General features: G+C 48.0%; 1 protein-coding gene and 2 long non-coding RNA genes across 20 annotated transcripts; 2 read left to right on the forward strand and 1 right to left on the reverse strand.

Annotated features, from left to right (window-relative positions):
- Nucleotides 1–21,519: 21,519 nt before the first annotated feature.
- Nucleotides 21,520–89,950, reverse strand: BLK (BLK proto-oncogene, Src family tyrosine kinase). Of its 16 annotated transcripts, none has more exons than XM_063613362.1 (16): nt 89,423–89,949; nt 46,259–46,375; nt 44,328–44,426; nt 43,150–43,273; nt 40,400–40,451; nt 38,380–38,473; nt 37,381–37,479; nt 36,501–36,575; nt 36,249–36,352; nt 31,532–31,678; nt 30,936–31,088; nt 29,616–29,795; nt 28,427–28,503; nt 24,676–25,096; nt 23,025–23,156; nt 21,520–22,237 (listed from the first exon to the last, which is right to left on the reverse strand). In XM_063613362.1, the coding sequence occupies exons 4-16, from the start codon at nt 43,270–43,272 to the stop codon at nt 22,032–22,034; spliced, it is 1,863 nt and encodes a 620-aa protein (XP_063469432.1). In that variant the 5' UTR covers nt 43,273; nt 44,328–44,426; nt 46,259–46,375; nt 89,423–89,949; the 3' UTR covers nt 21,520–22,031. The 16 variants fall into 16 exon arrangements, with proteins under 16 accessions (XP_063469432.1, XP_063469423.1, XP_063469459.1 ...); XM_063613353.1 differs by having other exon boundaries at nt 44,049–44,426; XM_063613389.1 differs by having other exon boundaries at nt 24,676–24,826; nt 44,049–44,426; nt 89,423–89,883.
- On the forward strand, nt 51,648–56,446 carry LOC134731909 (uncharacterized). 2 transcript variants are annotated; one of them, XR_010114626.1, is made up of 4 exons: nt 51,648–51,780; nt 52,762–52,804; nt 54,556–54,750; nt 55,005–56,446. It is a non-coding gene; the product is annotated as an uncharacterized lncRNA (long non-coding RNA). The 2 variants fall into 2 exon arrangements; XR_010114625.1 differs by lacking the exon at nt 54,556–54,750.
- On the forward strand, nt 72,286–112,141 carry LOC134731910 (uncharacterized). 2 transcript variants are annotated; one of them, XR_010114627.1, is made up of 4 exons: nt 72,286–74,758; nt 103,712–103,847; nt 108,693–108,740; nt 109,611–112,141. It is a non-coding gene; the product is annotated as an uncharacterized lncRNA (long non-coding RNA). The 2 variants fall into 2 exon arrangements; XR_010114628.1 differs by lacking the exons at nt 108,693–108,740; nt 109,611–112,141 and adding an exon at nt 108,195–108,303.
- The last annotated feature ends 4,002 nt before the right edge of the window (nt 112,142–116,143 follow it).

Consider the following 116,143-nt stretch of genomic DNA (forward strand, 5'->3'; position numbering starts at 1 on the left):
AAATAAGGGGAGGGCTTGAGTGAGAATGTTGGTGTGTGTGTGTGTGCACACACGCATGGGGGGTGGGGGTGCGGCACCCAGGAGTCATGCCTGCTGCTTCTCCTGGGAGCAGCAGCACAGACAGCACCTCTCATAGGTCCAAGAGCCTGCAAGGTGAGTCAGTGATATTCCTGTAGTTTCATAACTTGAGTGCATTCCCGTGGAGCCTCACGGTGACTGTAGGGCCCCACTGGATAGTCTTATCTGGCTTCATGTTGCAAGTCTCACTTGGAAATGGCAAGTGCCTGGAAGTCTGTTGAATTGCCAGGGAAACCTTGCCTTCAGTTCTGTAAGCTGTCCCACCCGGGGCCCTGAGCACAGCATGGTTGCTGTAGAGGTCACTGGCCCTCACAGTGGTTTGGGCTCTCGGCTCCTCTGTTGCTGTGTCCCTCAGTGTCCCAGTACAGGGTCCATGGTACTATTTCTAGAACCAGAAGCTCAGTCAGCGAGTCCTCTGTCTTCGTCACGTGAAACAGCCGTGCAGGCCGGATCCATTGGTCTGCTGTTATCCATCCATCTCTCCTGGTGGGCCCGTTTCAACCTTAAAGCTAAGGAAGTGATGATGTGGGCATTGCCTTCATATGGATGGGTTCATTTGGAGCTAGTCACACGCTTCCCTGTGGAAACGATGTAATGCTTCCAAATCCAAAAATCTCCCAAACCCATTTCCTAAAATGCCATCTATTTCCAGCAAAAAATACATTCTGTTGCAAACTTGTATGTAATTTAAATCAGCAGCTCCCCAACCTTTTTGGCACCAGGGACCAGTTTTGCGGAAAACAATTTTTCCACAGACTGGGGAGAAGGGATGGTTTCGGGATGATTCCAGCACTTTACACTTATTGCGCACTTTACTTCTGTTATTATGATGTTGTAATATGTAATGAAATAATTATACAACTCACCATGAGGTAGAAAGAGTAGGAGCCCTGAGCTTGTTTTCCTGTAACTAGACATTCCCATCTGGGGGTGATGGGAGACGGTGACAGATCATCAGGCATTAGATTCTCATAAGGAGCATGCAACCTAGATCCCTCACATGCACAGTTCACAATAGGGGCTGTCGGCAACCCTGCTGCTTCTCGCTCCTATGAGAATCTAATCCCATCGCTGATCTGACAGGAGGCGGAGCTCAGGCAGTAACGCATGAGATGGGGAGAGCTATAAATACAGATGAAGCTTCACTCGCTCACCTGCCGCTCACCTTCTGCTGTGCGACCCAACTGGCCACAGATTGAGGTCATTAAAAAATCTCCCTCTACTCCAAAACAAAATGATGAAAAAAGCAAGAGAAAGCATGGTAGGGTGGGGGGAGCCCTTCTCTGAGATAACTGGGTGAGAGCTCAGGGGAGACACAGGAGTAAGAGAGGATGCCCATATGGGAGCAAACGTCTGATCTGAAGTTCACTGTGGTTTTTTGTTTGTTTGTTTTTGAGATGGAGTCTCGCTTTGTCGCCCAGGCTGGAGTGCAGTGGTGCTATGTTGGTTCACTGCAACCTCTGCCTCCCAGATTCAAGTGATTCTCCTGCCTCAGCCTCCCGGGTAGCTGGGATTACAGGCAAGTGCCACTATACCCAGCTAGTTTTTTGTAGTTTTAGTAGAGACAGGGTTTCACTGTGTTGGCCAGGCTTGTCTTGAACTCTGGATGTCAAGTGATCTGCCCATCTGGCTGTGTCATGTAGAGTGACAATGAGTGACAATTACACACTTAGAACCTCCATTGATACCGCATTGTCTTCAGGATGAAGTCTAAACTCCCAAAGGTGGTGGGTTCTTTGATCTCTCCCAGTCTTCCCTGGCCTCCCCTCTTCACATTGTTTTAATGTGCACCCTTCCTTGTACCCTCTTTTAGCTCATGTTTCTGAGCCCTTGCATGAGCTTCTTCTTAGAATGTCCCTCTCCCAGCATCAGCTTGGCAAGACCCTCTACTTGATCTCAAAGCTCAGCTCAAGCACCATGTCCTATCGGAAGCCTTCCCTGATTGGCCTGGGAGGCAGGTGACTTCCTGTGTCCTTCCCTCCATTCCAACTCCTATCCAATTGCTAGGTTGCATTACACAGCCCCTGCTAAACCAGTTGCCCATGGCATCCCCTAGACACTGAGTTTCTGGTGGGCATAGACCGTGTCTCACCCATCTCTGAATTCCTAGTGCCGGACAGCACAGCCAGTCTCAGTGAATGAGCACAGTTTAATGAATCATGGAGTAATTCATGTGCATTCGAATGATGTACTTAAGTGCTTCCCAAATATGTCCCAAGAAATTCCATTTCCACAGAATGATAGATATTGGCGGACAAATGTTTTTTGTACAAAATTAATTTAGGGAAATGCTAGATGAAGCAAATAAAACAGACATCTTTACTGCAGTGTTTTAAAAATCTTTTACTATGCTAACATATATTCATATCTAAGGGGCAGATATAAATTTAAGCATTTCCCAAACTCATTTGATCGCTGCCATCTTTTCTCTTTGTAAAGAAGTCCATCTTTATATAGGGTTCTAGGGTGCATGCTTTTGGGAAATTTCTTTATCAGTTCTCCTATGAAGCACGCTTGCTGGAAGACAGCAGTGGGATGGCACTTGGGAGAATGTCATCATGGCCAAGGTGATGTATGTTCTGCTTGCATATTTAATTAACCATGCATCTGCTGCACTTACATTGCCTTCTTATACTAATCATACTAGTTATTCATAATCTCTAAGATGTCTAGGAAACTGACTGAACCTCAAGTGAGGCCTTCTCTTAGGCAGGGATTCTCTTCTTTCTGGTTAGCAGATTGGATTCATTTTCTTAATTTGTGAGTTTTGCATTATTTGTTAATATTTTCCCTCTGTGCTCTTTTGCTGTACAGTTATTTCTCTGGGTTTTCCATGAGACTCGGCAGTTACTAACTGGCCTCCTTTGCTTTTTAGGAACACACTCACCAGGGAAAGCTCCCAAGTGGCCGCTCACGCAGCCTGGCCCTGGAGCATCTGCAGGTAGCCTCGCAGACTCCAGGAATCCCTGCAACTTGGGAAGGGGACCTCCCAAGGTCACATAACCCATCTCCTGCCTCCAGGAGTGGCCCCCTTACTACCGTTAACATAGTGCCTGGGCTGACAGTCTTTGAGAAGTGGCTGAGTCCCAATCTCATCACTTCCCTCACCCTAGCCCTGGTGGCAGCCCCCATCTGCTCTCAGAGCTCCCTCTCCCATTTCTCATGGGGAAAGAATTGGACAGTGGATGTGGGAGGTTTCAATCACAGTGAAAGAAACCGGGATTACTCACGGAGGAATGTCCCATCAATCACAGAGCGTTAAAAACATGACCCAGAGGGATTTAAGAGCACAGACACTGATTGTCTGCTACATTTATTCCAGAGGGACAAGGATGAACAACATGACTCCTGAAGGTCCCTGCCACTTGGGGCATCAGAGCTGAGTCTGCTCTGTGATGGTGATGGGGAAAGGAAGACAGTGGGTGGAGTGGGAGGTAGAAATAAGGTCAGGCAGGGGTTTCCACTTGACCTTCTCAATTCATTCCCTCCTCACACATCTGCTGAGCGCCTGCCATGTGCCAGGCACTGCCTGGGACCCAGGGGACTCAGCTACAAGTGACATGCCGGCTCTCTCGAGGCATCCACAAGGCTGTCCCAGAGTCCAAAACAAAAATAACTTGTTCAGTGAACACTTTTGAGGGCTACGAATTTGCCAAGATAGGCACCAACTTTCGTTTTTTTTAAAGTTTTGTTTTATTGTGATAAAATACACCTAAAATTTACTACCTTAACCATTTTTATGTGTACACTTCTGTGGCATTAAGAACATTCACATTGTTGTATCATCACCGCCATCCATCTCCAGAACTTTTCCATCTTTCCAAACTGAAGCTCTGCACCCATTAAACACTAACTTCCCATTCCCCTTCCCCCAGACCCCGGCAACCTCGACTTTGTCTTTGGATTTGACTCCTCTAGGGACCTCCTATAAGTGGAATCGCGCAGTATTTGTCCTTTTGTGGCTGGCTTATTTTACTTAGCATAATATCCTCAAGGTTCATCCATGTTGTAGCATGGATCAGAATTTCCTTCCTTCTTTTTTTGTTTGTTTGTTTGTTTTTCGAGACAGAGTTTCACTCTTTTTGCCCAGACTGGAGTGCAATGGCATGATCTCGGCTCACTGCAACCTCCGCCTCCAGTGTTCAAGTGTTCTCCTGCCTCAGCCCCCTGAGTACCTGGGATTACATGTGCCTGCCACCACGCCTGGCTGATTTTGTATTTTTAGTAGATATGGGGTTTCACCACATTGGCCAAGCTAGTCTCAAAGTCCTGACCTCAAGTGATCTGCCCACGTCAGCCTCCCAAAGTGCTGGGATTACAGGCATGAGCCACTGCACCCAGCCCCAATTTCCTTCCTTTTTAAGGTTAAATAATATTCCACTGCATGGATAGACTATGTTTTGCTTATTCATTCATCTGCCAATGCACACTTGGGTTGTGATATGGTTTGGCTGTGTCCCCACCCAAATCTCATCTTGAATTGTAGCTCCCATAATCCCCACATGTCATGGGAGACCCAGTGGGAGATAACTGAATCGTAGGGGGCAGATTTTTCCCATACTCTTCTCATGATAGTGAATAAGTCTGTCGAGATCTGATCGTTTTATAGAGGGGAGTTCCCTGCACACTCTCTTACCTGCTGCCATGTAAGATGTGCCTTTGCTACACCTTCACCTTCTGCCGTGATTGTGAGGCCTCCCCAGCCACGTGGACCTGTGAGTCCATTAAACCTACTTTTTTTTTAAATAAATGACCTAGGCTTAGGTATGTCTTTATTAGCAGCTTGAGAACAGACTAATACAGATTGCTTCTACATTTGGCCATTGTGAGTCATGCTGCTGTGAACATGGGTGTACAACCAACGTTAATTTTACTTTAACATTTACAATAGCTACAGGCACTCATCACTTCTGGGGGGAGGAGGAGGCATCCCTGAATTACACCAGGCATGTTAGCATGTCATGTGTCAGCAGAGGGGCCTGACTAAGTAAGTGCTTTGTGGCCGTAGCCTTGTTCTAGTAGATCTGAGAGACAGGGAATGGAAAGTGAGAGACCCAGGTGAGCCTTGCAAGTTCACAGAGTAGAGAGGTGACCTAAGAAGGACACGTGAAGCACAAAGTGAACCGACCTTGGGCTCTCCACCCACCTCACTTGGTGAGGCCGGGTGAGCATGTTTTAAAAAGTGAGCTGATGGGGCAGGTAGGAGCCTCCCCTCTTTCCTTCCTTCCTGCAGAGACTGCCCATAAGTGGACAGCCAGGCTAATGAAAGGCAAATCTCAGGGTCTCATCCCATCTCAGAATTCTGCAAACTCACTAGACTAGCTGTGGTGACTATGTGAAACCCAGCTTCTGATCGCTCCGTGGGGCACTTTCCAGACCCCTCCTGTTCCCATCCTAGCATCTCTGGTCACCTCTGTTTGCTGCTTACTCTAGAATGTGTGTGCAGAGGAAAAGAAATGGCAGCAAATATCAGTCCTACAATGGAGATTCTTATGAGCAGCTCTGATCAAGGAGAGGAGATCCAAACCTCCTCCAGACATCCAGATGGGTTGCCTCCTCCTTCTGGAGGCAGGAGCATGGGCATTAGTCCAGGGTGAGTCCAACCCCAGATGAAGTAGGGGAAACACCTACCTACGCCTTTAAAACAATGGAAATAACTCGTGAGAACTTTTTAAATTCATGAAGCATTTTCTTGTATTTCATCTCATTCGTGTGAGGTTAGTGGAGCAGGTGTTATTTTTCCAATGCCCACATGAAGACCAGGACACAGGCTCAGGGCGGTTGAGTGCCTGCTCCACAGCCACACGGCTGGTTAAATCCAAACTGGGCTCTTTAACTGAGGCCTGATTCATTGAAATTGAATGTCTGTGTCCCCCTATAATTTACATATTGAATTCTGAATTCACATGCAGCCTTTGGGAGGTGATGAGGACATGAGGGTGGAGCCCTCACAAATGGGATTAGTGCCCTTACAAAAGGGACCCCAATGTGCTCTTGCCCTCTTTCTGCCAGTTGAGGGCACAGCCAGAAGTCAGCAGTGTGCAGCCACCCAAACATGCCAGCAGCTGACCTCAGACTTCTAGCTTCAGAGCTGGAAGAAGTAAATTTCCATGGCTCATAAGCTGCCCAGCCTCTGGCACTTCATTACAGCAGCCCATACTGATGGACCCACCCAGAATCCTTCATAGAGTAGAGGACTGGACTGAGGACTGCACCAGCCCATTTCTACAGCAGTCTTTCAGCTTCAAAGTTCTGGGACACCATTGCCACAGGCTGGACTGCCCCTGTGGCTCATCCTAGGGACCTTAGCATCTTGGAAAAAGACTATCAGAGAGGGCAAAACTTCTGGGTGCTCACTGGTATTGAGTGCTTCTCTGTGCCTGGCCACTGCGTTGTGCACTGTGCAACTAACTGAATGCTCATGACCATTCTAGGCCATGGTAGGGAGGTAGGAGGTATTATTCTCTGTAGAAGAGAAGACTAAGGTTCATAGAGGTTCCATGAAATTCAAAGGACAATATAGGAGTATGCCAGGAGTAAGTAGGAAGCCAGATGGGTAGTGTTCAGAGAACATCCCTGAACATGCCACATGCACAAGGTGTGTTAACACACCTGTGAGGTCCTGGGTCCTTGGATCAGGACCTCCTAGGCTGGGATGTTGCCATTCTCAGCCAGGCCTGAGGCTCCCAGCCCAGGGAGACATGCCCAGCTCATCCAGATTGGCTGCGGATGCCTGGTGTTTACACCATCTTCACTGAGGTGACAGCCCCGAGCTTCCAACACAGCCCCTCCCAGCAGCCGGGAGAGTGGACATACTGGACCAGCTGCTGGCCCCGGGCTGACCCCCCGACCCCAAAGCTGTCCCAGGAAGACAGTTATGCGGTGGGCCCAGACCACCAACGATGCAGCCAGACAAGGCGGAGTTGAAGCAAATGGGGAGCCAGAGGGAAGCACCCTTCAGGCTTGGTCCATTCTTGGCTCCACATGGGTGTGTAGTGAATGCCCACTGCTTGAGTGGACGGCAACCAAAACGCTGGCCAACCTCGACTGAACACTTCACAAACACCATCTCGAGTGTCCTCGCCACAGCCCAGCGGGGTGGGCCTGTTACTATCCAGATTGTGCAGCTGTGGAAACTGAGGCACAGCAGAGCGGGTCAGCCACATGCCTGAGGTTACTACGCCCTGGGGAGGGGCAGAGCCAGGACCTGCATCCAGGCGTGGCCACGTCCAGGGGCCCCTGGAGCCCTGCCTCACTCCGCAGCCCGGGACGGGAGCCCACTGAAATTCCCACTGGAGCCTTTCCAGCCACATCTGCGGTGGGAATGCCGGTGTGACACAGGGACTCAGAACACCGAGGGGGAAGAGGGTGGAGTGTTTCATGGTCAGTGGGTAGAGGGCCCACCACCCATCCCACCCCAGCCCCGCCCCCCTTACGTGGCTTCCTTGACAGAACGCAGCTGTCGCCTGAGGGCTTGTCCAGCCACGTGGGAGGGAACTTGGCCTTCCTAGGGTAGGGTGGCGGTGGTTGTAGTAATTCCTGAGTTCCCGCCCTTGTCCCAGGAAGGCTGGGCACAATTGCAATTCAGCTCAAGAAACAAAGCATAGCATCCTTATCTGCACAGAGGTCATTTCCATCAGCCCCCTGCCTCCATCCACAGGCCCGGCCTTTCTGATGAAGCCCTGTCTCATACTGCAAGAAAAGGGCATGTCATGCATTTCGTGGGCTTTCCCCCCCAAAACACTGTTAGGGTGAACTGTATGAAATTGCTAATACTCAATGATTTTTGATCTACAAAATTGCAGTTTTATATGGTCCAACTTAATACTTGAGAGGTCCACATTGGCCCACAGAATTTGCTGGGAAGCCCCAGTTAGAACCCTTAAATCCTACAGTATGCCAAGTCCTTTCTCACGTGGCTGACTCTGTCCCTGCAAAGTGCTCTCCAGGGCCAGCTGTGCTGGGAGCAGCTGGGCCCACCCTGTCGGCAAACCTTGCCACCTGGGGAACGCAGGAAGGACGCTGGACTGGAAGTCAAAAGCCTTGTGACCTGGGGCAATTCACACAACCTCCCTGAGCCTTGGTTTCCTCATCCGTACCTTCCCACAGCGTTATGATGCCATCCAGTGAAAGGATCTAAATGAAGTGTCTCCCTCCAGGCCTGCGCTCAGTGCCGGGTAAGTCTGTGGGGAGTGAGTCGGAATCACCAAGAACCACGTTCAGCTCAGAAAGTCTCCGTGAAGATTTGCATGGCCAGAACAGAACACTTCGGAATCAGCCACCCCTACCCCAGCTCCACTGCTGGGCCCTAGAGATGCCTAGGCCACTGCCAGACACTGTGGCGGCCACGTTGACCTCTCTCCTTCTGGCGCTCGGCCTGCTCCATCTCTTCCGCCCGTCTGCCTGGCTATTATTTTACCAGAGGCCCCACACGCTTGTTCAGGCTTGCTGGGTTGAGGGTGCTCTGGACTTGGAAGATTGCTGCCCTCAACTCTAGTCCTATTCCTCTGGGACAGACCCCCACAGCCCACCCAGCCCTCTGAAACCCCACTTCTTATAACACACCCACACTTCCACATCACTTCCCAAAACCCCCACCCTCATGGTACTATAGCTACCCGCCTTCATGACACCCCACTCCCCATGACCCACCCACCCCAGGACACACTCACTCCTGGGGAACACACCCATCCATCTTTGCGTCTTTCCTGGCCTCCAGGAGAGAGGGGTCCCACCGCTTTTGCCTGCCCTGGTTTCAAACGATCCAGGTGGAATGGAGCAGCGTCTCCACTGGCCTCTGGGAGAACCAACAAAGTGGTGAAGTTCCCCCAAATCAGTTCCTCTAAGTCTTGATCATTGTCTCCAAAAGTTAGGGGACATTGGATGAGAGCTTTCTAAGTGCCAGGTCCTGCCCTAGGTATTCACCATAAACCTAGGAGATAAAACTGTTAAAATTTTCATAAAAGAAACCCGAGGCACCGAGAATTTCAGTAACTTGCCAGAAGTCACAGAGGTTGAGCCCAGGCACAGACCACTCTGCACACCTCCAGCTCTGAGGGTCTAAGGGTTCTTTCTGTGTCGAGGCCTGGAACAGCTTCCTGCACTCATTAATGGCATCAGAGCCTGGAGGGAGCTAGGAACAGATGCTCAGACTCTGAAAACCGAGGAGACTTCTCCAAAATCGGAGATTCCTGCTGTCTAAGTTTAGTAAGGGATTTTATCCAGAATTCTCCAAAGCTCCCAAAATCTCAGACTTCAGGTGAGCCTGGACTCACAGACCAGACTCTTGCAAAGGTGAAGATTTGGAAAGTAAGGCTGTCCTGCTACTTTCAGGGGTACGAAGGAGCTCAAGAGAGATTAACAGAGTATTGTCAGGGAATTGCTTTAAAAGCGATTAGTGGAAAGCACATCCAGTAGATTTCTGGAGGTTCTTGGAAGCCTTTACAAGGTTTTTCTTCCCTACTCAGGTGAAATATATTTCTCCATTTGCATTGGTTTGGCGAATCCTATTTCCTCAAAGAGTGTGCCACAGAAACTCCACCTTGCTTTTTCAGAGTTACAGACAAAGTTGGAAGAGACCTAACAGGGCTTCTAACCTTTCCTGTTAACGATGAGGAAGCCAGGGTCCAGAGGTTGACCCTGATGCTGATGACGACAGTACCTCGTTCCTAACACTGGGGCCGGCTGGGTTCGAGGTGCTTGGTTTCCATGACAACAGTGCCTGGTTCCTGGCACTGGGGCCATCTGAGTTTGAGGTGCTTGGTTTTCATGTACTTGGCATCTCAGGGCTTGGCATACATTTGACATCTCCTTTCCTCTCATTGGTACTTCTGCTGTACCTGCTTTACAGATGAGAAAAGTGAGGCTGGGAAACCGCACAGCTGAGCTCCAGAGGCTATGGGCGCTGCCAGGGCTCTGACCATAAAGGGCTCTTTCCACCTGACCCACTGCCGGAAAAGCCGGGAAGACTCCCATTCTCTGTTACTGGGCTCACGTTAGTGATGCCTTTGCAAGCACCACTTCTCACCACCCGCAATGGAGAGGGTCCCTCGCTCACTGCCAAGCATAAGGGGGCAGAGTGTGTCACCACTTATCACGAGGGACACTGTGGGAGAGCCAGGGTGGCACTAACTAAGTTCACTGGGAGCTGTGCTTTCCGGGCAGAAGACTCTGCAGTGACCTGTTCCTGTGTTTGTAGTCACAGCACAAACCTGGGTTCTGGTGACCTGGTCCTGGTTCTGCTGTGTATTTTCTGGTGACCTGGGTCACTTACTATCTCTGAGTGTTTCCCCATCTCTGAAGTTATTTAGGATTGTGTAAATATGACGAGGAGCTGGGGACGGTGGCTCACGCCTGTAATCCCAGCACTTTGGGAGGCCGAGGTGGGCGGATCACCTGAGGTCAGGAGTTCAAGACCATCCTGGCCAACATGGTGAAACCCTGTCTCTACTAAAAGTACAAAAATTAGCTGGGTGTGGTGGTGAGCGCCTGTAATCCCAGCTATTCAGGAGGCTGAGGCAGGAGAATCACTTGAACCCAGGAGGTGGAGGTTACGGTGAGCTAAGATTGTGCCATGTGCTCCAGCTTGGGCAACAAGACCAAAACCCTGTCTCAAAAAAAAACAAAGATGAAAAGGAACAAAAAGCACATCCCTTGCCAGGCACAGTGGTTGGCCGTAGTAGGCAGCCATCAATGCCAGGCGCCGTGACTGTTATTGTAGGAAGTGAGGGTGTCTGAAGAATGCTCTCCTTGGGATGTCATAGCCATGGAGTTGTCCCTAGTGGCCAGAAGTCTCCTCCCCCAAACTAGGACGCTGGCCTGGGTGGAGGGGAGGGGTCAGTCCTCTCGGCTGGTGGGCGCACGGCCTGGACTCCCCAGCAGCCTCTCTGGTGCAGGGACAGGGACGATAAGCGGTGATGGACTGTTCTGAGGCCTCCGCAGCGGGCACAGGGAAAACAGTGTGGTGTGGGGTGGCCTCCCCACTGATAACCTGGGGGAGGGCGCTATCGGGAGAGGAAGTGGGCAGGGACGGGCCGGAGGGGGCCGCTAGAGCTCCAGGGCGGGACCCAACCCCGGGGTCGCGTCATCCATTCTCTGCCACCAGGCACAATTGCACCGGACCATCCATCACTGCCTGCCGGCCTGGCTTTTTTCTTCTCCGAATGCATTAATGCACTCTCGCTACAGAAGACTCAAGCAATGCGGGTAAAATGCCAGCAGCGCCCTTCCTTATCCCTCTGTGCTGACAGCCCCAGCTACTCTCTCCTCGGAGGTCACGGGGCTCTCTTCGGTTGGTATCACTGGGATCCCTTTGCTGCACATTTACACAAATACGCATGTATGTGATGAACATAAAATTGTGTGTGTGTGTGTGTGTGTGTGTACATCATGCTTTATGTGTTTTTCTGCACCCTTTCCCCTCAATTGATAGTCTTGGCCATGTGTCAAAATCAGAAGCTATGGACGTGCCCATTCATTTTTTTGAGTTCTTTTTTTTTTTTTTTTTTTTTAAATATTTTCTCTAGAGACAGGGTCTTGCTGTGTTTTCCAGGGCTGGCCTCAAACTCCTGGCTTCAAGAGACCCTCCCACCTTGGCCTCTCAAAGTGCTGGGATTATAGGCATGAGCCACCATCCCTGGCCTGCCCATTCATTTTAACGGCAGAATAGTAGTTTATAAAACAATTATGCCCTTCTAGCTGGCCCTTTGGACAATTAAAAAAGGAAAAAAAATTGTGCCCCATTTCTTTCAGCTACCCTCTTGTTGTACCATTAAGTCGTTCCTGTTGTAATTACAAACAAGTTGCAGTAAAGAATATCGTATGTTTATCTTTGGGAATAAGGGCATATCTTACCATAGGTCAGTTTTCTAGAAATGCAGTAGCTTCATCAGTGTGTGTATGCGTCAATATTTTGGAAGCCAAAAATGCTTCCCGAAAAGGCTTTATCGAATTACAGTGCCATTAACCTTTATGAGAGCAACAGTTTTCCATATCTTTAGCAATATTATTGGATATTAGCAGTATTGCCATTTTGCCACCTGATGGTAAAGGTATCCGGCACTTCTATTTCAATTGCATTTTTCCATGGACTGGTGTGGCTGGGCACTGTTTGCTTTATTTATTAGCTGTTCTAATTCTCTTTCTGTGCAGTGCCCATTCTTATCATTGGTTCATTTGTCTTTGGGTTGTTTAGGAACAGGAAGAACTTCTTCAGTTTTCTTTGCAGGAATCCTTTGTTATACAGGCACTGCAAATATTATCTTCCTGCCCGACACTTGCTTTAACTTTGTTCACAGCGTCCTTCATCAGGTTTCCCTCTGCAGGATTAGCAACCATGCTATCCTCTGTTTCTAAGGGTTTAATCCACATTTTTTTTTTTTTTCCCTGACATCCAGTAAAAACCCTAACAACTTCCTTCTGTTGTATACCTAACTGTGCCAGGCATTCTGCTGAGCACTGGACAGGCACCGTCTCGTCCACTCTGGGCAAGGCTGCTGCTTAGCAAATGTGCTTGACAAGTGAGGAAACAGGCTTAGGGAGGTGACTGCTTGCAGAAGGCCATGCGGCTGGGCAGGACTTCAGCCCACACCAATCTGGCCCCAGAGCCTGGACCACTGTGCTTCTCTTCCTGTCAATCTCAGCTGGCTTTTCTTCCAGCTCACATCAAACTTGCCTGAGCCCTGACTGAGTGTATAGTTTTGGATTAAGATGTTACCAGGTATGGGATATGGACAAAGAATAAGAGAGTGATTTGGCCCCATTCCTTTGTGTATTTGATCAATATCCTTTGAGAACACTTTCTTAATCCCAGGGGTGATGTGTGGGTGGAGCTGGGCCAAGTGTTCAATGCTTGGGGCTAGAAATGAGTAAGCTGAGGCCATCAGCCATTACATGGGAGCCTTGGAGATAAGCAAGAAACAACACAACCTAGGAATGATGCTAATGATGAAATGCGTGCACAATTCCACAACTGTTTCCTTCCTAGACACCCTGGTTTGGTTACTTACACTTGTAGGCATACCCACTACAGGCACAGGTACACGTGTGCATGCACACACCCCACCCTGCTCCAGCCTCCAAGGCGCCGGGCATGTACTGTATCTGCTCTTTGGAGAGCCGAGGGCATGTAGCCCAGCCCTGCCTGTGCAAGACCAGGTCCTATTGGTCATGGGGAAAGGCCACTCGGTCCAGAGCAGTGAGCAGGAGGCTAATTTTAACCAAGAGCAGAGGAGTGACCTTGGCACAGAAAAGAAGGCACCAACAGAGATGCCCCTAGATGGACCCCTGGCCCTTCCAGAGATGTCAGGCTGAGACTGCAGTGTTCTCCTTGCCCTCCTGCCTGTCCTTCCTCCCAGGCAAGGCTGTCAGCTCTGGGCAGCAGTCCCTCTTCACCTCATCAGTCCTCAGTAATCAGCCTTCAAACCCCTTGGGGCTGGCTCCCATCAGCTCCTGTCAGCCTCTGCAGCCCACAGGGGCCTGGTGGCCCAGGGGCCAAGCTGCTGATTGGAAATGGAGGAGGATGGGACCAGGCTGGGAAGGGAGACCAGAGGACTGGCAGGCCAGGCTCCTAGGTAACCCCAGGGAAGGTGCTGTCTGGCCTGGGTCTCTGTTGTCAAGGGTGTATGGGGAAAGGGAGTGTGCGTATATTGATATCCTGCTGTGTGCACCCCATTGTGGCCAAAGCTTTGTGTACATTATCTTAGTTCATCCCCAGCTTCCCTTTGAGACAGGTATGCTTATGCCATTAAAAGTAATGAAACTGAGGCTCAGAGAGGTTACAAAATTTGCCAAGAATCCCGTAACTGATAGCAGGCAGAGCCAAGAGGTGAAGTAAGCCCTACCTGACTCCTCCAAAGCCTGCTCTTCTACTACACAACCTGCAACTGGCAAGGGGGCCAGGCCAGAGGGGTGTGGGCGCGGCACAAACCTGGCGACGCGTGGGGCCAGCTCCAGCTCTGGCTCTTGCTGGCTGTGTGACCTGCAGCCTCAGAGCCTTGTTCCCCGCCCTTCCCAAGAAGCTCTGGCCGGAGGCGGCTCTGCTGAGGCCCGGGAGGAGGCCAGGCTGACCTGGGCTTGTGTCCCAGCTGCGTGGGCTTGGCAGATGGCCTCAATTTTTGGATCCTCCATTTTTTCATCTATAAAATGGGACCAGTAACGATCTACTCCTAAGGGCGGTTGTGCTGGCTCAATGGGACCACGCACCTGCCGCGTGAGCATAGTCCCCAGCACATCACACAGCTCGATGGCGTGACTGGCAGGGGAAATGACATCAGCATCTGTGTCTGTGAGCATGGGGAGGCCTTTGCTTCCATCAACCAGGGTGCACGACAGAGCTTCCTGGGAGTGGGGTCTGCTATCTCCGCAGGGTCAAGGGAAAGCCTGAGAGGCCACAAAGTCCCTACGGTGCCAGGTGGAAATTTTCTGTGTGCACCCACAAATTTTAACATCTCCCCATGATCTCCTGAATACGCGCCCAGGGCTATTTTTTGGTCTCCGGCTGATGTCAGGTGGAGCTGCCTCTCTCTGAATCATCAGTAGAGCGCCTGGCCTCCTGCACGGGGACTGGCCACTTCACTCCTACAGGGGCTGCCATACTGAGATGAGAATGTGGATCCATTAAGCCTGGTGGCCCCATCCACACCAGATGTTTCTCTTCCTGGAATCTTTTCCACCAGCCTTTCACAAACCTTCCTGTCATCCTCTCAGCAGTTTGCTTAACCTTATTAAAAGGACTGCCCCTGAGGGCCACTGGACGGCCCTGTGGGTTATGTCTGCCCTGCTCCTCAAGTGCTCAAGAGCACGTTTAATCTCACTGCCCTTTGGGGCCCCTCAAGTGCTGGCCATGGAGCTGAGCTCAGGATTCAAGGTCTGCCCCATCATTTCCAGGAATGTGATGTGGGCAACAGGCTCAGCCTCTCTGCCTTTCTTCTGTCCAGACTGAACCGAATGAAGATGCTGCACCTTCAAGAGGCTGCTGTGAGGAGCCCCCGTGGCAAGGCACGGAGAACCCCTCTGTAAAATGTGGAGGGCGGTGACTACGCCATTCTAGAAGAAAGGCTGGGAGCAGTGGGTCCCTGCTCTGCCATTTATCAGCTGTGTGGCCTTGGGCCAGTTACTTACCCTCTCTGGGCCCTAGCTTCCTCATCTGTAAAATGAGGATCAGAAGGCTGCCTCTTGGGATTGCTCAAGTCATCAGCACTTTACACTCAATACACGGTGACTGAGTATGAAGGTCTCTTTAGCTGTCTAAAGATTCTAAGCATGGTGTGAAGTTTCAACCTTTAAATCGGGTGACTCTGCAACCCCAGCGATGTTGTGCGGAGTGCCCACAGCCCAGTTCAGGGGCCCGGTGCTTCTGCTTTCCCTGATCTGCCCATGGGTTGTGGTGGCGCTGCCTTCTGCTCTCTGTCCTTGTCACCTGAGATACTGAGTGCCTGGAGCTAGGCATGGTTCTTGCCTGCTTTGCCCGAGATGCTGTATGTCCAGCCAGTCTTTGTGAACATTTTGGGGTGGGGGTCTGAGCACGTGCCCACCAGGATGCAGACCTGTCTGGAGATGTCTGGATTTTGGGGGTGGGGGTTCTGAGCATGTGCCCACTGGGATGCAGACCCGCCTGGAGATGTCTGGTGAGGATATCGACCAAGTTCCCCATGACCCTGAGGCAGCACAGGGCAGAGCTGGCCAGGGGGAGAAAGAAAAAGAAAAAGGTTCTTTCCCAAGAACAGAGCCAGGGGCTCTTCCAGAGGGAAGGACTCCTGCCCCCAGCGTGAGTGGGCTCCTCCCAGCCAGGCCCTGAAGCGAACATCCCTGAACTCCCAAAACGCGTGAGGGCATTTCAAAGAGGGCTGACGTCCCATGGGGACACAAGTTAAAAACATGCGGTTATTGCTCTTAAAACAACACCAGGCGCCTCACACCCACTAGGATGGCAACTATTTCAAGCAACAGAGAATAACAAGGCTGGTGAGGAGGCGGAGAAACTGGAAGCTGTGAACAGCTGATGGGAACGCGGAATGGCACAGCCGATGGGAAAAGCAGTGTACGGCTCCTCAAAACATTCAACCTAAAGTTGCCATCTGGTCCAGCAGTTTCACGGAGACATTTGTACACCAGGCTCACAGCACCATTATTCTCAGCAGCCAAAGGTGAAAACGACGCAAGTGTCCATTGACTGACGAATGGATACGCAAAACGTCATGTATCCATAAAGGGGAGTCTTATTCAGCCTCAAAAACGCAGGAAATTCTGACATGTTACAACATAAATGAACCTTGAAGACACTATGCTAAAAGCAACAAGCCAGTCACAAAAGGACAAACACTGCACGATTCTTGAGGCCCCTAGAGAATCAAATTCTTACAGACAGAAAGTAGAGTGGGGGTTGCCAGGCTGGGGGCGGGAAGGAATGGGGAGTTAGCATTTAATGGAGACAGAGTTTCGGTTTGGGAAGATGAGAAGGTCCCGGAGATGACGGTGTGGCAGTTACACAGCAGTGTGAATGTACCACTGCATGGAACACTCAGCAAATGCCTATGCTGGCAAATTTTATGTTATGTGTATGTATTTTACTACCTTTAAAAAAAAAAACAGAAATGACATCATGAGTCCTGGGGAAACTCAAGTCCTGGTTTTTAGTATCTAATGGAATACATGGTGGAAACTTTTATAAAATATTTCATTAAAGGCAGTTTTATCTTTGGAGGAAATCCAGATTTTCATATGTGAATTTGCTTAAGGCTGCTCTACTGGTGTTCCAGCTTAGCTTTGGGTCTTTCTTATCTGTAGATGGGACTTTTATTCATACCAAATATTCTTGATTTTGAAACTAATCAATGAATCACAAGAATACATTGATACCTACCACAGGGCAGGTAGAGTGAAAGACACAAAAGCAGAAATAACACATAGGCTTATGTGTTACGGTTCAAGGGCTGAACTGTGTCTCCCCTTCTCCACATTCCTATGTTGAAGCCCTAACCCAACTGCCTCAGAATGTGATGGTATTTGGAGATAGGCTTTTTAAAAATCGACGAGTAAAGTGAGATCGTATGGGTGGGCCCTAGTCCAATATAACTGGTGTTCTTGAAGAGGCCACGAGGACATACACACAGAGGCACGACCACATGAGGACACAGGGAGGAGGTGGCCATCTATGAGGCCAGGAGAGAGGCCTCAGGAGAAACCGACCCTGCCAGCATCTTGATCTTAGTCTTCCAGCCTCCAGAACTGTAAGGCAATCAACTTTTGTTTAAGTTTTCAGCCCCTCGCCTGTGGTATTTGTTCCAGTAGCCCTAGCAAACGACGTTATACACTATTCCATTTCCAAAATACTCCTTAAATCCTTAAAGCAACCCTGCAAGGGAGGCCTCGCTGCCCTCTGTTTATAGGCAAGGAAATCAGGGTTCAGAAGAATGCAGTCACTCACTCAAAGTCACACAGCTGGAGAGTGCCAGGCTGCCTAGGTCCTTGGCTTCTGACCCTGTGTGCTCTTTTGGAAGTTCTGCCCCAAGGGTGGGAAGAGCGTGAAAGCACAGGAGTCCCCCTTATCCACAGGGAATACATTCCAAGACCCCCAAACTATCTCGATGCTCCAAACTGCAGATAGTACCGAACCTTGTATACACTGTTTTTCCTATACACACATCTCTATGATGCAGTTTAATTCATGGATTAGGCACAGTAAGAGATTAACAACAATAACTAATAATAAAATAGAAAACTATAACAATATACTAGAATAAAAGTTCTGTGGATGTGGCCTCTGTCTCTCTTTCTCAAAATATCTTATTGCATGTAATATTTTGGGACCGCAGTTGACCGCTGGTAACTGAAACCTTAGATAAGGGGCCACCACTGTAGACAAAACAGATCACAGCAGCAAAGAGAGAACAAAGCTCTGAAGGGCAGAGCGAGAAGTCCGAGGCAGGGGAGGTGTGGCAGAGGCCAGGGAAGCCCGGCTAAGGGGGCTTAGCTGGGACCGGGGTCTATGGAGGCCCTTCTTCGGGGATTATTATAGCCCTAATGAGAGCTAACATTTCTGAGCATTTAGCATAAGACAGGCACTCTGGTAAATGCCTCCTGTGTGCTGCTTTGTGTAAACCTCGCAGCAAGCCTACGATGCAGGTGTCAGCATCGTGCCCATTGCACAGATGAGGAAATCGAGGCTCAGAGAAATGAAGCAAAGTCTCCGAGGTCAAACGTCCAGGGAGAGGACTTGTCTGATTTTGAAAGGTCTGTCTGACCCAGAGACCCTCTTGTTGCTCACTTCACAGCAACGCTGAGGGTGTGTCCTGGCTCTGGAATGGAGGAACGGAGGCAAAGGGAAAGGCACCAGCTCCTTCACAGGCAAGGAGAGGTCTGGGGTTCAGACCTGGGCTGACCCCCTCACCAGAGCTCTGGGTGTCGGGACAGCAATCATATGCCCCGGATGCTCAGGCATGGGCCCCCGGGCAATGTCCTCATGTGTGCAGATTTATGGTTGGGAGAAGGCCGACTCCACGCCATGAAATACCCTCCCTCCCACGAGGAAGGCAAAGCCCCAGAGCAGGAAATGATGCTTTTGTCCATTCATGCGCTCTTTGCCTCCTCTCTCCATCGCTCTTCCCCCCTACGCTCTCACATTTCACTTTCTGGCTGGCAGTTGACTGGGCTCCTCATCCTTAATAGACATATTTATGTCCCGAACAAAAACACACCAGGACACGGGTTCAGCTCCGGGAACCACTTGGGCAAGTGCGACCCCTAGTGGAGAAACTCTCCCTCGTCCTTCAAGATCCTCTCCAGCCTCACCTTTCCCAGGAAAACCAAGCCGGAGGAGAGGTGGGTGTTCGCCTTGTCCGAGAACGTGCCTCTGAGAATGTGCTGGTCTTCTGGGTTTCTTTTCTAATTTCCACAGGTTGTCACTTCTATGCCAGAGCTAGAAAAAGCCACAGGCATCTGCTGGTCCTGGAGTTTCAGGACCTGAATATCAGCCTGGCCCCCAGGTACTTGGAGCCAGCTCTGCTGGGATGGAGCACTTCCAACCTCACACAGCCCTGTCCAGGGGTTCCCAATCCGGGATCAACATTAGCACCAGCTGGGGATGTTTAAAGTTTGCTGAGGCCCTGGATAAAGCATGCTCACCTGGAACCCTGGCACTGGCACTTTTTAATGTGCCTCCCCCCACTCCAACACCGTTCTACCCAAGGTGACCCTAGTGAGTAGCCAGAGCTGAGAACTGCTGGTCCAAGCCAGAAATGCTTGCACAGGAATCACTCAGGGTGCTTATAAAAGAGGACGTTTCCAGATCCAGACTTCAACCCACTGAATCAGAATCTCTGTGGGAGAGGGAGAGGCTTCCAGCCTGCATTTTATTTTATTATTTATTATTATTTTTGTTTTTTGAGACTGAGTTTCATGCTTGTCGCCCAGGCTGGAGTGCAATGGCACGATCTTAGCTCACTGCAACCTCCGCCTCCCAGGTTCAAGCGATTCTCCTGCCTCAGCCTCCTGAGTAGCTGGGATTACAGGCACGTGCCACCACGCCCAGCTAATTTTTGTATTTTTAGTAGAGACAGGTTTCACCATGTTGGCCAGGATGGTCTCAAACTGCTGACCTCAGGTGATCCACCCGCCTTGGCCTCCGAAAGTGCTGGGATTACAGGCATGAACCACCGTACCCAGCCTGCATTTTAAAACAAAAACCTGAGGTGATGTTGGCAAAGCACTGGGTGACTCTTTCATCTTTAGGGGATGACAGTGGGGTCCAGGGAGGTGAGGAGACAGTCCCAAGCCTTGTAGATCGAGGACAGCTCCCGAGTCATGGCAGCCACTTCAGAGGGGCTGTAGGGGCCGGGGAGGTGGTGCCCTGGCCTATGGTCCCTGCTCATAAGGTGAAGGAGGGACTCATTCCTCATCCTGTGATCTTAGCTCCCTCCTCAGCCCCACCCCACAGGAGCCCCAGCAGCTCACCTTGGCCCTCCCGTTCATGAGTCCCAGTGGCCCCCACTGGCAGGAGCCTCCACTGACCCTGTTGTCCCACGCTCCTGTTTACCCTCCACCAGCCACGCTCCCTGGCACCAGGTTCTTGGCCAGGCAGTTTCCTCCTCCTTCCAGCACCCTGGTGTGACCAGGTCCTGGGGGAGGTCAGAGGGCCCACAATTTCTGGAGCCCCCATTGTCTGGGACAGAGATCCACCTCTAGGCTCCTCCACCTCCAGCATCCTGGAGCAGCTGGGGGACACCTGTCCCTCTGGGCTCCTCAGTGAGGCCCCAGGCCTGCCCCCGCCTGCCCTTGCAGACCTCCTCCCTAAAGTGCTGTGCTCCTATCCACTGCTTGCCCATGGCCAGTGGGGGCTGTGAGGGCCAAGAACTGGCTGAGAGGAGCCACCATGGAGTCTGTCTATTTCATCATCTGCAGAAACAGCTGCATGGTACTAATGGTGATGAACCCACCCCAGGCTGCTGGAGAATCCACACTGTAGGTGATCACGCTACGTGAACTGCATCCTTCCTGGCTGGTGGCTGTCACCCAGCATCCCTGCAGCAACTGCCCCCTTTCCGGGGGTTCTCCCACCAAGTCCCCACTCTCATCCTCTGCTGCCCAGACCTGCAGCTTCCCCCACCTACAGCCCCGTTCTGCCACTTAAGAGGTGTGTGTGTGAGCACTTTGTGCCTCGGTTTCCACCTCTGTACTCTGGGTGGCTATAGTCCTACCTCGGGGTGTTCTCACAGTCAGAGGAGTTAACACTGACAAGCTGGGTGGCAAGGGTTCAAGGGGAAGGAATGGGGTGCACCGGTGGAGCCAGGGGGCTTTCGAGTGGGGGACCCAGAACGGTGGGTACAAGTCTCTGCACTTTGCTCTACACCGACAGCATGTACAACAGGCAGTGAGAACCTGGATGCAAAAGGTGGGCTTCCGTTAATGATATTTTATCAGTATTGGCTCATCAATGATAACAAATGCACCACCATTGCACGATGTTAGTAATAGGGGAAATGGGCGAGATATGGAGACTATCTACATACTTCCCACTTTTTTTTTTCTGTAAACCCAACTGCTAAAAAATAAAAATAAATCGATCTATCAAAAACAAAACAAAAACATGCCAAGCGAAGAGCCTCCATGCAGTGGGAGCCGCCGACGTTCGTCGCTTTTACGCCCCATCGTCACCAGATCCTTGTTTATGCACCTGGCCTGGAGACTCGGAGCCTCGGGAGCTGGGCTCTCGTCCTAGCCGTCCCCAAAGCGCCGGCTCCCAGCGTCAGCCCCTGGCTTTTCCCGGCCCGCAGCTGCCGGCGCGGGCCGGAGCCACGGATTTATGAGGCCACAGCGCCCCCTGCTGGCCCCGCTCAACCGCCGGGAGCCCAGACTACGCGGGACTCCCTGGCTGCGCCACGCCTGCGCCCCGTGCTCGTCCTGCACACGATGTCCAGCTTGTCACAGGTAACGACACGGAAAAGCTCGAACGCTCGTGACTTTATTGCGGAAAAGCCCCGCAGTGCTGGAGCGCAGCCTATGCTGGGACTGCCCCTGCTGGCGTCCGGGGGACCCAGTCTGGCTTCTGCAGCAGAGCAGGGCGGGGTGCCTGCAGGGCGCAGCGGCGGGGACGCGGCCAGCGGCGGCGACTCCTTGGTCAGGGCCCAGCACGGGGGCCTTACTTGATGATAGTCGCTTACTAGTCCTGAACGCCTTATTGGGGCTAACTTAGTACTCCGGGTGACTGTGCGAGGTCACTGTTACAGCCCCTTTACCAATGAAGCGGCACAGAGAGGTCGCGTAACTCTCCCGAGGGTGCACAGTCGGTGAAGGAGTCCGTCCGGGGACCCCCTGCGAAGCTGCCTCTGCCCACTGGTTTTCGGGTCTGAGAAATGGGCACAGCCGACCCCCCCGCCTTCGCGGCCCGTCTGGGCTGGCCCGAAAGTTCGGGGTCGTCCGCGCAGAGGTGGGCACGGGGCGCAGGCGGGCGCGGCTCGCTAGGGCTGCAGCTCGTACTGCCGCTCGGTGGCCGTGTAGAAGTCCTCCAGCACCGACTGCAGGAACTCGAAGGTGGGCCGCTCCTCGGGCCGGCTGCGCCAGCACTCGGCGATGACGCCGCGGTACAGCTCGGGCGGGCAGGTGTCGGGGCGCGGCATGCGGTAGCCGCGCTCCAGGTTGCGGATGACCTCGGGGTTGCTCATCCCTGCGGCAGAGGGGACCGCGAGCGGGGGTGAGGGATGGGGGTCCTCAGTGGGTGGGGGGCCCTGAGCGTCCCGCGGGGCACAGTGGGCCCAGGCAGGGGACAGCAGTGCCCACAGTCCCAAACCACTTCTCCAGCCTGCGTTGCCTGGCCGCCCAGTCTCCAAACAGCCCTTTACTTTTTATTGCCTGGGGAACGCCTAGAAATGAGGCTGTAGATTTTCTCCTGAGTGCGGGGCAGGTCCTCTGAGGATGGGACCCTCCCTCTCTCGATTACCTGTGACCACCAGGGGCACAGCCAAGCCCATCACTCATGGGCAGCTGCCAGGTGCACACGGCAGCAGGTGACCCTAAGCCTGCCCACCTGTGGGGGCCAAGCGTCCGGAGCCCTTCGATTGTGGCTGGGGGCTGTTGCCCACGATTCTGGCCACACAGGAAGGGGCTTTGGGGAATCCACTATGGGTGCAATGCCAAGGGAGGCACAACCTGCCCTCAACTGAGAACAAGCTGTTGGGAGTAAACTTGAGTTCGGATGTGCCCTTTGTCTGGATTCCAGTTTGTGGGACTCGTTTGACCTCTGCTGGAGGAAGGAGACACAGCCCTGTGGTCCAGAGCAACAGTGATGCAGGGGGCAGAGCTCCACCCCAGATGCTATGCCTGGGTCTCCATCTTCGCCCTAGGACTCACTCTGAAAAGAATCGGGCAGCCACAGGCACCAAGGACAGGCGACCTGCCGTCAGGGCCGGCCAGGAAAGCAGGGAGCCGCGAGAGCCGCGGGGTGAGCCACCTACCTGGGTATGGCACCCGCCCGTAAGTAACAACTTCCATCAGGAGGACTCCAAAGGACCACACGTCTGCTTTGATGGTGAAGACCCCGAAGTGGATGGCTTCCGGGGCTGTCCACTTGATGGGGAACTTGGCCCCTGTGGCAAAAGCCATGCAAGCTTTGGGAGGCCACGGCCGGCGGACCCTGCCCTCCATCCTCACCCCTACCCCCGCTCCTGCTGTCCTTCTGGCAACCCCCACTGCGGGGCCTCGCAGGGCAGGGCGGCCGGGCATGGCGAGGGAGCTACTACCACATGACCAGGTGCGTGCAGACACGGCATCTGCAGCACAGAAAGACGACATGGACACCAATACCACGCAGTCACCCACTTCGTTTCTTTAAAAAGAGAGCGATGGCCTCAATGGGGAGCCACCACGTTTCCTGGTAGGATGGAAGGCGCCTGTTTCACCTTACAGGGGCCTTGTTTAATTAAAGAGACATGGCCTGGGCAAGCCATTTAAACCTGCCCGCGCCTCCGTTAGTCCCTTCCTGCAAAATGGAAATGGTGACACTTGTACCTCCGAGGGCCCCTATAAGGAAGAACTCACATCCGGCTGCCCTGTGAAGCACCTCAATGGCTGCAGCCCCGGCCAGCATTTGGAGCAGACCTCAGGGCTTGGCACTTCTCGGCCTCCCCTGGCCTCCATTTCTCGGTCTCCCCAGCCAGCCTGAAGTTCCCGAGAGAACAAGCCATATCCTGTCTGCTTGTCATCTGACTCGTAGGCTCAGCGGACACTGCTTGCTAGCTTGATAAATGTACGTGACCACTTCAGATTCTCTTGTGATGTAGATTTCCACCTCAGTTATATTCACAGAATAAAACAGAGTGCTCCATGGACACCCTAATACAGGCTGGTTTGCCGCTCGCACATGAGAGCTGTGTTTCCCACAGTGTGCTCTGTGAAAGCCTAATTCCGTGGAAGGTTAATGGGGGCTATATAAAAATAGTATTTGGGCGTGGCTTACGCCTGTCATCCCAGCACTTTGGGAGGTCAAGGCAGGCAGATCACCTAAATTCAGGAGTTCGAGACCAGCCTGGCCAACATGGTGAAACCCCATCTCTACTAAACATACAAAAATTAGCCAGCTGTAGTGGCACACGCCTGTAATCCCAACTACTTGGGAGGCTGAGGCAGAAGAATTGCTTGAACCCAGGAGGCGGAGGTTGCAGTGAGCCAAGATTGTGCCACTGCACTCCAGCCTGGGCGACAGAGACTCCATCTCCAAAAAAAAAAAAAAAAAAAGTATTTGGAGCTCAAATTAGTTTGGGAGGCACTAGGTGAGGCAAACAGAAACTGTTTCTTTGCTGCAGGACTTCTCAGTGCCTTTAATATGTTGATATGCACTGAGAATCTCCAAGACAGGGAGTAGCGGGGACTGCTGTTTCTCCACACCTACCTTATCCTAAAGCTCTTCCTCCATGGGAGGTCTCAGGGCCCTACCATTCTGCTGAACACATTTGGGGAAATGAAGGAAACGCTGATCTAGAGTTGTAGAAACCGTATAGCCCTCAGGTGTCTTCCCTTAGGGCTGTGCTGGGAGAAGTTAAAGGGGGCTTCGGGGAGCTGGGGAAGACAAGGCCCTAGGTTTCCCTTGTGGTTGGGGGCTGTGCTTACCCTCTTGGGCTGTGTATTCACTGTCGATGATTCGAGCCAAGCCAAAATCAGCAATTTTGCAGCACAAGGCCTCAGACACCAGGATGTTGGCCGCCCGCAGGTCGCGGTGGATGGAATTCATGCGCTCGATGTATGCCATCCCTTCAGCAATCTGAGGGAACAGGCACACGGTGAAGGACAGCCTGGGGGCCTCCACGCCAGGACCGAGCCCACACTGTCCCCTGCACAGCCCCTGTGGGCTGCTGGGGAAGGAGCTGTTTCTTGGACAGAGTAGAAAGATGGCTGTGTTGCTCCTCAGCCGAATAAACTCCTCTCCTCGAAGCCCAGAACGGCAGCGCAGCAACATGGGCATCAGAGACACAAGGGCTACCTGTGCCCCTCCCCCTCCTCGTTCTCCCTCCACACAGCTGTGTCCAAGGGTCTGCAGAGATTGAAGATAGATGAACACAGGCAGGAGAAAAGGAGAGGGAGGGAGAAGAAAGGGTAAGGAAGGAGGGGGAGGGGGTGCAGGAGGCAGGGACAGGCAGCTCTCCCTGGCTGGCTGGAAGCACAGCTCCTGGAGCTGGGGGCCCTCGGCTGGAGTCGCTGACCTCTAGCAAGCTGCTTAATCTCCCCGAGGGGCCACAGTCCTGACCTGGAACGTGAGGGATGTGGTCTCCAGGGCAGGGGGTTGAGGCAAGCATTAGACAAGGTGATTTTTGACCGAGGACCTCACCCAGCGCCTGCCCCATGGGGGCACCCAGGGAGAACTGGCAGATCCAGGTGGGCAGAGGCTGTGAAGAAGAAGAGCCTCGTCTCTCCCCCCCGATCACCAGCCTGGGCCAGGGATAGCAGCTAGTGCTGCTCGGTGCCTTTTAGCTGAGGAAACTAAGGTTTTATTCACCCAATCAATGGATGAAGAAACTGAGGCAGAAAGCAGAGACCCCATTTACCTCTTCAGACATGCGACTTCAAGAAGCCAGAACTAGAATTGATTCCACTTCTCCTTCTGCTTGCATTTCGTTGGTTTATCTATGAATCCATCCATCGATCCATGCACCCATCCATCCATCCATCCACCCGCCCATCCATCCATCCACACATCCGTGCATCCATCCATGTATGCATCCATCCATGCATCCATGCATCCACCCACCCACCCATCCATCCACACATCCATCCATGCATCCATCTATCCATCCATCCATCCATCCATCCATCCATCCCCCCACCCATCCATCCATCCATGCATGCATCCATCCATCCATCCATGCATCCATGCATCCATCCATCCATCCATCTATCCATCCACCCGCCCCCCACCCATCCATCCATGCATCCGTCCATCCATCCATGCATCCATCCACCTATGCATCCATCCATCCACCCGCCCATCCATCCATCCACACATCCATGCATCCAACCATGTATCCATCCATCCATGCATCCACCCATCCATCCACACATCCATGCATCCATCCATGTATCCATCCATCCATGCATCCATGCATCCATCCATCCATCCACCCACCCAGCCATCCATGTATTCATCCATCTATGCATTCATTCATCCATCCATCCATCCACCCATCCATCCATCCACGCATCCATCCATCCACCCATTCATCCATCCATGCATCCATCCACCCACCCACCCCGCGACCCAACCATCCATCCATCCATCCCCTTGCTACACCATTCAATCAATACACATTTACTAGTATGGGACTATGGGGAATATAAAACTGAGTACTAAATATATCTGGGTAGCATCTAACAGTACTCGTTCTGATAACTAATATTTATTGAGCAGTACCAGAAATATATATAAAAAAATGTTGAGTAGGGCCCAGATCTGCTTTCAAGAAGAAGCTGCCCAGATCTGCTTAGCAAGAACAGTGCTTCCGGGAACACCCGAGCTAAGGGCTCTCTAGTAGTTTCTTGTCCAGGGAAACCGTCATAGAAATGACATTACACTTGAGCCATGGATGATGATAAGGATTCTGCCAGGTGGGAAGAGTTCCAGGCTTCCTGGGCAGAGGAGGCAGAGTGGTGGCGAGGCATGGGGCATGGGAACCAGTGGCATCTGGCTGCAAAGTGGGGCCCAAGGGATTGTGATTGCAGGGTTCTTGTGGGGTTGGCCAGATCTGGCCTTGGAGGAAAGGTCTGGTGGGACTTTGCATTGCTTCCTTTGGAGTAAGAAGAACCCAGAAGGGCCAGGTGTGTGTCTGCTCATGTGTGTGTGAGTTTGTGTGTTTGTGTGTGAGTTTGTATGTCTGTGTGTTTGTGTGTTTGTGAGTTTGTGTGTTTGTGAGTTTGTGTGTTTGTGTGAGTTTGTGAGTCTGAGTCTGTATTTGTGAGTCTGTGTGGGTCTGTGTCTGTGTGTGAGTCTGTGTGTCTGTGTGTGAGTTTGTGTGTCTGTGTGAGCCTATGTGTTTGTGTGTATATTTGTGTGTGTGTGTGAGTCTGTGTGTTTGTGTGTGAGTCTGTGTGAGTTTATGTGTGTGTGAGAGTGTGTGTGTGTGTACATGTGTGTCTGGAGAGCCATTGGCATGGTCAGCATGTGGTTAGAGGCTGCCCTTCTGGGAGGTTCTCATTTTCTGGGTCCTCACCCCCAACTCTGTGGCTACATCCAGGTATTAAACTCAAATGGCTTTTCACATCCTTTGCCCCTGGGTCACACAAGATTTCCCAAGGGGGTGTAGTGGGGATTGAATAGGAGACAGCAGAGGGTGAGAGAAGGAAGGGGAAAGGAAGCAGCAGCAGTGGGCAGGCTTATCACTGCCCTAGGGTTTGAAGCCAGTTACCAGCACTCGTTTTCCAAAACCAGCCTGCCCAGATGGCTCTCTGCCCACCTCAGCGGAAAAAGGCGTTGTGGCATCAGTTCCTGCAGCGGCACTACTGGGTAAGGCTGGGCGAGGGGGGAGGGCTGATGTGGGCGGTGGGTGGGAGGGTTTCCTTTCAGTGGCAGCTGTGTGTGTGTGTGTGTGTACACGCACGTGTGTGCCTCACAGGCTGACCACAGACCAAAACTTTTCTGCTGAGAGTTCCAGTTTTAACAGGGCCACCAGATGTGCTTCCTGCCAGCTAGAGCTCTCAGCTAAAACCCTCCTCTCCACTCTGTTCTTCACCTCACGGAGTCCAGAAGGTTCTGCATGTGAACGTGAGGGACACTGAGGACCAGTCCAGGGTAGCCGAGGAGGTCCAGCGCTCGCAATTCCCTGGTGGCAGAAGCTGGGGCTGTCCTCCAGGGCTCAGAGAAGTCATGTCCCTGGCACCTGTGTGTAGCTCAGGCCTGCCCATCAGCCTGAGGTCGACGCCAGGGCTGTGCAAAGGCTGAGGGCCCCTGGGATGGGATGTCCTACAGGAGATGTCTGTGGGCATCACCTAAGGAGGAGATGAGGTCACAACAGAACACACTTGCCTGCCGGGTTCAATGGAACTCTCGCTAACTCTATGTGTTTCCCATGACGTCCATTCGCCCTCTCTTCCTTCGGAACAGAATAGCCTCATTCCAACACAGCTGCCTGGGCCTAAGGCTCCATTCCCTGGGCTCCCTGGCAGCTGCGTGGGGCAGGAGGCACAGTGGCCAGGGTTTGCAAGTCCAACTGCAGTGGGTGACCTTGGGGATATCTGCCTAGAGGAAGGTGGCCTTCCGTACCCCGACTTATCCTGCTGGCTGAGGAGAGGATGGGGTGGTAAGGCACGGGCGGCCATTGTGGACAGAAGGTGGCACATGCCGCCCCTCCTCTGCACCTGGTACTTCACCAACCTGCGCCGACATGTCAATCAGCCTTGGGAGTGACAATCTGCTCCCTTCATCTGTCTTCAGGAAATCCAGCAGGCATCCTAAGAAAAGAGAAGTTGCAAGTGCCCTTCTGCAAAGTGACCCACCCCTGGTGGTGCCAGCCTCTCTCTGGTGTGAGTGGCTCCCCACTGGGGGCGGGAAGTGGCATTTTGTGCCCTCAGATCTCTCGGTGTTTCAGGAAGGATCTACCCACTGCTGCCGAGTGCCTTCCACTTTACAAAATGCCAGTCTCAGCACCCCAGGAGGCAGCCAATATACCAGCAGTTGCCCAGAAGTTAGGTTTCCGCCAGGTGCAGGGACCTGTCTGAAGTCACCCAGCCGGGAGCTGGGAGTGGGACCCCAGTTCTGACCCGAAGTTTCATGCCCCTTCTTGTCTTTCCCCCCGTGTCGGCCTCACTCCCTTGATCCCTGCTGGCAGACACCCTCTGCATCTGAGGACCAGACATCAGCAAGAAAGCACCAGAATGGAGAGAGCTGTCCCCCAGGTTTGCTGCAGGGGACAAATGCAGCTCCCCCTGGAATCAGAAAGCTGGGAGGGATGGATGCTTGCCCTAGGGGCAGGCTAGAGGCACCCCCAGCACAGCCTCTGACCGGGGCCCCCTTGGTGACCGTTGTTAGGGAGCCGTATCAACATGGGCATGTTAGGGTCCCGTAGGTGCAGTGTGTGGTCAGGGTCATAGGAGGGGAGAGAAAGTGCCATGAGAACTTGGCCATGCCATGGACCTCAGAGGCCATCAAGCCCAACCTCTCTGGCCATCCTTGTAAAATATTCACACAGCTGTAAATGGTTGCATGACCAGGAAGCAGGAGACCTAGATCTCGTACTGTCTCTGCACGCCTGGCCTGGTGCTTGTTTGACTTTGCAATGCTCTGTCCCTCCCAGCAGGTATCAAAGAGTGCTAGGCACAGAAGACGCACTCCAGAAATGCTGTCTGAACTGCTCCTGGGCTGAGAACATGGCTCTGTCAGAACCACTTCACCCTCCTGTTTCTCACCCTCCCTCCCTCCGTCCTTCCCCGCCCCCACACCGCGCCATGCCCTAGATCTGCAGGACCCCCTGGCCTGGTGAACCCACCGCAGCGGACCCTCCTCCTCCTACTAAGCCCGGCCCTCCCGCCTCGCTCTGAGGGTGCAGCTCTGCGGGGGGCACCACCTCTGGCCATGTACTCGGTGACAATGTAGATGGGCTCCTTGGTGACTACTGCGTAGAGTCGGACCAGCCGCTCGTGCTGCAGAGCCTTCATCACGTTGGCCTCGCCCAGGAAGGCTTCTGGAGACATGGTTCCCTCCTTCAGCGTCTTAATGGCCACCTTCATGTTGTTTTTGTAGTAACCTGAGCCCGGGGCAGTGAGGAAGCCGGTCAGAAGACAGAGAGCTTGCTCGAAGGTGATCCCTTAACCAAAATCGGGGTAAGTGCCCAGGTGCCACCCCATTCCAGGTGCCAGAGCTGGAACATGCAGTTCCAGAGCCCATGGTTGTGTGGGGCCTACCTTGTGTCCCAGGTCCCTTCTATATGGGGCCTCAGGCAGTGGAGGAATGTACCCTGCCTGGGGGGCATTTCGCCTATTTGCCTCACACCCAGGGCGTGTGTCTTTCTGTCCTGCACGGAACCTGCCTCCTTCCCCCACCCCTCCCCTACATAATGAGTCTCTTCCATCACACAATGGCTCCTTGGTGGAAATAAGCACACAGCCTGGGGTACACTGGGCAGGAGGACAAGGCATGGGGGTCTCCTTCCCTCCTTCTGAAGCCCCAGGGCGGTCCTGTCCCACTCCTTGAACTACCTGTATCTCCACACTCTCCCTGCACTCCATGAAGTCCCCTGAAGGGCAAAAGACAACTCTACTTGCCTTTCTAGAGGACATGGGCCTTGGCAGGGACCTGGGTGCAGCTCCTGCCAAAGGCACCTTGGGCATCAGCCCCAGGTAAGGGAGGACTCATGGACCAGTCCAGGAATAAAACGGAACACGAGTTTTATATCCCGGTGGGCGGGGGGAAAAGGGGCAGGTGTCAGCAGCAATGGAAATGGGAGGACACCAGGCCTGGAGCTTCAGTGACTTGGCCAAAGTCCCGCGGCTGCCTTCGGTGTGCACTCAGGCTCTGGAACATCATGGCTTATCACATTTAACCTCCTGTTTCCATCTGGGTGATGAAAAGCTAAGGGGAGCTAACTCACCACTGCAGCTCCATGTCAAAGCCAGCTTCAGGCAGAGAACGCAGGAGGGAGCGACTTGGGGGCTGGGTGAGCTGGATTCTGTTCCTGCTCTGCCACCATCATAAGCGGCCCCAGCTGTTACAACGCAGCTCTGTACCTCCACTGCCTCCTCTGTAAAATGGGTGTCCCTGCCTCTGTCCTCGCTCCCTCTCAAGACTTCTGGGGGAGGGATGACATGCTATGAAAATACTGAACCTGGACTGAGGATGCGGTGCAGGTGGAATGGGGGGAGAAAGGCTCCCACGTGTGCACACTCACCCATCCAGACTTCGCCGAATTGTCCAGACCCGAGTTTCCTGACCAGCTTGAGAGACTGCCGAGGGATTTCCCATTCATCTTGGGCCCAGGGGTTCTGCGGGGCCAGGCTCACACAGGGCAGGGTCAGCCTCTGGCAGAGACCATCCCCCTTCTCTGCATTAGGGAAGAAAAGACGGGGCTGGGGGTTACCAGAGCAGCCAGGCTCTACCTTGGGAGCGGTATCATTCCTAGCTGGCCCCTCACTCCCCAGCCACCCCACCCCCCTGCATGGATGTGTGCACACGCCTGCACATGCACACACACTCAACTCTTTCTCTTCATTTGCGCGAAGCAGGGCATGCTATCTCTAAAATCGACCCGCTCACTCTAAGACTGAAAATGCTTGCTACTCTCTAAGGGGTTCCCTGCTGAGCCAGGAGAGAGAATTAGGGCCACCAATTCCCGGTGCTCAGCGTTGCTACCTCCTTAGGTCTAACTTTGGGATAATCTTTCCATCCCTCAAGGTGGCACCAATGGCTCACACAATTGGGAATCTTAGCGAGAGATCCAGGGGCTCTTGGGACAAGTCCCTGCCCCCATTGCACGCCCCCTCTTACTAGAATAGTGCTGCACCAGGGCCTGGAGCGAGGGGAAGGTGATCCGGGGGGAGATGTAGTAGCCCCCTTCGTCCAGGGAGCGGATCTTATAGTGCTTGATCAGCTCCCCCTGGGTGGTGACGTCCTTCACAGACAGGGAGAAGGCACCTGGAGGGTTCATGGAGACACACGCACGAGAAGTAAGGCACAAAGACAAAAAACGGGACTGGGATTTGGGTCTCATTTTAAAGCTTTGAAAAAAGTTCCCCAATTCTGTTCTTCACTGTCACCACTCCCTCCACAAGTTCCCTTTCCCTGCCTCTCAACCTCCACCCTTTCAGAAGCCTCCCCTGTGAGTTCCATCTGACTCTGACCTTGACATCCCCCCACTGTCCCCGAAAACTCAGCCAGGGAATCAGAGCCCTGCGGCAGGCAGGACAGTTTCTCAGCAATCATATAGGTCCCCACTTGGGCACCTGGTCACTCGGGGATGCTTTGCCATGGACTATTGAGAACTCTAGTCTCGTTGGAGGGACTAGGGGCTTTATTTTCTGGCTAAAGAGGGTATCTCTTACTCCTACAAGCAGATAGCCAATCACAGCTGCAAGTACCCATGTCCATGGCGGACAGCGTAATAAGCTATTCCCAGGGGCTCTGTTCAGTCATTTGCTGCCTGTTACATACACCTGTTATTTTGTCTTCCCGGTTAATGTTTTCCCGCAGGCAAGTGGTAGCAGATGTCAAGGGTTAAGGACAACTTAGAAGGTAAGAGTTTCCAGGTAAGAAAAGCTTTTCCATGAACTTGATGTTTTCATAAAATGCGTCTGTCCAGCAACCTGGGTAGCATGACCTCACCCTGCCCCTTACCCATTTGGGAGATGGGGACGCTGGGGCCCAGAAGAGTTCGCGGCAGGCTGGGGGGGCTCCCTGTTCCCCAACAGCCAGCTTCAACAATTATCAAGTTATCAAGTGAGCCAGCTTCAACAATTATCAAGAGAGCCGACTCAAGTGAGTCCGCGCCTACCACGAGCAGTACCACGCCTAACCGCCAGGGGTCAGGCACGGACCCCTCGTTCTCTGTGTCGACGCTTGGTTTTCCGCGGTCGTGATTGACTTAAGGCTCTTTCCTCTCCTATCAATTCCCCTGCCTCAACCCCCTTCTACCTCCAGTTTCCCTCAGCCAATGTGCCTCTCTCATCACCTGCTTGCAAAAGGACGCCCAGAGGCGTACGCCTTGCTGTTGCCGCAGCCTCTCCACACCTCCACCCCAGCCTCAGCCCAGACGCTGCAAACTGTCTCCCCGACCCTGCCCGGGTGCAGCTGTGCCCCTAGTCTCTAAGGAACCCGAGCCTGGCCTTAGGGAGTTCATTCATCAAGGGCTTTTCTCTCCATTTTGTAGGCTGCCCTTGTGTCAGGTGCCTCGGGCAATGAGCCCAGGAGCCCGCTCACCATGCAGTGACGCTGCCCAAGCTGGTGCTTTAGGTCCCTCACTTGCCTGGCTGCTGTAAGGCCCTGTCCCTGACGGCTTCCGACAGTTTGGTGTCCTTTGTAAAGACGACCTCAGATCCTATCAGCTTCAGTTTCACAAAACCTGGATCCCCTGTCTCTGTGGTATGTCTGGACTGCTCTGGGCAGGCAGGGCCTGGCTCTGAGATGAAGATTTCTCAGCACTGAAGGACCACCTGACTTTGGGCTGTGAAACTAGTCTGTCCTAACATAGACACCAGTAAACTGAGGCTTGAGAGGCTCAGGGACACCCCGGAGGCCACGAGGGGTAGAACTCACTCCCCTGCTTCCGTCTCTGTCTTGCATTCACTGCTGTGGCTCCCAGAAGCAGAGGGGTCTTGCTTTGGAGTTGTGTGTGTGTGCATATGTATGTCTAAGGTGTGTACATGTGTTGCACACGTGTGCATTGCATCTGTGCATATGTGCACAGGTATACATGTGTGCGTATGTCTCGTGTGCATGTGTGTGTGTGTGTGCATATGTGCATGTGTGGACATGTGTATGTGTGTGCATGTGTATATGTGTGCACACATGCCTGTGTATGCACATGTGTGTATATGTGTGCATTTATGCGTATGTGCATGTGTGTGCATGTGTACACATGTGTATGTGCGTGTGGTGGGGTGATGACGGTTGAACAGTCCTGCAGCCCTGGTCCCATCTGGCCAGTTCCCAGCTTGGACTGGCTTCCTGGGGTGGACATGGACAGGGAAAGGTGCCAGAGAACTCCTTCTTCCTCCACACCAGACTGCGTGGGGGGCGGGGGGGCTTTCACCTTAGTAATAGGCAATGGTTGAAATATCATTTCCAGGGTGACATGACATGATGTTTGGGATTTGCTTCGAAAGAATAGGGGTGGAGCGGGGGATACAGATCAAACAAGACTGGCTCACTTGATAATTGTTGAAGCTGGCTGTTGGGTACCAGGAGTTCCACTAAACTATTTTCTCTACTTCTATGTATGTTTGAAATGTCTGGAACAACAATAAAACACTTGTGTCATCTCCAGTGATTCCCAAATTGTTTCTTGTACAGAGGTGCTCTGCCACAAAAATGGAATAGTGACAATATCCAATATGAATATAAATATAAAATGTATCTATGTGTATGTATATTCATGTATATGCATTCATTGGTATATTCCAAGAAATCCTGCACAGAGCACCCCAGCTTTCCAATGCACCTCTCATGCTCCCCAACCTGGTCCTGCCCCTTTGTGGGGCACCAAGGCCTCATGATGTCCCCAGAAAGTCACAGGGTACTATGACAGCTTTTCAGACTCTGGGTTTCCACTCTCTGGCTGCTGTTCTTGAGCCACAGATGGAACCAAGGGACAGCCCAAGGGTGCTCCCAGCAGGTGACACCTCTGTCCATTCTCATCGCCTCAACCACAGGGAACCAGACTCATATTGCAGCCACTCTCTCTCCCTTTCCTCCTCTGATGTCACTGTCACCATCTCCTCTCCAGTTAAAATTGGCCACAAGGCTGTAGCTGGTCCCTTTGGACAGCTTCCTGATGGGCAAAGCATTCTTCATACTGCATGGGAAGTCCTGGGTCACCCTAGCTTGCCACATTGTAGAGCTTGGGAAGCCTCTCAGCCTCTTAGATGATGTGGTCACTGGTGCTTTGGGCTCTGATGCTTACTGTTCGCCTCCGGCAAGTCACTTCCTGTTTCAGGGGCTCCCTTTCCTCATCTGTCAAATGGATTAGTATCTTACAGATGAAAAGCTAGTGGCCAGTGAGCACCAGGGACCATAATAGGGTTTGGTGCAACACATGCATTAACGGCCCCAAACTGGAAACAACTCAATGCCCACAACATGAGAATGGCTAACTTGACTCTGGAACAGTCATACCTGGGATTCTGTATAGCAATGAACATAAACAGGCTTACCATCCTCAACCACATGAATGAATCTGTTAGGGGCTGAATTGTGTGTGCTCCCAATTCCTATGTTGAAGTCCTGACCCTCAGTCCTGAGAATGTGGCTATGTGTGGAGACAAAGCCTTTAAAGGGGTGATTAAGTTAAAATGAGGTCATATGGATGGGCCCTAATCCAAACTGACAGGTTTCCTCATAGGAAGAGATTAGGACACAGACACGCATGGAGGACGGCCACGTGAGGACACAGAGAAGACAGCCGTCGGCAAGCCAAGGAGAGGGCTCTCAGGAGGTGCCAACGCTGCTCACACTTTGGTCTTGGACTTCCAACCTCCAGAGCTGTGAGATAATAAGCTTCTGTGGTGGCAGCCACCCAGTCTGTGCCACTTTCTTACGGCAGCCCAGGAGACTAACACACAATCCCACAAACACTGCTGAGTGACAGGAGCAAGACACACAGAAACAAAAACAGTGATTCTATCTGCATAAAGCTGAAAAAAACAGACAAGACCTGGTGGCAAAACCATAGAGAAAAGCAAGGAAGGATTTCCATCCAAGTCAGGACAGCAGGTAGCGCTTGGGGGTGGGGGTTGAATCAGGAAAGAGCCCAGGTGGGGGAGTGAGGAGTTTCTGGTGGTCTGGGATGCTCTTTCTCTTGGCTGTGATTGCACAGGTATTTGTTTATTATTACCCTATATAATTTAGAATTACGCAGTCATACTTCATGCAAGCTTTATATGTGTTTTATATTTTACACCAAATAACATTAAGAAGGAAAGAAAGCCAAATGACAGAGAAAGAGAGAAAACCCCTGAGGGTGATAGCAGCTGTTTTGCTCAGTCAGTGGATTTGAACTCATGAGTGTCTAGACTGGCGTGGGCTCCCCAGATTCACCACCCCCTACTCTTACGTCACGGCACAGGCCACTTCCTAACGTATGCTACCTGCAGCCTCTGGCTGAGATGATCTTGAAGGATTCTTTGAGCTCCCCCTAATCCTTGATTCCAAAGAGGCTGGTGGTTGAGGGCTCAGGGTTCCCCCTTCCCCGGCCCCCACTGGCCTCGGTGCTCCTGCTGACTGGGCAGGAGGGCTAGTCTGGTGTGGGACCACCCCCATCCACCCGGCTTCCCATGCCCGGGTGGTTTGCAGCCTGGACAGGGAGGACTGTTTGTGTGGACAGCCCTGATGTCAACTCCCGGGCAGGGCCTGAATTGGGAGGGACACAGGCCCAGAAGCTGCTGGTTCTCCTGGCAGTCACCCCTTCCCCTCTCACTCCAGGGCCAGGCCTCTGGAGGGGCCTTCCCAGGACGCGCAGGGCAAGGAAGGCAGGCCAGGTCACCAAGTCTACCTTTGTTGGTTTCACTCTCTCTGATAAGAAAGGAGCCGGCCTTGTTGATTGGAGCAAGAAGCTGCCTCTCGGCCTCCTTCCGGCCCAGTGATCTAAAGAACCACCTGGAAAATGGCAGGAACAGGTGAACCTCAGAGTGACCCTGCTCCTCAGAGTATTCCCACTGAGCCTCCCTCCTGTACTGCCTGTCCCTAAGAAATAAAAATCTAGCATTTCTGCTCCCAGTCAGCCCTGAGCTTCTGCTCCTCGCACCGTGGTGGAGTCAGTGCCCTCTGCCCCGCTGCCCTTCCAGTTCCGCTTCCTGTCAGCCCTGGACTCACTGTTTTCCTAGAAAGAAACAAGAACACTAGTTGGTTGACCTTTGTTAATTTTGCTTTGGAAAAATGCACCTGATCGCTCTCCCCAAAACACAGCTGCATATCACGGGCACGGGCCTCATCCTTGCGGTCTGAGATCTGAATTAGGCAAACTGCCGAGATTCTCTGAGCAGGGACCCCAGTATGTCCTCTTCAGTATGGGGTTGTTCTGTGTAGGAGAGCCCCACGGTTCCCCACACTGTCCCAGGAAAAGAAGCGGGGCCCACAGTGCCCAGAGAAGACTCGTTGCTGGGCCTCTGAACTCAGGCAGAACTAGTACCTGTGGGCAGATTTGTGTGGGCTCTGGCTGGCCGAGTCCAACATTCCCAGTGCCATGGGGACACAAGGGATGAGGGGGCTGGAGGATCTTGCTTTCATGTTAGTCAGTTCTGAACAAGGCCACCCTCCTGGGAGGCTCCGAGGGCTGAGCCCTGAGTCCTGCCCATGGAGGCTATAGGGGAGGGGTTGCTGGTCACAGTGCCTCCCCGGTAGCCTTCGAGGCCATCAGACACTGGGGACGGTTGCATCCAGGGAAGCCAGAAGAACCGCTCTTGTTTAGCCGGGAAGAGCGGCTTGCTCAGTGTCACACAGCGGTCTGAATGTCGTCTGGAGCCAGCAGAGAGGCCTTTCCCAGCAGAGCTCATTTCCTGTCCCCTCTTTGCCAGTGCCTGCAGGCTCCCTGGTCAGTCCCATTCTGGCCCTGCCCTGCCTAGCAGTCCAAGGACCAGAAACAGTGACTGCATCTTGGCTCGAGGCGGGTTCCCGTGCCCACCTACCTTTCTACTTCCAGGCTCTCCACTCGGGCCACAAAGTTGCTGGGCACATAGCCTTCTCTTCCCGTGACGAGTGACTTGGCCAGCCACCAGTCTCCAGTTCTAATGGGAGCAGGGGAAACAGAGATGAGATCATGGCCCCTGTAAGCCCATCACTGGGCAGCTCCCAGGCGTCTTCAAAAGTCATCTCTCGCTGGAGGGCAGAGAATCCGCAGAGGTAGACAGTACGGCAGGCAGGAAGGGGCTTGTGCCTATTGCTCAGTGGTACAGTGGCTATCTGGGCAAGTTCTAGGGGGAAGAGCTTATCTACACAGCCTGACCAGCCAAGAGGGCACAAGGATCCATCCAGCAGCCTTCCTCTTGATGAATGGGACGTGTTCGGAGCTTGGTGAGTGACTGGGGACAGGCTTGAGAAAAACATGGTTGAGGTGGCCTGTATAGAATCAGCAGTCAGGACTTTCGTGAGCTTGGCTCAAGGCCATTGCAGAACTTCAAGCACCAAATCAGACCCTCAGAGCTCCATAGGACAAGCCTGGCCACTGAGAGAGAGCTGACCTAGAAGGAGTTTCTGAGAAGGACATGGGAAATGAGCTAAAGCGGGACTGGTGTGTGTAATCAGTGTGGGCTCCTGTCTTGAGAAGGAGACAAATACGGACATAACTGGCTTAAATGCAAGGCTGTCATGGAACAGTCAGACCAGCCTGCATAAAGGACAAGGTTCACATGCCCAAAAGAGTCAGGAGGGCTGCATGGAGGTGGTGACATGCAATGTGGGCTTTGAAGGATGAGCAGCAGGTTGTGAATGGAAACCACTTCACCAGAAAGACTTTGGAGAGGAAGACAAAAGGGCCAAGTTCAAGAAAATGCTAGGGGCCAGGGCTGGAGGCAGGGCAATGGAGAAGATTTCGGGGGTCAGCCATGGAGGATGTGGTGGGTGGAGAAAGGAGAGATGTGGGGGAGGGGGGTCCTGCAGGGACAGGGGATGGCGTCCTGGAACCTCACCCCTTCAGGACCTGTAGCTTCTCCCCCTTCAGCATCTGCAGGTCCCGGTCATTCATGGCGGCGTAGTCATACAGAGCCACCACGAAATGCTCATCTGAAATGAACAAGGGAGAGATGACCACTATTCAGGCCCACGAGCAGGAAGGTGGGGCTGGGGTGAGCCTGGCTACCAAGGAGGACAGGCTTCTGCTTCCCCACGCTGGAAATGATGTTCTCACCCAGCACAGGCCCCCACCCCCAGCCCTGTGACCCCACCAGGGATGAGCTGCCCCCTAGAGCCCTTCCTGTCCTCCTTTCTGGACCCACTAAGAAGCCCTATGACCTGGACAGGCATGCGTGAGGAAGCTGATGGCCAGAGGTCAGCCACAGGGAGGCAGCCACTGCTGGGCTGCTAGTGGCCTCAGGCCCACATTAGGACCTAGTGCTGGGAGTCCTCATCTTCTTATTCTACAGCTGGCCGCAGAGGCCCGTAAGCCTCCTCTTGCCCTTTTCCTCCTCTGCCCCGCCTGCCTGTATCCCCAGTAGGGGTGGTCTTGCCACATGGCAGCTGGAGCCCTGGCCTCTCCACTGTCTGTGCCCAGAGCCCCGGCCACACTGTCTGTGGCTGCCAGTGACCCTGCCGGGGCCCCGACTTGCTGGTGGGCCCTGGATGGAAGGCAGGAAGAGGGCTTGGGAGCTTGGAGCACCGTCTTCAAGTGAGCACTGCTGTGACAAGGGCTGTCTGCACAGCTCTGGGAGCCACAGGACCCACCTGGTGAAGGTCACCTGAAGAGTGCTTAGCTTCCCCGGGTGAGGGGGCTCCGCTCTGTCACTGAGCTGAGTGTTGTGACCTTGGGCTGGTCACTTCTTCTCAGCAGGAAAGAGGGGGTGAGAATAGGTGACAGTGGTTCCCTGAAGTTTTAAGATTCAAGTTCTGCTTACAAGTGTGACAGATTCTGAACTTTTCCAGGGAAGAGGTCACATCTACCTGTTGTCACCCCTTCGCCATTCCTGGGACAGAGCTGGGCTCTGTGTGCTGAATGCCCAGTGCACATGCTGCAAGCAGGTTAATGGGTGGGGCCCGGGCTGGCCGAAGCAGCCCTTCCCCGAGCTGTTGGACCTGGATGATGAGAAGGCCGCGGGAAGTCACTTTGAATGAGACCACCCTCTTGGGAGTCCCCAAGGGTGGAGCCTCTGGCCCAAAAAGGCCGAGCTCATTCCCTACAGTACCCAGCAGGCCAGCCCACCACAGCACAAGTGGAGTCTGGGGGCCAGGCACAGTGGCTCATGCCTGTAATCCCAGCACTTTGGGAGGCTGAGGTGGGCGAATCACCTGAGGTCAGGAGTTCGAGACCAATCTGGCCAACATGGTGAAACCCCCGTCTCTACCAAAAATATAAAAATTAGCCCAGTGTGGTTGTGTGCACCTGTAATCCCAGGTACTCGGGAGGCTGAGGCAGGAGAATCACTTGAACCTGGGAGGCGGAAGTTGCAGTGAGCTGAGGTTGGGTCACTGCACTCCAGCCTGGGTGACAAGAGCGAGACTCTGTCTCAAAAAAAAAGTGGAATCTGGGGACTAGGGAGGCAGTGTGGGTGGTTAGGTGGTCAGCAGCGGGACTTTTTAAGTGGCTGGGAGTGGGAAACCAGAAGGTGCCCTCCACATGGAGCAGACTGGGGCTGGAGGCGACGGCCCTGAGGCACTGGCCCAGTCCTTTGCATTTGGGAGTTAGCATCTTCGAAAACTTGGGTTTGATGATGCTGTGTGTCTTCCCTGGGACTCTTGTTTTTGTTCTTGTTTACAGTTTGTAAAGTCTTTCATTTTTTAAAAGTCCCACCCAGGCTCAGGCATACTAAAAAAACTTGTTCTTGGTTCCTGAAGAGACCCCCCCAAGGGGCACAGAGCCGGGGCCTCTCTCAGCTTCCCCGTTTTCTCTTCTCCAGCCCTCAAGCTGCTCCCGACTCGTCCTTGTTCCAACTCCACAAAGCTGCGACCTAGGGGAGAGAACTGTGGAGCCTCAGCTTCCCAGACTACCCTTCTTACCTTCATCCGGGTGTTCATCGGGCGGTGGAGGAGTAAGATGGTTGAAGACAACCTTGGGCAGAAAACACACGCTTGGGTTATTTCAGTCCCTGCTGCGTGGGTGGGGCCGGGGGGATGAGACTGCCGAGCGGGGCAGCCAGGGTATCTCCGGGGACCTACTGTAGGAGGAGAGGCAGCTGCCTGTGGGGGCTCAGGGATATGCTGCACACAGGGACCAGCACCACCCTCAGACAGATCCCCGCCCTCTGCTGCCTTCGCCCTGACCGCACTGGGGTATGCTCCAATGTGGATAAGAGGCAGCTGCAGACAATGAGGGAAAGCCCAGCCGCTTGGGCTTAACGTCCTGGCTCTACCATTACAAGATCAAACTGCAAACGGGTATTTTGTTGACAAGAAAAAATATTTAAAAAGCATATTTCCCCAAAACTCGACAAACATCTTTGTAGGTATATATCCTGTAGAGAAACTTTTGTGCATGTGTACCAGGGAATGTGTACAAGAGTGCTCCTAGCAAAAATAAGAATACATAAACAATTGTTTTTTGAGATGGAGTCTCCCCCTGTCGCCCAGGCTGGAGTGCAGTGGCGCAATCTCGGATCACTGCACCCTCCGCCTCCTGGGTTGAAGCAATTCTGGTGCCTCAGCCTCCCAGGTAGCTGGGATTACACGTGCCTGCCATCATGCCCAGCTAATTTTTGTATTTTTAGTAGAGACAGGTTTTCACCATGTTGGCCAGGCTGATCTTGAACTCCTGGCCTCAAGTGATCCACCCACCTTGGCCTCCCGAAGTGCTGGGATTGCAGGCGTGAGCCATCATGCCCGGCCAATACATAAACAATTTTAAAACGTGGACGTGACAGAAGAATAAACAAATTACAGTATACTCATGCAATAAAATTAATGAGCTACAGCCAAGTGCATCAACGTCGATATATTTTACATGCATAACACGGAGCCACAACTCCAGTCTCAGAAGCATATGTGCGGTTTCATGTAGTTGATTTAAAGTTTACAACATGAATAATGAAACTAAATATTGTTCAGGGGTACTACATATGTGATAATATTAAAAAGCAAAGCTAAGGAATGATAAACAGATCCTGGGTATTGGGGCCTGGGGTGAAGGGTACAAACAGGGGAGGGAGGAGGGACATTCAAAGGAATGAGTCTCTTTCTGTGTCTGAAGTTGGAAGGTGGCTATACAAATGTGCGTTTTGCTGTATTTTCAACCCAACATATGTTGTAAATATTCTTTTCTTAATTCCATGTTTATTGAACAAATTTTGAAGTGGCATTTTGCAAAATGATAGGCATGTATGTTTCTATTAAAAATAGGAACACATGAAATAAAGAACACACAGAAGAAGGGTCTCGAGGCAACTCTGGTGACTCTACATTGTGGAATAATGAGTAATTATGAATTTTTTCCATATATGTATTATGTGACTCTTTTCAGTTAAAAAAATTCCAGGTGCTACTACTTATTATCATATAATTTTGGGGGAATTACTCAATCAGTCTAAGTCCAAGTTTCCCCATTTGATCAATTATTTATTCAATAAACAGCTTGTGGTTCTGCGCTGAGCCCGGCGCTAAACTGGGACACAGATAATTAAATGACTGGGTTCATCTAGGAAGTGGGATTAGTAATCCCCGTCTCCCCATCAGGTCCCTGTTAGGATAAAGAGATGACCACGTGGACATGCAGACAGCACAGGAGAGGGGGGTTGAGGCAAGGCTCCCAACTGCCCCAAACCAAAAGGGGGTCACTGGTCAGGGAGTGGGGGAGCACAAAGAATCATCTAAAAATGCATCTTCAGGCCAGGCACGGTTGCTCAAACCTGTAATCCCACCACTTTGGGAGGCCAAGCCAGGTGGATCTCCTGAGGTCAGGAGTTCGAGACCAATCTAGCCAACATGGTGAAACTCTCTCTACTAAAAATACAAAAATTAGCCAGGTGTGGTGGCATGTGTGCCTGTAATTCCAGCTACTCTGGAGGCTGAGGCACGAGAATCACTTGAATCTAGGAGGCAAAGGTTGCAGTGAGCCAAGGTCCCACCACTGCACTCCAGCCTGGGCAGCAGAGCAAGACTCTGCCTCAAAAACAAAAACAAAAACAACAACAACAAAAAGTATCTTCAGACATGCTGTAGCCATCAAAGGGCACTAACTGTTTTATAAACAAATCAAACTGCACTACTAGGAAAATGCACTCCCCAGCAATAAGACCTTTTCACTTGAAATTTCACTTTTTTTTTCCTTTGGAAAGTTTTCCTCATTTAAAATGCCCATGGGATTCCAGGAAAACTTGAGAGGCTGCTCCGGAGGTGAGGACAGGCACCCTCCTGTTTCATGATGTTTATCCCAGGAAAGCAGGCTCTTTGGAATGCCAGCGGCAATGCCACTAGGGGACAAGGGTCTCCAGGAGCTGCTGGGGAGAAGAGAGGTAGTAGCTGCATCTAGATACCCGGATCCTTCCTTATGGCACCCTCTCCCCAAGCTGACCTTTTTACATTTCTTTTTCTCTTCAAGGCTGCCCTTGAGAAAGGAGCTCTCGCTAAGAATTACTGGGAGCTAACCAGGCCGGGTCCTGTGCGTATTATATTGCAGGGCACACCTGCTTATACATTGCAGATCGTTACATCCCTATCAGGAAGGCACTTTTGCTATACCCATTTTAAAGATGTGGACATTAAGGCATAGGAGAAGTAAGTAACCTGCTCTTGGTGGGTGGTGGGCAATCACTCACCAGGGGTGGCAGTGGCGGGGGATCCTTGTCTTCGGCGCTGACCTTCACGGGGCTCCATTGGCCGTGGTCCTTCTCCTTGATCGGCTTTTCCTTGTCCGGCTTTTTGCTGCTCACCAGCCCCATCCTGTCGGAGGCACACAGCAGACGGAGGACATGAGAGAGTGGGGCCTCAGATCCTCTGCACAGAGGGGATCCCTGGCCCCTTCCGGTAGGCTGGTTAGAAAGGTAGGCGGAAGTGGGTGCAGCAAAGACCTCAAAGTCAGAACGTGGGTAGAAGCGGGTGGGTGAGCTAAATGTGTGTCCATGTTTTTTCGGGGGCCCATAGAGCAGAAAGCACTGCATTTAAGACACAGAAATCATCTGGCCGGAGGCAACCACCAGAAACCACTGGAATGGATCCCAGTCCTCAGGGGACAGGAGCCTGAGCAGGAGGCCACGTGGTGCTCTAGAAAGAGCCCACCAACGTGTCTGGGGCTCTGGGTTTAGTCTTCATTTTGTCACTGGCTGTGTCACTTGAGAAAGTGACATTTTCTCTCCTACCCATTAGCTCTTTGGTAAACAGGAGGGGCTTTGTTGGAAGATGACTAAGGTTCTCTCCCACTCAGATTTTTGGGTGAGACACTCTATACATTTAGGACAGATTGATAGCACAGGCATCGAGGCCCAGCTGCAGCCTCACAGTAACACCAGGAGTCTTCTTAAAGGGGGGAAGAAGTGGTCAGGTTTTTTTCTTTGGTAAAGAATTTTAGGACGGCAGATGCGGGGCAGGCCCTTTTGACACCATCAACACCACCATGTTGTCACCATCCTCATTCCAGGAGCTGCTATTTATATGTTAAGGAGCTTGCTCAGAGTCAAACAACTGGCCCGTGAGAGCCAGCTCTGCAGTCCAGTCTGACCTGAGACCACTGCACTCCTGCGCTTGCATTGGGCTCTTTCCCAAGGTGCACACATCATAGAGAGGAAGCACCCAAGTCCCCACGCGTGTCGGAAGGGCGTGTTGTTAGTGGTGATTTCCTTTGGATGTACACACCATATTTCATCAGTTCTAAGATGGACCTTTTTTCACGTTTCAATATCTCTGAACTGGGAGGTGTCTCACAATGGAGGATGCTTTGCAGTATAATTAGTAGCGGCATGTTTTTTCTCTTTTAGTGATACATAAATTAAATGCTAGCCTTCCTATCAGTGGTGTCTTCGATTAAGTGAAACACAGTCATGCATTTCTTCCAGAGAGTTGAAAGCACATTCCTCATGTCATTGCTCCTCAAACCCACCTTGAAAAAGAAAACACTATAATAAATTTGGATATAGGACAGCAAGCCACAGAAGCAAAAAAAACTCACAAGAATGTTTTTTTAAGTATGCCTTGCATACAGAACACGTAATAATTTACAGTTTTAAAGAACGACACTTTAAAGAACTCACTCTGTTGCCTAGGCTGGAGTGCCATGGCCTAATCTTGGCTCACTGCAACCTCTGCCTCCCGGGCTAAGGTGAACCTCCCAACTCAGCCTCCCAAGTAGCTGGGATGACAGGCATGTGCTACCATGCCCTACTAAATTTTTTGTTTTTTTGGTAGAGACACGGTTTTGTCATGTCATGCAGGCTGGTCTCAAACTCCAGAGCTCAAGTGACCTGCCCACCTCAGCCTCCCGAAGTACTGGGATTGCAGGTGTGGACCATCACATTCAGCCCTATTTGCTAATATTTTATTTAGAATGAGTGTCTATATTCCCAAGGGAGATTTGTCTATGAGGCATTAGCATTAAGGTGCCCTGGCTTTGTAACAGATATTGAGGAGCTCTCTCTTTTTTTTTCCTATGGCCTTGAGGGGTTTCATAACACTGGGTTTATCTGTTCTTCACGGGCTAAATAGAACTCAGTTGGGAAGCTATCTGTGTCTGGGGCCCTTTCAAATAGTAACTCTTAAACACATTTCCAATTTCCTGTATAGGAATGATCTATTCCCATTTTTTCTCCTCCTTGTGCCATTTTGATGATTTATATGATTTATAGGAGATCTTTAATTTCATCTACATTTTCCAATGTGTTGCCATAGTTTTATGTAGCATTGTCTTGTAATTATTATACTCTGTTCTCTTTTTTGATTGTGATGTTTTCTTGTTCCTAATATAAATTGGATGTTCTTTTAATTAAAATTATAATTTGTAATTGGATAAAATCATCTGAAGCTTTACATGACTAAATTAAGTCTTAACCTAGCTTTATAATTATGAAATAGAAGACTGTAATCAAAACAGCATGAAATTGGAATGATAAAAGTACACAACAATCATCAGAGCAGAATAAAAAAACATACAAACAGATTTTGGTAAATACAGGAACTGCATATGTGAAAAATAAAGCATTTTAATTCAGTAGAAAATGGATAGTTTATTTTAATAATTGGTATTAGGAAGATGGCTATTTACCTTAAGGAAAATAAAATTGAACCCCTACCTCACATGATATTAAAAAATAAATTCTAGGTGTATGACTGAAAAAAATAAAAAACAAAAATGTAATTAAAAAAATGTAAGAAACTGTGTATATAACCCAGAGTTTGGAGACAACTACTAACAAAGATAAAATAGCCAGAAGTGAGGAGAGAATAAAAAAAAGTACAAATTCATAAATATTAAAAATATTAAATGGTGTAAGAAACTACTCATGAAGTCCGTAGATAAGCAATAGATTGGGTAAGAGATTGCAAAGCATCACATAAATGTCTATTCCTAATACATACAAAGCTCACAAAATTTTGACAAGAAGTATATTGCAGCATATAATTCATTCAATAGAAAAATGTGTAAAGATAAGAAATAGGAAGTTAGTGCAACACAAATCCAAAGAGTAAAGTGTTTATTATAATTATTGTTTCATTTGTTCCTTTGCACTCTGTTTCTGGGACTAATCTTCTATGAGGGCTGGAATCTTTGTTTTATTCATTGCAGAATCCAAATTGCTAAACCAATGTCTGGCACAGAGTGTGGGCTTAATAAATATTTATTAGACAAAACATGAAATATTATTGGAAGAAGCAATCTTTTAAATTCTTTTAAAGGGCAATCTTTTAAATTCTGTTAAAATAAAAAAGCACACATACCTTTTGATTTTCAGTCTCACTCTGGACTATCTCAGGTTAATAAAACATCGTTGTATAGACATATGTGAGAGATGAAAATGTTTGTTGTAGTAATAATTGGAAAAACAATCTCCTCCCCTGAAAAAAAATCCCAAAGAAAAAGCAACAATGTAACTGCCCAGCATTTAAAGACTTGTTGAATAAATCTACACTCTACAAATCTCTCATACAACTACTAAAAAAACGTGCTGGATCTTCACCAGTGAGGTCAAGAGGAATTTCACTACCCTGTTGTTACATGAGAAAAGCAACACCCAAAGAGGTGCATGAGGGAATCCCATATTTGCAAACACCAAATAAAAAGAAACCTCTATTCAGGCGTGTAGATATGTTTGCATATTACACAGAAAGAGGCTGGGGAGGATGAACATCAAGTTGTTTACTGTGATTATTGTTAGAGGAAGGGAGAGTACAAAACAGAGGTGTGGTGTAAGGCAAAACAACAAGAACAATAAAAAAAACCAGCGGACTTAAAAAACTGTGTGTGTGCTAATGCAAAGCAGTGCCCCCCCAAGTTTTCTAAATGGTAAATACTGTTTTACTTTGGATTATAAGACTTCCTGTGACCTTGACTTTCTTCCTTGTAGTTGTATATATTTCTTAAATTCTTTAATACTAAGCATATACTATTGATACAAGCAGAAAAATAAAAGGAGGATGTGAGTAATTTGCCCGGCAACAGAGGGGCATAAGGCCTGGAGCCCAGCCTGCAGTTCTTGACAATGACCGTTAAGTGGCCAGCCAGGGCTGCCGGAACCTCAGGCCGTTCGTGGCCTCTCTCAGCCTCCTTGGCTCAACAAAGGGCCAGCGGTCAGCAGCTCCTAGTATATTCCCCAAACTTGGACTCATACTTCTGCATCTGCCCATGTGACCAGCCCTCTTGTCTTTCTTAGTCCGGCCAGCCATATTGCCATTGACTTTAAGCTTCCTGGCAAACACCTGTGTCCACTGAGACAACATAATTGAACATTGCTTGTTCAATTTATTGAACAAAGAACCGGACAGAAACTAAAACTCCTAAGATTAAATGACCCACTACTTACACTTCTATGGCCTTTGACTCCTTAGCAGTGTGCGTGCAGATGATTTTCCATGGCTCTCATGAGTACCTAAGATCTCTGTGGGTCCCCCTACTCCAGTGGCTTTGACTGGAGACCTGGGTTACTCAAGAGGCCATGTGACAACCAGGGCTGTCACTGGTGCTCGGGCTGCACCCAGCAGTTTCAGGTTGGGTGGAGCCCGGAAGTGCGGAAGTGCAGACGGAGGCAAAACGCATCACACACTGGCCGGGGCTCCAGGTGGCTTTGCTGCGTTGTGGGAAGGGTGTGAGTCTGTGTATGTTTGTGAGAGAGTGGGAGAGGAAGCATGCACATTTATGTGCACCGGTGTATGTGTGAGAGAGCATGCGTGTGAATACACACGTGTATGTGCTTGAATATGTGTGTATATATGTGTGTGTGTGTTTGTCTATGTGTGCACATGTATATGCATGTGTGAGAGAGCATGCATGTGCACTGTGTGCGTGTGTGTCTAGTCGGGGTTGTTAGCAAGAGGAGGGGAAGTGGGGAAGGGGAGTTGCTTGTTTATTTGAAACTAGTTAGGCCCTCTCTGCAGACTTTCACAGGAGCAGGGCAGTCAATGTTTGCCTTGGGAGATGCTCAAAGCCTGAAACACAGCTTCAGTCAAACAAGGGGTGTAGTGGAGGCAACGACCAAAAATAGACAAACTAGAAACCCCTTATTTGCACTTGGCTAGCGTGTCGTGGTTGAAAAGCACTTGACAGATGAGTTTTTTTTTTCTAATTCATGATAGCCTTGATCAATTGGTTAGAGTTATCCTCATTTTACCACTGAAGAAGGCGAGGCGAGGTGGCTTGCTAAGGTCATGCTGAAGGTGGCAGAGCTGGCAGCTGGAGGGTGTTGCTGTCTCCAGGGCTGCTTGAGCGCTCTGCACAAAACAGGTGCACCTGTGGCCCTGCCTGAGGCTCTGTGTCCCTTGGAGGGGACAGTTCAGATTCCCTATCATCTCCCCTGTGGCAAAATAGTTTCTCTATTTTGTATCCGGAAGCCTTGCCATGTTATGTGCTGGAAGCTTTGCGTTTCTGATTTGACCTGCCAGACATAGGTGGGTAGCATCCAGGTAGAACAGGGGAACCTACTGGCAAAGCTAGGGCTCACCCTGGGTGTCGCGACCACAATGCCATGCAAGCTGCCCACGTGAGATCCCATGTGGAGCATCTCACAAATGTCCAGGATTCCAAGTCCTCCTGGTACAAACCACCAGTGCTATACCCACCTTGTAAATGAAGAAAGTACAGTGATTGGTCTATGGCTCTAAATTAAAGAAGCGGCCAAAGAATTTGAGTTAAAATTCATGTTTTGTGTCTCAGATCAGGACAACACCACTGAAATGAGGCTTCCTCACCTTTGCCCCAGTACTGACCTCTCCACATGTGAACCTGAAACAGCCCCGATAACAGCTCTTAGCACCGAGGTTCTTCTGTTCATTCAGCCACAGACATTCAGCTGCTGTCAACCATGAACTATGTCAGGCATAGCGGAAGGTACAGGCACGAAACAAGGATGGAGCCCGCTCTCACAGGAAAATAAGGAGGAAAGGCATGCACCTGATTCCATCAGTTCAGAGTGGGCACGATTCTGTATCACAGAAAGGCCTGGGTAAAGTGTTCTGTGAGCTCAGCAAAAAGAAATTACTTCCACCTGGGAGAGAACGCTAGCCAGACCTGTGAAGGATGGCTACTATAGATTTTTTTAGATGAAAAGTATTTTTTATGAAACATTCCAAAATATACTAAAGTCAAGAATATTGGCCAGGCACAGTGGCTCACACCTGTAATCCCAGCACTCGGGAGGTTGAGGTGGGAGATTGTTTGAGGTCAGGGGTTTGAGACCAACCTGGCCAACATGGTGAAACCCCGTCTCTACCACAAATACAAAAATTAGCCAGGCATGTGCCTGTAAAAATTAGCCAGGTGCGTGCCTGTAATCCCAGCTACTCGGGAGGTTGAGGTGGGAGAACTGCTTGAACCCAGGAGGTGGAGGTTCCAGTGAGCCAAGATCCTGACACTGCACTCCAGCCTAGTTGACAGAGTGAGACTGTCTCAAAAAAAAAATAATAATAATAGTAATAAAAACTCTTCTACACTCAACACTCAGATTCAATAATTATCTTTAAAATTGTTTTCTGGGTTGAAGTATTTTACATGATATCGTTTTGTTTCCTCTAAATGAATGAAACTTGGAAACAACATGAAATCAATGTAGTGAAGCAAGTCATTTCACCACCCCGTATTTTGCATTTGTTTCTAAAGCATGGAGACATTTGCTCACATAACCCCAATGTTACTTCATCACATCTAACAAAACTAGCAATATTTCCACGGTATCATCTAACCATCTAGCCATTGAACCCAATTCATAACCAAATTTCAACAATTGTCTTAAAAATAGCTTCTTGCTTAGTTTGTCCTACTCGGGATTCAAACAAGGTTCATATATAACTCAACCTCTCAGGTTTCCTTTAAATAGAAGTCCCTTCTGCTCTGACTTTGGTTAGTTTCAAGCCATTGATTTGTAAAGGCCAGTCCTATAGAATGTTCTCCATTTTGGATTTTGCGTCCTTGTGATGGTTCATCACTTGCTCTTCCCTCTCGTATGTCTTACACATAGAGTTACCTCTGTAGGCTCCATTAGATGCAAGCTCATTCGCTCTTGGTAGAGATGCTGTCGAGGGGGTGATCTGTGCTTCATGTTGCTTCCTACCAGGAGGCTCACAGTGTCTACCTGCACCATTTTAGTGATGCTAAGATAGGTCCAGGCTCAGGCATCCCTATTCCTCCATTGACAAGTTCCTCACCAACATTTAAAAGTCCCATTAGTGGTTACAAAATGGGCGTGCTCTGATTCCATCACTCCTTCCACATTTGTTAGTTGGGAGTTGAAAGAGTAAAGGATGAGAAACTGGGAACACCAGAAAAAAATACCAGGCATACTCCCAACAGGGTTGGGTAGTATTTGAGAAATAGGTGTTTTTCCAAACACATGAAGATAGGAAACACGTTCAGAAAACAAAGCTTTTCCATTGCTGGATTGTAGAGTGTGTGCTACAGTCATTCACAGCTAATGCCTTGTGCAATATTTCCCTTCCCTTCCCTTCTCCTCCCTTCCCTTCCCTTCCCTTCCCTTCCCTTCCCTTCCCTTCCCTTCCCTTCCCTTCCCTTCCCTTCCCGCCCTGCCCTGCCCTGCCCTGCCCTTTCTTTCTATGTTTCGATCTGTCTCTGTCACCCAGGCTGGAGTGCAGTGGCATGATCATGGCTCACTGCAGCTTTGAACTCCTGGGCTCAAGTGACCCTCCCATCTCAACGTCCTGAGTAACTAGGACCACACCACCATGCCCAGCTAATTTTTTAAACAATTTCGTGTAGAGATAGGGTTTCATCATGTTGCCTAGGCTGGTCTTGAATGCCTGGACTCGAGCAATTCTCCCACTTCAGCCTCCCAAAGTGCTGGGATGGATACAGGCATGAGCCGCTGCATCTGGCCTCTTTGTGCGATTCTTTTAAATGCCAGCGGAGTCTTTTCCCAGCACTAGCACAGAGCCTGATGGTGAAAGGTTGCTCTGTAACACCTGGCTGGGTGTGTAAGGGCCTTGGGCATGTGTGGCCCCTGCAAAGTGCTCACCTAGCAATGCCAACCTGTGACTTTTAGGTACTTCAGCACAATTAGGAGGAGAAATTATGTGGCCATTTCAATTTTTTAAAGTGAAAAGATCTTTTGTGGAAATTCACCTCCCCCCTTTGTGGTAAAGTTGATAGAAAAGATTTTCAGGTGGTAAAAATTTGAGGGTGCTGAGCAGACCTTCAGGAAGGAAAGAAGAAGGCATTTTTATAAAGCTGTAAGTCAAAGACAGACACTTGTTTATCGAGTCACCTACATTTGATTCTGCTAACAGAGAAGCTTGAAATTCATTAGGTAATTCTAGGAACAGATAAAATTCCTTTATGTGAGTGAATTTTTGGGGGGCAACACCGTGTAAATTTATGTTTTAAAAAACTCTCACAGTAGTGATTATTAAAATATGTTAGAGATATGCCAAAATTTTAATCCAACTACAGTTGTGTCTTGTATTGATGAGACTATGGGCCTTAACCTATTTTTCAATTTTTAACTTTTTGCATTGTTTGCGTCTTGAAAAATTAAATGAGAAATGAAATCATGGGTCATTACTTCCCAATGGAGTCAGTTATAATTCTTTGGCACAACAGTTCTGAAACCTCAGTTTGCATTTTAACCAGCAGGGGAGTTTGCAGACTCCCGGCCGCAGCCGCAGCAGTGCTGGTATCTGCATTTTGAAAAAATGCCCCCAGTGATGCTGATGCAGGCAGGTCATGAACTCCACTTCATGGCGACCCTTTCTTCAATTGGCCGAGATTCTGGAGCGTGACTTGTGACAAGGATTGAAAGGTAGGCCCGCCAACACAGGGCGTTCCCTCCTTTGAGTCTCCGATAAATAATGCCTGCAATTTTACTGCCAGTGATCCTCTTGTCTCTCCACGAAATGAATTATTTCTGTCCTCCATACAAACATTTCTTACATATTAGTATATTTCTGCATAGCTTTTTGACAGAGGGAAATAACTTCCCTTTTTATAGTAACTCACACCTCTGTGGTACTTTCCAGCCTGCAAAGAATTTTCCCACACGAGCCTCACAAGGACCCTGTAAACTAGACAGACCTTCCCCCTCCCCCCTCCCTCCCTCTCCCCCTCCCCCTCTCCCTCCTTCTCCCTCTCCTCCTCCTCCACCTCCCCTTCCCCCTCCTCCTCCTCCTCCTCCGGCAGACAGGGAAGAAACTGAAGCACAGAACAGAGTTTTGAGCCACATCTCTGACTTCAAAGCCTTGATGTTTCCCACGGAGATTCACACGTATCTTACCCAGATACACATCTGGTCACGACTTGAACCTCTTTTAAAAGGCTCTGGCCATCATTTAATCCTTTGGAGCAGTTTCTCCATTGTTTCCTTGGCAGGACCCAGAGATGGAGTGTGTAAGAAGGGAGCATGAACTGAGAAGCACCTCCATCGGGTTTGAGGGTGCAGGAGAACATTTAGACTGAAAGGTTCTCTTTTATGCTTTCAAACATGAGATTGGAAAATGTTAAAGAAAGAAAAAGAAAAGACAAAAGTCTCAGGCCTTTAACATGCTTGGGTTGATTGTAATTACTGAGAGGATCTAGAGACACAGATGTCCTGCTAGAGAGGCAGAGATTTAAAATTAACTCATAAAACTGTTGCAGGATTTGCCCATCACATGAAAACATGAATACTAATGATGCTGGCACAGTGCCTAGTACACCTTCTGACTCAAGGCTGGGCATTATACTGCATGCTTTTCATGTAGTATACGTAGCCCTGACAGCAGACATATACCTTCCCATTTTACAGGTGAAGAAACTCAGGCTCCTTGAGGCTTAAGGACTTGCTCAAGGTACAGTAAGTCACAGAACTGTTATTCAAAAACCAATTTTATCCACAGGTAACTTAACAGTGTGCCACATGCAAGTCTGACACTCCTTAAAGAAACACAATAATATTCAGCAGTCACAGTGCCTGTCATCCAATAACAATTGCCGAGCATGCAAAGAAACAGAAAAACATGACTCTCAACTAGGAGAAAAGTTAATTGATAGGAGCATAAGCAGAAATTGCACACATTTTGATGTTAGTAGACTAGAGCCTTAAAACAGAAATGACAAAGTATATAAACTGGTTCAAATATATAACTGAAAGCAGTAAGACAATGAAGAGAGAAAATGAAGACATAAAAAAATTAAATGGGTCTGCTAGAAATAAAAAAAAATACAAAATCTGAAATTAAGAAAAAAGAGAGGCCAGAAGTTGTGGCTCATGCCTGTAGTCCCAGCACTTTGGGAGGCTGAGGCAGGAGGATCATTTGAGCTCAGGAGTTCAAGACCAGCCTGGCCAACATGGTGAAACCATATCTACTAAAAATACAAAAAAAAAAAAAAATTAGCTGGGCATGGTGGTGCATGCCTGTAATCCCAGCTACTCGGGAGCCTGAGGCAGGAGAATTGCTTAAGCTTGGGAGGCAGAAGTTGCATTGAGCCAAGATCACACCACTGCACTCTAGCCTGGGCAACAGAGTGAGATTTTGTCTCAAATAAATAAATAAATAAATATTAAAATTTTTTATAAAAGGAAAAAAAAAAAACATGGCCAGGTACAGTGGCTCATGCCTGCAATCCCAGCACTTTTGGAGGCCAAAGCAGGTGGATTACTTGAGGTCAGGAGTTTGAGACCAGCCTGGCCAACATAGTGAAAGCCCATCTCTACTAAAAATGCAAAAATTAGCTGGGTGTGGGGGGGTGGCAGGCTCCTGTAATCACAGCTATTAGGGAGGCTGAGGCAGGAGAATCACTTGAACTCGAGAGGCTGTGGTTGCAGTGAGCCAAGATGGTGCCACTGCACTCCAGCCTGGGCAACAGGGTGAGACTCTGTCTCAAAAACAAACAAACAAACAAAACTCTAGATGGGATGAATAGTACATTAGGTGCTGCAGAAGGATGGTCAGTGGGCTTGGAGACAGTGCAATTGAAACTACCCACAGTGAAGCACAGGGAGAAAAAGGTGAACAGCAACAACAGAGCATCAGTGACTGGGGAGAAATTAGCACACAGTCAGAAGACATGTCATTGGTCTACCAGAAAGACTGTGAAACTTAAAGAAACCAAAAGTGGAAATTCCAAATTTGATAGAAACTATAGACCCGAAGACTCAAGAATATCAACCCCAAGTATGAAGAAAACCACACCAAGGTACATTATAATTGTATTGTTGAAAACCAATGATAAATAAAAACAATCTTAAAAGCTGCTTTAAAGAGGTACATTATATTCTTAGAAGAAAACATAGAAGGAAATCTTTGTGACCTTGGTGTCACAAAGGATATAAAGAATATGAGTCACAAGAATACAAATGTGATCTTCTATTCCCTTAGAAGAGATTATTCCCTTAGAAGATCATAAAGTATAAAAGAAAAATTGATAAATTAGACTTTTCAAAATTAAGAACTTCTGCACTTTAAAAACACCATTAAGAAAAGAAATAGCTAAACCAGAGACAGGCAGGACATTTTTGAAAAACATGTATCTGATATGAGAATATATAATTAACTTTTAAACTCTATAAATGAAGCCAAAAATTCAATTTAACAAACAGTTGAACAAAGAAGACAGCTGAGCGGCAAACAAACCCATGAACAGGTGTTCGGTATCATCAGTCATTAGCAGAATGGCAACTGAAACCACAGTGAAATGCCACCACACAACCACCCAGATGCTAAAATTAGATGACCGATCATACCAAGTGTTGGCAAGGATATGGAGAAACTGGAATGCTCACAGGATGCTGATGGTAAGGTGAAACGAAACAACTTTAGGAAACAATTTGGGAGCTTCTTAACCTGTGACCCAGAGATTTCACTTCTTGTTGCTTATCAAACAGGAATAAAAACATATGACCACGAAAAGACTTGACATATATGTTCTTAGCATTGTTACTCATATTAATTAGCTCCCAGCTGGAAACAACCAAAATGTTCAGTAACTGGAATAACCTTTTTGACTTTTTCTTAAAATGTTGCTGATTCTTTTTGTCTTGTTTTTCAGAGTAAAGAAAACTTCTATTGAGCTATTTACAACTTTTAACAATTGAGCAAAATATACTCCCGTAAACAAAATTTAGAGCGTATTTCTTTCTCTCTACCTGCCTTCTCCAGAATTTGGAAATTATTTGTGAGTATTTTTAACATATGGCAATATAGTTATTTGAGTAAGTTCAATAAGAATCAGTTTTCTTTTGTAGCAAGACACATTTGGAGACACTGCTTATTTTACCAAGGCTTTGACTGAAATGACATGTTTTCAGACTGCTTTAAGAAATCGAGGCTGACCTATAGAGCTGATGAAAGCCCTTTGGAGAAACTGGCCTCCTACCTTGTCCTGTACAGGATTACCGACCTGTGGCAAATAAAGAATGTCACTTTCTGACAGGCCCAGGAACTCCAAGCTATGTTGGGACCTCAAGAAGAAAGGAATTCACCCGATTCATACAAGTACCTGCAGGCACAAATAAATCCTTGGCTGGGCTCAAGAGACTTTTAAAAGATCTAATCTGAGATTCCTTATGAAAAAAATTCCAGCAAAGCCAGTTAGAAAAAAACAGCCTATATGGCCAATAATTATTCTTGCTGCACTTTATGTAAATAATTAGGCAAAGTATAATAAGGTAAACTTATTTTGCAAATAAATTAGTCTTTAGTAAAAATAAACTGGAGAGAGAACAATTATGTTTCAAACAGCTACAGCACACCCGTTATTAGATTCCAGCCTCATCCATTGTTTTTGAGCCTCTGCTGATGACCCTATATTTGACTGGTTTTTGGGGTCATTCACCTGGATTCCTTGAGGCTTCTGGTGAGTTCTACAGGGACTCCTGAAGCTAGGACTTTTGAAACTGCCACTGCAAAATTACAACTGAGACAGTGAAAGAGATCTAACCTAACCAACTCCATCTTGCTTCTAACCTCCAAGCTGTCCTTGTTCGTTCCTGGGCATAGGCTGAACTAATTTTCGGAAGAACTTAGTTTATAGTTTGTAGTTAAAAACAAGGACAATAACAGCCCATTTCCAGAAGAACCCTCCTTTTTTCCTGGGAATTAGATGCCTTTGCAGGACTAACAAATTACCCACAGGATTAGAAATTATGATTTAGGAGTCATGCAGCTGGAGGCTACAAGATTCTGATCCCCCCCCCCCCCTCCAAACTGCTCCTAAGATCAGTGCTTGAGATATTTTGCAGACCCGGCGCTTGATGGATCAGCTGGCGCCACCCAGATCAAGAAACCGGCTCATCCGATCTGTGGCTCCCACCCAGGAATTGACTCAGCGCAGGAAGACAGCTTTGATTCCCTATGATTTCATCACTGACCCAACCAGTCAGCCCTCTCGACTCACTGGCTTCCTCCACCCACCAAATTATTCTTAAAAACTCTGACCCCGAATGCTCAAGGAGGCTGACTGGAGTAATAATAAAACTCCAGTCTTCCGCACAGCTGGCTCTGCGTGAATTACTCTTTCTTTACTGCAATTCCTCTGTCTTGATAAATTGGCTTTGTCTAGGCAGCGGGCAAGGTGAACCCACTGGGCGATTTACACTTTCACTCCTTATATCAGGGCTAATTATTATTATTACTTTACATTTTAAGTTATGGGGTACATGTGCAGAACGTGCAGGTTTGTTACATAGGTAAACGTCTGCCATGGTGGTTTGCTGCACCTATCAACTCATCACCTAAGTATTAAGTCCAGCATCCATTAGCTATTTTTCCTGATGCTCTCCTTCCCGCTTCCCAACAGGCCCCAGTGTGTGTTATTCCCCTCCGTGTGTCCATATGTTCTCACCATTCAGCTCCCACTTATAATTGAGAACATACAGTGTTTGGTTTTCTGTTCCTGTGTTAGTTTGCTGAGGATAATGGCTTCCACCTCCATCCACTTCCCGGCAAAGGACATAATCTCATTCCTTTTTACGGCTCATTATTTTTCTTCTTTAAGTGCTGTACTAAAGCTGTGGATAAGAGCACCAATGTTTTTGTTATACACATCCTGGACCCCAACTAGTTGCATGTGAATACATACAGACAACTGCAAGACGCTTCCACTCCTTTTACCCTGGGGTCAACCCCTCCCCCAAATACGCCCCCTGTCAGCAGGAAGAAGTTAGAGCAGCCATTAGCTTTTTCTCTTCTCCATAGCTAACGCCTCAGGATTGAGGGGTGCTGAAGCCCAAGTTTGTGTGAGGGAGATTGAAACTACCTTCGCAAAATTATGACAGCAAGAGAAATCTGACATGGCTGACTCCATCTTGCTTCTGACCTCCAAGCTCTCCTTGGTCATTGCTGGGCATAAACCAAAGTAACTTTGGAAGAAATTTAGTTTACAGTTTAACTTAAAAGCAAGGATGATCATCAAGTGCAGTGGCTCATGCCTGTAATTCCAGCACTTTGGGAGGCCAAGGTGGGAGATCACTTGAGCTCAGGAGTTCAAGACCAGCCTGGACAACATAGCGAGACTCCATCTCTACAAAAAATACAAAAATTAGCCAGGCATGGAGGCATGTGCTTGTAGTGCCAACTACTTGGGAGGCTGAGGTGGGAGGATCACCTGAGCCTGGGAGGCAGAGATTGCAGTGAGCTGAGATCACGCCATTGAACTCCAGCCTGGGTGACAGAGTGAGACTCTGTCTCAAAGAAAAAGCAAGGATGATAATAGTCCCTCCCTAAAACTAACCCCCTCCTTGCTCAGGGACCAAAAATCACCCTTGTAGACTAAGAAAGGCCACAACAATAGGATTATATGGGGACCTGAATTCTGCTAAAATGTAGGCATAGTTTCTATAATCCCTTGCTGCTCAGGAGTCATGTGGCCAGAGGTAACAAGATTTCTGACTCCCCCAATTGCTCCTGTAGATAACATCGCTACTGTAGAACCTAAGATTGGTCTTTTGAGATTTTTTTTTTTTTTTACACCCAGACTTGTGCATTCTGATAACCGATGGACCCCACCCAAACTCATAACACATGACTCAACTTGTCCTGTGGCCCCACCCAAAGTAGGACTCACTCACAAGGGCAATTTTCCACACCACTATGATTTCATTTACAAGCAATCAGCAACATCCATTCTCTATTCCCCTGCCGACCAAATTGTCCGTAAAAGTCCTGACCTTCACACCTTTGGGAAGACTAATTTGAGTGACAGCTCCAGTTCTCCTGTGTGGGCTAGGCTTATGTCAATTAAACTCCTTCTCTACTAAAAAAAAAAAAAAGAAGAAAAGAACTCTAGATAAGGCAAAGCTATGGTTCTAGAAAGCAGATCAGTGGTTGGAGGTAGCATAAGGGGTATGAACAGAAAGGGCTAAAGGAAACTTATTGGGGTGGTGAAAATCTTCTCGATTTTGATTGTGGTGGAGTTTATACAAGCGTATATATTTGCAAAAATACATAACTGTGCCCCAAATGGGTGAATTTTGTGGAATGTTATTTATACCTCCTTAGAGGTGACTTTTTAAAAAAAGCATTTGCAAGCCATTGAAGGGTATTGAGTTTTGTATAGTTTTTGGCGAGTTTTGTATAGTTTTTGGCGTGTTGAGTTTTGTCAGCTGGTAGAAAAAGCTTACTCCTGTCTACACATCCACATGAAGGCTTAAGGACAATGAAAGGCCCCTTGCAAGCATGCGCATACAGGAAAGAATAAGTGACACTAGGATGTCCCCTAGCAAAACTGCAACTAAAAATAACATGAGTTATAAGAAATAAGGATAGCTGAGTGTGACCCCCAAGCACATAAAAGAAAACAAAAGAGGCTTCATAAAACCTTGATATTTGGGAAATTCTCCCTCAAATGGCAAATTTTAATGACATAGTATCAGATGGCCTTCTCTATGTATCCAATTATGCCACTTGATTCCACCGAACAAAATTTACATAGTTATATTATTGTAATGCCTGATTTTCAACTGAAAAAGTTTTAAGTACTAACCTACTGATGAAACACAGTAAAATTATGTAAGCACTGAACACGACAGAATATAATTTTTTGTTTTTTTGAGACAGAGTCTTGCTCTGTCACCCAGGCTGGAGGGCACTGGCACAATCTCAGCTCACTGCAATCTCCACATCGCAGGTTCATGTGATCCTCCTGCCTCAGCCTCCCAAGTAGCTGGGACTACAGGCATGTGCCACAACGCCCAGATAATTTTTGTATTTTTATTAGAGATGCGGTTTCATCATGTTGCCCAGGCTGGTCTCAAACTCCTGACCTCAGGTGATCCACCTGCCTTGGCCTCCCAAAGTGCTGGGATTACAGATGTGAGCCACCACGTCCGGCCAGAATATAAATATGATAAGCCTTAATATGTAAAAATAATAGTATAACAAAAAAGTAGGATGTGAATTTGAAAGCAGTGTTGGTGGGCAGGTGTTAAACTTTAGATACTGCCTAAAGCTAATGAATTGAGACGTAAACATTTAAATATATTTTTTAAAGTCATAAAGCCAATCACTAGGATACAAAATAGCTGATAAACATCTAGGAAATGGAGAGGGGAGTGTGGCGGTGAAAGCCAGGTACGAAAAGAGACAGCATGATGAAGTGCGTTCTGCATCTGTCAGTGTATTTAGCTCAGAGATATTGGCATTAGTATTTCTTGAAGTTGTAACTGTAATGAAAAGAATGTTTAAAAACAAAAGCTGCGGGTGGGTGCGGTGGCTCAAACCTGTAATCCCAGCACTTTGGGAGGCCGAGGCGGGCAGATCATCTGAGGATAGGAGTTCGAGACCAGCCTGGGCAACATGATGAAACCCTGTCTCTAATAAAAACATGGTGAAACCCCGTCTCTGCTAAAAATACAAAAATCAGCTGGGCATGGTGGTGGGTGCCTGTAATTCCAGCTATTCAGGAGGCTAAGGCAGGAGAATCACTTGAACCAGGGAGGCAGAGGTTACAGTGAGCCGAGATCATGCCCCTGCACTCCAGCCTGGGCAACAGAATGAGACTCTGTCTCAGAAAAAAAACAAAAAACCCAACAAAAGCTGTTCCATCGCTTGCCTCTGAGGAGGGCACATCAGTGGTGGCAGGGAAGGCTAACTTTTGAGTTTTCAGTTTATACCTTTTCTGACTGTTCAAATTTTGAAAACGATATTCATGGATAACTTGTATAATGATAAAATCTAGTTAAGCAAATGAATAGATAGGTAAACAAATTAGTAAAGGGATAAAAGATCTGAATTGGCAAAGAAAAATACCCAGGATACATTATTGTTACATGAAAGAGTAAATTGCAGAATATTTTGTGTGATATAATCCTGGTTGTGTGAAATTTAAAAAAAGGAGTCTATTAACACTTTCGCAGATGAAAAGAAAATGCCTGGACATTTTTGGTAAAAATCAAACTGCTAACGGTGAGACTTCTGGGGACTGAAATTCACAAAGGAGTAAGAGGACTTTACATTTTGCTTTAAGTACCTCTGAAGGATTTGGGTTAAACACAAAGTAACAAACTCATCTTGTCTAAATACCTTTACAAAATGTGATATTAAAAACAGACAAGCAATTACTTAAAGCAAATACATCTGCGTGCCTCTGAGCAACATTAGAAAAGGCAAGGATCAGGACGAAAGAGGTGACAGAACCCTCTTTTTTTCAGTGCTCAATCCACGCAGGGAGGGCTGAGCCTTTTCGGAATCACATTAAATATGCTTTCCCTTTCATACCATCAATTTGCTTTTGATATAGGAAATTCAGAAAATAGAGGGAAAGATAAAAATTAACTCCAACACCATCATCCAGAGAGAGCCACTCTGAACATTCGTGGTATGTAATTTTCTATGACCATTTTTTTTCTGTAAAAAAGCAAAATGGGGATCATTATCTACATCCTGTTTTGTGACCTGCTTTCAGCAGAGCGTATCACGGTCGTCTTTTTCCTGTCGTTCCCTGTTTTGTCTGCAGCAACCTGTGAGGGGCTGTCAGCATCGGATCGTGAGGTTTAATGAACGGTTGTCATTTTCCCCACTTCTTTTGCCGCACACCCCAGTCATTTCCATTTTGTCAAGATCATAAACATCCTGCAAAAATGTCCTTTGCTCATGCCCTTTCTCTTCCCTCATATCTTCCCTTAATTTTTGTTGAGGTTAAAAATCCCACAAGTGGAATTCCTAGGCTCAAGAGCATACATAACCTTTCTAAGACTTCTGATATATTTTGGCAAATTGTCCTTTAGACATTTCATACAGCAGTATGAAGTATGTGTTTCCCTGCACTTTCTTTAATAAGGGTTATTATTTTTTTCATCCTTTCTGAGCTGGCTTACAAAAAAGTGGTCTTTTACTTTTCAATCTCATTTTTTATTAAGGAAGTCCTGCACATGTAGAAAATCAGAAAATTCTCGTCTACGCAAAGGAAAAAAATCAGTTACAACCCTACCACCCATGGAAAATCATTGCGAAAATTTAGTGTACGCATTTTCAAAGGTGTTACACATATATATATGCTTTTGAAAAATGGGCCAACCTGTTTATATTGTGTCATAACTTGGTTATTTCTGTGAACAGTACAGTAGAAATTATATATAAATAAATATAATTTTGAACCATATTAATAACTGCATGCTATTGTAAAAATTTACCATTAATTTATTTAACCACTATTGGTCAAATAAGTTATTTTCAACCTTTGTCTGTTATAAGTAAACCCACAGTAAACATTCTTGTAAGGTAATATTCACTTGTCCAATATTTTTAAGCTATGTTTCCATAAGTGGAATTATGGTGTTCAAGAATATGCACATTTTTAAAGATCTTGATCTATGAAGCTAAATTAATGTTTATAAAGGTAAAACTGGTTTACATTCTCACCGTGATGAAGGAAGCCATTTCTCCAATCCATGGACAATGGTTTATAACAAATTAAAAAAAAAAAACAACTTTGTCAATCTGCTGAGTGAAAAGTGATGAACGAGATAGTATTTATTTACTTTTCTATTGATTTTATCATGTACTTATTAGCCACTTGTGTTTCTCGTATTATGGTTTGGTCATCCACATCTTCCACCACTTTTTACATTAAGGTATTTATCATTTTCTCAATGACATGGAAGACCCCTTTATGTGATAAATATATTTAATTTCTACATTAATGTCATAAATGTAAATATTTTTCTTAATTTAGCTTTTGCTTTTTAACTTACTAATGTTTTTTGTTTGTTTTGAGATGGAGTCTTGCTCTGCCACCCAGGCTGGAGTGTAGTGGCGCCATCTCAGCTCGCTGCAATCTCCTTCTCCGGGGTTCAAGTGATTCTCCTGCCTCAGCCTCCCTAGTAATTGGGACTACAGGCGCCCACCACCATGCTCGCTAATTTTTGTCTTTTTATTAGGGATGTGGTTTCACCATGTTCACCACGCTGCACTCGAACACCTGACTTCAAGTGATCCTCCTGCCTTGGCCTCTCAAAGTGCTGGGATTACAGGTGTAAGCCACCATGCCCAACTGAACTTTGTGTTTGTATTAGGTATTACAACATGGTATGTATTATGCAGAAAAAGTTATCATTTCTACCTAGTCAATTTATTAATCTTTCCTATTAATCTTTCCTTCGTTGTTCACGCTTGCAAATGTCTTCCTCACTCCAAGATGATAGAAAGACAAAACTATTTAAAAAATTTTTTCACCACTAGCTATGAATATTTTAAATGTATAAAAAACACAGAAAGTAATGTGACACTGCTAAGATCGAACAGATATTCATATTTTGGTACACTTCCTTCCTTCTATTTCTTTCCTCTCTCTTTTTATGTTCCAGATACGAAGATACAACTAAAGAGTGGTCATTATTTTCTCCTCTCTCTCTCCAAAATTAATAATTATCATGGAGTTAGTCGTTGTTAACCACGTATGATTCTGGACATTTACGACATGTATAAGCAATTATAAACAATATATGTTGCTGCTTCGTATGTTTTAGACTTTTAAAAAATGGCTTCATAATATATGTAACCTTTTTGCAATTTGCTTTTTTTTCCAAAAAAATGTGTTTTTGAGATTTGTTCGTTGTAATACATAGATTCTCAGTTCTTTTTTTTTGTATCCTTTTCTATTAAGTGAATAAACTTCCTTTTATTCGTTCATTTTCTAAGGGACACTGTTTCAAAATGATGAAATGCATTGGGATGGGCATCCTCATACACTCCCCCTTTTGCACGTATGTGAGAGTTTCTCTAAACAATAGACGGAATTTAGATATTTAATTTACCTATGGACTTACAGGGCAGTGGGCTACGTTCCTTCAGTGGCACTACGGATTCCCAAAACACTCCCCAAAGCGATCGAACCCATTTATCATCCCACCAGCAATACCTGTCAGTTTTCATTTCCCCATATTCTCACCAAACCTCGTATTGTCAAACATTAGTTTTATTAGTGGAATAGATAATAAATGAAATCTTTTTGTTTTAATTTGTTTTCCCTTGATTATATTTGAGATGCTCATGGGTTATATGGATTCTTTGCCTCATATATATTGACCATTTAGAAAAATGTAGTTTTTGTTTTTTTTTTTTCATTGTTGCAGAAAGTTTAATTTGGCAGTGATGAATTAGACCAAAGACCAACTTCTTGACAGCAAGAATATAAACAGAACCCAGTAAAATGAAAGAACATAATGAATCAAAATGCATTAATAGGTCAATAGTCGTTATATATAGACACAGAATTATAGGTAAGTTTTATTTTTTCTTAATCCTTCCTGTACTTTCCAAATCTTGCGCTATTATCATGTGTTAGATTATCGGACAATTAAATAATAAACAGGATATAAACTCTTAAGACAAAAGCCTTTCTCTTTACATTTCAAACTAGCATTTTTTGAGTTTGCTCCATTTTAATATATGCAACTGGGATAAACTGTTTTTTTTTTTTTTTTTTTTTTTGGTTTTTTTCTGTTGTGGGGTGGGGTGAGGGGGGTGGGACAGCATTAGGAGATACACCTAATAAAAAAATAAATAAATAAATAAATAAATAAATAAATGTTTTTTTTAAAGCTCATTTCCAATGCCAACTGAACACACAATTTACCTAGAAATGTACCTAATAAAATATGTGCAAACTTGTATGGAGACATAAACTTTACAGAAAGATATTAAAGAAGGGCTTAAACAAAACGAAAGATGGATTTACCATGATTAGGAGGACTCATCATTAAGAGGCATATTCTCTCCAAATTACTTAAAAATCAAATGTATTTCCAATCTATATTCCAAAGGGTGTTTTTGAGGAAATTTACAAGCTGGTTCTCAAAATTTTATGGATAAGAAAAGGCTCAAAAATAGAAAAGATATCTATGAATTAAAAAAAAAACCAAGATAGAGAGGAGTCCCCTCCTAGATGTCCACACTTACTAAAAGCTGCAGTGGTGAAGATGGAGCAGACCAGGGAGTGTAAAAATAGAACAGGAAGTGAATGGAGGGTCTCAGACGGACCCTCATGCACATGGCGGGGAGGCACTGTGGGTCTCCAGGGCGGTATGAGCTACTCGATAAATGAGGCTGAGAAAACTTTTTTCTTCACATAAAAGTGTGGCCTTACTGCACAACCATTCTCGACTATTGAATCCAAATTGATTAAAGACATAAATATGGTCCAGGTGCAGTGGCTCACACCTGCAATCCCAGCACTTTGGGAGGCTAAGGTGGGCGGACCACTTAAGCCCAGGAATTCAAGACCAGCCTGAGCAACAGAGTGGGGCCTCACCTCTACAAAAATTAGAAGAATTAGCTGGGTATGATGATGTACACCTGTAGTCCCAGCTACTCGGGAGGCTTAGGTGGGAGGATTGCTTGAGCCTGGGAGGTCAAGGCTGCAGTGAGCTGTAATGGTGCCATTGCACTCCAGCCTTGGTGAGAGAGTGAGGCTCTGTCTCAAGAAAAAATTTTAATAATTGTAAATCAAAGGCAAAAATTAAATCTGTTAGAAAAAATACAGGATATCTTTAGGATACAGATAATTAATGACTTGACAAATCAAATATTAGATAATAAATTTTTTAAAAGCCATTTTTCTTACGGATTTGAATTGTTTTCCTTATCACTTACTCAATTCCCACATAATCATGGGCCTATTTCTGGACTCTGTCTTTTCCTGCATAGAACCACATAAATTAATTACTCCAGTTTAATGATACAGTTTCAGTTCTTATTTAAAAGATTTTCTTCATTATTCTTTCTCATTCATTTTTCTGATTTAACTTAAGGCTACAATTTTGACAAGCTATAAATTCCTGTATTCATTTTTATTGGCATTAAACTTATATACATATAATTCATATACAATTTTTGGAGAATTGGCATTGCTAATGTTATTGTTGAAGAAAAGAAAGCTATTGATTTTTGTATATTTCAGTTCTCTTATTAGCTCTAATAGCTTTTCCGTTACTTGTCTTAGATTTCCCTGAAAGACAAACAGATCATCTGTTATGCCTGTTTTCAAAATGTGTAGATGTTGTATTAGCTTTTCTTGTTGTATTACACTGGCAAGAAATCCCAAAACAAAGTTAAATTATCTCAATGTTAGCAGGCGTCTCTCATTTCTGAATTTGGCTATAGGCTTGCACAAGATATCTGGGAAGTTTCCTTTTTCTTTAGGTTACAACAAGCTTTTACAGGGATGCCTTTGATTATGTTTCCTTTTTTCTTTTTTATTTTCCTTTTCTTGTCTTTCCTTTTTATTTTTTTTTTTTGAGACAAGGTCTTGCTCCATTGCCCAGGCTGGAAGTGTGTGGCATGATCATGGCTCATTGCAGCCTTAACCTTCTTGGCACAAGTGATCCTCCCACCTCAACCTCCCAAGTAGCTGGGACTACAGGCATGCACCACAACACCCGGCTAGTTCTTGTATTTTTTATAGAGACAGGTTTACACCATGTTGACCAGGCTGATCTCGAAATCCTGGGCTCAAGCGATCCTCCTACCTTAGCCTCGCAAAGTGCAAGGATTACACATGTGAGCCACTGTGCCCGGCTATATGGTTCTTAAAGCTAAGTTGTCTTTTCACAGTGCAATGAGCCCCCCCTTAATCATATTAAACATCATGTTTGATTGAAATTGCTTGTTTTTTAGAAGTATTTTTGATTCCATATTAATTAGCCAAAGTTATCTGTGGTTTGTGTGTGTGTGACTACTTATCTTTTGATAAAACTCAAAACTTTACATGAAAATGATGTGTGCTCATTACAGAAAAATATTTAAACACAGGAAATTACAAAGAAAACGTTTCCCAGAACCCCAATACCCAGAGGCAATCTCTGTGAATATTTTGGTGTATTTTTTCTTAGTCTTTCTAGTAGTGGGGGCAGCAAGGCATATGCACTTTTTCAAGATGTTTATGAAACTCAAATCAGCGTACAGTAGAGTTTAAATGGAGTGCTTGGAGTGAGAGTCTCCGGATTCAAATCCTCACATTACAACTTACAAACTATGCCATATTTGTCAGCTTCCTTGATCTGTTCATGTCTGATTTTCTCAGTCAATAAAATTGAGATAATAATAACTACCTCACACGGTTGTTCAGAGAGTTAGGAAAAAAGCCAGACACAAAAGGACAAACACTGTATGATTCCACCTAAACGAAGTCCCTAAAGTAGCCCAATTCATCGAGACAGATGGTAGAGTAACAGGCGCCAGGGGCTGGGGGCTGGGTCAGGGAGTTAGTTTAATAGGGCTGCTAGAACAAATATAGTTCATGGAAAAATGGGAGAAGATAGAAGATGCATAGGACCTACTAGATTGTCTTTCTGTCAATAGATGATTAATAAATGTTCCTTGAGTAGGTCAGAAAGATCCCCTGGGAGAGACAGTGATAGGGCAGCCACCACCTTTCTGAACTTTCTTCCTAGAGCAAGGGGAAGGGCGGTCGCGAGACCCACCCACCCAGTGCAGGACTTGGGGTCTGTGAAGTCCCCACTGTGTGGTATGGTCTGTGAGGGTCCACGACAGTGTCTGTCGGGCTTTCTGTTCTTTGTTACTGTGGCCGTCAGTGAGAAAGACATCAGGCCCTGGCATCCCTGTTCTGCTTTCTGTTTTCCAAATGGGACTACTCCAGGGACTCATTTAAATGGAATTGCAGTGTTTCTCCTTTGTGTCTGAGTCTTTCCTCTTAGCGTCGTGTCTTCGGGGTTCGTCCATGTGGCAGCATGTGAAGGAATTTCCTTCCTTTCAAAGGCTGAGTGATATTCCATGGAACGTACAGGCCACGATCTGCTTATCAGTTCATCTGGGCATGAACATTCGTTACACCTACAGTGCCTGGCATCCCAGGCACGCGAGTGCACACGCATCCCCACACCAGGATACAAAAGCCCCCCAACGCCTTTCCTACAGGCAATGCCCCCGGGTATTCTCTATTCTATATGATTTTGTTTTTAAAATGCCAGCAGGAGCCCACTCGATTTCATGAACAACTAAAGCAATTCCCTGTTTGATTTCCTGTTTGAAGCCACTGTTCTGAAGAACACAGACTGCAGGAAGCTGCTCTGGGCTGTCCCCACGTGCAGCGCAGCGCATATGACATGAGGCACTACAGTGGCGGGGAAAATTGCATTTTAAGCGCTGATACAATATTAGAAAAGACAAAACTTTGAAAATTAAGGAGGTAAGCGACCGGCCTCTAAAGACAGAAAAATAAGGCAGTTAAAGAAAACGGAAGGAAGCGGAAAATAGAGGTGGGCACCCAGATGAGGGCAGCAGCAAAGGAAGAAGCCAAAGACAGTAAAAGAATGCCCCAGAGAGACGCAAGCAATTAAAGGGGAGCAGGGAGGACCCCCGTGCGCCGGCTGCTTACTTTCTCCCAGACACTCCCCCAGGCCCTGAGGACTCAGGTGGAGCCACTGACATGCCTGACCCCTGGCACTACCTCTCAGCTCCTGTTCATCCACAAAGCCTCCCAGGAGGCCGGCTTCCAGGCCTCCACTCTACAGGTAAAGAAATGAAGACTGGCGGAGGTCAAGCTTGCTCGAGGTCCCTCAGCCGGGGGTGGGGCAGGGAGGATGCAAGCCCAGATGGCCTGGACTTCCAGGACCCATCTTCTTTCTCTGCTGTGGCTACCTCCACCCAGCCCAGGGGACAGCACATCCCACTTGAGGGTTTCCATCTCATGGCACCAACCAGCAAAACATGGCAAAACCCTGAAAGTTCTTGGTGCATTGCAACTGGGCATTTGCAGAGACTGCTGGCCGTGTGGAGAGACTAGGTGAAGGAATCCCAGAGGAGCAGCTTGTTGGGGAATGTTGGGGGAGGACTCCAGAGGACGTGAAAGTTATGTGCGTGCATCGACCCTGGAGTGGGAGCTCCCCAGCAAGGGGAAAGGGCTGAGGTCAGCGACCTCTGGATTTGAGCAGGTAGAGCTGCCTGGTGGGCTGGATCAGAAATGATCTGGGACTGTAACAGCTTCCTGGGCTCCTGCACATGATACAGAAAGCCTGAAACAGGGCCAGGAATCTGTATTTTTTACCCCTCACCCCTGTTCTGATGCTCAGCCAGGGCTGGAATGGAGCCCTCCTAAGCCTGCAGTGGCCCTGCTGCATAGGCATATCCACCAGCAACTTGCCAGGATGGGTCCAGAGAGAAGGCTCACGGGCTACTTGAGCCCAGAGGTGGGGGCAGTACAGTCACAGGGGCTGGGTGGACGGAAAAGGCCCACAGTAGCAGCTGTGGCCGGGAGCAGCGTCTCTGCACAGTGTCACTTGCACCCCAGCCTCTCTCCCAGCTGTTCCCCTCACCCCTCAGAGCTCAGCATGCAAGAAGCGTTCTCCACTGTGCTCTTACAAGGCTTCTGAGACCTGGGATGGCCTGCTGGGCCTCAGATCCCTCGGGGAGGCCATTGCGGGGCTCTTGCCTGTAGCCCCCAGATACCCTTGTCCCTGTGTTTAGTGTCCTTCTGCCTTTAGGATGGGACTAAGACATGAATGTCCCTCTCGCAAAGGACAAGTGGGTTTTCTCACATTTGCTGGAACAGTGGACAGGAGTACCCAGTGGTTTTCTCACATTTGCTGGAACAGTGGACAGGAGTACCCGGTGGACAGATCAAGGCTCTATTTGCTGAGTCCTGTCTTTCAGCTGAATTGGAGCAACCATTAGACTCAGTGACGGGTAGCACAAGGTCAAGGTAACCAGGGATAGAGACCTTGCCCGGATCCTGTTCACTTGAAATAACAAGGATTTTCCTCTGCTCATTTTCTGAGATACCGAAACAGAACGGTTCCTTGTGTCAGAAGGGAATGTCTGATCCCCTTGGCAGATCCTGTGTCATTACGAGTTTTATTGGGTTCAACATCATAAAACACCATAGCCATGGAGACCTATAAAACGCCCTAAATATTTCCCTCGCAAAAGTCAGACCAAGGAGTTGAATTCTTTCCAAGGCGCAGGCTTCTCTGAGTGATGGGAGACTCTGAATCCACCTGGGCCGGGCCCAGCTGCTCCGTTACCCCAAGCCCCCCTCACACAGGATCCTCATGCAGCGCACGGCGGTGATGTGGACTGCCCGCCAACCACACTTAAGTCACATGGAATTCAATAAACGTCTGCAACCTGTTCTGAGCACCACTCTGTAACTCTGGCTGACTATTTACAAGGCATTTTGGGAATGCAGTGCCTCAAAGGCCTCCCTGGATCACTTGGTAGGAATTTTGCGGCCCAAGGTGCAATCTTGTACGAGTGACTTCATCTCATTGCTTCTGTCTCTGTGCAGCAAGGGCTGTGGGTAGATTATGTCTGAGTCGCCTCCAGCCCTAACATTCAGGGGCTATGATTGCACCGCAGATTTAGGGGATGCTGAGGAAAAGACAGCCTGGGCTCTGCTCACAGCTGCGGAGAAAGATCATGGAGCCTGGAGAAGGTCCAACCCCGGCACTCTCGCGCCCTAAAGGAGCCCAGGGGTAACATGGGGCTCCATCAGGAATGATGCTCTGGTTTCTCTTGGCCTCTCCACTCCCTCTCAGTGTCCACACAGTCCACGAAGCACCAAGGTCTTCATTGCTGCCAGCATCAGCCTTGTACCCCTGCTTTTCCATCTCCCCCTCCCTACCATCCACACCCACTTCAAGACACAGAGGTCCTAGTTCCTGAGCCAACTGCGTGTGGTGCATTGAGGATGAACCCTGGGACCCAGTGTGCTCTGCTAAGGCTCAAGGCCAGAGACCAATCTAGGCCGTGGGCATGGACAGGAGGGATCTCGTAGGAGGATTGAATAAGAAAAGTAAATATTTTGTCAAGGACAAAAAAGGACTTCAAGAGAATCTTGCTTCAGCCTTCCATGAATAAATAATTCTTTTAGAAAGGCAATCATGTTATGTGGCCCGTAAGACCTTAAAATTGAATAATCTGGCCAGCTGTGGTGGCTCACGCCTGTAATCCCAGCAGTCTGGGAGGCCGAAGCAGGCAGATCACTTGAGGTCAGGAGTTTGAGACCAGCCTGGCCAACACAGTGAAACCCCATCTCTCCTAAAAATACAAAAATTAGCTGGGCATGGTGGTGGGTGACGGCTGTAGTCCCAGCTACTCAAGAGGCTGAGGCAGGAGAATCACTTGAACCCAGGAGGGGGACGTTGCAGTGAGCTGAGATTGTGCCACTGCGCTAGAGACTGGGTGACAGAGCAAGACTCTATCTCAAAAAAACAAACAAACAAAAAAACCAGAAGCCTGTATAATTTGCAGTAAAATTTTAAAATCTCTCTGAGCCTCAATGGCTTTATCTATAGAGGGTGGAAATATGTTTTCTGCCTGCCTTAAAGGATCAAATTGATAATACTAAAATAATTTGTAAAACATGAAGTCCCATATAAAAATCTCTGTTGAGACCAAATTGTAAAACCTAAATGATTAGAAACATTGAGCTTTCTATACTATCCACATCTGTGTTGGATGGCTGACATGTTATCAGAGTGATTTCAGGGCGGGGTTTAGGATGAGGAATTTTACGTGCTTATAAAGATATTGACTAGACCTTGTTACGAGATCATAACAAGTTCTGGAAAAGAGCTAAACAAACAACACAGTTTTCTTTAGTGTCCTCCATGGGTCTGCTTGAAGAGCTAGTCTTCGTTCAAGAGGTCATCCACTCATCACCAACTCTGTACCCGTTAAGTCATCCCTTCTTCTGATCCCACAGCGCTTCTTACAGACCAGAAGCATAGAACTTGCATGTCTGCCCTCTAAACTAGACTCCTCCTGAGCTCTTCAAGGAAAAGCCTTTTTTGTTTGCTTGGTTGTTTATCTTTGTATTTTCAGGCCCCATCTTACCACTTGATACATTGTAGACCTGCAGTAAATCTTTCTCTTCTTTGGACGAATAAATTAAATAATCAAACAATCACAGAAAACCCAAACGTAAGAAAATGCTTACTTTTCCACCTCCCGACAGCACCCCACTGACAGAAAGAGTAAATAGTTTAATTTACCAAGACAATGGTGGAAAGATGTCATTCATATGCCCAACCAGTGTTATCCTAAATATTGATTATGGATCATTAGCCAATACTTTGGGGTCAAGAGGGCACATTGATCTCATGTTGAATGTTGCACTACATCTAAGATGCCCAAAATGAAAATATAATTTTCTCCTTTTTGTTGCATGACTGTTTGCCATATTTCAGGAATTCCATCCCCTTTAATGACTGCCAGTTTTCAACAATAATAAGTGGGAAACCTAGCACAGATTCGCAGAGGAAGAAAGGAGAAGAGAAATTGAATTACACCCCATCTTCTTTGCTCTAGGTATACACACTTGGGTTTAAGGAAATTTAAGACCGAATTTCTAAGAGAGAAAGGAAAGCAAACTTATTTAGGAAGTCAAAGTCGCTCACTGGAGCCAGAGAGTTTGTTAATAGAAACTGCTGTGTGAAGAGAAAAGGCTGAACTATATTCAGGAAGTCAATGGGCTGAAGTCTCCCACTTCGTTGGGTGGAACTTTTGGGCTTGGTCTCTTGAATTTCAAGGTTTCTTTGGCTCCTTCAGCCTCAAGTAGTAACATTTCAGTTTGGTAAATACAGCTCACCTCCTATGGCGAGTGCTTGTAGCAGGAAAGAACAATTAACCAACCACAAATATTTCTGTGTCAGTCTGACTCCCTGGTGAGAAATGCAAAGCTTGTGGGGATCCATCTGTTTTAAAACACCAAAGCATTTCCTTTAGTTAAGAACCACGGACAGCCATAATCAAGGCAGAATCTCATACTTTAATACATTAGCAATTAGCTTTGGTTAAAAAAGTAGAAATAGAAGCAACTGCCTTAACAAAGAGGCACTTTATTTATTTGTTTATTTGTTTATTTATTTGAGATGGAGTCTCTGTCATCCTGGCTGGAGTGCAGTGGAGCGATCCTGGCTCACCATAACCTCCACCTCCCAGGTTCAAGTAATTCTCCAGCCTCAATCTCCTGAGCAGCTGGGGCTACAGGCGTGGGTCACCATGCCTGGCTAATTTTTGTATTTTCAGTACAGAGGGGGTTTCACCATATTGACCAGGCTGGTCTCGAACTCCTGACCTCAAGTAATCAGCCTGCCTCGGCCTCTCAAAGTGCTGGGATTACAGGCGTGAGCCACCTCGCCCGACCCGCAGAGAGGCACTTTAGCAAACCGGGTGCATGCACGCAGACTTGACAACAAGACAGATTGGGTTCAAATCCAAGGTTCCCCACATGCTTGCTATGTGCTTTTTGGTGAGTACTTCTGAGCTTCAGTTTCCTCATTTTTAAAATGGGCATAATATATTCCCCATCCCATTACTGGACCTCTGTATGTAGGCAAAGATCTTTCGATTTATTTCATTTCAATCTCAGATTCCCAGAAAGGGGGAAAGAGACAGAGAGAGAAAGTTGGGTTTTTTAAAAAACATTTTTGGGGCCACAGCCCCTGTTGAGAACCTGATGGAACTACAGACACTATCCCTATAAAATATACTTATCACAAACATGCCAAATTTTGTGCCCAGCTTCAGGACCTCTCCCCCGACAAAGCCCCACAATCATTCGTGGACTTCTGATTAGAAACCCTGGTTTAGATGACGGGACAAATGCAGCCAAAGCCTTGGGGTTTGTTTCCGTATGAGTCATTTCATTTCACGGAGAGGAAAGTCTGCTCTCCGGCCAAAGACCACATCAGTAACCCTGGCCAGCAAATATGGCTGTCAAGGAGCTGGAGAAGAGAGATGAAAAACTCAAGTCACTATCACACTGACTTTAAATGCAATTCAAAGCTTACCCCACTCCAGCCCCCAAATGAAAGTTTCATCTCCCCATATCATCGTAATTCCTTGAAGGGATTAGGAAAGAACACTCTCCAGCTCCACGATGTAATTCAGAATGACTTTGCAAGCTGCATGTTATTTTTTCAATCATCACCTGCTATGGTGATAAAAAAATATGGAAGCAAACGAAACACCCGATTGAAATGGTGATAGAGAGTTCACACAATGAAATATTATGCAGGCCCAAAAATGATCATTTTGAGTCCTCAAAAGTGATCAAAAGTAGCAGTGGGAAAGATGCTTATGTTATGATAAAAAGAAAGAAAAAGAAAAGAGAAGAATCTAAGGTGCTATGTCTTTATGATTCCAGCAATGAAAACTGCGCATGAGACAGATCAAGATGAGTAGCTCTTAGGTAAAAGTGTTAGGTTGGCAGTGTTATTGATGGTTGATATCTGTTTTCAAAATTTTCTAGGGTATTATATAATGTTTACAGTTTCAAAGTCAGGAGAAAATGACACATCTGTACAAAATCAGCCTGTTCTTCCAAGTGGCTGTGGCCAGCCTGCCCCTCTAAGTGGTCCAGCTCTTTCTGTGGCTTCTCTGGTGATTAGGCTGAAAAGGCAGCCGGGCTGCTGCAGACCCGGCAGAGCACCCCCGGGCTTAGACAACCACAGAACCTGAGCTGGGTGACTGGAAACAGTGGCAAGGGCATAGTCACATCCCAGCGCCCACCCTGCTTCTTATCAGCTCCCATGCAGTTCAAGTCTGCCACATAGAGACTGGCTCATGGAAGCAGGTGAGGCATTTCCACGTCTAAATCCACGTGAGCCTCTGATTTTTGTATTCACGTCATCCATGAATTGGCTGTGAGTCAGATATCAATGACCTGTCCAGGGCAACGGCCCTGTGAGTGGTGGGTGGTAAAGTCCCTGGGCTGCCAAGCCCCAGGCCTGGCTGGCTTCCTGCTGGCATCGGCTGATGCTGGAAACAGATCTGGGGTCCCCATGACATCCCTTCGGGTGCTGTGAGGTTAGCTGCTCCCATAGCAGCCACCGAGAGAGGATTGCCAACTTTTCATGCAGTGTAACCTGAAGGAGGGGTAGCAGCTTCAACTGTCAGGCAGCCGCTGTGACCTGGTTAAGGGTTATGGTCAGCACCTGAGTCATTGTTGTGATGCCTCCTAAGTAATAGCAGCGCCAGCTGCATGCAGCTCATGGCCTGCTTGCTCCCCACAGGCTGGGCTGCTAACGACCTTCCTTGCCTGCAGCTGGGGGGAAGTGATGAGTAGGAGGCACAAAAGGCCCCCAGCATTTCCTTCCCAAAGCTCTCAGTGGATGGGCGGGGGCTTCCCTCGAGCCCTGAGAAAACCCCTCCACCACGGCTCCTCTGGCCTCTGCAAAAGTGAGCTGCTCCCTTGTCTGATGGCCCCAAAGGACAGGACCAGCCCCCATCACAGTTGCATTTGGGTCAGAAGGAGAGATGGATGCACACAGCTGACACTACAGTGACTGTCTTATTTCTGCCCCCCCGAGGCCCAGCACGGTGTCTGGCTTTCTGCATATCCTCGTAAGTAACGACTGACTAGTGACAGTTCCAATTCCAGGAGACCCGAAGGCAGAGGGAATGCGGGAGAGGACTGACAGGAAGGACCTTCTGGTATAGGGTGGACAGAAGCGGAAAGCAAGGAAGAAGTGAAAAGCCACGGGTGAGGGCTGGAGCTATTGCATGGACAGGAATGTGGCTCACCAAGGGGGGGCCAAGGAAGGTCCCACACATGATGGCTTTGCCATGGGGCCATGTCTTCAGGCAAACTTGTGCCAGAGCCTCCTAGTCTGGGAAAGCTGTTCTGGATCCCAGGTTTTCCGAGGCCTGCAGTCACCTAGCACGCGCCCCGTGTGAGCACAGCTTGAGCTCACCCGTTCTTGGCTTTTCATCTCCCCCAAGTAGCTGTGCATGTGTCTGCAAGCCACGGGTGATTTCCCAGCATGTGCTTAGCCTTCGCGCCGTGACACACTTCTCTTGCCTTACAGTAGTGTCAGAGGCAGTGGTTAATGAAGTCAGATGGAGAGTTCAGAGCACTGGCTTTGGGGTCAAACAGTCCTGAGTCTGCACTTTGGCTCTCGTCCTTCCCAGCCCTGGACCACTGGGCAGGTTCCTGATGACATCACAAGGCTGTTGTGAGGACCACATGACTTTAGGTTTGAGAAGCACCCAAGGCCTGGTGATGACCCCCTACTTGACCAGTGTGCCTGATGTGCCACACAGAGCCACCAAAGGGTGCCCTGCAAGGCCGTTGACTCTACCCCCGATTAGCAATGCTGGGCCCTGAAGCCCAGAGAGAGGAATTCACCCAACCAGACAGCAAGGCGGGTGCTCAGGTGTAGAAATGCTGGCTCGGGGAGAAAACTAGCTTGCCATGGGCTGACTGTCTTTAGCAATCTCTTCCCTGCTCTCCTGGCCTCGGGTTCCCCCTCCAGTCCTAATCCAGGTCGCCATCCTGTCTTACTGTCATCTGCACCCTAGGCCTGGCTGATCTTTGGCACCCACTGAGCTGTATGTTGACATGGACCCATTAACCCGCAAACCCCCAAGCTGGTCCACTGGGACTTTCTGATTGGCCTCTCCTAAATTCCAAGTGCTTGGCCACTCCTTACCTGGACCTTTTATCTCCACTGGGTCCACTAAGCTCCTGTCTCTTCAAAGTTCTTTTAAAGGGTTGACTTGCCTTCTTTTGAAAGCTCCCAAAAGTCCTGCAGGGTGGGTGGTGTCTCCCCTGCAGTTGGGGTGGCCATCCCTGCCTTTCTTGGGGGCCATGACAGGCCCTTCCCCTGGCAGGATCCATTAGTGACATCTACATGGTGGTCCAGGCCAGGGCCACTACAAATCCAGGACCATTCCCAAGGGCAGGGTTTGCCAAGGTAGGAAGGTAGGACATTCTGCCTTATTCTTTTACAATCCCAGTTCGTGATTCTTCCAATTCTAACTAGTTGTCAAGCTGTCCATCCTCCCTAGCCTGCTTCAGTTTCCTTCCCCACTTCACTCTTCCTCTGCCAAGGGTGTTGTTACTTAGCTCCTGGCTTTGTAAAATCACAGTGTACATTTATACTGCATGTTGGAAAAAGCATCAATGTCACAAGCTCAGTGATGCTTACACACTGCTCTGTCAGCAGATGGGACAGCCTACCTGCTTTTCTGAGATTGTTCTTCCTCCTATTTATTATTTTCTCTACCCGCACCTGAACCCATTCACGATGGTTCTGCACCCATTGTCACAGGAAAGCAGAAAGAGAGACAAAAGAACTTTCTTGCTTTCGGCCCATGATGCAGATGTGACTGACTGAGAGATCTTTTTAAGTCAGTTTGGGCAACCGGGGGCTCAAGTGGCCTCCCTGAGAGTCCCACCTGGGGGGCCCCAGAGTGGGAGGATGCATCCCTCAACCTGGGATGTGGCCTGGAATCTCTGAGAGGGGGCTCGGCCAGGGCCAGAGGCTGACATGACATCCTAGCAGCCCCCTGCACGGACTGATGACAAAGACCAAATAGGCCACCTCAGAATTCCTGAGACTCATGAGGCTCCCAAAACTTGGACCCCACCCTGCAGAAAGGGGTGAAGACCCTGAATTGAGACGTCAGTTTCCTCTCCCCAACAGAGACATTGTCTATTTTTGCACACCAAGCTGTGGACTGAGATTCACACTCAGCATACATAAATCCAGTCTGTCAGTCATTCACCTGAGCCCACCCACACCCCTCCAGAGGCCAGGAATGCCCTCATAAGAAGCCTAACTTGCCCTTCCACCTTCCATGAAACTAGTGCCATTGCCAACAATTGCAAGGATTCAGCACATTCTGCTGTTTTCTTTTTTTCTAAAAAATGATAAATGAGCCAAATACATCTTCCTGAGTGTCTTCAGGCTGTGACCTTGGGAAGGCAAAAAGCCCTGGCATTGTCCTCCCCTAGGTCTGCAAACAGGACATAAAACATCTTCAAGCACATTCAAGGTCACCTTAAAGACACCCCATGATGTGGCAAAGAGACAGCTCCAGAGCCAGGCTGGTCACCTTCTACGTGACCTCAGGAAAAGCACTTAGCTCTCCAGGTGTGCGGCAGGGAACCAGGATGAAGAGCCACTTGCACCTGGCACCTGGCCCAAAACCTGTTCTACCATCTGCCTCCCTGTTGGGCCCAGTGCGGGAAGCGATTTGTCATGCGTGGCGGGGCCAGTGACAGGGCGAGAGGAAGATGGGGAGAGGTCATATCGGAGGCAGGGACATGAGGACTGGAACTCCAAGGATACATAGAAGCTCTCTGAAGGAGATGGGCATTTCAGGCAGGGAGTGGATTTGGCAAAAGCTCTGAAGTGTCGTGTGCCAGGGAGTCCTCAGGGACAGGACAGATGGGCCCAGCATGCTTGGAGAAGAGAGGAGACCCAGACTGTCCACACCCTGGAGGCCTCAGTGGGATATTTGGCCCTTGTTCTCAAACACAGAGAAGTTTATGGTGGCTTTACCTTGGGGGGTGATAGGGCCACATCTGAATTTTAGAAAGACCTTGCCAGCCACACATGGGAGGAAGTGGAGCATCAGATTCTGAAGACAGAGAAATGAGCTCCAAGGATGCGGAACTGCCCAGTCTAGAAGGGGGAGGGCGTGAACGAAAGCACTGGAGCTTGGGAGCAAATTTGAGAAAGGAGAGAACAGGTGTTATTGCAAATTTGCCCTCGCTCAGGGACACCAGCCAGAGGCTACAGTTGGCCCTGCATTGAGATGTGAGTGTCCAGGTCACCCTCTGGCTTGGCAGGTCACCATGCTGGGCTTCAGTACAAGGGGTGGAGGGAGCGGGTGCTGTCTCCCTTCTCCAGGCCCATTCCAAGTAGAAAACAGAGATCTCTTGCCATTTGACAACAGAAAACTTAGTACAGTAGAAAGAATAGAAAGAACTTTGTGAAGGATGGTACTCCAGTGACTAGATTTCTACAAAATAGATGAGGTTTGGGAAACTTTGTGGCACAGAATTTATTTGTTCACTTTTGTTGCAATAGTATTTGTCATGGTAGGTGGTTTTGCTGTTGTTTTTGATGAGCGTGTAGATGTACCTGTATGTGTGCCTGTGTATCTTTGTGTGTTCCTCTGTGTCTAGGGATTTCTACATATCTGTGCGTATGTGTGTATGTGTGGGTGTCTGTGTGTGTTTCTGTGTGTATTCTTATGCGTGTCTGTATCTATGTGTCTGTGTGCATATATGTGTCTGTACGTGTCTCTCTGTGCATGTGTGTTTGTCTGTGTGTGCATATGCTCTGTATCAATTACCCCCTTGCCTGAGACATGGCCACAGAGATGTCCTCATTTTGGTGTTTTTTGTTGTAAAATCCTTGAAACGACGTCCATGTGGGCCACTTAGGCCAAACACCACATGCTGGAGAGCACCAGGGTGCCCAACACTAAATATGCAAGCACCCTTATCAGGCCTCATCTCAGGGGTGGGGACGGGGGCACACTCCTCAGTTGCTTAGACTGTCCTCAAACAGCAAGTCACTATATTGGAGACATTTTTTGAGCATATGCTCCATGGAGCCTGAGCTAGCAGCCCCTCCCACCTGCAATTAACTAAAAGCACTTAGCTATGAAGATTGATAAAAGATCTTAAACGCACGTCCCTGTGATGGCTTTACACACGGAAAACCAGCTCCTGAAGGCGCCTACTTCTCCCTCTTCAGATTTATGCCTTCTTCCTCAGTCATTTGTCAGCAGGTCTTCAGTCAACAAAAGAAAGACAAAACATCAAGATGCCAATTTTCTTACATGCAGGCAGTCAAAATGGCCACAGAGAGGCCATTTTGACAGTCCAAAAATAAATAGGAGGAGGGAGGGAGAAGGATGGAGCTCCATCGTGAGAGGGTGGCTTTACGGGCAGGCAGCAATTAGGGGAACCTGATTCAAAAGCAGAAGGTTCTGTGCTGCCAAGATGAATGGTGTGGAGACATTCCGAGTGACTGCAATGAATGCATGGCATGTGGACCCCGCTGCAATCCATGCTATCCCTCTTCAAGGGGCCTTGTAGAGAAAGGTTTGAAACACTTTCCTTGGCCACAAAGGAGTGTGGCTGTTGTGCAGGTGAATGGGATCTTTCTTTCTCTCTCTCTCTCTTTCTTTTTCTTCCTTCCTTCCTTCCTTCTTTCTTTCTTTTCTTTCTTTCTTTCTTTCTTTCTTTCTTTCTTTCTTTCTTTCTTTCTTTCTTTCTTTCTTTCTTATGGAATCTCACTCTGTTGCTCAAGCTGGAGTGCAGTGGCGCAATCTCAGCTCACTATAACCTCTGCTTCCTGGGGTTCAAGCAATTCTCCTACCTCAGCCTCCCGAGTAGCTGGGATTACAGTCGTGCACCACCACACCCAGCTAATTTTTGCATTTTTAGTAGAGATGGAGTTTCGTCATGTTGGCTAGGCCGGTCTCAAACTCCTGACCTCCAGTGATCCGCCTGCCTCGGCCTCCCAAAGTACAAAGATGACAGGTGTGTGCCACTGTGCCTAGCTGTGAATGGGATCTTTCTAAAGCCAGGACCTAAGCTCCAAGAAAGACTGGGGAGATGTTAGCCCCAGGGTAGATCCCTTCATCTCCCGGCCAGGAGCCTCTCTGGGGGTAGTTTTGATTCCCACTTGCTAGTTCCCACAGGACACTTGCCTTGGTGGCAATTTTGGGTGCGGGATCCTGGGAAGATGCCCTTGACCAGCAGGGGAGGGTGGGAGCCGGCTCCTTTCACTGCAAGCCCAGGGCAGCCAACAGCCTCAGCAGAGGTGAGGCCCTGGCAGGAAAAAGGGCAGAGTGACCCCTTCCATCCTCCACACCTGCACATAGGAACCTCCAGTCTGGTGGCCAAGAGAGCAGGTGTCTCCTTGCCAGTCTCAGCCCTCAGACCGTGCCAAGGAAGAGCACCCTTGCTTACTTCAGACAGCGCACAGAGCCCTGGTGCATGGCAGGAAATCATCCAGCCACATGCTCACAGTGACCTGGCGGCAAAGACCTCTCTGAAAAGGGTCACTCTGCATGAGGCTTGGGCACAGGATGGAGCAGAAAAAATAGAGCATCCCACGTCCCACCTGACACAAGGGCAGGTGACAAAGCTGCACCTCTCCCTTTGGGAGTTACCTGTCGTCAATCCCTCCTGTGCCAGCACCCACAGATGTTTCTGATCTGATGAAACCGGATAAAAACTGTAAATACACTTTGCAGAAGAGTGCCCACCTACACACAAGCTCACATCCAAGATCAGGAGCTGACAGGCTACCAGGAGACTCATCAGAAGCCCAGGGGCTAGAAGGTCAGAACCAGCTTAATCTATTAAATGCAGAACATGCAGTGTCCTTTTAGATGCTACGTGTGGTTGTGTGCTTCACAGATGCACAAACATTCTCTGCCCTTGAACAACCTCAAGCATCAGGGTCTCCTTCATTTTTGCACCCCAGGTGTGTCTTTACCTCCCCCTGGTCCTGGTTCAGCATCCCAGGTATCAAGGTGTACAAAGAGGCCAGCAGAGAGTGGAGATGAGAAGGCACCCAAGAGGACATCCTTGTATCCACGGTTGTGGAAAACAGCAGCCGTTTTGAGAGTGGGGACTTGTGAGCCCCACAGAGGCTGGCAGCAGCTGGTGTAGGGACATGACAGCCACGGGGACAGGTTCTCCATCCAGGCCCACAGGCCCACCCCCCTTTCCCTGCCACCGAGCACGAAGCAGGGTCACCCACCCGGGCCTCTGCTGTGAGGCTCAGGACTCAGGACAGCCCAGGAGGCAAGTTATTCTCCACTTCTCCCCACTCAGCTGCAGGCAGGACCCTGATCTGCAGTGTGGCCTCAAGACACTCGGCCTCCCCGTCAGTGACACACTGGGGGCCAGCTTGTGCCGGTAGGCAAGAGCCGATTGTTAAATTCTCATGAATTTTGTGAGCTGAATTATTCAAATCATTATGCAAGATTAAGGTATAAAAACCACATGGGCCGGGTGTGGTGGCTCATGTCTGTAATCCCAGCAGTTTGGGAGGCCGAAGCGGGCGGATCACTTGAGGTCAGGAGTTTAAGACCAGCCTGGCCAACTCTACTAGAAATACAAAAATTAGCCAGGCATGGTGGCAGGTGCCTGTAATCCCAGCTACTTGGGAGGCTGAGGCAGGAGAATCCCTTGAACCCAGGAGGCGGAGGTTGCAGTGAGCCGAGATCATGCCACTGCACTCCAGCCTGGACAACAGAGTGAGACTCCTTCTCAAAGAAAAAAAGAAAAAGACAAAAAAAGAAATTAAACTTATAAAAAATTAATGTTAAATTATACAAGATATAACTAAATGAATCCTATTAAAACAAAGGTTATAAATACTTAAACCTCATTGCTTGTTAATTATTTTTACTGTATCTTAATAATAGCTATGCTTTGAGGTTCTTTAATTGACGGTGTCTGTAAGGCGGAAGTACTCTATCGTGCTGTGCTGCTGCACATCTCAAACCCATGTTCACGCAAGTCATGTTGACAACTTGAAACTGCCCCTGGTGGGAGTATTTCACAACAGGAACAGGCAAATGCTACAGGTCAGCATCGATGTGTTTCGTGGATTTTCTATACTTAAAAGAGCATCTTGTCTGTAGCTAGAACACTGTGAGTAGCACAAAACATTGAGGAAACTTTTTTTGAATATGGAAAAACTATTATCCAATTCAGCAAAGAAGCTGCTCATGGCACTAAGGCTGCAGCGTGCCCCACATCTTTGTTGTTTCACTTTGATCTGCCCCTTAACATGAATGAACATTTCAGTGTTTGTGCCAACGCCACGCTTGCTCATCCACTGCACCCATTGCTTGGCTACGGATATGACAGTGGCAAAGTCACGAAAGCTTTCTATGAGACTCAATCGCCTATGCGGTATTTAGGATAGGGACTATTGCATATTTTGTTATTATTTGTAAATTAAGTGCTATGCATCCTTTATATCAGTACATGTTACTATAAACTTATGTATGTATACAATACATTTGTTTCCCGGAAAGCTGGTTGTTAAACATTTACCAGCACGCCATGCTCTTCATCTATGAGATGCCTATCTTGACCTCACACTTCCCCCAGTGTGCTGGCAGGTGCCAGGGAGCCCATCAGATAGACAGACAGACACCACAAAGTAGAAATGATTCCTTTCCATGCTAATGTGTTAAAAAAAAAAAAAAAGGAGAGTTTAGCCTTTCCTATAAAGCACCAAATAAAATCAAAAAAATGGGCTATGACTTTTGACCCTATTTTCGTGTGTAACACTTTAAAAAGTATCCTTTTATTTATTCAAATAAAATAATAAAATTAAAAGTATCATTCAATTTTTTGCTTCTTTCACTCTGTCGCCCAATCTGGAGTGCAGTGGCACAGTCTCAGCTCACTGCTGAGATCTCCTGGGTTCAAGCAATTCTCCTGCCTCAGCCTTCTGAGTAGCTGGGATTACAGGTGCCTGCCACCATGCCCAGCTAGTATTTGTATTTTTGGTAGAGACAGGGTTTCACCATGTTGGCCAGACTGGTCTTGAACCCCTGACCTCAAGCAATCCGCCTGCCTCAGCCTCCCAAAGCCCTGGGATTACAGGTGTGAGCCACCATGCCCGGCCAAAATAAAAAGTATTATTTAACTTTATATAAAAATCCAATTGGCCGGGCGCGGTAGGTCACGCTTGTAATCCCAGCACTTTGGGAGGCCGAGGCGGGTGGATCACGAGGTCAGGAGATTGAGACCACGGTGAAACCTCGTCTCTACTAAAAATAGAAAAAATCAGCCGGGCGCGGTGGCGGGCGCCTGTAGTCCCAGCTACTCGGAGAGGCTGAGGCAGGAGAATGACGTGAACCCGGGAGGCGGAGCTTGCAGTGAGCCGAGATGCGCCACTGCACTCCAGCCTGGGAGACAGAGCGAGACTCCGTCTGAAAAAAAAAAAAAAAAAAAAAAATCCAATTGTACCACAGAAATGGCACGAATAAAGAATTTTAAAATGAAATAATTTTATATAACCTTTAACAATAAAAGGTAGAGCCAGGCATGGTCACTGACACCTGTGATCCCAGCACTTTGGGAGGCTGAGGCAGGTGGATTGCTTGAGCTCAGGACTTTGAGACCAGCCTAGACAACATGGCGAAAACCCATCTCTACAAAATTAGCCAGGCGTGGTGGTGCACACCTGTGGTCCCAACTACTTGGGAGGCTGAGCTGGGAGGATTGCCTGAGCTGGGGAAGTGGAGGCTGCAGAGAGCCATGATTGCGCCACTGCACTCCAGCCTGGGAGACAGAGCGAGACCCTATCTCAAACAAACAAAAACAAAACAAAAAAAACAGGCCAGGTGCAGTGGCTCATGCCTGTAATCGCAACACTTTGGGAGGCCAAGGCAGGCAGATCACTTGAGGTCCAGAGTTTGAGACCAGCCTGGCCAACATGATGAAACCCTGCCTCTATCAAAACAATACAAAAATTAGCTGGGCGTGGTGGTGCAAACCTGTAGTCCTAGCTACTCGGGAGGCTGAGGTGGGAGAATGGCTTGAACCCAGGAGGCAGAGGATGCAGTGAGCTGAGATCAAACCACTGCACTCCAGGCTGGGCAACAGAGTGAGACCTTGTCTCAAACAACAACAACAAAAACAAAAGCCCCCCAAATCAATCTAAGGTGGAATATGTGTAAAAATAAGCTATTTCTATAAGTGTAATAGATTCAAAGCTGGACATTTGACTGCAGGTTGGCTCAGTGAATTTTTCTGTTTTGTGCACAGATAGGGAACTAATCCTTAGTGAGCACCCTCGCTGTATATCAGGCTCTTTCAGAAATGCTGTCCTGCTTGTATTTGTCTACTTATTCATTTCCTGGTGTTTCCAGAAAAGATTTGAGACTGCTTATAAAAATACATACAACAGGATAGAAAAACAGACAAGGAAATTAGACCAAAGGGTAAGTTAGGGCAGAAAAAAAAATGTGTATAAAGCTAGTGCACGGAAATACAGACTGTGACATGCTGTTAGCAAACTGCTAGTGGGTAGATGCAAATTGGGTTCTAAGTGTCCTGGAGTCCAAAGCACAGAGAAGAAAATGATCAGTTTGAAGAGTCACAGTGTCTGTAAGACATCCATTTCTCCAGGGAGGCATGGATTTCCTGGATCTGGAGTCTGAGAGTCATCCTCTCTGGGCTCCTTCTATGGAGGTCCCAGGTGGAATGAGAACAGCTTAGTGTCATCTTAGCAATAAATGCCACTGTGAGTTTCCAGCCTCTGTTTCTTATGCAGCTTTCAACACAAGCCACGGCAATGTACCCATGCCAAGAAAGAATGCCCACATCTGACTCAGGAAAGGAGATTCTCTCAGCATCTCAAGCATTGTGAGATCCAAACACACAGCTCTTGGACTGACTATCTGGATACAGGGAAGTTCCCAAAATACAGTTAGGCATTGCTTAACTATGGGGATCTGATGTGAAAAATGCGTCATTAGGTGATTTTGTTGTTGCCTGAACATCGTATACAAAACTTAGATGGTAGAGCTTACTCCACACCTAGGCTCTGTGGCATAGCCTGTTGCTTCTAGGCTACACACCTATACAGCCCGTGACTGTACTAAATCCTGTAGGCAATAGTAACACAGTGGTGAATATTTGTGCCTCTAAACATAGAACAGGTACAGGCAAAATACAGCGTCTTCATCTTATGAGACCACCATCATATATGCAGTACGTCATTGACTGAAATCTTGTTATGTGGCCCATGACTGTGTCTAGGTTCATGGCTCTCAATCTTATTAAATTTACTTTCTGTTTTGAGAAACAACATCACCATGCTCTCCTTTTGAGATTTCAAAATGAATATCGGGCCTAAAAGTAAATCAAAGAACTTGTCACGTAAGATGTGTCTTTTTGAAGTACAAGGAGCCCCTGGTGGTTCCGACATTGAGAATTGAGTGCACCCTCTAAGAAAAGTTGTGTGCTCCTCAGCTTCAACTCACCTAAAAATTAGGGCTTTGTAATTTAATTCTGATAATGCTGTGATGTGCTATTATCAATGAGTGAAGAAATAAGACTCAGAGGGTATAATTAACCTACCAGAGATAGGTAAGGCTGCTAGTAAATAGTGGGGTCCAACTATTGTCATCTCAGGAAGGCACACAGTGACTTGCTTACATTGCCAGGGCTGAACCTTGCACTGGAGCCCTCTGGTTGAGAAGGCCAGCCATCTAACCACTACAATGTAGGATGGGACCGCTCAGATGTGGCTGCTTTGTCTGACTTCTGTGTCCAAGTCCTTTCCACTTCCTCATATCTACAATATACTGAGAGAGAAAATTAAAATGTCCTTCCTAGATATTTGACTGGGTGATTCCAAGTATTTTGGGGTTCACAGACCCCTTTGGGAATCTGACAAAAACTGTAAGTACCCACCTACACAAAAGCTTGCTTGCAAGTTCAGGGAGCTCAGAGCACCAAGAAACTCATCAGAAATCCACGGACTCAATGCTCAGAACCCACTTCATCCATTAAGCACAGAACCTCAAATGCCCTTATAGACACCACACGGCATTGTGCGTTTCACACATACACAAACCTTTCCTGCACTTGAACGACCTGAGCATGGAAGCCGCCTTACATTTTGCAACCCAGGTGTGTCTTGTTTGCCTCCCACTGGTCCAGGTTCAGCATCCTAGGTACCAAAGTGTGCAAAAAGGCAAGCAGCGAGTTGTGATGAGAAGGAACGTGAGAAAACTTCCTTGAATACAATGTGGGAAGCACCAGCGCTTTGATGAAGGGGTTGCACAAGCCCCACAGTGGACAAGGAGGAGACTCGTCTATGTCTTAGGCTCTGGACCCCCATCCCGTGGTTCTGTTCAGTTCTCATGTCTGTGCTTGGGGGTGGGTGCAACTGCTCCCACTTCACACTCCCAGCTGGCAGGTGCAGAGCCAGACCGACCTGGCTGGCAGGAAGCCCCAGTGCTTTCCTCTATACCACACTGTCTTGCAGGAAGTGGAATGTGCCAGAAGCCTCAGATGCCTCTTCTCTTTCTTCCAAGGGTCCTGTCGAAACCCCAGCATGCTCTGGGGTGCACCATGGTTAGGGATGATCATTCAATTATCTTTGCTTTTCCTCTTTCAAGCTTTCATCCTCGTGTCTTAACCTGGATTTTCATTCAAGGTTTTGCCCTTGTGTCTTTAACTCAAGAACCACTTTACCAGATACCCCTGGTGGGCCAGGCACTGTGCTGGGTGCTGGGACCTGGAGGCATATGTAGGGCCTGTCCTTGTCCTCAGGAGCTTTGGTCCAGAGAACCTGGCAGGCCTGCAAACCAGAGCCCTGGGTGTGTGCTGGTGGTTGCTGGGGACACGCAAATGAGCTTGGGCACTGTGACTGGGAGGAGACATTCGCGCCTGCCCTGGACATCAGAGCAAATGCAAGTTCCCTAGGTGGTAAGGTGGGGAAGGGATTCAGGCAAGCAAGAGCACACCAGGGAACATTCCAGAAATGTGAGTGCTGCTGTGGGGTAGCAGCAGGCTGGCAGTGGGGTAGCAGATGTGACAGGAAAGGCACTTCAGGCCCACATGTAATCATCACCTTTTAGCTGTGATTTTCCTGTAGGAGTTTTGTGATTGATTTCCATCTCAGTATGTTGAGATTTCCATGTATCTATGTGCTGTCTTCCTGCAGCTTTTTCATTTTTTCTTCCTCCTCACCTGCTTCAGAAGCTTTTCTCTAATCAGGTGCAGCATCACCTTTGAGCAGGGCTCACCTGCTCTGCTGGGCCTGCAAGAGGGGCCAGGTTTCTTTGTCCTGCTGTTACCTCTCCACACACGTGAAACCTGCAAGCCAGGATGCTGGCCACCGGTGGCCCTAAGCCCCTCAAGGCTGCAGACCCCAGTTTGCAGGTGGGCTCGCAAGGTCAGAATCCTCACTCAAACAGGAGCTGGCCCTTTGAGTCCCCTCTTTACATCCTAGAGGCCGTAGTTTACTCTCGAGGAAGGGCTGTCCAGCCCAGCTCACAGCCGCTTGGCTGAGCAGATTCTGTGGGGCTGGTTCAGCCCAGAGGACAACAGATTCCTGACTGGAATGCTGTGCTCCCCCAGGGGCCTGGGTCCTCATTCCTGGCTTTCTGCTTCCTTCCTGGAGAGGAGTCGGGTGTGGGTAGCTGGGCCTGTGCTTCGGGTGCCAGGAGCCTGCACCAGTGCAGTCAGCTTGGCTGGGCACATGAGGGTGTATTCAGTCCTGCGGCCCCTGCCACAGAGCAAAGGCTCAAAAATGCATGCTGGGCCAGTTGCAGTGACTCATGCCTGCAGTCCCAGCGCTGTGGGAGGCCAAAGTGGGAGGATGGCTTGAAGCCAGGGGTTGGAGACCAGCCTAGGCAACAAAGTGAGACCCCGTCTCTTCAAAAAATAAGATTAAAAAATGAGCCAGGCACAGTGGCGTACCTGTGGTCCCAGCTACTCAGAAGGCTGAGGTGGGAGGATCACTTGAGCCCAGGAGGTCAGTGCTGCAGTGAGCTATGATCTCTTGCCACTGCACTCCAGCCTGGGTGACAGAGCAAGACCCCATCTCTGAAAAAAAAAAAAAAAAAAAAAAACAACCCCCACAAAACCCATTGAACAACAACAACAACAAAATCATCCATGAGAAATACCATGAAGAGAGGCAAATACAGAGCTATTCTGGAATAAGGTAGGGGTTGGGAGAGAGAATGATGGATGGTCAGAAATGCAAAAGGCCTGCTATATTCCAGAATGTACAAAGAGGTGTGACCACCAGGCCACGAACACCAGTTTTCCCAAGAATGCTCAGGATTTGTCTACTTCTGCTCTGAGGAAGAATGAGTCTAATTTTTTTTAACTCTTTATTTTGCAATAATTTTAGATTTGGAGAAAAATCACAAGGATAGTACAGAGAATTTCCATATTTCCTTCACCAGGTTCTTTTAATGTGAACACCTTACCTAACCATGGTACATTTGCCAGAACTGAGGAGTAATTGTTACCATAATATTTGCGAGACCCCAGGCCTTGTTTAGATTTCACCTATTTTTCCACTAGTGACCTTTGCGGTGTTTCTTTAGGATCCAATACAGCATGCGAATTCTGGGTTTGGGTGTCCTGACCATTATGTCTCCTCTCATCTGTGACACTTTGCCTGTCTTTCTTTGTTTTCCATGAACTTCACATTTTTGAAGGTGAAATATGTTGTGGAATCTTCCCCAGTTGGGATTTTTCTGATGTTTTCTCGTGATTAGACTGGGGTTATGAGTTGGCGGGAAGAACTGCACTGTCGTGGCAGTTCACAACAGCAGCCCAGCTTGTTCCCGGTGATGCTAAGCTTGGTCCCTTGGTGAAGCTGGCGTATGCAGGTTTCTCCACTACAGAGCTACTATTTCTCCCTTTCCATACTCTTAGTCCAGGCCTCACTCAAGGTGAGGGGAATTAAGTCCCACTCTCCTGAGGGAGGAGGATGTGCACATAGCACAGCAATTTCTTCTCTGTTACTGCAAACGCACGATTCCTTAGTTCCTTCCTCATGTGGGTAGATGAGGATGAACTTCATCCACCCACATTACCAGATAAATGGAAACGTTGTCAAAACCTTACAGTTTAAACCAATCCTTTCAAAATATGTAATCAACTATGCTTTCCTTTTCACTATTGGTGTTTCATGGCGAAATAGATCTCTTAACCAAGAAGATCATCATTACATCTATTCAGTTACCCCATTCCTGAATGCCTGAAAAATGGAGCAACTTCATTCAGAAACAAACAAAATAAAATGAAAGCAGCAACCAGTCATTTGCCTTGAGCCAGCTGCTCCCCACGTGTGACCGCTAACCTCCATCAACTCTGCGCAGTCAATATCACCTCCTATCAAGAGGCTGAGTGACTTGCCGGGAGCACAGCAGTGGCCTGTGTGTGCCCGCTGAACCCCCTCTGTACATCCCACATCCCTTCTTTCCTCTGTGGCACATTCACTGCCTTTTCCAAAAAGCAGAATCTACCCTGGATGGATCAACTTTTATAAATTAAAAATTCTCAAAACTGGAAATGCACAAACCGTGGAGCAATGTATTCATAGCTGAGGCAGCGACCGTATTCATGCCTTTTCCTCCGTCTGTGGCACCCACAGCAATGTCCTTGCCTGCTTGCCCCACTACAGGCCTTAGAGCACCATTTGCACAACTTAAAGGAAGACGATAAAGAACCCGGAAGATGCAGGGCCTCACCTTGGCAATGCTTCAGTGGTGTTTCACCATAGCTCTTCAGATCCCGACACCCTTATAGTGGACCAGGCTTCCAGTGACAATGAGCAACTTCCAACACCATCCTAAAGCAAAAGCCAGTCCCAGATGAATTCTTCTCGTCTCAATCAGTTTTCATGGCTTGTGGCTTTCTGCCGGCAGCAGACAGAGGTGGCAGCATCCCCGGTCTGCGATCAGAGCCTCCCCAGTCCCCAGTGAGCAAGTGCAACAGGGGCCCCGCCCTCCAGCCAAGCCCTTCTGAAGCTCCTGTGGGCTCCCTGGGCTTGGGAGTGTCCATCTGCTCCAGGAAAACTTGTGAGGAAGGACCATGAGCAGCTGCCCTTTCCCTGGCCCTGGGCAACGTGGGTCACAATGCCCCTCTGTCACCAGAAAGTTTTCTCATGGGGTTTTGATTTAGCAGCACGGCTGGTATTTTTCCTGCACCAAGTCTGGCAGAGTTAGCAAACCTCCATGCTGACTCTACAAGGTAATTTGCCTTGCCGTGTGGACAAACACTGCAGATCTCATGGAGAGGGCTTGGGCTCTGCCATGTGCCATCTGTGTGCACCAGAGCAGCCGTTCTTTCAGCCTCGCTGGTTTTGTTTTGTCTTTAAATGATGCTAATAATAGCCAGCTCACAGGATACTATCAGCATTAAATGGTAGAATGGGAATGAATGGTGTGCATAGAATTGGTGCTTGGTAAAAGCTAATTTCCCATGTGTTTTATGGTACCCTAGCCAGTAGTTGACTTGGATCTCAGAGCCTCTTCAATGTGGAAATTTACTTAGCCATGAAAACTCAGAGGAGTAGAGAACAAGAATAATGGAGGTAACGGGAGAAGGATCCCAACATCTAGAGTGATGAGTGGTGTCTGGAGTGGTGGGTGGCATGCTGTACACAGCAGTCAAGGGATCAGTGGGACCAAGAAGGCTTCTGTGATGACCTCAGAGTCTTGCTGGTCCAGCCAGACCCAGTGAGCCGCTGGTCAGCTGGTTCATTTCCACTGGTGTCTTGATATTGGCTTATAAGAGGAAGCCACTCGGTGGGCTCTCTCTTCTCCCTTCACAGTCTTGGATCCTTGAGAGTGGGCGTGGGAGGCAGACAGGGCAGCTTCTACTCCACAGTCCAGAATGTCAGTTTCCTCAAGGAATTCATTTCCTTGGATTGGACTGAGACATTACTGAGCTATGAGTTGCAGGTTTGACAGCTGTTCATGTCAATAGAGGCAGCAACGCACAGTTCTGGGGTTTTAAGACACTATGGAAATAATCTGTTTCACTTCCCCAAGGGGTTTTGTGACAATAAATGGATTCATGCATAAAAAGTATCTATTACAGTATTTAGCACATAATAAACTCCAAATACCTGGAAGCCGATGTGAATGTGGCTAATTGCTTTAAGTCCCAAAGCTGATCTTCTCCACGTGATAGCAAAGGGCTCACAACAATGTCCAGAACCCTGGGCCTGCTCAGTCCGTGGCAGCTCCTGTTAATTTACTCTTACATTCACCTCCTGATACCTACTACGTGGACCCAAACATGAAACATGAGTTCCAAACTCTGCGAGCTTCTGATTTAAAAAGTGACTGATTTGAGATGAGATAACTTAGTCTTCCTATTTCAATTCAATGAATGCAGCACTGTTTTTCTGAACACCTGCTCTGTGGTAAGCACCTGCTGAAGGCTGGGGATACCAATGTAGCTATGCTCCATCCTCCTCTGAGGGTCTCAGCCTAAGGAGCTTGGGGAAAGGGCCTGATAAGCACATCACAGCAGTGGAGCATAGTAGATGTAGCCACAGAGGCGTCAATGGGGCACAGTGCTAGACCAGAGGCGAGGGCAATAATTCTATTGGGTCACTGGGGAAAGCTGCCAAGGAGAAGGCTTTGAACGTAATTCGTGACTAAGACTCCTACAGACTCTCAGAGACAGATCCCTGGGCTGAGTCTTTTACTGAACCAGGATGTTATGATGTTGCCTGAACTGCCTCTAACATTTTGTCAATAGGGCCTAAATAGATGACTTTTGGACAACTTCTATATACTTGGACTTGAGGGTAAAGAGAATGTAGTGGAGAGCAGGAAATCCAGCTTCCTACAAAGAAAATACGTGTTCTGTCTACCCAAGGTTAGAGTGGGAGGGGATGTGAGAGTTTGCAGGGACGTGTGCTGGCCCTTATGTGATCTGTGATAAAACATCACCTTTCTGTCCACCCCAACAGACAGAGGTTGGAAAATAGCAATACCAGACACACACGCGCACACACACACACACACATACACACACATACACACACGATTCCAGCAGCCACTCAGAAAGAAAACAAGGAAATGACTTTGCTCATGGGTTCCAGATGTCTGAGCAGAAGTGAAAGTTAATTTCAGCTATTTTCACCCTCACAGTCACGGGCCCATGAGAAAGGCGGAAGAGAGGTGGGGAAAGGACCCCGGGGAGAAGATGGGAACAGTGACACTTGTTAGGGGAGGCTTGGGGAGTCTTTTGTTAGAAAACCTCAAAGAGGTTTTCTCAAGGCTGGACTGCGACTAGACCCCAGCTCTGAAACGCCCAGTTCAGCGTTCAGCATCACTGGTTCTCCCATTTATTTTTGTACGTTTGAGGTGACTTATGCAAAATTCAGCTCTCCTTCCATGTGCCTTCGCTAGCCTCCTAATATCAGTACATCTCTGATCAAAATCAAAAGCTGTAGGCAATAAAGTATTTAAGTGGAAGGAACATGAAATCAATCCAGTCCAAGATTCACCTCAGAAGGGTCTAAGAAGTTGGCCAATTTCTTTTTGAAGAAAACAAGTATAAAACTAGACAAAATTGTCAAAAACAAATTCTGGGTACTAGAAAATGACCAAAAGCAGACAATGACCTGATAAGTGTTTAATCTTAAAAAGCTGTTCCTCCATCAGAATGGCCATGAGTCTGTGGACATCTTGCCTGAAGCTCCCGGGCCCCTGGCCTGAGTGAAGAAAAGGACAGGTTACCTAATGGGAATGATGGGCTTGGTTTGAGGGCTGTCATTGAAAACCAGTAGCTAGGTGGGGGGCTGTGGCTTACGCCTGCAATCACAACGCTTTGGGAGGCTGAGGGGGGCAGATCACTTGAGGTCAGGAGTTCAAGACCAGCCTGGACAACATGGCGAAACCCCATCTCTACTAAAAATACAAAAATTATTTGTGTGTGGTGGTGGGCACATGTAGTCCTAGCTACTCGGGAGGCTGAGGCACAGGAATCGCTTGAACCCAGGAGGCGGAGGTTGCAATGAGCTGAGATCACACCACCGCAATCCAGCCTGGGTGACAGAGTGAGACTCCACCTCAAACATAAATAAATAAATGAATAAATAAATAGATAAAAAGAAAACTAGTAGCTATACAAGCAGAAGTTGGTAGATTTGGTCTGGGATGGGGGAGATGAGAATCTGCAGTTTTATGGGTTAAAGTTCATGGAATCAGTTCTAGGGAGAAAATAAAAATCTGCAGCTTTACTGGCTTGAGATTATAGCTTCTGTTCATGGTAGACAGGAGATCAGCCAAAATTGTGATGAAGAGAACTTGGAAGTAAACAAGCCATGAGAGGGCTGAGACAATAAACTCCCTGCACATCTCTGACTAGGGAAGAAACCCAAAAAAAGGGCAGCAAAAAGTGAGAGCCAAGGGAGACCTGACGATGTGCAAAAATTTTTTCGTTTAGTTTAAAATTTATTTGTTTTTATGTATTTAGGGGTTACAAGTGCACATTTCTTACATGCATATATTGCATAGTGGCGAAGTCTGGGTTTTCAGTGTGCCCATCACCTAAATGGTAAACATTGTACCCAATAGGTAGTTTTTTTTTCCTTCTTTGAGGCAGGGTCTCACTCTGTCCCCCAAGCTGGAGTGCCATAATGTGGTCACAGCTCATTACAGCCTTGACCTCCTGGGCTCAAGTGATCCTCTCATGTCAGCCTCCAAGTAGCTGGGACCACAGGCACGTGCTACCACACCCAGTTAGTGTTTTGTATTTTCTGTAGAGACAGGGTTTTATCGTGTTGTTCCAATAGGTACTTTTTCAACCCTCACCCCCGTCTCACCCTCCCACCTTGTGTGAGGACTTGTACATGTGAATGTGTTTCTCCACTCACACACGGCTCTGGCAGCAGAGGGTGGGAGGCTTAGTTGTTCAAGGTATCTGAGTATAACTTCTGTCCAAATAATTGTCTCATCATCATACAATACAGGAATAGAGGACACCTTTAGGGAGCCAGACTGAAAAACAAAGAAAAATATTATAATAAAAACTGCACTGTAGTATTAGTGGCCACACACCATGGAGGAGATTAATTCTGAAATTTAAGGTCAGAGAAGTTACTAAAACAGAAAACCAACAACTTTTAGGAAAGTGAATGGAATCTAGAATCACTGCAATGTCTAGTTTTCAACCAGAAATTACTAGACATGCAATGAAACAGGAAAGTGTGACCAGAAAAACCAAAACAGGCAGTAGATTAAGACACAACTTCAAAGCAGTTGTTATAGCTATGCTCAAGGAATTAAGGAAAAATGTTCAAAGAATTAAAGAAAATTTTGTTAACAGTGAACAAACAGATACTTTCAATAGATAGATGGAAATTATAGAAAAAGAATCACATGGGATTTCTACAGCTGAAAATTACAAAAATTCACTACTTGGGTTGAAGAGCACATCTGAGATGGCAGAAGAATGAAGCTGTACATTTGAAGATAGAGCAGAAGTTATGCAATCCAAAGAACAGAGAACAAAAAGTTAAGAAAAATAAACAGAGCCTTAGAGACCTGCCACACAATATAAGGTGTTCAAACACAAATGTAATAGGAGTCTCAAAAGGAGGGGAAAGAGAAAGAGGCACAGAACAATTATTTTTAAAAAAAGTTGAAAAGTCTCCACGTGAGTAAATACCATTAACTTACAGATTTGAGAAACTGAATAAACCCAAGGTAAAAAACAAAAACAAAAACAGAACAAAAAAAAAACTTAAAGGGAATCACACCTAGACACTGTAGTCAAAATGCCATAAGCCAAATAAAGGAGATAACATTGCAAGCACTAAGAGAAAGAAAGAGCAACAGAGATCCATCACATTAAAGACAACATGATCGATGGTTGATTTCTCATCAGAAATAATGGTGACTGGAAGGTGGTGGAATGACAGGTTTAAAGTGCTGAAAGAACAATAAAAACAATAACAAGGACTTTCACCTACAAATTTACTATCTGATAAAACTACTCTTCAAAAATTGAGGTGAAATAAATATTTTTCCAGATAAACAAAACAGGGAATTTAGTTCTGTTGGAGTTACACTTCAAGAAAAATTAAAGGCAGTCCTTTAAAATGAAAGAAAATAATATCAGATAGTAACCCAGTTCACAGAAAGAAAAGAAGAGCCCTGGGAATGGTAAGCATGTAGGTAAAGTGAAAATACATAATAATAAAAATATAGAATGTATATGTATACATTACTTTTTCTTCTCTTAACTTTAAAACACACACACAATTATTTAAATCAGAAATTATAATGCCATACTATGGGTTTATAACACAGTATGACATTATATGTATAAATACAATATACATGACAATAGCAGCACAGAGGAGGGAGGGTAAGAAATGAAGCTATAATTGTGCAGTTTCTATTTTTCACCGAAAAAAGTACATCGGTATGAATTTAAAGTAGATTATGATAAATTGAAGTTGCATATTGTAATCCCTGCAGCAACTACTAAGGAAAAAAGATTTAAAGAAACAGAGTTAAAAAGTAAACAGGAGAATTTAAAGGGTATACTAAAAATATTTTAATATAAAAGTAGTTGGCCAAGCACGGTGGCTTACGCATGTAATCCCAGCCCTTTGGGAGGCTAATCTGGGAGGATTGCTTGAGCCAGGAGTGCAAGACCAGCCTGGGCAACATGGCAAAACCCTGTCTCTACAAAAAATACACAAATTAGTCGGGCATGGTGGCATGAGTAGCTGTGGTCCTAGCTACTCAGGTGTCTGAGATGGAAAGATCATTTGAGCCTGGGAGGTAGAGGTTGCAGTGAGTCATGATTGCGCCGCTGCACTCCAGCCTGAGTGACAGAGTGAGACCCTGTCTCAAAAAGAAATTAAAAATAATAAAAGTAGTCAATTAAAGAATAACAGAGGAATAAAAAGACATGACAAGTAGAAAAAATAACAAAATTCTAAATCTAAACCCAAACATAAAAAACTGTATTAAATTTAAAAGAGTTAAACACTCCAATCAAAATGAAAAGACTGTTTGACTGAAAAGAAAGCAAGACCCAGTTGTATGCTGGCTACAAAAAAACCTTTAAATTCAAAGACACAAACAGATTAAAAGTAAAAAGATCAAAAGAAACTACATACCATGTAAACAATAAATAGATTACAACTGGGGTGCCTATATTAATATCAGGCAAAATAGACTATAAGATAACACATATTACTGGGAAAAAAGGGTGACTTCATAATAAGAAAAGAGCAAGCAATAGCCAGAGCTGTCAAAATTATGTTCGTGTACCTTTTTAAAAAGCCCTAAAACATGTGAGGCAAAATCTGACTGAATTAAAAAGTTCAATACAAAATATACCAATTATAGTTGAAGATTTTGATACTTTTGTTTCAGTAATTGATAGAACAAGTGGAGAGAAAGTCAGAAAGGATAAAAAAGAACTGAAGAACATTATCAAACAACTTGATTAAACTGACATATATAAGCAATCCACCCAGAATATCCATTATTTTCAAGCTTACATAAAACATCACCAGGATAGAACCTACATAAGCCATAGGGTCTTAAAGAAAGTCTCAATGACTATAAAAGGAATAAAATTATACAAAGTATATTGTCCAACCATAATGGAATTAAATCAGAAATCATAACAGAAATAATTTTGTTAAATTTATTTGGTGTAAATTTGTTTGGTGTAAATTAAACAACACACTTCTAAATAACTCCAAAGAAGAAATTAAATGAAAAATTAAGAAATATATTGACCTGAATCAAAGTGAAAGTGTAGCACATAAAATTTTATGGCAGCATCTAAAAAATTAGAGAGAAATTTATAGCTATAAATATCAATATTAGAAAAAATACAAGGTTGGTCTACAATCACTGAAAAAGAAGAACAAGTGAAACACAATGTAAGTAAAAGGAAGTTAATAAATTAGACAGAAATCAATGAAATAGAAGACAAATAAAAAAAGAGATAATCAGTGAAACCAAAGATGGGCTTGATAAATCTAGCTATCAGCAAAGAAAAGAGAAGATTCTATTTTCATCACAGAATCTCCAGAAATTTCAGGAATTAGAAGCGAGGGTAAGTTTTTGCTTCTCTCTCTCATCTTCTGGAACTTAGAATGTGTATTTGGTTCACTTGATGCTATATCATAAATCTCATAGGATTTCTTTATTTTTTTAAATTATTTTTCACACCTCTGATTGTAATTTCAAATTACTTGTCTTCGAGTTAACTGATTTTTCTGCGCACGTCTGCTGTTGAAGCTCTCTACTGCGTTTTTCATTTCATTGATTGTGTCCTGCATCTCCAGAATTTCTGCTTGGTTCTTCTTTTTTTTTTTTTTTTTTTATTATTTCTATCTCCTGAACATCTCCTTTTGTTCATGTACTCTTTTCCTGAGTTCAGGAATTCTGTTTTCTTGTAACTCACTGAGCTTCTTTAAAATGATATTTTGAATTCTTTGTCAGGAAATTCACAGATCTCAATTTTGAGGGGGTTATTTACCAGACATTTATTGTGTTAATTTGTTGCTGTCATGTTTCCTTGATTTTTTTGTGTACCTTTTAGCCTTGCCTTGGTGCTTTCACATGAAGGAGTAGCCACCTCTTCCAGACTTTACAAACAGGCTTTGGTAGGAAAAGGCCTTTACCTATGGGCGGGCACAAGGGCACTGGTTGGAAAGGGTGTGAGCAGTGCTGGGTTTGGCACAAGGTCCAGGGATGCTGATTCTAAGGCATGCAGAGGTGCCATTTCTGGGTGCACATGGTGATGCTAGGTCTGGCCAGTGGGCACATGGCCGCCATCAGTGATGGGTCTGATTGGTGGGTACACATACAGTGGGATAGGGTGCAAGAATGCACATGGTGGTGACTCCAGTCCTGGGGGAGGCATAGTGGTGACTCAGGTCCCAGGAAAGGAGCAGTGATGGCTCTGGCTCTGGAGGGGCACAGTGCTATGGACTTTGGGCAGCTCTGTCAGCTAGGTTGAGCATTGGCGAAGACTGTGTGGTACTCAGTGGCAAAGGCTGCGGGTGCCTGTTGCAGCAAGCAGTAAGGGCTATTGGTGTCCTCGGTTGTAAAGGCTTCCAGGGTCCTCCTGCTATCCTTTTTCTTCCCCACTGGAGGAAGTTGTGACCAAGGGTGTACCTCCTGGCATCCGAGCTGTGCCATCATGGGATTTGGGTGATGCAAATGAAAAGCTTCCAGCAGTTTTCTACGTGGCTGTCCTCTGTTATTGCAATCCACTGGGGTGTTGCAGCTTTCTAATTATACTTTGGAGTTCTCTCAGAGCCATTTTCATACATGGGTAGTTGTTAAATCATCGTTTTTATGGGTGAACAGGGGTGGGACTGCCTAGTCTGCCTTTTTGCTGATAGCGCTTCATCTCTATTTCATTTTCTAAAGTGGGTTTTGACCAACTAAGTCGATTTTCACTACCACTCAGGCATCAAGCCTCACAGACCAAAAAACAAAAATAAACCCCCAAAAGCCACTGGTGTGGAGTGTTCAGAAGGAACTTTTTTCAGCCTCGGAGGCAACTGAGTCCAGCAGGATGAGCACTTTACCATCACGCATCTCAAAGTTGAAATTTTAGTTTCATAAACTTACCAGCTGTGAAATTCCAGCTGTGTCAATTCACCACTGAGCCTCAGTTTTCCCATCTCCAAAAGTGATATTACAAGAGTTCTTAGAGTTCTTGTGAGAGCAGGCTGTAAAGTGGCTGGCCCTCAAAAAGCGGTCAGAAAATGTTCATTGCCTTTTCTTTTAAATTAAAGGCAAGATGCCTGAATAGTACGGGTCTTTACATTTAAGTTCTCATGTGTCTCTGAAAAAGCTTAATGATTAACACCTTGGAGTCTAGAGCAAGACTCCCTGGACTCGAACCCTGCCACAGACATTCAACAGCTCCAAGAATTGGAAAAGTTGCCCAACCTAGCTGTGGCTAGTTTCCTTGCCTTAAAATGGGGATAGTAATAATGCCTATCTCTTTGTGAGGATTCAACAAGCTGAAGTATACAAAGCATTTAGAATAGTTTCTAACATACAAGACATTTACCGTCATCACTGTAGCCATGGTGACTGAACACATGAAATGAATGACAGTCAGGAGGGAACCAAGCCTCCTTTATTCTGAACTGAGGTAAAGGAGGGACACAGAGGGACTCAGTGATTTCCCTTCCCTTCCCTTCCCTTCCCTTCCCTTCCCTTCCCTTCCCTTCCCTTCCCTTCCCTTCCCTCCCCTCCCCTCCCCTCCCCTTCCTTCCTCTCTCTCCCTGTCTCTTTCTTTCTCCCTTCCTTCCTTCCCTCCGTCTCCCTCTCTCTCTCTTTCTTGCTTCCTTCCCTCCCTCTCTCCTTCCCTCTCTCCCTTCCTTCCTTTCTTCCCTCCCTCCCTCTCCCTCTTTCTTTCTCCCTTCCTTCCCTTCCCCCCTCCTTCCCTCTCTCCCTTCCTTCCTTCCCTCCCTCCCTCTCCCTCTCTCTTCCTCCCTCCCTTCCTCCCTCCCTCCCTCCCTCCCTCCCTCCCTCCCTTCCTTCCTTCCTTCTCTCTTTCATTCTCACTCTGTTGCCCAGGCTGGAGTGCAGTGATATGATCATGGCTCATCACAGCCTCGACCTCTCAGGCTCAAGTGACCCTGTCACCTCAGCCTCCCAAGTAGCTGGGGCTACAGCTGCATGTCACTTTGCCTGGCTTCTTTCAAAAAACTTTTCATAGAGAGAGGATCTCATCATGTTGCCCAGGCTAGAAACTCAATTATATCTAAAGTACTCCTAAAGTCTGTATTCTGCACATCTCGAAATTCTGTGGATAGAGTTTGTTATGAAGGGCATTGTATTTCCCTAAAATTCATATGTTGAAGGTCTGACCCTAGCACCTCAGAATGACTATACTTCGGGATAGAGCCCTAAAGGGGTGATTACATTAAAATGAGTTATTTCAGGAGGGCCTGTGTCCAACCTGACTGGTGTCCTTATAAGACAAGGAAGCACACAGAGAAACCCGGGATGTGTGTGCACAGAGGAGAGACAGTGTGAGAACACAAGGGGAAAGACAGCTGTCTGCAAGTCAAGGAGAGAGGCCTCAGAAGGAACCAAACCAACAGGCACTTTAATCTTGGACTTCCAGCCTCTAGAACTGTGAGACAATAACCTTCTTTTGTTTAAGCCACCCAGTCTTGTGGCATTTTGTTATGGCACCCTGAGCAGACTGATACAGAGTTCCACGGACAGCCGTAGGCTGAGTACTTTAAGCTCACTGCCTACTCTCTGAGACCATAGACAAAATAGTTTGGGGCAATCTGTAGAAGATTGTGGATGCTGCTGTTTTTAATTTTGCCTCAGTGTTTTGTTTGATTGGTGTTTTTATCTACCTTTCAAAATTCCCCGTCCCCCTTCCTCTGGTAAGAACAATGCTCCCTGGTCACAGGGGAGAGTAATAACCTGGCGCCTGCTGATTATAATGCCCCACTTCTCTGACGACAGGCATTGCTCCATGGAGTGGTTTTGTGGCCCCAGCATGGCCCCCTACAGCCATTTGGGGAATTGCCATGCAGAGAATAGTCATAACAGCTAACACTGATTGCACTCTTACTATGACTACCTCCTGTTTTAATTTCTTTTCAGGTATTATCTCCTCTAGTTCTCAGACAACTCTGTGAGATACTATAGTTTCTTTTACTGTTCTCTGAGACGTTAAGTGACTTGTCCAAAATCACAAGATTAGTAAAAGGCTGAGCCAGGACGGCAAGCTGGAGAGCCCCACCTCACGGCCCAAGCCCTCAATGGAGGTCAGTAAGCTCTGGCTGCTGGTGGGTGTTTTCCCGATGACACGGAGAAGTCCTGTGTGTAGTCATGGACAGATGCTCGGTGGTTCAGGATAACAGCACTGGGAGAAGGAGGCAGCAGATCCATCCTATTTGATCGTGCCCTCCACAGATTGATGCTGACGTCTTTTACTCTGCTTTCTAGTGGAAGCCACTGGCCTCATTTGGCAGCACTGAGATGGGGCTGGGCTATGAGGACCCATCAAAGTCCTGCGTCCTCCCAGGGCCTTGGACAGGTCGTAGCTCGCTTACTCAGCTGCAGACATCCCAGGCCCTGTCCTGAGGTAAAGATCCTGATAGGATTCGGTTCTGTGTCGCCACCCACGTCTCACATCTAATTGTCATCCCCATTGTTGGAGGTGGGGCCTGGTGGGAGGTGATTGGATCCTTGGGGCAGATATCCCCTCATGATAGTAAGTGGGTTATCCTGAGATCTAGTTTAAAAGCATGTAGCACCCTCCCCGCCGTCTCTTCCTCCTGCTCCCCCCACCATGTAAGACGTGCCTACTTCCCCTTTTGCCCTCTGCCATGATTGTGAGTTTTCTGAGGCTTCCCCAGCCAGGCTTCCTGTACAGCCTGTGGAATCTTGAGCCAGTGAAACCTCTTTTCTTTAGAAGTTACCTGGTCTGAGGTATTTCTTTATAGTAGCTCAAGAAAGGACTAATACAGATCCCAACTCAGCCAACAATCTGGAGCGCTTCCCTACTGACCTCCTGCCCTGTCAATTTGCAGTTAGAGATAGCAGTCATCACCAGACAGTGACCGGGTGCATGAACAATGAGCTGATCTAATATTGAGCAAGGCGCAGGTGCTCACTAGGGGTCCTGATTGTTTGGACCCCATTGTCACTTTGTCACTTGGGGACAATGGAGTTTGTCTCTGCGTGTCTGGGGATTGCTAAGATGTTTCTTTATACCAGAGTTCACCAACCATGGCTGTATCACCAGAACCCAAACCTCTCATTTTCAGGCCCTGATATAAGTGTGAGAGCTGCCATGTGGAATCTTGGGGGCACCCATCCCAGGAGCTGGCACCCTCTGTTGTCTTCCAAAGCTCCCTCAGGGAAAGGAGCCCTCCCTGCTGGAGGAGCTCCCACATCGAGCTATTCGGAGGCCTCCAGAGATTTGTCAACTACTCAAAGCTGGGCCCCACTCTAAAAATATCCCAGGAACTCTGTGAACAGTGCCTGTGGATTGGGACATTGTTCTCTTGCTCCTACATAACAGCATCCCCTCAAAGAAAAAAAAGAAAGGCAGAAATGCCCTATCAGAAAGTAAGATGCCCAGTGTGGCTGAGCCCTTGGAGAAAGTCCACTGGCTGCTTTCCTATTTGTCAGCTAACTGGAGCTGGCCCCTGGGCCCAGGACTTCTGTGTGGATTTTGTGCAGAGAGCTGGGAATGGCCCCAGAGCCACCTGCAGGGGAAGTTAAGGGCCAGCAGAGGCTCAGGCTGGAGGCACTGGGGGCAGAGAAGAGTGTAAGTGTATTTGAAAGGGAACAGAGCAGGGAGGAGACAGTAAAGAGTTCTAGAGCCCTGCAGCCATGCCTCCGGCAGCCCCTTACCACCTGTGAGTCCCTGTGTTGGCTGTAGCTCTGCACCACGCTCCCCAGTCATGTGCCTGCCTGTCAGCATCACATCTTCACTTGGTGTCACTTGGTGCCACTTTGATGTCAACTTAGGGCTTCAGACCTAACATGTCCAAGACCAAGCTCTCGATTTTTCCTCTTAGACCTACTTCTTCCCCAGCTCAATGACTCAGCAGCATCATTGACTATGTTGCTCAACCCTGAAACCCTGGTGGTCATCATCCTCGTGACTCTATTCTCCCAGTCTGCAAATCCTAAGGGCTCTACCTCACTGTTATCTGCAGTCTGCCCACTTTTCCCCATCTCTGTTGCTATCAGCTGGGACGAGGCATCATTTACCTGGACAATTGCCTTCTCTGATCACCTTTAGCTCCCCTGCCCCCAGTACTCTCCCCTGAGTCACCCTATTTTGTTTTCTTAATGGTATTTATCAATACCTAAATGTGCCTGGTGCATTGGTGGATTTGACTGCTACTGCCTTGCCGTTCTTTTCCGCCACTGTACCCTCAGCCACCTCGAACACTCCTTAGCTCATTAAAGGTGCTTGGTCATAATTACTCAGTGATTAAAGGGATCCTCACACGCTGGTCTTATTCTCCCCATTTTACAGGGTCAAGAGAAGGAAAGAGATTTGCTCAGGGTAGCAGTCCAGTGAGGAGTGACACCCAGACCAGATGCTAGGTCTCCCAACCCGCAGTCCAGTCCTCTTTTCTCTCCAACACTTGGCCTTTTAGGGAACGTTTCCCAGACTTCCATGCCACAATCCCACTAATGATTGGTTTGAGTCGAAAGCAGATGTTCTGGGAACTTCAACCCCTGAAGGCTGAGCTGCCACATATCAAACTTTCTCAGTCATTTCAATAATTTAAATGGCAACATTTATAGCTCAGAAACTCCAGGCCATCCCAAGACCCCTCAAGGGGCTACCCCGCCCTGGTAGGGCCCACCCATGGTGAGTCATGGCTGAGTCAAGGGAAGATCTTTCAGGCCTGAATGCCTAGGAGAGTCCTGGCCTCGCCCAGGGCAGCAGCAGAAGCCGAGGCTAAGCCAGCATCACTCAATGGACACAAACCAAACCCCAGGAGCAGGAGGGTGTGGCTGGAGCTGGGGTGGGCTGGGGAGGCGTGGTGGCTGCAGACATTGGCATGGGTGGGGGGGTTCTCTCTGGGGAGGTGAAAGAGGTTCTGGATGGGACAGGGAAGCCTGGAGGCCCCCAGAAGACCTTGGAATCTCCTAACTCACTGGGGTCAGGCCCCAAATAGCCCCCACACTACCTGAAATGCTTCACTTTAACTTTTCATTCACAGAGTGCCTTACTACTTTGTTCTAAAAAAACACTGCACAACTATAATACACCAAATAAACATTTTTAAAGAAGCTGGTGAGGGGAGGGGTGGAATGAGTCAAAGGGGAAGGTAAGAGCAGAGGAGTAAGATGGAGCTGGGAGTGGGAACTGCAGGCGTGAAGCCTGCCATGAGTGCCTCTCCACGTGATGGGGCAGTGGGTAAACAGTTTGCTGTTTACTCATATAGCCTCCAGTGGTATACTGAGTTGATCACGACCCTCACACCTTCAGCTTTCAACACCCCAACACTCCTTGTCTAGGACCCAGGGGGAAGAGCACAGCCCCACCATTCATGGATCCATGTCCAAGAGGGAAAAAACAGCCAGCTGTTCAAAGAAGCCCAGTTCTCCTGAGGCTGAGATCACACAAAGTTCACCCAAAGTTCCAGAATGTCTGGTGAGTCCCCTTAGGGGGGATGCTATGTAATGTGGGACATGACCCCTCAGTGTGGCAGACTGTCACAATTACTACTTGAGACCATCACTATGACAGTTACTACTGTTACTAATTGAGACTGTCATTACGAGACTGAATGAAGGAGGACAAACACAGAAATGAAAACTTAAAACAAAAGAAACTGTTTTAAAGAAAGGGGCCAGGGGAAGAAGAAAAGAGCTCCCTGCTTCTAGTGAGCAAAGGCAGTAGCACTGAGCTTCTACAGCCCTTCGTATTACTGGGGAGAGAGAGCAGGGAGGAGGAGGTAATGATTGGTCAGCTGCTTGATTGATCACAGGTTCACATTATTGCTAACAGGCTTCAGATTTGCCTAATCACAAGAAACACTTGTGCCTGGGTTGTGACTGCCCTTGGCATTCCTTCTGGGCTGCAGATGCAGTTTGTTAGTTTGCCAACATCCTGCTTTCATGAGAATAGTTTGCTGTTTACTCATATAGCCTCCGGTGGTATACTGAGTTGATCACAACCCTCACACTTGTGGCCTTCAACAGTCCAACACTCCTTACAGAAGCCCAGAATGAGGCTCATGGGCTGTTTCCTGTCCCACACTACGTGCCAAGGGGCGGGAAGGCCCAGGGAAAACAGAGTGGGCAGGAGAATCCATGGACCCCGTTTGAAGCCCCTTTGGGCCTTGGGTCCTTGGTGAAACAGGCCTTGGACAAATCATTTTAACTCTGGAGGCTCAATTTACTCATCAATCAAAAGAAAATGATACATTTATAGAATGACTACAAGGGTCCCAGCTACTCAGGAGGCTGAGGCAGGAGAATGGCATGAACCCGGGAGGTGGAGCTTGTAGTGAGCCGAGATCGTGCCACTGCACTCCAGCCTGGGTGACAGAGCAAGACTCCGTCTTAAAACAAAAACAAAAAAAAAAAGAATGACTGCAAGGAAGAGCAAAATTACAAATACCAATGCATTATAAAGCCATAATAATTAAAATAGTGTGGTATCAATTAACTCAGGAATATACAGCTAGATCAATAGAATTGAATAGAATGACCCGCGCATATATTGAAATAAAGTGTATTAAAATGTTGACATTTTCAACCATCAGAGAAAGGATAAATGATTCAACAAACAGCTCACTACATGACGCTGGAGTACTTGGGTACCCATACAAAAAAAAAAAAAATTACATGCTCACCTCAGTGGTAACAAGAGAAATGAAAAGTAACAGTGAGATACTGTTCTCCCCCATCACACACAAAAATGTCAGTCACTATCAGGAGTTGGCTTGGTTCATAGGTAAACAGGTCCCTAGTGGTTGGCATATACATGGTTACATCGATATATAGAGTGAATTCTGTCAGTAAATTCTAGTAAAACAGAACATGTGCTGGCCCAGTCACCCAGGATGTCACCTCTGGGAGCTTGTGCTCGAGAAGCATGGGTGAACAGGATGCTGTCTCAGTGCAGTGACTGAGAACAGCTGAAATGCCCAACAGGAAGGGAGTGGGTTGTTGAAGTGGCTTAAATCTGTGTGTATCGATAGCAAATGCCAGGCTGGGTGCAGTGGCTCAGGCCTATAATCCCAGCACTTTGGGAGGCCGAGGTGGGCAGATCACATGAGGTCAGGAGTTAAAGATCAGCGTGGCCAACATAGTGAAACCCCGTCTGTACTAAAAATACAAAAATTAGCTGTGTATGGTGGTGGGTGCCTGTACTCCCAGCTACTCAGGAGGCTGAGGCAGGAGAATCACTTCAACCCAGGAGGTGGAGGTTGCAGTGAGCCAAGATCGCCCCACTACACTCTAGCCTGGGTGACAGAGCAAGACTCTGTCTCATAAAAGACAAACAAAAAAAATCAAAATGCCCATTGTAAGAAACAAAAAAAGCAAATTGCAGAGCAATGCATATAACTATAATCTTAAAACCATTGAAAAATACAAATAAACAAAATAAAACTGTATGTGCTTTATATACACCTGCATGTAGAAGTCATAACAATGGGTTAGGGAACTATACCCTTAACTCATAGTAGAGATTATCATGGGGAGGAGGAGCCAGAAGCAGCATTGAGGGGTGGGAGTTGGTTAAAAAGGGTTTAGCCTTACCTATAATGTTAGAATTTTCTAGAAGAAGAATCAATTTACTTACATCTAGCATACTTTTAGAAATAATATGGGCTATGAAAAACATAGAGGAAATTATGCTGAAATGTCAGTAACAGTTCGTTACGGTTCATGGGAATATAGATGACTGCTATTTTCTTTTGGGGAGAAATTTTTATTTTTCCTTTTTTTCAAATTTCCCACATCCAAAAAGAAATGGGACCGTAACAAAAACTAAAGGCTCTATTTAAAAAAAAAATCTAAACATATGATTGAAAAACGATAAAGAAATACGTGTGCTGAGTGCTGGCTGTGACTGGTGCATGCCAGCCACGGCCGCTGCTTCATGTGGCGGACTCTGGAGAAAGCAGAGGGCTTAACTGTGTCCTGGGATCTGAAATTCCCCAGTTAGATGGCTCGGGGTAAAGGATCACTCTCTTTTAAAAAGCAAACATTCTAGAAGGATCTATCTAGGAAGCCAGTGCTTGGCCTCCCCTAACTGGGCTTCTTCCCTTTGTGGTAGCTAGAGTGGGTCTCCCTGAGGTAAGGAAGCCTCATAAGATGTCTAAGTGCGAGGAGTAGTAGGATTAGGTGGAAGAGAGAAGGATGAAGAATTCCCAAGCTGGAGACAGCCCTGTGGGATGGAGTGCAGCCTCCACGGGGTGAGGGCGTGGCGTGCGGAGCACAAGCTCCCAGAGACCCCCAACAAGGGCTAACTGGACAAGGCTATGGGAATTCGGGTGGGAGCTGAAAAGGGAACGGGAGGGGGCTTTGAGTGCTTCCCCCAGAAAGAAGGGGATGGGGGAGGATGGACGCCTCCTTCAGAGAAGGGGCTGAGAGGAAGGAGAGGGTGGGTGGGCCTTGTCCCGGGCCCTTCCTGCCTAAGGCCTGCCCTTCTCCTCAGCCATGGACTTCAGCCGCTTGCTCCTCCCTGGTGGGAAAAGCAGACCCTCAGCTCCCAGACCCTTATCTCCTCTCAGCTTCCCTCAGCTCCCAGAGGAGCTGCCTTTCCTCACCTGACTGCCTTGGGGACCGGCTCTGCGGTGAGCAAACAGGCTGGGCTGGGCAGGGCCAGGCCCAGGGTAAGTCCAGGGAGTGGAGGCCTCTTTGACTTTGCAGATCCAGGCTGCTGTCACCCTTGGCCTCGGTTCCCCTCCTTGGGGCCTCCCCAGGGGTGGGTGGCCCCAGCTTTGCTCAGACACACTCTCCCTTCCCACTACCCCGATTTCTTTCCCACAGACTCAGGCCCTGCCTCCGCCCTGGCACCCCCACTCCAGCCCAAAACACCGTCTCCCAAACAAGGCACACAGGAGAGCACTCTAGGTCTACACAGGGCTCTAAGCCTGAGGCTGCCTAAGTTCCCACCCTCTTGCTCAAGCCAAGGCAGTGATCCCCCCAGCAATGGTTTTAAGGCCCTGGGGCCCTGTGTTCCCTTCCTTGGTTCTATCCTCCCCGACCCCGGCTCACACGAATCTCCAGAAACCCAGGTGCAAACACCTGGGCTCCCAGAGGCTTTGGAGGGAGGTGGGGCAAGTCATAGAATTTTCCCAAGTTGTCCTGTGTATGAGCAGAAAACACTTGCACAGGCCTGGCTCCTGGCTCAGGGCGGAAGGCTGTGGGAGGATAAACGCCGCCATCAAGCCTGGGCAGGAACTCATATTTGCTACCAGCACCGGGTGCTGGAGAGAATGGCGAGTCCATGCCCAGCTTTCCCTGTGGCCTGAGGGCACCTCGTGAAGGGATCTGAGCCTCTCTGTCTACAGAAACGACGCGTTAAAGTTTGTCAAAATTTGCCTTTTGCCGATTTCCCGTGAAAGAAGCCTTAGAAAAGGGGTGAGATCACACAAGCCCATTCAAAACAGCGGGGAGATCCATGCCTGTCCTTCTGTCATTGATTGGGGACGGGGGGAAGCCAGGGGGCGGGGGTGGGTACTGGTGAACACATCACATCAGCTGTGAACTAAGGGCACTGCTTCCTCTGGCCTCTCCTTCCTCTCCGCCTGCTTCATTACTAGGGTTGGAGAGGACAAATGGCTTGGCTAACTCACCGCCCACCCCGGCACCAACTACCCATCCGGAACATTCCTGGCTTCCCCGGGTTGGCTCATCTCCCACCCATTCCTTCTTCAACAGAGGAAACTAAGCAGAAGGGTTATTGAGAATGCACGCTCATTCATTCACCCATTTGTTCACTTGTAGAAGCATCACTGATTATGTACCCACTGCATTCCAGCCCTGCACTAGGCACTGGGAACATTCCTTACTCAAAGATGAATAAGAAACCACCCCTGAGCTCATAGGACTCGTAGTCTACTGGGAGGATAAACAAGAGGTCTGCGGCCACAGGGGTGAGTGTGGCAGTGGCAGGTATCCCGGGTGATAGGAAAACACAGGTGAGGGGCAGCAATTTGAGTCGGGAGAGGGGACATAGAGCAGGGGAAAGGAGCTAGAATCAATACATTTAGGAAAAGATTGGAGAATCTATGTGTTCTAGGACCCGCAAATAGGCACATCTGACCTGATTGAGTCAGATCATGTAACTGGTACTGGATATGTTTGTATGGGTGTGCTTGTGTGGGGTGGGTTTTTAAAATGTAATGGCTCTTCTGATGGCAAGAAGGCTTTTGCAGGAGGTTCAGAAGGAATGTGATGTGTAAAAGGCTGGCTCTCGACTGTATTTTAATCTTGGCTTCTGCTTGACTTCTTTTTGGCCTCATCTGATTTCTTTTAGACTCTGAGAGCCTACAAGCCTGAGTGACTTGCACAGCTGAACATCAGGGTGAGAAGGCCCAGCCGGGGGTGGGGTGAGGTTGAGAGGCTTTTATAGAGACACTCTAAGGTATTTCCAATTGCAACAGATCGTTCTTCCCCTTGGAAAACTTCAGAGAAAATCCAAGTCCTTCAACTCTGTGAGCATGGGTGCAGAGAGGCCGATAGCGAAACTGAGTGGGAAAAGTGAGGCCAGGCTGGAGGGTCCCAGGGAGCGGGGCCCAGAGGAAAAGCTGGGGAACCTGTCCTAAGGTGGGGGCACCGCGGTGGGCCTGGGCTGCAGAACTGTTAGCCCCAGGCTGGCCTGGCCCTTCCTGCAACTACTGGACTGACCAGTCTGCTGGATGAAGGCCTTTATGAGACAGTAAGAGGGGAAGACTCCTGCTCATTTGTTTATTCTGACAGTGTGCAGGGGACTCCCACGGGCTCCTCACTCCACGACACCTGGCTGCCGGGCAGAGTGCAACCCACTCTGAACCTTTCTCTCTTCCCTTCCTTTCACCTCCCTTCTCCCTCTCCCCTCCCCTCTCCTTCATGTCGCCTTCGCTGTTGATGTTATTGTGATTTTTCTTCCTCCCCCTCCCCCTCTGCCTCCTCATCCTCCTCCTTACCCCCTCCTTTTCCTCTGCCTTTCTCCTTCCTCCTCCCTGTCTCCTCCCCATAAGCCTATGGCATCATCCCACACAGCCATTTTTCCAGGAGGGCTGATTGTGTAACATTTTGATCAGACCATGAAACATCAGTGGGTTCTTGCAGAAGTGATTTCTCTGTGTGTTCATCAGTCTGTCTTCTGCACCATGGCTTCTCGCATCTTCCAGGACCCTAGGTAAGCCCGTCTCTGGGTGCCTGTATTGATTTTTCTCTTCCTTTCTGCCTCTAGTTCTCTCTGTGAAGCAGAAACCAAGTCTCGATCCTAAGATGTGAACCATCGCATGGCAGCTGACCAGGTTGGAGTGGATTGCTGCATTTCTGAGCCAGGAAGTGCTCTGGAGTCTGTGCCCAAAAACTGTGGCTGAACCACGGGGCATGTTTGTTCCATGCGCCGTCCTGTTTTGCTGGTGTCAGATTGCAAATGGGGCTACCTCATGCTCTGGGAAGACAAACAAGGCAGCTAAGATATCCAGGAATGCTGCCAGTTTGCTTGTTGAATGTTTGTTCATGCCGTGCCTGGTACCAGAATGAGTGAAAGCCACACCCCTTTCCAGGTGGTGCACAAGCCAAGAGCAGTTGGCCAGCAGACGTGATAAAAAACACTGTTGGCCGGGCATGGTGGCTCGTGCCTGTAATCCCAGCACTTTGGGAGGCCAAAGCGGGCGGATCATCTGTGGTCAGGAGTTCAAGACCAGCCTGGCCAACATGGTGAAACACCGTCTCTACTAAAAATACAAAAAATTAGCCGGGTATGGTGGCAGACGCCTGTAATCCCAGCTACTCGGGAGGCTGAGGCAGGAGAATCGCTTGAATCCAGGCGGCAAAGATTGGCAGTGAGCCGGGATTGTGCCACTGCACTCCAGCCTGGGTGACAGAGCGAGACTCTGTCTCAAAAAAAAAAAAAAAAAAAAAGAAAAGAAAAGAAAAAGAAAATGAAAAACAAACAAACTAACTAACAAAAAAACCACCGTTCCCCGTGAGCTACTGCCTGTCTACGATTGTCAGGCATTTTCTAGGCATTAATTCTAATCCTCACAATGACCTTCATGGTAGCTCTTGGTACTGCCCATGTGTAGAGGAGGAAACTGAGGTTCAAGAGATGGAGGGATTTGCCCAAAGCAGCCTGACAGCAAAGGGTAGACCCAGGGATAGAACCTCACCCTGCACCACGTACACTTCCTCCCCACCTCCGCCGCCAGGATGGGGATGGGAAAGAAGGTGTGCATTCCTTTTGTTTGAACATCTACGTGGCAGTGGGTTAGAGCTGATTTCAGTAGAGAAGTTACATATAAGGGAGGCTTTGTCCCCAGTATCTCTTCGGGGTACAATTCTTGAAAAAGGGTTGAATATTAAGAGCCAAAGTCCGGTTTCCCCAAAAATCCCTCCCAGCACTGGTGAATGACATACCATCCTTCTCTTTTACCACCTTGTCTCACTCCTGCCTCCAAAGCCTGCCTCATGTCTCGGCCTTCCTGATGATAGAATGATCATCCCTGTATGCAACAAGCTTCCCCTGACACCAGTGTTCATCAGTCTGTCCTCTGCACCTTGGTTTCTCAAGGTATCATCAGGGATTGGCCGGTGGAGATGAAATGAGCCCCTATGTCCTCGCTCCTGCAGCCCTGATGTTGCCGTGGGCTATTGAGTTGGAGAAGACCTTGGGCTTCCCTGTCCTGGCTTCCAGAAGGGGCAGAGCTCTACTGCAGGTCCTGGTCTTGCCTGCAGGTCAAGGGCCACCTCACCCTGAGTTCAAGCAGGCCCTTTCCCAGGATGCGGGTGTCGCCTTGTTCCTGAGCGTCCCAGGCTGGCTCTCATCCCAGTCTCAAAATGAGCCTGTTTCTTTTCTCTTGCTGGATTTGATTTACAGTAACTGCCAGATCCCACTAATTGACAGTCCCTGGTCCGGCCTCCGGCCTCTGCCCAGCAGGACAGAGTCTATTCAGTAGGTGCAGAGTGTCATGGAATCAGGGGTCAGAGGATGGCAGAGCTGGAACCACTTGTTCTGGTGAAAAGAAAGCCATCCAGCCAGAGGAAGTGATTTGACAAAGTTCCAATTAGTAAAAGAGCCCGCCCTGGAACCTGGATCCCCTGGCTCCTACTCAGGGTCTTTCCATTACTCAAAGCAGCCAGGCTCACTGGGTGAGAGGACGGCTTAGAATCACATCTAGAAGGCGCTCCCCCGCCCATTGGGGTCACTGCTCTTCTGTTGCCAGTGGTGACATTTCTGGTGCACTTCAAATGCTGTGCATGCAAGAATCGCTAGAACCCAGGAGACGGAGGTTGCAGTGAGCCGAGATCACGCCACTGCACTCCAGCCTGGGCAACAGAGAGAGACCTTGTCTCAAAAAAAAAAAAAAAAACCCAGAAAACAAAAAACAAAACAAAACAAAAACAAATGCTGTGCATGTTCAGGAGGCCTCCTTCCAGGTGTCACCAAGGATGTGCTGGTGCTGGGCCTGGAAACACATTCCACAGCATCTTCTAGAAGATGTTCTTACAAGTGTTCGCAAGATAAAACAGCAAACTCCGCAAACTCAAAGACATCGCAACGGAGAGGGGCAGGACACGGGAGGTGATCGCTCATGTCTATGTGCGGTGTGCTGCGTCATTTGCTCCTTAAACCAGCAAGAAAGGCTCAAATCAGTCCCAGCCTGACATTTGAGAGGCCCAGCGCGAATGCACAAAGGGAGGCCCACATGCCATGTCTCTAAATATTTGAAAGTTATAAATCAAGTTAATAAACTGGAAAATAGGTTTTATTCTTTCCTCCTGCCTTGACAAATATACCTTTATAACAACTTCAAAAGTAAGGCTCTGATTTGCATCCTTGGACCCTTGAACATAGAAGGGAAGTGGGAGTGAGGCCTCGGGCCCCACCTGTGGCCCCCCTCTTACTTTTCCCACCCAGAGCTTGGACAGGGGAGCAGCTCAGCCTGAGAGCCCAGCCTTCATCCAAACCCCATAGACCAGGAAAAGGCCACACAGGCCTAAACGTGGCCCATCTGAGCAGGAACTCCCTGGGCCCTGGGTCCCCGGTGGAAGGGAGGGAGTGGACTCTGCGAGGGCACCCCCTGACCCCTGGCCGTCTTGCCTGGAGAAAGCACAGGGCAGTGTTCTCTAAAACCCAGCCCAGGCAGCCCTCTTGCTCATGGATCAAGACAGTACTATGAATAGTAAAATTATTTCCATCTTATTGATGATGTAATTGTAGCTTAGAAAACTTAAGTGACTGCCCATGGTACATACTAATCACCAGAGGAGCTGGGTTGTAACCCGGGTCTGCCTGACTCCGGGTTCCCTGCTGTCACCACCTTTATTGCCGTCCCAATGTCATCATCACCTGGGACATACAGGGGGCCCCATCGCCTTGAGCCAGCAGAAACACAGAAACAACGTCTGTATGGGCCTCCTGTCTGAACCCTCACCTGCCCAGCTCTTCTGAGCTAGGAGAGCCATGATGCGCTCCTTCCTCATCCCCTGCCTTTGCAGTTGCACCGAGCCCTGCAGCTGCGCCCCTTGTGCCCGCCACTCCTCACCTCGGCCACTGAGCAACCTCCTGCTCTGCACAAAGCCTCCGCACATGCCCTTCCAAATGCAGTTCCCTCTGTTGCCTCAGAGTGGGCACCTCTCCCAGCTGAAGCCCACTCCTCCTCCTCACCTAGGCTCAGGTGGAATCTGTCACCTCCCTTCTCCAGCACTAAGGTGGACGCTTTGTGTGGTGACTGCTCTGTTAATTATCTTCCTACAAATAGCCGCATGCGCCACACCTCCATGTCTAGCCACCGGGTGGCACAGAGCCAGCTGCCCCTAAATGGAACTAACAGGTTCCCTAGAGGACAGAAAGCTGGCCCTCCTTCTCCTTCTGAGCTTCAGCCTGAATCAGCCTCTTCTGAGAGATGAGAGCAGGGAGGAGCCATTGCACCTGAACATGCCTAAGACAGTCACTTCACGCTTCTTCTTGAAACCCTGGGCCCACGGATGGACAAGTCCCTTCACAGGCAAACAGCAGAGGCCAGTGGACTCTGGCCCTGGACTGAGAGTCTTCATTGCTCTCTGGAGAAGGGTAGGGATGTCGCCACCCTTAGTGTCCTCTGTCCCACAGAGCCCAACAGAAATTTCATCCTTCCTTCTCTCGTATCCCTAGAACACAGGAATCGCCTTCAAGTAGCTTATAGACTCAAAAGGGAACAGGAGAGACTGATTTAGAGAGGGCTTTGTGCGCTGAGAGTGCCAAGAGGGCAGAGTCTGGTTCCAGCTGTGCATTTGGAGCTCCCCTCGGGGGAAGGCCAGTCCTCAGGAGGTCTGCCAGGCCCAAGGGCTCTGGCCCAGCACCTGCCCTGCCCTGTCTCTGACGTCATCTCCCACCCATGCTGTACTCCCTGCCTCCTGCGTTCTGGCCTCGAGGCACCCATGCTGGCCCCTGATTGTGGCAGGCACATTTGTTGGCCCAGGGCCTATGCACTGACCCTTTGCCTAGAACACCCTTCCCCGAGACACCACAAAGCCCCCTCCATCATCTCCCTCAAATCTTTGCTAGAAAACCACCTTATTAGCGAGGCCAGCCCTGCCCACCTTGCCTGAAAACGTGCACACTCTTCCCCTCCTCTGCCATTACTTCCAATCTAAGTCTACAGTTCTGTTTTTCTATCACTCACAATATTGCTTATTTACTTAGCATATTAGTCGGTCATCGTCTGCCTGCTTTCCTCTGCTAGATTATCAGTTCTCAAGGGCGAGGTCCTTCATCTGACTTGTTCACTAACATTTCCCAAGAGCCTAGAACAGTGTCCGGTATTTAGTGGTATAAATACATATTTATTGGATAGATGAATAAATGAATTGGGAGAAATTCTGAAAGATAATATTTTAAGTTTAAATCTTTTATTTATTTATTTATTTTTGAGACAGGGTCTTGCTCCGTTGCCCAGGCTGGAGTGCGGTGGTGCAATCACGGCTGACTGCAACCTTCAAATCCTGGGCTCAAGCAGTCCCACCTCAGCCTCCCAAGTAGCTGGGACTTCAGGTGTCTACCACCATGCCCAGCTGAGTTTTCTTTCTTCTTCTTCATTTTTTTTTTTTGTTGTTGTAGAAACGGGGTCTCACCATGTTGCCCAGGCTGGTCTCCAATTCCTGGGCTCAAGCAATCCCCCTGCCTCAGCCTCCCAAAGTGCTGGGATTACAGGTGTGAGCTACCATGCCTGGCTGGGCATTTTTCTTGACTCGTCTATTTCACAGCTTCCTGTAGGATTATAAGAGGCAATGTCTCATGCATCTTGCACCAACCGAAAGAAAACTCCTCTGTAAGGAATCAAGGGAAAGGAAGAACCTCTAGGTGGCCTTGCCCTCTCTGGCCCACCCAGATCCTCCCACCATCACTGGGTTTCAGTGTGCCTGACACAAAAGGAAGTGCCATCAGCAACACCAACACAGTGCCATCTTCCCTTTTGAGTAGTGTTTCTTGATGTTTCTCATAAAAAACGATTCATTGTAGAAAACGAATGCAGGCTTACAGAAGACATTTTAAATCCTCCATTATCCTGCAGCCCAGAGATAACCACAGCTAATATTTGCATATGCTCTTCCAATCTTTTTTCCATGCATACATATGAATTAGATATTAGAATGAGAAGCTTCATAATGTACACAGGATTTGGTGTCCCAGTCTTATTTACTTAGCGTTAAATCGTTAGTATTTTTCTATATGATCAAACAGTTTTTGAGAATATTATTTCTATGGCTACATACCATTCTGTGCTAACTCATTTATTTGACCACTCCATATGATTTGACGTTGGAGTTGAGGCTACTCCAACCAAGACTGCTCTTCCTCCTTCCCTTCCTCTTTCCTCTGGCCCACTCTCCTCCTGGTCCCCATCCCTGATTACCCTCCCGCCCACAGGCACATGCCAGGCAGAATGGGAGGCACAGGGCAAGACACCACCCTTGCCCTGGACAGGCTGCCTGTCCATTTGAGGCATGTGACAATTCCCTCATGAGAAAGCACCTGCACTCACAGAAATAGAAGCCACAGGTCAAACAGGGAGCCAGGAGGTAGAGGTGGGACAAAGCATTTCCAGATGGGGATGAATGGCCCATCCAAAAAGACCTTGGAGCATTTATCACGTGCCAGTGCCATGGGCACACCAGTGAGCAATGCAGCCAACTAGGGCTCAGCACCGGGGCTGTGGTCAGAAACAGCCAGCACCCAGAAGGATGCTGCATCCCCAAGTCCAGACTGAGACTCCTGCCTGCAAACATGGTTCCTGCCCTTCCGGAGCCCACTGCCTCAGAGGGAGACAGACACTAATCCAATAAACTCACAGGTAAACTTTGAATTATAACTGGTCCATGAAGGAGACAAGGCAGGGGTCTGCCAGCACCTGTAACCTGGGGTTCCCTTGGGAGGCAGAGCTGCAGCAGCCGGTGGGGAGGAGCAGGTGGACAGTGGGACTGGAAGAAGGTCTGTTGTCTGGGGAGTAGGGTCTGTGGAAGACAAGGCCCTAGATACAGAGGCCAACCAGGCCCCTGCAGCCAAGCTAGCTCTTAATCCTCAGAGGACTGGGGGCATTGAAGGCCTTTAAGCAGAAGCAGCTACGACTGGATTTCAATTCTTAAGAGTTTCCCCTGTTTGTGGAGGAGTAACTGGCTTGGGAGAGGCTGGAAGTGGGTGAAGGGACATCAGTAAGGAGACTGCGTGCACGCTTGGACCGGGGTGGCAGGTCCCAGAACTGGGTAGGGCAAGCTGCTTGTGGCTTGGGTAGG

This window comes from Symphalangus syndactylus, chromosome 1 (assembly GCF_028878055.3).
Source record: "Symphalangus syndactylus isolate Jambi chromosome 1, NHGRI_mSymSyn1-v2.1_pri, whole genome shotgun sequence".
Lineage (NCBI taxonomy): Eukaryota > Metazoa > Chordata > Mammalia > Primates > Hylobatidae > Symphalangus > Symphalangus syndactylus.

Coding starts and splice junctions, on each gene's coding strand:
- BLK (XM_063613353.1), bottom strand. CDS start 44,077: ATGCAAGCGCAGGAGTGCAGTGGTCTCAG. Junction 36,576..37,380: donor GAGAGCCTGGAAGTAGAAAG/GTAGGTGGGCAC, acceptor GTTTCTTTCTAG/GAAAACAGTGAGTCCAGGGC. Junction 31,089..31,531: donor CCTGGTGCAGCACTATTCTA/GTAAGAGGGGGC, acceptor TCCCTAATGCAG/AGAAGGGGGATGGTCTCTGC.